Source organism: Solea solea, chromosome 10 (assembly GCF_958295425.1).
Source record: "Solea solea chromosome 10, fSolSol10.1, whole genome shotgun sequence".
In the NCBI taxonomy this organism is placed as follows: Eukaryota; Metazoa; Chordata; class Actinopteri; order Pleuronectiformes; family Soleidae; genus Solea; species Solea solea.
The window spans coordinates 13890215-14011211 of record NC_081143.1 but is presented as its reverse complement, the minus strand read 5'-3'; the positions used below and the strand labels follow the sequence as shown (position 1 = coordinate 14011211).

At 41.1% G+C, this 120997-nt stretch overlaps 3 protein-coding genes across 6 annotated transcripts; 1 reads left to right on the top strand and 2 right to left on the bottom strand.

Annotated features, from left to right (window-relative positions):
- The first annotated feature begins 5285 nt into the window (after window positions 1-5285).
- cabp4 (calcium binding protein 4) lies at window positions 5286-26656 on the top strand. Its single transcript, XM_058641093.1, has 9 exons — window positions 5286-5366; window positions 9731-9787; window positions 10187-10282; window positions 10624-10762; window positions 16221-16251; window positions 16547-16690; window positions 21816-21925; window positions 23655-23802; window positions 26530-26656. The coding sequence occupies exons 2-9, from the start codon at window positions 9732-9734 to the stop codon at window positions 26556-26558; spliced, it is 753 nt and encodes a 250-aa protein (XP_058497076.1). The 5' UTR covers window positions 5286-5366; window position 9731; the 3' UTR covers window positions 26559-26656.
- Window positions 26657-27944: 1288 nt separating this feature from the next.
- Window positions 27945-39065, bottom strand: lonrf1l (LON peptidase N-terminal domain and ring finger 1, like). Its single transcript, XM_058641092.1, has 12 exons — window positions 38364-39065; window positions 36521-36639; window positions 34011-34133; window positions 32805-33002; window positions 32501-32705; window positions 32244-32349; window positions 32048-32162; window positions 31814-31935; window positions 31546-31704; window positions 31242-31404; window positions 30898-31050; window positions 27945-29636 (listed from the first exon to the last, which is right to left on the bottom strand). Exons 1-12 carry the CDS (start codon window positions 38938-38940, stop codon window positions 29478-29480), a joined length of 2199 nt encoding a protein of 732 aa, XP_058497075.1. The 5' UTR covers window positions 38941-39065; the 3' UTR covers window positions 27945-29477.
- A 4512-nt stretch (window positions 39066-43577) lies between these two features.
- On the bottom strand, window positions 43578-119584 carry dlc1 (DLC1 Rho GTPase activating protein). Of its 4 annotated transcripts, none has more exons than XM_058639960.1 (18): window positions 119387-119584; window positions 111269-113265; window positions 107408-107542; window positions 107067-107171; window positions 93661-93694; window positions 58985-59056; window positions 57415-57496; window positions 56291-56354; window positions 53321-54990; window positions 52319-52498; window positions 50552-50711; window positions 49481-49688; window positions 48840-49056; window positions 48128-48242; window positions 46885-47100; window positions 45905-46122; window positions 45581-45754; window positions 43578-45490 (listed from the first exon to the last, which is right to left on the bottom strand). In XM_058639960.1, the coding sequence occupies exons 2-18, from the start codon at window positions 113195-113197 to the stop codon at window positions 45391-45393; spliced, it is 5679 nt and encodes a 1892-aa protein (XP_058495943.1). In that variant the 5' UTR covers window positions 113198-113265; window positions 119387-119584; the 3' UTR covers window positions 43578-45390. The 4 variants fall into 4 exon arrangements, with proteins under 4 accessions (XP_058495943.1, XP_058495942.1, XP_058495944.1 ...); XM_058639959.1 differs by lacking the exon at window positions 119387-119584 and adding an exon at window positions 114458-115099; XM_058639961.1 differs by lacking the exons at window positions 93661-93694; window positions 107067-107171; window positions 107408-107542; window positions 111269-113265; window positions 119387-119584 and adding an exon at window positions 85326-85601.
- Between the last annotated feature and the right edge of the window lie 1413 nt (window positions 119585-120997).

Sequence of the window (120997 nt, the reverse complement as noted above, 5' to 3'; positions counted from 1 at the left end):
GGCGTGTGCTCTCTCACTCTTCCGCCTTCTCACTTGTTTTTCTATTTCGATTTCTGTTTCTCACCCTGTAACCAGAAAAAAAAAACCTTTACCTAGCTTTTTCTGCATCAGCATATTCCCATAAATAAGAGCGGAAGAGAGGTGGAGATGGGTGGTGGAGGGGACGAATGTGGCCCAGAAGCAAGGCAGTGGCAAAGTGTGAGCGGTGAATGGACGGAAAGGGAAAAGGAGAGATGGGCCAATATAGATGAGGAAAGAACACCTTTTCATGTCCTGAAGATTGGACCCTGAAAAGTTCCATGCACATGGGCACAAGAACGAGCAAAGCAAAGCGGCACATGGAGCAAAACGTAGAGATCGGAGTGATTGTGGTGGTGTGTGTGTGTGTGTGCAGGCAGTGCCCTGTGGTCATGGTGTGCTTAATGAGGCAACAGCGCAAGCAATTATTTCCTGATATGACATCAGTCACCACTACGTGAGCACACCATTAACCACAAGACCTCTCTAGCCTCTCTAGCCTCTCTCTTAACTCAGGACATACATGTGTTTTTTAAACACAGGGTGCAATGTTTAAATGAAGCAGCATCAATTATTCAAATGGGTTCCATGCTCTGGTGTTGTTGGCTAAAGGTTATAGCTTTACACTACATATCCAGACATATTTAGCTGAATAAAGTCTAAATCAACTTCAGTCGGTTCAGTGGAGAAGCCACATAGAGACCATCATGGCCGTTAACAAAAATGCTTCAGTTGGTAGAAATGGTGTCATTGTTATTTTTGTTATTATGTATTTTAATTATTATTATTTTTTTTACAAAATAAAGATGTGCATTAAGGCTTATACCTTCCAAAAATATAGTTTTCAAGTTCTACACATTATGTGTATTGTCTATGTATGTACACGGTTAAAATGTGTTCATATTTTTACAAATGCTAGGTTAAAACTACAATCAATGTAATTAATCTCGACACTAATTTCAGCCTATATTGATGAAAGCAGGCCACACGGTGGGGTAGTAGCTAGCTCTGTTGCCTCACAGCAAAAATGTTGTGGGTTCAAATCCTGGTTTGACTGTCAAATTTTGAAGACTGTTTGCTTCAAAATGGCCCGAGAATAAAAACTAAACGAGGAGTAAATGTGATTTCAGGATTGAAAAAAAAAAAAAAGTCTACCCAGCAGCCTTGTAAGCAGCATTTCCAAGATTTGGCATCATGCTGCTCAAAAACTGCACCGCCGCTTCCAGCCAGTGCTCATGAACTAGCAACAAAAGTTGATTTCCACTTAAGTCAACAATTCAGAGGCCTATGGGAACTGACTGGTGCATGAAATGTGACAACATTATTGCACTTGCTGTCTTTTTCTGTGAGTGTAAGGGGTACAAGTCTCCAGTTCTCGCTCTCTCTTTTAAGAGGAAAGCACCAAATAATGGCTTTGACTGGGTGCAGTAAGCATATTTGAGCGTGGCGAAGGTCTGATTACACAGGGGAGTGTGCAACAGTTTCCCACTGCAGCACTGCCTAGCTCGGCAAAGAACAGAGAGAAAACAGGGAGAGGAAAGTGAACGAAACAGCAAGCAGCAAAATTAGATTATGCCTTACCTGCAGTTTTTGTTTTGTTCTGAGCACAACATTATTTTTGCCTCTTTTTGGTGGATTATCCATTAATTTATTACAGTGCAGTTTCTTGGGTAGATGTGTTGGCCATGCATTTGTAATATCGCAGCATGGTTTTAATTTAAGACATTTCTGGGCCACACGGTTGGTGTGTAGGGGGTAGCACTCTTGCCTTTGCAGCAATAAGACCAGACCCAGTCGGAACAAGGGCATTTTGGCATGGAGTTTGCATGTTCTCCCCGTGTTAGTGGGTTTTCTCCAGATGAGTGGGTTTTTCTCCAGGTTCCAGGCTTCCTCCCACAGTTTAAAAACATCCAATATGGGGATTAGGTAAATTGGACACTCTAAAATGACCAAAGGAGAGTGGTTGTTTGTCTCTATGTGATGCCCTGCAATGGTCTGGTGAAATGTCCAGGGTGTACCCCGCCTACCGCCCTATGTCAGCTGAGATTGGCAGCAATAAGACCAGACCCAGTCGGAACAAGGGCATTTTGGCATGGAGTTTGCATGTTCTCCCCGTGTTAGTGGGTTTTCTCCAGATGAGTGGGTTTTTCTCCAGGTTCCAGGCTTCCTCCCACAGTTTAAAAACATCCAATATGGGGATTAGGTAAATTGGACACTCTAAAATGACCAAAGGAGAGTGGTTGTTTGTCTCTATGTGATGCCCTGCAATGGTCTGGTGAAATGTCCAGGGTGTACCCCGCCTACCGCCCTATGTCAGCTGAGATTGGCATGGCGACCCTCATGTGGAGGATAAAGTGGTGGAAAATGGAGGGATGGATGGTCTGACATTTCTGTGATTGATGGGTCATTGAACAGGTTTGTCCAGTGCAGTGAAAACAAAGTTCACATCCTGCCCACACAGAGAATTAAATACGCCCTATGGAACAAAGGAATATTGGATTTGTGGCCTTTGATGGTTGAAGTGAGAAGTTTTGTCAATTTACATCTACACACAGTGGTTACTTCTTTAGATGCACCTTTTCAACTGCTCATCTGTGTAAATATCTAATCAGAAAATGCATTTGGGCATGTAGACATAGTCAGCACGACCTGATGAAGAATGGAGGAGAGCGGTGTTTAACCCTTTCTGGCTCCCTAGACGGTTGTTTGTGTGTGTGTGTTTCTTCTTCGTGGACGTCTTTGGCTGTATTGTGTATTGTGGGATGAATTTTCAGGATTCTTCTGGATTTTTTCGTGCCATTGACTACCATTGAAAATGTATGTTTTTGAATACACTGCCATTTCAATATTCTTTGGTGTTGAAATCCCTTCAAAATTCAAAATGTTGATAAAAATGGCAGTTTGCTCACATAATCTGGGATTTAATGGGGTTAAAATAACATTTTTATGCCCAATTATCTCTTGGGTGTAAAGAGAATGGTCAAAAAAAGAGAATAACCAGTGAGCTATAATCTTATGGGTGAAAATGCCTGGTGGAGAGGTCAGAGGAGAGTGGACAGACTATAGTTTGAAATGACAGAAAGGCAACAAAAACTCAATTATCCTTATGTAAGGCATACTGACGACTGTCTCTGAACGTACCTCGCATTGAGCCTTGAAGCAGATGGTCTTCTGTGGCAGAAGAGCACACTGGACACTCTATAAGGTGCACATGATATCTACATGATAATAAAAAATAATAATAATAATAATAATAATCACTTGTCCTCTTTGTTTGTTTGCAGATAAATCTGACCTTGTTTGCAGGTTAAACTTAGAGAGTCCTTACACCAAGACCAGTGAGCCTGTTCATGGCATGACGGCAGTCAATAAACAGTGTCAAGTTCAATAGCAAGCAGCCCCAGGGAGCTGAAATCCTTCTAAATCCTCTGCCTGACTTAACTAACAAACAGCAGTCAATCAACAAACTCTGTCAGTAAAGAAACGCCATGATGGAGGGATGGACAGTACAAAGAGGAAAGGATTGTCACTCAAGCTATGTATATGTAACACACGCACACACACACACATACCAAGAGCTTAAAAATACTCCAGCGATAATCCATCACTCAAAAGTGAATCCACTGTCATCACACTGGTAACATTTCTAAGCATCAGTATGAGTTAATGACCAATTTCTTCAGCTGTTGTGTAATTAACCTCTTGACATTTCCCCATGTGCATATTACAAATCCATTTCTGTGTAAATTTCTGCCAAAGTCAGCGTGACATTTTTGATGTAAAGATCTATTAATAGAGGCAACGACATATAGCTGTTCCTCAATCCATTTACTATGTTTATATCCAGTCACAAGTCACGTTTCCTAAGTATAATTTAACCACCAAAAAAAACATGATTTTTACCTTTAGACTTGTGATACAAATAAAAGTGTGAAACACCTTTACAAAGTTTGAGACAAATTTACTTTCAGGACAAAAAAAAAGAACTTTACAAGAGGCAAAACACTTTAACAAGTGCTGTGACAAATTTACAAAGCTTGAGACAAATTTACATTATCAAAAAACAAATTTACAAAATGTGAAAAATGAAATTGTGAAACAAGTTATCAAAAGCGAGAGTCCTGATGGAACGATAATGTACCAAATGCTGCAAGTCGCCCGGAAGTGACTGAGTGAGAGGTCAGTTTTTGTAGTCCTCTATGACTTTATCCTGACTGAGCATGGACTGAGTGATATTTCACCCCTTTTCACAGTGTTTTGGGTTTGCATGCCGGGTTTAGTGTCCTGGTTAGCACCGTTACCTCACAGCAAGAAGGTGCTGGTCTGAGACCTTCCGCATGTCCTCCCTGTGTCTGTGTGGGTTTCCTCCCACCATCAAAAAACCCCAAACACATATGACACATAGACACATGCTCAGTCGCAGCAGCGCTGATCAGCCCTAATAATTACATTTGATCAAATTTGAGTTGCTCGAATGTAAACAATCCATATGCAGAGCAATATACACTATGTTATGCCAAATATTCAGGAGTCATGGGTGGAAAAAAATCATTCACAATGTGATTTCTCAACTACAACTCCATTCTTTCATCTCATGTCACTGTCAGCTAACTCTAAAATATTAACCCACCCTTGCCCACAGAGGCGAACTTCAGGTTCTGAGATTGAATCATGAACACATCAAAAGACATGTGTGCGTGTGTGTGTGTCTGCCAGCCTTCAGAAAAAAAAACAGTTATGTGCATATAATTCAACTATCATTAACAACATAGGGTCATAACCAACTCATCGTGATTTAAGTGGGGAGGTAAAAGGAAATAACTTAATCGGTCTTGTTCAGTTTCATCATATATGTACCATATGTTGTCCTACTTTCATTTTTATGGTCAGCCAGGTGTAAAAAGTTTCCCCTTGTGTCTCTTTCCCTGTTATGCCTGTGGCGATGTTTGTGATTAGGATCTTTAAGTGCTTCATTACTTTGTCCTCTGACTATTACTACCTATGTCGCTTTAATAGTCGCTTGTCCGCCTCTCATGGATCCACCAGTTAGTCAAAAAAAAACTCTGAAGTCAGTCAAAGCACCACATGCAGCTTGTTATTAATCATCTGCAGTGAGACAATGGCTTTGCCCTTTTTGCAACCTGGAGGACAGAGGCAGCCGGCTACATTTCTAATCCAGACATATTTAGCTGGATAATCACCTGTCATTACATAATCCTCAAGTGTGGTAAGGCTTCATACAGATACACCTCATTCTCATCTGTCATCCAAGACGAACTACACCAGCAATCTGATTTCAGAGAATAAACCACATTTTTCTCCCTTTTCTTCTGGTGGCTGGCTTGGAGGTAAGCGTGTGTATAATGTAATGATTAATAGCCAAGTACCAGTTTATTTTATCTTTAATGTTTACTCTAATAACAAAGGGCAGCAGTCCTCTCGCTCACGAGTGACAATGACAGGCCGTTTTCTCTCTCTAATATATCTAATATATCTAATATCAGGACCATTTTGCTGTACAAACCAACAGATGGTCAGCACACTGTCAGCATTTGCTTTGGTTCAATATTTGTGATCCTGATGCTTGCTTACCACGCAAACCAGCCAAACAGTGAGATTGCCAGGCCGTCCTCCAGAAATACATGGAGGAAATGGTTGTAATTAGACAAGAATTATACAAAGCAAGAAGGTCATTTTTTCCCACATGAACAGACAGGAAAAGATGTCTTTTGAATGTCAAAAAAAACAACAACAACCCCAAAAACAAATCTCCTTCTCACCCTCTGCTCTTGCCCGTATGTGCAGTTATACTGAAGGCGACAGTCTCATTTCAGAGCTGTGACACATAATCAGTGCCTGGGGTGTGGAAGTGGAGGAGTGGGGTGGTGGGTGAAGTAAGTGGTGGAGAGGTGTTAGGATAGGTGAAGATAAGATGAAGTGCCAGGTCACAATTGCATTTCTATCAGTTGTTTATGGATCAGACACTGGTTTGATTGATTGTCTTCTGACGGAACTGCAGGCAAACAGTAAGAAATAAAAAAACAAAAAGGGAGGCAGGGAGGGATAAGAACACATCAGCTCTCTCTGCGACTGTGTGTGATGTGCATTTTATATGTGGTCATGTGGCATTGTGTGTCATTTATAGGCAGAAACCAACAATCTACCGCAACCTTGCCTCAGTTGGGTAGTAAAATAAAGTTCACTCGCACACACTCACCGCTTCAACTACAGCCAGCTAGCAACCTGCACATTCTTCAACACCTTGAAAGGAAATTAGGCTTCTGTCTTTGTGTGTGTGTGTGTGTGTGTGTGTGTGTTGTCGTCTTGAGGCAGAGTCATTTGTTTGCATTGTCATTACTCATCTCTTCTCATCGTCTCAATGGCCAAAGCTAAACAGCTAATCCCAGTGATGTCTTTCATTGATGGATTCCTACGTCAGTTCAATATGCTAAATCAGCTGTAATGCCATCTGTGAGGGCCGGCCCGGCAGTGTCGCACGCACTGAAGAGGCTACAGATGGACATCGGTGGTGTGTCCTGGGCTTAAACAGAAACATTACCACCGGGGTAGTTTCATTAAGTTTGAAGAACTTCTGTTAATTCTATTAGGTACAGATTATCTGCCCCATATTACTTGAATTGTTGAAAGTTGAACCTCTACATATATACATCCCTTGTAAGCAGCGTGAGTGTGACTCATAGGGTGATGTCTATCACTGTGTTCTAATGCAGATTCACATCCAGGTGCAGAAAAAAAGAAATGTGCAGCCCTGGTGGGGTAATCACCTCTCTAAGCACTTTCTATTTTCTGCCTGTTTTGTGTTGTGTCCTTCTCTCCAGTGGCTCTTGTGATGAAATATATTTAGAATTCCTATTTAGCGTTTAACCCCTAACTCTCCAGCGAGGCCCATTTAACACAGCCCTCAAGTACAGCCTGTTCTCCTTCATCAGCTGTGTTCACTGCGTGTTTTACCCCAGTCCACCTGGCCCTCCTTTTCATTAGTTCAATTAGCGTGGTAACGATCTAAAATTGCTTGTGCCGGCTCTGTGATTGACAGCAATTGGCCACTTAGGGAGAAGATCTGCAGACACACACAATGCTGCTCAGTGGCTTCTGTTGTGAAACACATTTGTACAATCTGTCTGTAGTGTGTGTGTGTGTGTGTGTGTGTGTATGTGTTTACCCTAATGGGAGTTTGTGTTCAGAGAAGGAGAGAGCAAATGTTCAGGAAAACAATATGAGACCACCACTGTGTGTATACAGCTTTACTCACATGTTCAAAATGAATGTGTGCGTCTTTCTGTAATTGTTTCTAAACCATTGTTGTGAGCACATTTTGTTTGGTCGCTGGACTTTTATTTTGGGTTTAGAATTAAGTTTCCTATCCATGCATTTACATGCATATTAAAAGTCCGAAAATAAAGGCCTGTGTATATTCCGCAAAACTGAGAAATTTGCTCTAGTTCTCAAAGTGGCAAGAACAAGAACTACGTTAGTTCTGGTCAGGACATTTCATACTTCACGGGAAACTCAAGTGCAGAACTCTTGGGAAGTCCTCATAGGGAATGACAACATTTCTGCTTTGACCACGCCCACTTCACATTTCTGGCCAATCAGATAATAGTTGTCGGACACCACACAAGAAAAAAGTTCTGCGAGAGTATTTACAGGCCTTAAGAAAATAATTCTGTTTTCTTAATGTCACATAGACACGTTAGTCCAACTAAAATCGAGCTAGTCTTAGTCAGACTGACATACCTGGATAATGTGATTCATAGTCCGATTACTCCTGCATGTATAAGTTTAGTCAGACGGAGACGACGTATAAACCGCAGTTCTGTTGCCGGAAATCATACGGTGGTGGCAGCGTCTTTCTTCAGACAACACAGCAACCACAAGAGCCATGCTCCATCTAATTTGTATTACGAATAACACGTACAGCAGGTACGAAACAGACAGAACCACAGCACGATCCATCTCACCGCCCATCTCGCTGTTTTTCTGTCATCTAGCTTATAGAGAGATACAGCGCCACCTACGTATGCGGAGTCCGACCTTCATGGCCAATAAATCGATTTTCTCCTCCGCATGTTTACTCAGACTTTGCAAGTTGTCAGATTGCCTGTCTGAGTCAGACTACGGCTCTAGCTGGATTAAACTGTGCATGTAAACGTACTGAGTGTCTGTCATTAGCAGCTACTGTTACCAGACACAACAGGGGCCCAGCGGAAGGACCCCCCTCAGATTCTTCTTTCACCAAATCCTTTTCTCTCCTCACAGACATCAATTCACCAGTTCACCTATGTCAAAGAGGAGCAAACAGAGCCAAACCACAAGGATATCATCAGATAAAGATAGCTGCTAAAATACAACTTTTTTCTGAGTATAAAGTTTGATTATTGTGCAAAATGTAATCTAGGATATAAATTAAATAAACCATAGTCTTGTTCAGTGCTTCATCGCCACTTTAACATTAAGGGCAAGGGAACGTGCTATGTCCTCACAACTGTAGGACTATGCATGCGTGGGTGTGTGTGTGTGTGTGTGTATGATTGTGTGACATAAAATGCAATTGCCTCCATGTATGGTCTATGTTTCCATCAAATCTATTGCTGTACTTTGGAGCAGCAGAGACAGATGTTCCAAATACTTTCTGACTGATCTCATGTGTGCACATGAAAATGTCGTCCTCCTCCACCTCAGCAGCTTAACATGCTGTAAGCGTGTTTCCATCAGCGTGTATCACATGCACCCTGATTGTGCGAAAGCGTGACAGACAGACAATCACTATACAGTCATGGCACGTTTTGTTCAACCCAGTGGGAGTTTGGAAATGCGGCTCATTGGACTGAGGCCCATTAAACGGTGGCGTGTAATCTATAGAACTTGCCGGTCTTCATGTCTCTTTTCATTATTGCCATCCTGGTCTACGTCTTCCCAAGCAGCAACCATTGCAGCAGATCTTTGGTAACTGGTCTGCACCATGTTCAGAGCATGCTAGATGATGAAGTGAGATATTATGTTTATATCACATGGCACGGTCATTCATCAGTCGCTGATGGTGGGCGGGGGCTCCGTGACAGAAAATTGATCCGTCTCGCAAACACACATCCATCCAAGTATCTCATTCCCTTCCTCTTTTGCCGGTCACACATGTGATCATAATCCACTCCCTTTTTATTTTTGCCATCTTTCTCCCGTCTTCCTCTATCTCACGCTCCAATATTTTCATTTTCCATGCTAGTCCTCCTTTAGTGTTCCACTCATTTGTTCCATGCAGCTGTCTGGGGGTCTCCACCTACTTATTCTTTGTGTATTATTTAGATTTTTTTTTTTTTTTTGCTCGGGTGTGTGTCCTAATATCCATATTGATCTGTCTCTCAACTGAATAACATTTTCTCCCAGAAGATGCAATCATAGATTACACAATATGCTGTGTCCATGTTGCTTGTTTCACAAAATATAAATGATGAATCACCCCATAGCTCATTGTTTTGGTTTTATGCTCCACTGTGATGTCCTCACTCTTACTGCTTAGACCAACGCTCAGTTACTAAAGAGGATTCTTTTTTTGTTTAAAATCCTCATTTAACCTATTGCAGGGATACTTTCCTGTTTATTTGCCTTTGCTATTCCACTAAGACAAGGTTTTTTTTGTTTCGTTTTTTTTAATCTATTTACTCAATTTCATTTATTTGTCTCCTCCATCCAGGATGTCTGTGAAAAGTGCTAAGGGAGGCGCAGACAGCAGAGCATTGGCTGCAGGCAGGTCAGTGGTAAACAAAAAAGTGATGGAGAATATTGGTCATGTAAGAGCTCAGTCAACATTTGGTGCAGCTGTGTTAACATGGATCATTTTGGGCTGCAAAATATTCAATATCTTGACCTTATTTATCTTCTTAGAGCACATAAGCAACTCATTTTAAGAGTCTCACTAAAAGCACTTATTGGTTTTGGAAAGTTTTGTTTGTTTAATATAGTCCTTAAATAAATGAGTATTCAAAATGTTCTCCCATTGCTCCTGCTGCTTCACTGTTATGCACTCTATTATGTTAAAGTGTTTATTTTTTTGTTTTTGGTTGTAAGGAAGAAAAAAAAAGAAGTGTTTTAATGTTAATAGCAATTTTAAAGAGCCCTTTAAACTGATTATTTCTCCTGTCTCTCTTAGCTTGTCTCCAAGAGGGGGGAGGGCTGCAACAGCTGGACAATCACCTGGGAGGTTCAAAAACAAGGCCCTTCAGCTCAGCCTCTCCAAGAAATTCTGGTTATTATTCTCTGTTTCTAATCAACGTTGATTAGGACAGGTTGTGTAGGTCTGTGCACCGAATTAGTGTAATCGATTGGTAGTGGTAAAACAAGCCTAGAGAATATCAAAATGATGCCCATAAGAAACACTTCCTGTTTTCCTTTTTTGCTGGTGACTGATGTAATCTTAGGATGACTGGACAGTTAGTATTTATCAATTTGTCACTCAAGATTAGCAGTTATTTTATTGTAACCCCCTTTTAAGATATGTCCCAAAGTAAGGTATAGGACGTGAATTAATGGCTGTGGCGTTAATGATGACAGCTCTCAACATCTGGTATGTAAATGCACACTTCACAGCTCAAAGGCACAGTCTCATGCGGCCAAAGGGAAGAACTCTGATGGGGAGGCGGCTTCCCGGCGCAGTAAGAGGAGCCTCAGCAACAGCTCAGCTGTGGCCGCTGCCTATATCTCCTACCTCAACAAACTCTTTGGACAGGTCAGTTCAGCAGCTAAATTTCTAGTAATACAATAGAGTATACTTTGTTGTTGTTGTACAGGTACAGCGAAATGTAGACTGGCATCTCTCCAATGCTATCCATCCATCTTCTGCCACTTTAGTCCATAACAGGGCCACATATAGAGACAAACAACCATCCATTCTCACACTCACGGTCAGTTTAGAGTGTCCAATTGACCTAATCCTAATCCTAATTTGCATGCCTTTGGACTGTGGGAAGAAACCAGAAAACCCAGAGAAAATCCACACACACACACTGGGAGAACATGCAAACTCCATGCAGAAAGACCCTTGTTCCGACCAGGTCGCAAACCTGGGTCTTCTCTTAAAATCGACGATAATTGTAAGCATTACTACATTTGTAAACATATACAGGTCTGTAAACATTGTGTTTATATACATAAGGTGCAATTATAGTTTTTGTCAGTTCATGTTATTGTAGTGAGTGAGTTGGGTGGGGGGTTATGGAGGCCAAAGCTCGGGGGGAAAAACTGTTTCTCCGTCTGCTTGTGTGGGATTGTATTGTTCTATAACGTTTGTCTGATGGCAGAATTTCAAATAGAGGGTGACCGGGGTGTGAATTGTCTGAAATGATGCTGCTGGCCTTGCAGTCTTTGCTGTCAATGGTGGTTCTGTAAAAGTTCAGCAGCCTGTTTCAGCTTTGTCTGGCTTTTTTTAACCAGACTTGAGGTGTCGAAGGTCCATGTCAGACGTTTGGACAGGGTAACTCCACGGAACTTGAGCTTCACTGTACAGTGTGCAAATGTAGAATAGTGTATCATCAATGCACCAGCTCAAAATGTAATTTAATGAAGCTCATTTTCATCTTGTCTCAGCTCTCACCGTCAGTCAAGAAGCACAGAGAGAGTTCAGTTGTCTCTTAACATGTTAAGACCAAAGTAACATCCACTCATAAACACGGCCACAATAAAAAAAAATACAAAATAGCCTACAATAGACTGTTATTGTGAAAAAGAAGCAGGATCTAATAACATTTCATAAGACTGACCTTAAAAAACTGTATATATTTTGGTTATTATTTGTTTGGTGATGAATCATTTGTTTACTTTTTTTCTTTGTACACGCTCTGATTATGTCAGACAGATATAAAGGGGGGCAAAATGATATAAAGTGACAGTTTGTAGACAACAACAACAACAACAACATTGACCTCAAAGTTACACACTGAATCACGCTGGAGAATTGATGTACTTGTTCAGCAGATTCTAAGTGGTAACTATTGACTGGAAACAAAAACACTGCTTAGCTGTTTGCAGTGAAACATGAACTTCCAAATAATGAAGGTCCGTCTCCTATGAAACACATCAAGAGACAGTGAAGTCAATATCATTACCCACACCTCTTTCATTAAAACCTAAAAGTACATCGACATTTCCAAAAGCCATTATTTTAAAAGATGTTACTCTAATAATGTCCCTGAACAGATGACGTAGTGCCTGGACACTGGGCTGGCTTCCATTACCACCCCACTTGTCTGGAATTAAGTTTTGGCTCTGGCACTGACATCCCAGATTCCTTCAGGATATTTGGGAAAATGACAACTGGATAAGAGCCAACAAATGTTCCAGCCCAATGGCACCTTTACTATAAATGTCAAAGCATCACTGATTTACATATTTAGTGTAGTAAGTTTTGGATCTTAGTGAGTCTGACATAAGGACTCTTATGGTAAACACACATCAGAAATAAATAAAAACAACAAAGACATTTCAAGGACTTATTCTATGTCTCACAGCTGAATAAGCAGCCTGATACTATGATGCATGAATGAATGAACATTCAGTGTATTTCATGTGATCGAATGCCCAGATTAACTCCTTTCTAAAGGAAAACTACTCAAATTAAAGTATCATTCCTATCCACAATTGGAGTTATTATCAAGTTTGTGTATTTTATTTTATTTTTCATTAGTATATCATACATGCAGAATAAACATGTACATCTGAAGTTATTTTCATCACATATAGTGTATGAGAATTTAAATGCAGGACTACAGATTTTATGCAGACACATAGATTTTTAAGAATTTTGAGACATTGTTTCATTTTTTACCATTTTTACTAGAGATGGGACGATACCACTTTTTTTTTGTGTCAGATACCAATACCGATATCACAAACTCGAGTACCGATACCAAATTCTCCCAACTGTGTAAAAAGAAGAAATAAACAGCCCAAACATGACTCGGCTAAAATGCTTTAGCTTATTTCTTATTTACATTTATACAGTCTGTGCATAGTGAAGCATGCGACATATGATTTTGTGGATTGTATCAGATTTTACGTTTTTATCTATCCAATATCCGATCCAGTGATTTTTACCAATGTTGGACCGATACCGATACTGTCCGATGGCGATCCCCATGCCTGTAAGAAACAATAAATAATTATTTCTTGACAGGAAATCTATGCCAAGGGGTGTAGCGTGCATATGAACCAGCTATTTGGAACAATAAATGGGATAGTGTCATTGATTTGAACAAATTCATAGGACATTGAAACAGGTTCACAATGACCTTGAGTGCCATGCGATCTCCATTTCTTGTTACTGCCTCAGCTGCCATTATACTGAGCTGCTTTGTTTTACTGTGACAGGCCCTGGTTTCATTTTACCAGTAGCATGTTGCAGAGCTCTGCGTCATTTCCACAGGACAGAGGGCAAAATGCTGTGTTTAGTTTAGTTTAGTTTTGACACTGAGGCAGCGGGATTATCCTACAGCATTCCCAGTCCCTGCATCAACACAAGTATTAATAACTCCATCAGCAAGGTTTTCTGTCAGTGCTCATTAGATCCACATTGGGCTGGCAGAGACAAATAAGCAGCAAAAGTCAATTCATACATTTAAATATCAGAGAACGACCAGAGCATGTGCATCAAGGTGGACTTTACCCATTAATGACTGTGTGTGTATAGCTGCAGTGTTTCCAGTGCAAGGTAAGCACACACAGTAAATACCTCTCAAATGCACACGTCATGCTTCAAAAGCAGTGGAGGCTGCTCAATGGGCCATGTGAAGGCAGACAGAATGAAATTAATTGTCAATGGGCTCGTTCTGACGGATGCATTAAGAGTCTGCGTGGCACGCTGTTTAATCCTTTCTGGATTAAAAAAAAAAATCCAATTAATGTATTGACCTTGCAATCTAATTATGCCCTTGTAGAATCCTGCGCGGGGTAAACAGCGGGCCGACATCGGAAATCATATTACGGAGTTTAAAGGGTTTATATAAATCATCAGTGTTTTAAGTATGTGAGGTAAACATAGAAAGCAAGGAAACTCTTGATGTAATTGCGTCTTGGCACTGCATTTGTGTTTCTACTCTGCTGGCAACGCTACACAGTGAATAATGATTTGAAAGCCTGCCATGTGACGCAGCGTCCAAATAAACCAGGCCAAATTTTCCTTTTCCTGAAGCCATTGTGCACTTGGACAAGATGACCTTGTATGATTTATGTATTAGCCACTTTGAATGCCAACATGTATTAGGAGAAAAAGATTGCACCTCTCTTTGTGTTTTAATGTCACCTATGCTTTGATTTCCCTTATCATATCTCACTTTATTTCAACTGTAAAAAGGAGCAACTGGAGGATGAAAAGTCTCTTCCTTTAATAAAGCAGCAATAAAATAATGGACACGGACAGCATAGGTCCTGCATAAAAAATAATAAAAGTCCAGGGAAAAAGTTGAGGATTAATTGGACTTTAAGATCAAAGTGAAAAACACATCTTTTACCATCTGACATGGACACTAGGAGCACGCCGTCACTGAACTTTATTGGTGTGACATTTTGAAATATTCCAGTTCACAATCTTGATGAGAGTGGATGTGGCTCGGGAGGTAAAGTGAGTCATCCTCTAATTACAGTGTTGGCAATAGCTAATGCTGTCAAAACTCTTAACAGCTCTCTTTTTGCATAACATAGCTGCATATTGTTGTGATTTATGCAAGTTTTTTCTTGTAAAATGGAAATGCAGTGGAATAAATGTATAGTCTTATACACGCAGTATTGTTTCCGGTGTCTTTATCTTCTTTTATTTGAATTTCACTGAGCCTCAATACTTTCCCTCGTTGCCAGATAGTGGCACACACAAAAAAGCCCACAGCAAAGTTGTGCACATTAATGCTTGCAATAATCAGAGCTGTTATAGGCCTTTTCTGTCAGTCTTGTTACTTTGAAGTTGTAGATATCCTCAGGCTCATGGCGTAGTAATGCTAAGCAATATCTCCGTATGTCAGGCTCATTTGCTCTGAAGCAACATAACTGAGTTTCCATATTGCTCACATCGCCCTGTGGATGCGATGATGTTTCTGTACACAAGGAGAAGTGGACACTGTTGGCTTAAAGTCAAGATGCACAATTCAAAAATGAAACCACAGTCATGTTACTAAAGACTAAAAGAAAAAAAAGGATTCTTCATTATCTGAGCTTTATGCAAATGTACACATTTACAGCTATGCTAATTACAAGATGGTTGTTTCAAGTTCCCAGTCCTCTAAACGTTGAAGCGTTTTATGGAAGATTTATGAATTAAGACGAGCACAAAATGAATTTCTTGGTTTTACCTTTTCGAAGTAGTAGACTAAGAAATGGTGGAATATAAAATATAAAAAGTTTGGGGAACACTGCATTTCCTCTATGAGTGTTTGCCTTTTCATTTTATTGGAACTAATGGCCAAATTATAATGTCTTTTTTTTAATCAAAATTGTCCGCCTGCAACTGTGGGAGTCATTAGCCTGGTGCTATTTTTAAGCCGCTGGCACCGTTGAATTTACCGCCTTCCATTTGCTGAATGACTTTGTGGAGAGTTTTATTCCTAGCTTCAAGCTTTACCTCAACTTGTCTAAAATACATGAAATGCAGAGAGAAAGAGGGAGAGGGGGGAAAGAGACTGAGAGATCGCCCAAACCAAATGTCAAAACAAGGCAGAGAATACTCAATGTTTCACACAAAAGGGTATATGCAAATGTTGTGTGTGTGTGTGTGTGGGGATACAGGTGTGTGTATGTGTCTTCCTAACGTGACAATGGGAGCTTTAGGAAAGTTTCCGTCACACCGCTTTTGCGTAGGAGTATTTGAATGAGCACAGACTGTGTTAATACTGCATCTCCCTCAGGATGCAGCAGATGTGTGTGTGTGTGTGTGTGTGTGTGTGTCATTTTAAAAATTAGAAAGACATGTCACTGGGTGAAATCCCATTAGATTTACTGTCAGCATGCAGCAGTGTTGACATGATATGCATGTTATTCTAATTTGGTATAGTCAAAAACAGATTATCACTGGGGTCTTTCCCCAAGAGCATTTGCCGTTTTAAAGCCACCATTGATTTTAATGTCCTCCAATGCTGTGTTGTAATTATTTCAATTTTTTTTTTCCTCTCTCTCTCTCCCTCTCTCTCTCTGCCTCTGCTCGGCAGGAAAGAGAGCTGATGCCAGAAGAGCTGGACGGTAAGATGTTGTGGGTGTAATTACGATGCAGACATACTGTACATACAGTACTTTCCCACAAAATACATGAACACAACAAAAGCTACCGTCCTTGAGAGGTGACATTAGTTATTTACACGAGAGTTGACAACTTAGAGAAGTTTGTTTTTGCTAAAACAAACAAAACCCAAAACATTATTATCAGTATCACAAATGCTGTGTACTCGTATGAGTTTGACTCTGGGGGGGGAGAAAAAATCCTCAACCTACTTTCTGGTTTGTTGTGATTGCTGTCGTTGTTGTTTGTGTCTGTCAGAGCTGCAGGAGGCCTTTAAGGAATTTGACTATGATGCGGACGGCTTCATCCATTACAAAGACATCGCAGACTGCATGAGAACCATGGGCTACATGCCCACGGAGATGGAGCTCATCGAGATCATCCAGCAAATCAAAATGAAATGTGCGTAACGATCGGTCTGGTTGCATGTTTGTGCATAGATCTCATTGTTCTCTCTGTGGTTAGTTACAGCGTGTGTGTGCGTGACTGATGAGTGTTTCTGAAGTGAGCAGGTGTGTGTGTGTGTGTGTGTGAGTAATGTGTATCTGTCTGTTACACAGACACGTGTGTGTGTGCTGATGTTTGCCTTTGTAGACGGGACGTTTAAAGTGTTTTGGCAGACAGATGAATGACCTTCGTGCTGCAGGTGCACGAGTGCGTGAGTGTGCATGAAGGAGTGCACGTTTGGCACAGACCTGACTTTCCCCTCTTTGCTTTTATTAGGAGGGTTTTTGTCTTCACTTTAGCTGAATGACCAAGTATAGAGCTCTGTGTGGTTAGTGTTTGAAGTTGAAGGTGAATCATCTCTGGATTTCTGCTGTAAGTTTAATGATCCTGTGCCGTAACACCTACATGGTGTCAGAGCGAAGCCTGCACCTCAGAACGTGCTGTTAAGTTTTGCCAAGAGTTTGCAAAAACAAGAGGCACCTGGGACCATACAGAGCATGATACCATGTTTTCAAAAATCCAAATGTAAACTGTTAATGACAGCCTCTATGTCTCAGGAGCAGGTAGCTCCTCTCCACAGGTTGAATTGTCCTCGAGCAAGACTCTGAATCAAATACTCCTGCCGGTTAAACCAGCACCTTACTTGACTCACTGCACAAAATTGGATGAAAGCAGCCAACTAGGCATTAGAAATGCAGTATTCAAAAAATATATAAACCGTCACTGTCTGCAGTATCCCCCAGTGAGCATTACAGCAATTTAAGATGTTCTCAAACTATCTTGAAAGAGGAAATGAGAGCAAACCCTGTTTGTGTTCTGATGTCTCTGATGACATTTTTAGCATCATTATGCTGTAATGACACTCCATGACCTCACTGTTGGATATTGCAGAGGTAGGAGAGCACACATGTGACCTCGCCCAACCCCACATATCAGTGACTCGAGGCAGTCACGGTTAGGGCTGTTACAACAGCGGAGGCAATTGGGAAATTGCCTTGGAACTGAGTTAAGAGAGCTGGGCCCCCAGAGAATGGCTTATTATGTCAGTCTACAGCAACAGCAACGATGTGAGTGAAAACCAAGTGGCAACTGGTCATGACGTCACCAACAGGAGTCTGAACTCGTGGTTTTAGGCCTCTGCATTTCCACGAGTGTTACCTGCACCCAAAGGACCAGCTGTTAATCACACTGGTTTACCCTCATGTGTGTTCTGCTTTGTTATCTGTAGACTTTCCTCTAAATCATTTACAAAATCAACATCATGTGCTACTGACAAAGAGTTGAAACTAGCGATTAAGAGCATAAACTCCTCAGGCAAACGTTTGGATTTTATAAATCAATCATTTGTTTCTAGTCAGTAAACGCAAATAGCACAGTCGCCCACTGGTGGCTATTCAATATAGTCTCATTACCTGGTTGGCTTCAGGAGGAAACCATTTCTACATACAGTCAACTTCTAACATCATGGTTCCATGAAAAGCCCCCCCATATACCTTGTATCTCGGGCTCCCTATGTCTCTTGACACACCCCTGGTCCAGGGTAACAAGAAAATCCACATCCACACATTTCTTTTGTCTGCTGCAGCAAAAACTGCATTTAAATTGCATTCCCTGGGTAACTCTTAGATGCTAATCTAGATACATGTTTACATAAAGCAGTACCATCAGAATTCAGCTGTAGTTCTGTCCTAATCTACAGGAAATTTGGAACTGAATTTCAATCAGTGTGCAATTAGAAACACTGTAACTAACTCTGTTATTTGAATATTAATAATAGGTTCATCAAGGTTAACAGCTGGTGGTGCTAATATTTCACATTGCAGAACAGATGAAGATTAAAACTGCACAAAATGGTAAATGTTCACAATCTTCATTCTGCTACATACATTGATGTTTCCACGTGTGCCTTATTTTTCATGCCAAAACGTAAAACTGTGTGTTGCGTACCAGCCAGACTGCAGTCTGCTGCAGCTCCATATTCTTTCTTTCGTCTACTTCAGGTCTCCTCACAAACATGACACTACACCTTTGCTGAACAAGCAGCCAAATAAACATAATGCCAAATGTCAGATTAGCAAATGAGTGACTCAACTGCAATTCAGTAAGGAGTTTGTAAACCAACAAACAAACAAACAATCTGCTCGGATGCTTCTAATCCAACCTCAGACGTGTCACAGTCACAGACACTGCACATGTACCTGTATGTGATATGACTAGATGTAATTATAGCACACATACAAGTGTAACCTGACACTGATAATGAGAAAAATACTGTCCTCGGTGTAATCATTTGGCCGGAAAACAGGTGCGTCCTGCTGGGAACACCCTTTTCAGCTGTGATCCTCCAGGACCCGAGTGCAGCTGCTCTCTGTCCTACCAGCCACTTAATGAGAGTCACCTGGTGTCTCCGGTGTAAATGATCTCCTGATTAGATGGTTAGGATGAAAACATCAATGACTTCAGGAGCCAACGCTGCATTAAGCTGCATTTTAAAAATATCGGTTATTATATGTCCAAAAAAAATAAATATCACACAATCCTCAATGACATTTACATGACGTATTATTCACTATGACTTCACCACTTAATACGTGACTGTGTGGAGAAGCGTTTTCCAGGTTCACTTTAAAGGGAAACTATAGGAGAGGTTTCAAACATACAGCTTTAGGGATGTTACTTCAATTTATATTTTATGCTATTTTTATGCTGTGTATATGAATTATTCATCAGCTCACTGATGGTTTTGTACGACCAATAAGGTAACACGGGCCTATATATTCCTATCGTATTCTCTCTATAGTGTTATCCCTATAGAGTCATTATTAATACCAAGGATTTTTTTTGCCTGCACTTTCAATTAAAAAAATTAAAATAATCTCCCAAGACTTTAGGGAGAATTTCTTTACTCAGTGATTATAGAGTGACCCACTAAAGGCACAGAAATTCCGTCCTCCAATGACAGCCTGTGAAGGCCTACGGTGTAACAATAAAAGGGAGGAGAGGTGAGCAGAACGCAGTCAAATGTTCGTTTTATTACATATTCAGAGTTGTTTCAAGTGTTGTAGTGGGTGAAATGTGTATGTGTGCGTATGTGTGCGTGTGTGTGCGTGTGTGTGTGTGTGTGCGTGTGTGTGTGTGTGTGTGTGTGTGTGTGTGTGTGTGTGTGTGTGTGTGTGTTCCCTCTCCAGTCAAACAGTCAAACGACAAACAGAGCGAGCTTTTCAGGCCTCAGGAGCAGCCCACAGGTGTGGCTCATCAGCCGTTAAGGGGCGGCCCCGCCCACAAGCACACCTGAACCAAGAGTGAGTGGGAGAGAGCACAATCACACAGTCAGAAACGTATTTATAAAACTGCTGTGAAGCTCCTTTCACTTTAAAAAGCTCTAATACATGTTGTTGTCTAAAAAGTGGATCAAATCACTCCATTTATTGTGAAATTGACTAATAAACCCACAAATTGTTATCAGCTATTCTGCTATTCCCATTGGCGTTGCAAAGCTGCTTTAGTTTTGAACCCTTTCACACCTAACCTAACCTTTGTTGCTACTTATTTTAACCATAAAAGAGAACGTTTTGTAACAAAGTGCAGAACGTTCTGTAACTTAGTGCAGAAGGTTCTGTATTTTAACCATAAAAGAGAACGTTCCGTAACTAAGTGCAGAACGTTCTGTAACAGAGAATGTCCTGTAACTAAGTGCTTTTGGCCATTTTTCCAGAATAGCTTCCAATATCTGGCAGCTATTTTTACAATTCACTGCATGTTAAAATATTGTTTTAACAATTTAAAATGAGAAAAAAACAAAAAGGTGTTAAATTTGAAATTTAAACGGTATAAAACCTGTGCAATAACATTTTTTGAGCCTCTCAATGTGCAAAAACAGGGCAGAAAATGTAAAGTATGTGCAGGTGTTCTTCCCACTCTCTCCTCTCTGGTGACAAAGACACTGATTCTCCAGCATCCTGAGTGAAATTACTGTAATAACCACATATTTGGCTTTGACGTGCAACTTCTCAGCTTTCAGAAATGGTTGGAATTTTTCCAGTAGCACAAAACTACAGTAATGCAAAGTGCGCTTGTGCAAATGTGTCGTCAGCAATATGCTCGGTTTTAAAGGATTAAATTGTCAACAAAAACACAAGTTAATATATGGAACAGGATCTGGGGGAAGAGGAGGATATTTGTCTCCAGAGTTATAGATTTTTACAGCAAGGAGTAGACAGATTTACCAGGTTTTCCACAAAAATATCTCCAAATGAATGTTGTATCTCCTGCAAGTGTAAACAGGCAACTGGTATTAATTAGTTGTAACAAGGTGGTTGAACCTAGAAAACAAAAGACTCAACTTGACAATACATGTCATTTTAAGGTTAATTTGTTTAATTCATGATCATTTTATTTACATAGCACATTCCAACAACAAGGCATTTACAATAAAAAAGAGGAAGAAAATGCATTTACAGCTAAGGTGCAGCAGTGGTGATAGTTTCATTTTTATTCAAACACAGTGGCAAACAGGTAGGTTTTCAGGCTACATTTAAAGGAATCAATTGATTTCGCAGACCTGCTCTCTTCTGGGAGCTTGTTCCAGATATTTGGGGCATAAAAACTGAAGGCGATGATAATTAGCTCTAGTCAAGTCGACTGTTGTTTTTAAATAGATTCTACTTAGGTCTTTTCCTTATCTGTACTCTTAATGGTGAGTTTTCCAGGTGCCTTAACATCATACAACTCATCTTTTCAAAGATAAAATCCATCCTCTGTGGATAACTTGTACCGCACTTCAGTATCATTACAGTTTCATAGTACTCTTATTGGCTTCAGGCTTTTTGAAGAGGAGGGGATGCCAACTTTATTACTGGCACCTCATGCCTTCCATTCCCCTCGCCTGATATGCATTAAATTAATGTCAACCACTTGGATAGACTTCACAATTCATCATCATAATAAGTGCTTGTTTCACATAACTTAAAGGTAGAGATTCTGTAAAAACAGTTGGAGCAGGCTACATTTTGGGGTGCATGGTTGGTCGACCTGTGCATATACAGAATGTGTCATCATACTTGCGTATGTCTTTGTGCAGGGGGCGGTCACGTGGACTTTGATGATTTCTGCGACCTCATGGGGCCGAGGATGCTGGCTGAGACAGCTCACATGGTCGGGCTGAAGGAGCTCCGCTGTGCCTTCAGACAGGTAAGAGGTCCCCAGTTACAAACTCAAAAGGTAAGCTTGACTTGAAGCCAGTGGCTGCAGCCTGGTGTTATGACTGTGCTCTGAAGTGTGCAACAGGGAGAGCCTTTCCCTCAAAGAAACCCAGGAGAGAGTGTGTGGCTCTTAGTTGTAAACAAGTCTGAAATATGCAAAGTCAAGGCTTTAAAGGACGAAAACTATTCATATTGATCAGATGTTTGCACTTCCTGCATCTAAAGAGACATTTATGTTGTATATTCTCAACTATTTTGTTAACTGTTAATTGTCCATGTCTATTTTATTTGAAAATGTGTGTTGCCTCAATACTATCTATTGACTTGCTCTCTTGGTTGTTAGAGTCAGGATCACATCTCACTTATTTGGCTCATTTAAGTCTGGCTCGTTTAACTGGGGGTTCCATTCTATCACTGTGGCTTAAATGAATCGCAGCCGAGTTACCATAGTAACTTATGCTAGTGAACAAGCCTTCAAACTGTAGAGTTCTGTTTAGCTTTGTCTCAAACAATGCCCGACGAGTGGAAGCAGACTTCCTAGAGATCATTCTGTCAGATAATAAAAAATAATAAAACCTACTTTGATGGAATACCCCCCCCCCATGAAGTAATTTGATCATCCCCAGAGCAAAAGCCCTGAAGAGCCATGGTCTCTGACCAAGCAAAACAAATGTGGTAATAACATTATTTACACACACCTGAGTTCAGCCATTAAACTAATTACAGAATGATAGCTTTTCAAAGGTCTCTGCAACCAGACATTTCGACCTATGTTTGGCTCCTGTGAACAGCAGAGGGAAATGTGGACATCAGGTGCATTGGTGTCATTAAAGTAACGGCAAATCAAAAGTTCAATTAACCATTGGGAACATGCAAAACTCTCTACATGGACGTAACACCCTATAACTACAGGACCTTAAGATGAACATGTAGCTTTTAAAGGAACTGTGCCATTTAAAACTGCTGACCTGCACTCGTCAGACAGATTTGTAAAAACACTTTTATCTTGCTGTAATAGTGGTGATGCTTGATGAATCATGCTTTTGTCGCAGCCTGAAGGTGAGACAATAAAAGAGTCATTAACCTACTCACAGAGAAGACATTTCAAAGTGGGTTCTGACTGCGTTGTTTTTTTTGTGTTTCAATTCAAATGTTCTCCTCCACACGTGCGTCATCAAGTCGTGGAATGCTGGCCCAAAGGCCCAAAGAGTCATGCATCCTGGCGTTTGAGTGCTTTTGTGGAGAACAACAAATTGCCTCCCAACTCTTAACTACTTTGAAAAGAAACTCCTGCAACTTCAGAGCTGAACAACTACATTCATATTTGCAAACCTGGCCTCGCGGCTACTTCTTTAATCCCTATATCTGCAGACTCACCTGTACCTCATGCAAACATGACAAATTCACAGTTGTTAAAATGTTGTTGACAATTGTACTCTTCCCTCCAACTAGTTCCTCTATGTATTCATGAATGGTTAAATAATGAATGTAGAAATAATGTCTGTCTATGTATAATATAAATATTACTCCATCAATTTACTTTATTTCATTTTCATATCAGTGTAGAAGATAAAACTATTATGAACAGCAACAGTGAAATAATTCAGTGTGCCCCCTAAAGATGTGTCACAAATCGTTGTTGTCACCTTTGATCCATTTTGTTTGACTGTGTGTTCCTCTCCCCAACTCCCTGCTCTTTGACTCTAACACGTTGTTAGTTTGACTGCGACGGCGATGGAAAGATCACGTTTGATGAGTTGAAGGAAGGCATGAAGACCCTGCTGGGGGAGAAACTGAAGAAAGGAGAGCTGGAGGAGATCATCGGCGACATTGACCTCAACAAAGACGGCAACATTGACTTTGATGGTGAGCACTTGGGGCAGGAATGTGGAGGGAGGGGAGAGGACACCAAACTCTAAGACATGTGACTTTCAGACGAGGGTGGATGTCTTATATAATACTGTTATAATGTAATATAAAAATGTTAACTACGAGTACTTGTGTCAAATGACGCTTTCATACTGTGCTGTAACATTTTCAAATAACCCACATAATAACAGAGAAAGGTGAAAATAAATGCCTAATTTTTATGTTTCACGGTGTGATGAATACCCCCTCAGACGCCTAAGATCACATGACAAAATGCTTATTTTAAGTATTGTGATGGTCGTAGCCTTTTGTCTTGAATTGTTTTGTTAATTCAGAGTTGTGTCAATAATAAAACAGAAAACAGAAAACAAACTTAAATGTCCACTCACAGTGTGCAGCTCTTCTTCTGGTCCAGAGACAAAGAGGGTTGATTAGTCAACTCTCACCAGCTGAGCTTTAATCAACTCAGCTGGTGCTGCTACTGCTGAGCCAGCGCTGCCCCCACCACAGCCACCTCCACAAATATTATATACTTTTATACATTCTGTCATTGTAGGCGCTTTAATAAGTAATTGTGTTGCTTCCTCGGGTATTGTGCTGTGCGTTGTGAGCTCCTGTGAATCAACGACAATAAATCTCTACTTCTACTACAGTAACATCCAGTCAGAGGTGGAAAGAGTACTCAAATATTCTACTCAAGTAAAAGCACCACTATTTTGATAAAAAACATTTTTACTGAGGTACAAGTAGAAGTACTGGTCTAAAAATGTACCCAAGTTAAAGTCAAACAAGTAGCTTGTTTAAAGTGTAAAAGTTACTTGTGCAAAAAGGACAAGGGGACACAAATCTCACATTTTTAAATTAAAGGCAAACTTTTACAAATTAAAGTGGTGACAAAATAAAATATGTAAACACATAATGTATCCATATGTATATCCAAATGTACCCACATAATGGGTCAAAGGTCACAGATCCTTTACTGTCTCACTCACTCACCTTAATTAACGCCAGTTCCTCTGTCCTCGTCCCTCACCTGTCCTCATCCCTCACCTGTCCTCATCATTCACCTGTCCTCATTCAAATGTCCTCATCCCTCACCTGTCATCATTCACCTGTCCTCATCATTCACCTGTCCTCATCCCTCACCTGTCCTCATCATTCACCTGTCCTCATTCAAATGTCCTCATCCCTCACCTGTCCTCATCATTCACCTGTCCTCATTCACCTGTCCTCATCCCTCACCTGTCCTCATTCACCTGTCCTTATTCACCTGTCCTCATTCACCTGTCCTCATCCCTCACCTGTCCTCATTCACCTGTCCTCATCCCTCACCTGTCCTCATCCCTCACCTGTCCTCATTGAAATACAGTAAATTACAATTACAATAGTTATTGGGGATACATTTACAGCAAAGCGAGTGAATTGTAATTCATTACTTTACACCTCTGCATCCAGTTTACATTTAAATGTGTGTTCGCAGCATGTAGGGGAGTCACGCTCGTCTGTGACAGCTCTGACTAAAAGGTTAGCGCTGACACATTTGCATGATAAGAGGGGGGGGGGGGGCAGAGGGGCCAGTGAATGGGTTGATAATGAAGGGGATAAGTGGATACATTTGAAAAAAAATGAGACAAGGAAAGAGTTAAATGGGAGGGGAGGTGAAGTCAAGGTGGCTTGGTTGGGAGGGTCAATCCAATGTAATCAGCAGTGAATTAAGCCAATCAATAAACATGCCTGAGTGTCAGTCAAAGTACACACACAGAACACACACACTTGGAAACCTCACAGACTTGGCAGAAATGTCATTACTATGTGTTACCTCGTAGGCAAATAAATCACACACACACACACACACACACACACTGTATGAGCTGGTGTGTAGGAACCGTTAACCTAGCCCACATGGATGTTAGTGAGATGATAGGCTTCAACACACAAAGGGCTTGGCGGTGTCATCCTGTTTGCCTTGTCTCCGCAGTCCAATCAATTGCAATTATTGAAACATATGAATAGGCGTGTCAGTCTCTGATGGGATCAGTAAGCAAGTGCTCCTCATTCTCATCAATTAGCCTTCAGGACATGCTGGGTTTGGCGGATCTGCCCAGTTCAGCCACATGTGCAGAATATCCTACAAAGGCACCCGATGAACAAGCGAACATAATATCCCGGTGGCAGGTCGCACACATCAAGGACAGGGTCCCTTCTTTTTATAGAAAATGGTCAAGAGGAGTATCTCAAGAGATCATTTTTAGTGGGTTAATCTGGAATTAAGCTGTAGTACTTGCTGAATCAATAGATTCACAGCCGCAATCAGACGTCTTTCAGTGCAGAGCACTTCAGGAAGAGAATGGGAAAACGGAAGACATGATTGATTAGTTGGATTTCGTGAAACCTGCCTCAAACTATCTGTAGCTGGGGATTTCTTTTATTGACAGGACACATCAATAGCTGTCTTGATTGACTAGTAAATCCATGAGAGTGGATATCTTGAGCTGAAACAGGTGGTAATCAAAGTGATTTCAGATTACAAGCAGAGTTACACAGAGCCTGGCATGTGGCAATAAGCATATTGGAGTTAATAACCTTTAAAACTGTTTTTCAGTGCAATGTCGTGGGTGCTGCTGATAATAATGTGGCTGCTGCAGCCCATGCTGCTCTTCATGCAATGAGAGTGCCATTAGACATCATCAGTGGATCAGCTGCTGTCTCTTTCTCCCTTCACAGAGTTTCTCATGATGCTTTCTGCTCGATGATCTCTAATGGAAGAAGATGGAGCTGGATTAATGAGCTGTGCACCGATGCTTTACCACTGTCTCCTTCCTCCTGCTGTAAATCATTGTTGGGGGGGGGGGGGGGGGGGGGGGATTGTGTCTGATGGCAAAATTACACAACAGAGTCAAAATAAATCAGTTAGATTTTTGTAACAGGAGTTGAATTTGAGTAACTGCACATAGCACAGGAGTCATGTTTTTAGATTTAGCAACAATGCTGCGTTGTCGCCCCCCAATGGCTTAGATGTGTATAAAAAAAAATGTTTAACCCTCCAAAATGAAGACATAAAGAGTAAATACTTATGGATTTACTGATTTCCTGTCCACTTGTATTTTAACTTTGAGGTAAAGTCATATATCTGAATGATGAATCCACAGTGTCTCAAATGCACACATTATTTTCTGCTCAATTACAACAGTTAGGGTATTTTTTTCCTTTGTGTCCTGTATATACTTTATATGTACTTTGTGTAGGAAGATACTGTATTACTATTGTGAGGCTGAAGTTTGGCCGTAGCATAAAAGCTTCAGTATTCTGATAAACCAAGAACTTCATTAGGAACGCCATGTTATAATAGTGCAGTGCCTCCCTTTTTCTGAAAACAGCCTCAGGTTTCCAGATCTTTCCAATAGTTTGATTTCCACAAATTGTGTCAATAACCGACTGTGTTACATCATTTCTGTGGCTTTGTCAGCTGCACATTCATGATCCGCTACATCAGAGACTGTGTCACACTGGCTCATCTCTACTGGGAAAGAGGTTTCAGAGAATATGGGAAGCTAAAATGATATGTATATATTACAAAATATGCCCCACATTATTACACCAGTCTGGACTGCTGACTAAGGGCAGGTTTGATTCCTACTCTTGCCACCAAATTCAGACCATCTGCCTCAACATAGATTCATCCGTTGGAAAATCTTCATTCATCTGTTCATTTCTGGCGTGACCATGCGCCCGCTGCAGCATCACACTTGTGTTTTTGATTGACAGAAACCTGATTTGTTGCAGTCACTCTGCCTCACATTTGGACATGTTGTCCTTTGTGAGATGCTCGTCTTCTCACTGCTGTTGTGAGCAGTGTTGTAGCAGATTTATTTCTCTTGGTTACAGACAGTCTGGCTATTCTGACTCCTCTCATCAACAAGGTGTTTCTGTTCACAGATCTGTCGCTCGCTCACTGGATGTTATTTTGTTATTCGCACCACAACACTGGCCTGTCTGGCACCGACAATTATATCACAGTCAATATCACTGAGATCACAGTTTCCCCTAAATCTAGCATTTGATGTGAACTTTGAATTACACCGTTGCCACATGTTCATCATCTACTTAACCTGTGAAGAAATAAACACTGAGACAGAAGCTGAAAAAAGAGTTGCATTTATTATTGAAAACTGATAACTTAATACATCAGAGCAGAAAAGCAATGTCCGTCCAAAAAGCTTTTATTCTCTTTTCTTACAAATGATTTACATACAACAGCCTTAACCTGAACGTAGCTTCTTCTTTTTTTTTTATACACATTGCGAAGATATGGTGCCTCAAACTCACCAACAAGTGACAAATATAAATTAAAACAATGTTCTTCATACTGTGGCAAAAAGGAATGGTAACAATGCCAATGCAGCGTGTTATTAAATCACAATGCAAAATGGTGTAAGGCAAAGTCTCCTGACTTGAAGCACTGTACGTGCTCTCCTCAGACCGAGCAGCTCTGGGTGAAGAATAGTGCCAATCTATTGGTGGTAATTCTACAGAAGTTATAACAAGCCTCCCTTAGAATGTCTCATACAAGAACGTGGTCAGAATGTACGTATATAATAACCTCATGACTTCATTTAGTTGGAGTTATTTCTGCGATGAGCCGGAATTTTGGTTTGAGGAGAGACGAACATGGAAGAAGCTCTTTAACACTTTTCATTTCAAATCCTCACATTAAGTGCATGACACAAACAGGTTTGGCAGACAGCTCTTGTGAAAGTTAACTGCGAGGGAGAAAGAGAAGAGAGAGAGAGCAAAGACGAGATTTCCTGATGAGATTCCAGACCATGACATTTCCTCTAAAATTAGAAGAGGAGGCACAAAACGGCCAATCTCAGCACGACAGCTTGGAAGAAACTCGGAAACACAGCTTGTGTCTTTTTTTTTTTTCCATTAAAACAATCCTATGCCTACACTTGCAAGCAGCAACATATATTGTTCACGGTAAAGAAGTTAAGGAGAAGAGACTTGAACAGATGTGTTGGAAGAGATCGATTAATACTTTCAATAAGTGTTGGTACAAATATGCCACCATGTGGTTTGACTTTGTTGTGCAAGTAGTGAATTCTCACTTTTTTTTTTTCTCTTTACCACATACGATTTCACCATACTATGACTTTTTTTGGACTTTCAGCATTTAGGCATTTGTTTTACCTCTTCCCTTCTACAAATAAATAAAAACATTACAGTAAAGAAACAAAACAAAGTCCAAAAACTTCCAGACTCTTAACACCAGTCCATCATTTATACTACACTTTCTCTCTCATCGTCTTCAAGAGAATCACAACACGTTTACTAAGTGGAAATATGTTGTAGAAACCTTTCAATTTAAAAGGTCCCTCAAAAGTAAAAACTGCATCAAGAACAAAAGTAGATTATTGTAGAAGTGTTATTTCTTGTCACACACAAAGGGCATCCTTCAAAGTATCCCTCAGTCAGTTCAGCCACAACTCTGATTCCAGAGACCTACAGTTCAAGTTCAGATTTGCAGCCGATTCTGTAAGACTGATACAAACTGGAGAACTTTTAAATTTAAAAGATCAGATTGCTGGAGAATTGAAGTTGTTTTTAAAGACTGCTTTAAGGTTGTTAAAAGGTCCATAAGATGTTTCTTTTCATAGTGAGAAGAGGAAGCTCTAGTTATTGGGGATGCTTTGCAGATAAGTGAGGATGTGCTGGATCTTCACCAGACGCTCTTTGAGGCTAGTCATGGAGAGGACAGACAGTTGGTACCGTGGGTCGATGGGCAGGACAGCTAGCAGCCACCAGCAGCAAGCTGGACCGTTGGGAGTTGCCTAGAGGGGAGGAGAGGGTGGAATAAATAAGCCTTTTGCTTTCATAACCATGAAATATAATTATATCATTTCAAGGATTATCTATGAGTCACATGTTTGACCTGAGAGTTTGAGAAGGAGGATATAAACTAAAAATAATTAAGTTTGATAACACTCACAAACAGTGTTTCACTTTGTCGAAAACCCCCCAAAACTATTTCAAAATAAATGAAAATATGACAACTTCAACACCTTTAAAAGACAACAGCCTCACTGCTCAAGCTTCTAGTACTCAAAAACTTTGATTATCGATAGGACTTTTTAGTAAGCGTCAGCTCTTGTTATCTCATCAGATTTGCAGTTAACTGTGTTATAACTTGTAATTTTAGCATTTAAATGTGTTAATATTCCTGGGTCACAAAATATACTTAACACTTGTACGGATTGGAGTTCCTATCTGTGCTACATTTCTCTTTATGGACAACGGTGCTGGAAGTAAACCAAAATAATTCTCCCAAGAACAAAAACTACATAAGAGTGGCAAAAAGGGTCAAGGATCACTACTTTGCTTTCTTGGAACAGAAGCACATTATAGAGTTGGGACATTATCTTCAAGACCCCACTGACGCAACAGGACCAATGGGATTAGGTATGTAGCTCCCATAAAGCTCTTTAGCCTACATTATCAATAGTCTCTGCTCCACGGTTGTTCTAAGAGCGGAGCTGTAATCCCTTTCAGCGCTGCAGCCTGCAAACTTCAGTCAGAGCTGAGCACCTCCTTCAACTGTGTTCTAGTATTAGGATCTAAGTGACTCTGTGGTAATGGAGGTTTACCCAGAAGAATGAAAATAAACAAATTCAGTGTTCCTGTCCACATTTTATATAAAATGTGCTCTAATATCAACACAAACTAAACACAATTAAAGCATTAACACACCTCAATACTGTATGTGGCAGTTTATGAGAAATTAAGATTTAAATGCATAGTGTGTTATTTCTGACACTAGGTGTCTCTCAATCAAAATTATAACAAAAGCCCCGTTTGATGATGTTGAGATGCAGTGTGGGAATAGTTTTCTTATTTGAAATGGAAATGAACCACTAGCTTGAATAGAAATACAGACAGGGTTGAAGGGTTGAAAACATTTAGGCTAATCTAAGTAAACTACTCAACACAATATATAACATTAGTCTTGTTGTTTTAGGATTACTTCTTAACTAATCTTGGAAGGGATTGGTACTTCTGCCAGACAGAGGTATATGGACATTGTTAGAAATGTACCTGAATATCATCTTCCCGTCCTGGCATGGGCCCAAAGTGCTGCAGGATCTGGTTGTGGAAATGGATCTTGAGGTTCTGGAACCAGACCCGGGCCTGTTCGTACACTGCGTCATGCAGCTCCTGAAGCCTCTCGAGCTCATCACTGTTCTCCACCTACCGCACAAGAGTCAGTCGGTTAATACACCAGTCACTGAGACGCTGTCTGAACAGCACTTGTTCTTACAAATGTGACTTACAAATGAATCGTTAAAACTTAAAAGGTGGTTTCATATTTAAAACAAAGTTTTAGGGTGGAGAACGGCTATAAAACCACAACCCATTGAAGATAACACTGTGGTTCTTACCCTTGTATCCTCCAAGTGTTCAATGTTTGCAATGCTGTATCCATCCTTCATTCCTCGGGACAAGACCTGAAACCGTTTCCCTCCAATTGTGTCCACTACCGATCGTCCGTCAGGCATGAAATGGACACTCCTTATGATCAGCATGCAGCCATGATCAGCAAACCTGCCACAGAGGAAACATAGTGGTCCATTTTTACCTCTCGCTGGTCCAATATAAGAAAACTGTTGTAGATATGTAGATTTAAAGGTTATCCGACATTGTAAATCATATCAAATTTGACAGTGTTTAGGCTTGCATATTTACCCTTTCTGAGGATCATTGATACACATCCCGAACTGCCGCGTGCCCGTTTCAATGCAGCGGCGGATCATGAGGCGGTAACGTGGCTCAAAGACATGCAGGGGGCAAGGCACAGTGGGGTAAGCCATAGTGCAGACAAATATAGGCACATTCTTCGTCAGACTGAGGATGAGAAGTGTAAATAAGTACGTTAGACACTATGAAATCTGTTCATTTTCTCTATACAGAAAATCTGACCCTGAAATGGAAGATGGTTGGAAAAGCTGCTTACTCAGAAAGCTCTCTGGTCTCCTCCAGATGAGTCTTAGTTCTTTCTGCATTCTCCCGACTCAAATACTGTTTAATCAGCGTGTCCATGATAGTTGTCACCATGTACTTCCTACATGCTAGATACTGGAGGGGTAAGGATGCAAGTTAGTGATTAACACAGAAAGCAAGGACCGCACATTGTGTTAAAAGCTACATATGAACATTGATATCCATATGCAGAGATCCGTCATCTTACCTCTTTTAAACTCTCCTTACAGAGAGGACACTGAGGCGTGTGGTCCAAGCAGCGTTCAAGACAGTTTTTACAGAAGGTGTGGCCACAAGGTGTCGTCACAGGTTCATAAAACAACCTGTAGTAATAGCAACGATGTCGGAATTACAGCTTATTCTACATGAAACATAATAGCATCACTGAGGACAGGTGTTCTTACCTCATGCAGAGGGAACACTCCAAGTCATTGGCATCCATCAGATCCTTAGGAATATTTCTGCAGGTTTTTGATTTGGCAGCCTGCTCTTTGGAGACTTTTGAAACACCTGAACACGGAGGAGGGAAAACATTTTTACAGATTACAACAAGAGCAATCGTCCAGACATAGATGTATAATGTTGGATAAACAGTTATGTGTCTATGTGTATAATCCATTGAGGTAAAACAAAGAAAGCAGCACACAGAACTGCAACTGACCTTGTTTTTTATGCTTGGTACTTCCACGGCCCACAACGTGGGGCTCTGTGTCTGACACTGACAACTTTCTCTTCAGCAGGCTGCATTTTTCCTGGTGACCGAGCTGAGGGGCGGAGCAAACTCTCTTCAGACCTTCACCATAATCGTGCAAGTGAAGTGAGTGACATCGACTCAGACCAGGGTTCTCCAGACTTTCCAAACAATTCTTAATAATGACAGAGAACCGACAGTGAGCTGATGACAAACATTTAATCATTTTAAAACTGCCCTTTTAGTGACTTTTAGATTCAATCACTATTAGTACCTCCGTGTTGTCCGTATGGGGATTTGCAGAGGCAGCGTGGACTTGGTGTTTGTGTTGTCTTTGGACTGGGGTCTGTGGCGGCTCTTGGGTTTCAGCCATGATGGTTTTGCTGCGTAAATGAGGCGATGTGTTCTGTGTGGTTTCCCACAGGCCAACCTTAACATTCTCATCAGCTGGGGACAGCAGGTCACATAAGATCTGTGAAAAAAAGAGCACCTCATTTTGTCAGCACCGAAAAGCTGCTGAACCCCCAACACATGTATCTGAAGTCCAGCTACAAAATAGAATAAAATCATTGCATTGGAAACTGTGACAACCGTACAAGAGATTGATTTTGTCACACAAACACTTTCAGCTTCAGAAAAAAGACTTAACAACCCACTGACGTAAATTATATTGTAAAACCATGACCAAAAAGGAAAACTTTCCAAAACACGTACTTGGGAAATGCCCCACAGTCATGCTAATAGAAATGTTGTGTAAGAATGTGATTTCTTTTTCACTATAATGGTACCAGAGTGTGCTTTGAGGCTTAAGTGTGATTTAAGGCTGCACAAACTTGATTTGATGTTCTACTGATGACTGCTGTCTCGCTCCCACAAAGATGATGATGATGTCTATACCAAGATGTGACTGTCGCAATCAGAAAATAAACTAAGGTGCCAAAACAAACACGCTGAAACTTGGGTTCACAGCATTTACAGCCTCTACCAACTTGTAAATGGAGTGCAGTTTTTCTGATCTTGACAACCACTCAAAGTGACATATGGTACAAATCCTATTCACTCATCCTTTTAACTATTAACTATAGCCTATTTGCTGAACATGACTTTAGTGACTTACAGGATAAGGCATAAGTACATTACGAGTGTGTGCAAGTACATTTCAGTTAGTTTAACAAGTGCCTCAATCTATGAGACACTATGAGATGACTAACGCTGTTGTGATTGCTTACTAAATTTGATCATGAGATGTCAACAAATTGTTTCCTGAGAATACAGGTATTATTGGATATGAGTCAGCTCAGCTGTAGCTACTGAGAACTCTCCATTAACTGGTACTAATCCCATTACGAGCACAATCACAGGACTGAATCCACATGTGTACGTGCATGTTATATGATGCATGTTATATAATGCAAAGACAAGAAATGTCATTCTGATAAAGTGACATTACAATTTTTACAATTTTTTTTCGATCACTCACCTTTTCCACTTGTCTTTTAGCAGAGGGAAAGTCCTCGTCCACAGCCAAGCAGTGGAGGAAGAACTGGAGAGACTCGTCCACCTGGCCCATCTCGTGCAGCACCATGGCTTTCCTATATAAAGCCTGACAGGGCAGAAAGAAACAGAAAAAAGGATTAATTTTACATGAACACCAACAATTAGTTTTGCTTTTGCAGAACTCACACTGTTTGGTCCGTTTACACGACAGAATACACACAGGAAAAAAAAAAATCCATTCTGAACAGCTGCAAATGTCCACATAAATATTAATTTTTTTTAAGGAAAAACACTGAACTGAAAAACCTTGTTCACAGTTTAAATCAGCAATACAAATATTCAACTTATTTTAACACACACTGAATTTTTTTTTTTACTTGTAATATACTTGTAATATAACTGATGTAATAGTCTTTGACTAATCTTGACATTCTCAGCTGTGGTCCAGAAAAACTAATTTAGTCATGATGAAACATATTTATCTCAAGAGAAACTCTCTTACACAACACTACAATATCAGGAGGTTGTTAAAAAGCTATGCTTTCAAAATAGGGTTGGGCAAAAGAACATCATATTAACATCTGGGTTGATATCAGTCAAAACACCGGACTATACTACAGACTTTAATTGGTGTGTGTCGCATGTGACTCTACAGACACAGACTGGAACATAATGAGAGTCCAAGTATGAGTCTGGAGTAACTTAGTACTTCAGAGGAGACAGAGAGTAACGCAGCACCATTAACAGCAGGCAACTGAATGACATGCAGTTTTTTGGGGGGTTTTCACAATAACAATTGTATAACAACTCCAATGGTGTCAAGTCCAAAATGTTGCCCCATGGACACAGTTACACGTTTCGTTGAGAAAATGTCATCTCATTGCCAACCCAAAACAAAAAAAACTTTAGAGGTCGCCACATTTGCCTCCATCTTGCCCTATTCCTTTTATCCTCTTCTGTTACACCATCTGTCCTCATTTCCTCCTTGACAACATCCATGAACCTTCTCTGTGGTATTCCTCTTTTCCTCCTGCCCAGCAGCTCCATCTTCAACATCCTTTTCCCATTGTGTTTCTTACTTTATTTCCAAACCATTCAACTTGAGCGGTCCCTCAAGTAGACCTTCCCTTTCATGTTTGCTGCTATCCTTCTGGTATACCCCAGGTATTTAAACTCATCCACATTCGCTATCTCTACTCCTGTCTCCCTGTTATTTACACACAGGTACTAATGAATGTTCTAATAGAGACAACAAGCACATATTCCCTCCACACTACTGAAACCAAATTCCCTCCATCTTGCTGACTTGTACTTCATAAAAACCGCTGGTGACACTGGTGGCCCTATTTGTCCATTTATAAACAAACATATTGCAGTGACTACATAAGTACGAATGTATATTGTACCTATTAACCAGTGACACAATTGATTAGGTTCTACAGACCCAAAAACTTCTCCATTCATGACTTGCACAAACTTGAATGTATAACAAGAGCGAGAACAACTTTATCCCTTTATGCCTGAGAGTGTGGTGTTGCATACATGAAGGAACTGCGTAATACTTACGTAATTGTGTTGCCTGGGGTCATTACAAAGTCACAAGACTGAATTCACCAACAACTTATGTAATTCTATGAGAGCACAGAAAATGGAACAACTAAGTTTGATTTTTTACTCTTTTAAACCCAATCTTTGATATGTTGTAGTTCTAATATGTCACCAGAACACTAAACTGTACGTTTAGAGAATTGATTGCAACTACTTAACAAATTTCTATCCATAAAAAAGGTTAAATCTGTGAAATGGCACATTTATCTGGTCATTCACTGGGATTTTCAGATCAATTCGAGATGCCATCCTTGCAGATGCTTTGTGTAATTAGGGGAATAATGTGTGAGCTTCTGCAATGGACTGGCGATCTGTCCAGGGATTGGCTCCAACTCCTCCACAACCCTCAAGTGGAAGATAAAGCAATAGACAACGAGTGAATGAATGGGTGAGGTTTACTTTCAGAGCTTCTCAAATAAAGAGCTAGAGCACTCATGTGTAAATAAAACTTCTGAAGAACTAAAAGCTGGTGTTTACAATGCCCTTGAATGCCACTTCTCCAGCCCTCTTAACATGAGCACCATATTTTATCCTCGCTCTCTCACCTTTTCCACTCGTCTTTGAGCAACCCAGCACTTATATATATCAGCACAGACTACAGACTGACTAACAGGGAAAAGACACAGCAGATTCTATTAAGTAAGCACTTCCAGTCCTGTCTTGCAGTAGAATTAATCGAATCCACGTCAGACAGCCAAAAGTCGTACATCTAATGATGCTGAATGTAACCCACATTGAACAGCCTTTCTGAACAATACCCCGCAGATGTTAGAGCATGTGAACACAAGCTTTAGTCGAACAACAACCATTTTCTGGCACAGAAGATGTTTTCATCAAGTACTTGAATTTTAGTAACACGTACTGAACCATCAGTGAGTGACCTACTTCAGCAGAATAGCTGGACTTGGAGCAAACTTCTGTGTCCTCCAAAGCCAGGTGGTACTGTCTGAGAGCCATGTACGCCTCTGCTCGAGACAGTCTTGCCATAGCCTGTGTCTCTGGATCTGCAAATGGCACAAGGAGATGTGTCAGTCAACCCTCTGCAAACAATGCAAATGAAAATAAGTAAGAAGCCACAACCTGAGGCAGAGCAGACAAGCTGCTCTCTGCTTTTGCTGGTGGCAAAGCTGCCATTTCATAACAGCAATGATAAATGACATTTTTACATATGAACATAAACATGGCCATATTATATATGTTTAGTATGAACAGCAATACCTTTTGGAGCAGATTGTACTGTAGATTTTGCTGAATGATGGCTTCAGTTTGTTGACTATGCTCATTCTGATTACTTCTTCACAAACTGAACCGCCAACATAGTAACTCTACCTTTCAGACAGATTCTATCCAGGATTCTTTTTTACTTTGTGCAGCACTGAGGGCCAACACAGTCAAAAGTAGGTGGTATGCATGAGCCACAGTGGTGTCTCTGAGGTGGCAGTTATTCTTGTCAGAGAATGATACCCTAGATATCCTATTCTGGCCTTTAATTACACAGTTTGTTGTTTCCCCCTCCAATGCTAGAACACAGGAGATTATGTATTTAAATATTCAACCTTAACTAGATAATACCAAATTTGAGACAGTAAATTTTAGGAATTGACTCTTTAAAAAATTACCTAAGGGATTACGCAAGTGTTTTAGTGTGCAATGTTTGAGTAACAGGGGTCAGGGCATTATATCATTTGACTCAAAGAGTATGGATATGTTCATTAGCTCACATGACCAAGTTAGTGTTCAGAACACTTTTCCAGCTGTACTGGAATTCTCAGGCAACATCATTTATTTCATGCTGAATAAACTGCAAATAAAGACATAAATCAAGAAAGCCACAATGTTTACCTTCTGTATACTTTTAATACATATTTGATTTTGATAGTTATGAAGAAAAGGTGCATTATTTCTCTTACATGGCCATGCTTCACTCTGCCACATTAGGACTAAGGTATGATGTTGCCCTGATTGTAGCAGGGAGTGGGGAAAAGTTACAACCTGCTGAAAATACTTTTGACATTAAAATTTACCCAATTCTTATTTGTTGTAAAGAAAATAAAGTTTGTTTTTCACTTAAGAGCTCATTCTATGATGATTTGTTGATATGAGTCATACACTTTTACCCCTAGCGAGCAATACTGGGATTTAATCCTGCACCCCCTCCAGCTTTCAGCCTCCAGAATGGCAAGTTAAGTGCTCTACAAGCAGTTGAATGCATTTTTTAAATGCATAATGCCAGGGTCAGTTGTTAGAAGACTACTAACTAGTTTAGTTTGCAGAGGTTCTATCTGCAGCATCAGCTGCTGAAAAACTCAAAATCTTTTTTATGAAGTATTTATGAAACAGGCTGAATATACGTGAAGATATTACAAAATACAACATCCTACATAACCCGTTCATATATTACAGAACTACTATTATGTATGCAACGACCTACCTTATGAAACGTGCACTTAACGCGCATGCGCAACTGCGGGAATTTCGCAAGCTAGACCTACGTGACAGAGGAGTGGGAGGAGTCGGACACCGGAACAACACTTTTAATACCAAACGTTGTTTAGCAAAAGTGAGCGTGTATCAGCACTTCACAGACACACACTTGGAATTATAGTATAACCATGACCAAACAGTTAGTGTCTGTCAACACTGTTGTTATCTCTCAATGTTAACAGTAGAAAACAGTGTCTTTGTCGTCAACGTGAACGCGTGAGGTTACGTGATGAGCAGCACTTACCGCTGTCGATGACATCGTTCGCTAAAGAGACGGCCTCTTGGTAGCGTTTTCTCCGGCACAGCTCGTCCACTTCACTCAGTGTTTTCGACCTTTTCAGCGCGTCCGGAAAAAACTTATCCAAGAGTCCGCACAGGACCACGTTGACTCTCTCGTCGCCACTGACAGCATTGCTGCACAGTTTGCACCTGGAGAGCAGCCGCCGTTGTAAACACCTTTTACAGTACGAGTGGCCGCACGCAACGGTCACGGCTTCCCCGAGGAAGCAGTGGCAGTTTGGACAGTCCAACACGCCGTCCCCACGGCTGTCCCGGCCCCGGGCCGAAGGGGCGTCTGCTCCGCCCGCTTTCCTCTTGAAGTTGCGGAGGACACAGTCCACGAAAGTGCTCAGTTGCTCGGGCTGAACTGGGCCATATCGCATAGCCGCTGAAAACCAGTCAATTGCTTCTTTGAGACAGTCCTTCGACGCTAACGCGTTGGCTTTCTGTAGTACGAGTTGATAGTTGTCTGAGTCAGCGTCGCCGATGAAGAAGCCGCTTCTCTCCTCCGCGGTGTCCTCCGTGTGCGTTTGAAGCGACATTGTAGCGTCTAAATAAAATTAAAAAACATAAAACTTACGTGGATTTCCCACTGGATGCTCGTCTGTGCATCTTGAAAGCTAGTAACACCGTGACAGTGCAGTGAACGGACTTGTCCATAGACACCCATTTGTTACATAAAACAGCAACGTCACGTGAACAGATTCTCGGGCTGTGATTGGTCAGAACGTCCTTGTTACAAAACCTGCGTTATAAAGTTTCATAACTACGCAAAGGACGTAGTGAACTTGACTCCACTGCTCTTAAATTCTACACTCCACACTGGAAAAGCACGAATTGAAAACAAAAACACGTAATCAAGTTTGAAGCCCTCAATTGTTTTCACAGATACATAAAATAACAAGATATATGAACATACTCCACATTGATACAAGGCATAAAAATAATAATAATAATACTACATTCAGCATATTAATAGAAACATACTCAATAGCTCTATAAATAATAATGAAATAACTAAAACCATGCATCACAAAAACAAATATATAGCTCCTATCCAGCAGTAACTTGTTATCTGCAATAACTGACTGATTGTTCATTCATGGTTTAAAATGTAATCAAGTGGAAAATGCCCCGTGCCTCAACAGCCAATGGTAAAACTATGATTTCCTTGGGTGTTAATACATTATGTCATGCTATTTTTCCATGAATTGATTTTCTGACTTAAAATAAACCAGAATTTAAAGCAAGTCTCTTCCTCTTTAGATATTCTGTTTCCTTTTATTGTTTGGCCTTTAGGTTGTAGAAATGAGCCACATAGGAGTCACAGTGCAGGTTACTTCCTGTAAACAATTGTTTATTGTTTATTTTTAGCACACGCAGCATCCAAGGTCACATGCCCTCAACGACAGGAGTACAGGCAGAGAATAGGTATAAGTGTCCATAACCATAACTTAGGTTCATGATAGAAATTCACAATTGTTATGACTACTTTTACTAGTAGTTTAAGTGTTATTATCTCAGAAACACATGTGTTCCACAGCTATACCCAACCTTTACATTGGTGAAAATGATTTACTGTTGAAAATACCCCATCACACATATTTGGATGAACAATAACTAAATTTCCCCTTTTGGTGATGTGAGGCAGTATTTAAGATTAAATGAAGTTAACCAGGGCGGAGACATTAGATGACATTACACTTGATGATTAAATCAATCTAATAAAAAGGTTCAGCTTGGGATACGCTATTATTACCACACCACCTCTTCTTGTATCAGCTCACAAGATTACCACCACATAAACAAGTCTGTATTTGCCCTGCGATAATCATCAGGTTAAGTATAATTAACAGTAGTTATTTTTGGTTTTTAAAAAGGGACAGAAGTCCCTGTTGTTGATTATAATAATCCGAGAAGCACACAAGTTATATGCCTAAAGTGCTATTAAATATGTGTTAAAATACAATTAACACTACAAAGTCTAAAAATAGGATGGCCGGTGATTTTGGCAAATCACTAAACTCAGTGAATAAACAACAAAGAAAATAGATTTTGTGTTTTTGTTTTACATGACCTGATCTAGAAAACACACTTTAAATTACAAGAAAAATGTAAATCTAACATGACAACATGATTTTAGCCTTTGTGGAAATCTGGATAAAGACTAAAAGGGATTTGCAGAGGTGAGAGAAATCCAGACATACAGCTAATACTGCCAGTATGTTCCACTGGAAAAATGATCAGTGCTTCTATCACTACTGATTCTTTTTTCAAATATGTACTGGTGTCTGGATGTCAAGGCATGTTTGGAAACACCAAACACCAGACAAACAGTGGAGCTGGGGTTGTTTAAGGCCAAACTGGGCGTGGACATGTAAAAGAGTGGTTTATTGTGGAGCAATACTCCCACCTAGTGGTCAAAGAAAAGCATTACTCCAATCATTACTCCAACAATAAAAAAGGCCCTGTGTACGATACAAAAATAAAATGACAGCAAATATGAAGTCCCCGTTGTATGTGTTGCGAATGTAAAGTTTTAAAAATATAATTTATTTACAACAAAAAGGAGAACATTTTAAAAAAGAAAGAAAAAGATGAAAACCAGAAACAAAATAACGTTTAAAGTAATCCTGAAGTTTGTCTTCGAAAGGATAGATAGTTTTCGAATCGTCTGTGTATTAAATTTACTTATTTGATTGATGGAGTGTAAAAGCAAATGCATTATGGGAGAGGAAACGAGTCTCCATCCATACAACCACTAGAGGGCAGTGCCGTACTGTATAAGACAGGCTTAAACTGTGACAGAGTAAATCCATTTGCCATCATCTAAATGTCCTCGGTGCAAGAGGCACAAAGATTAGACAAGGAAATATTTAAATGGCTGTTTCATTCCTTGAAGTCGACTCACGACGACTTGACAACTGAACTGCACTCACCAGACACACTGGTGCCCAAAATTTGAACTTGTTAGTTTATAGACTATGTATTGTTTATTTATAACCCAGCAGAAGCGGGTTATGGGTTTGACCTAACCCACAGAGTTATGATTTCTACCTAGAATTTGGTTAATGTGACCACTTTATTGGGTCAAGGCTACCAAACATTGGGTTTGTAAATGGAAAAGTAATTCTCTCCATATCATGTTTATTGCGGGTACATGAATGATTCGGTCATCAAATCACCAAATCATGGTTGTTTTTTTTGGGTACATATTGTTCAACATCTAAGAACACAACCTGCCGCCATTCCTGGAGGACACAGACAGACAGATCTGTTTCAAGATGTTTGAAACAAGTGAAGTCTTTGGAATTTGTGGAAGGTAAAGACAGGATGTTAAGCAATGATATGAAGACAAACTGTGACTAAATCCTTCGTTACTGTCCAGTTTGTACTGTGAAAATACGGCGTTATCAAATTACTCTGTTGCCACAACAAAAACACAAGTGATACCCTGGAACATGCCAGCGTGCATGGAGCTACGTGACCCATAGCTCCTGTCAGATATTTGCCACACTTGTGGGATTTCTTGTGTGCGAGCACATACTCTGCTGCAGAAGCTCAGCAGAAAGTCTGTTCTGTCCTGCAGTTGACTAAATATAATTGAGATTATAACGTTAGTTTGCTCGGCTTGTGCATGTGGCACTGATTGTATGTCTGTCATCTTTTATTATTACTGTTCTGTTCACCTCATGTGAATGCCAAAATAGCAGGACTAGTGGAACTCTGGATAAGGAGGGAATTTGAATGTGAGGACCTCATGGTATAAAATAATAACATCTACTGGTATGGACCCAACAGTAGGCATCACACTGTTTTTGTTACAGCATATTTGAAAAGAGAAATCATAACAAACTGGACAAAAACAACGCACACACGTGCAAGCGTTCACACACGTTCACATTATTTATCAATGTGGGAAACCGTGCGCACTCGATTCTCAAACAACAGTGCAGGAATTTGGTGCTGTTGCTGACTGTTGTGCGGCCTTATCTGGCTCTGCATAATCTCCAAGAGGTGTTTGCAGTCCGAGCACAAATACATACACATGCTCATACAAACACAGAGCAGCTTCATTCATTCATACAGTTACATTTACAAGTTTTGATGTTTACACGCTGTTTATTTATTGCTGTTTTACCAGGTCTTGTGTTCTCTGAGGTTTACAACATGTGACTTGTACTGCGTGACGCTATGTCTTGAAGTAGAAGTCCAAGAAAAATAGAAAAGGAAAAGAATTTGACAGTGGAGTTTTCTGTTATTTTATCAGAAAGTCTGTTGAAGGTCAAAGACAGCACATGTAATTATATGTGTGTGTGTGTGTCTTTTGAGGGCTCTGCTTCATCTCTAGCTCCTCTGTTGTACTCTGGAGAAAAGTACAGGGTAACTGTATGGTTCACCAGAAGAAATGTGAAAGTCTTTGCCACAGTAGTTTCTACTTGCTTTTCCTATCACACTGTATGTGCGGAAAGTACCTGCACTTTAGATAAGAGCAAAAGTACAAGGACATGACAGGTACAGACTGTCCGCCTTTCACCCCATGTCAGCTAGGATTGTCTCCAGCCCTCCGTGACCCTCATGTGGAGGATAAAACTGTAGAAAATGGAAAACAGGTACAGCCGTCATTCAGTGTGAGCATGTGAGAGATGTGTTTCCTCACTTTGGAAAGTGGCTAAAAACAATCTAACTCTGACGACTGGACCCTTTCTTTTTTCGCTGCATGACGACTGCTCCTCCTCGCTGACGCCTGCCTGTTCTAGTCCAGGCCAGCTGTATTACAATGGACCCCATTGTTTTCAGCTATATGAAATGTAGGAAACAAGGCAAGGAGTGAGATCACCCTCTACCAGGCCAGTTGATACCCGCCTGCATGTAGCTCCAGTTGTGGCTTTATTGGTGTGGAATGAAGACAGGAATGAGGTGGATGTGGTGGTGAGGTGAAGCAAGGAGGGAAGTCCTCTGAAGTCTGAATCCTGGATCTGTGTAAGCACTTGGAATCAAACGTAGGGTAAACAAATGACTGGAGAGATTAGGACGGATTGAAGGAGCCAAACTAGGACAAAACCACAACTTGTTTGTCTTTTTGCGACATTGTCACGGTAACACAACTCTCAGGACACACACCGGTTATTTTAATATATTTAATAGTGCACTTTGATTAACCTGTACAGAAATAATATTATTAAAAAAGATAAAACATTTATTCATTTCTGTAACACGACAGCTTAACATTTACAATGAAATAAAATAAAAATGGTATGATACAAAACAAACATATATCTGAGGTATAAATATATTTGTTTTTAAATTAACTGTCATTGTCATGCATTATTATTTGGCAGGGACACAGTTGAAGGTAGAGACATTTATGCGATGGACAATGGCTTAGTGAATTAACCGTAGCACGACACAAAGCAAGCCCTCAGAGTGAAGCATGAGTTGTTGTTGTTTTTTTACGAGTGAACTTTGCAGTGATGACCGCCTTTAAAACACCGACAAGACAGTACAGAGAAAGAAGCATACACAAAGATATTTTTCCTTCCTTTGAAATCACACATTCATTCTGCCCTCTTCTTTACAGTAAAACCTGTAAAATCTCCACCTTTATAAAAGGACAATTTGTTTTCTGTTTACTTCTCATCGTTGTCTTCTTCTAGGGCTAGCCAGAGGTTCTTGTTGCAATTTTGGACAGTGCATTGTTTTCTTTCTGTTCTCGTATACATCAATTATTTTTCTTGTTGTGTTTTTTTTTTTTCTTCTAAGTACAAGTGGGGTCCAGCCGACAACAATTAGAAAAACTGTGAATTGTGCTGTGCTCCTTACAAAAACACCTCAGACACTTTCAATAGTGAGGAAACGCTCAATATGGATGAGCTTCTTTAAAAAAAAATTAATAATAATAATTGGTCCACCAAATCTGTTGTCTTTGATTTCTGTAAATGTGCAACATTTCCTTTTGCTAACACTATGTCTCAGTCACACACACACACACACACACATGCATGCATGGACTCTTAATGTTTAACGTCGCTGAATAATTTGTTGTTGTTTTTTGCATCATTAACGCAGGAGTTAATTCTTATTAAGGGAATGACAAATTGTGTATTACTTACGTAATGTTATGAAATGATCCCCTTTCTTTCTTTTCTTTCCTTTGGTGAGCCAGCCACCGCACTAATCTGACTCTGCCTTCCTTTCCTCTACCGCGACACAAACCCCTTCTGTGCTTTTCAGCCACCTGTTGTCTAACACCGTCCTCTCCTCCATTGTCTCCATTCAGTCCGCATATTACCAGCACATTCACATCTGTCTTCACCCATGGACTCATCAATCAACTGACCATAATATTGTTTGTGTTTCCTCCTGCTGCTTTGCTGTAACAGGAAACGGGAGAGACACAAGACGGACACCGACCGTTGCTGTGAACACAATACTGTATGTACACATTATGCTGCGACTGGAAAACCAGTGCTAAGAAAATTCATTTTTTAATACTTTCTTTAATCTCTGCATACACACACACACACATGCGCACTCACATAGACAGATACACATACATGCTCACAGACACACACAGACTCCCCCCCCCCCCCCCCTTTGCTTCTCAGAAGCAATAGCACCCTTTGGATAAAGTTTAAGCCTCACATCCTGTATCAGCATCATCATGTCCTCTGGCCCAGATGCATGTGTGTGTGTGGTGCGAGTCCTCTTGGCAGCAGACTCAGAGCTTCAATAAAACAAGTTCAAAAATGTAGCATCACTCTGCTGTAAGGTTATCAGAGCGGGGGGGGGGGGGGGGGGAGTCCTTCAGTCTGTGATCCAGGGTGTTTTCCAATTAATATGTGTATACAGAGGTTTGGACCCCATTGACCACTCTGTTCGAAAGGGTGGAATGAGTCATATCATGTCCCCAGTAGGATCCAAATGATGGTATGAGATGCTAAGGTTGAAAAAAAAAGAAGCTCTGAAGATCCCAACTGCACACCGCTATCTCATTTGTCCATGGGTGCAGTGAAAGACTCGCGTATTCGTGCCACCTCAGCAGCACACAAGTGTCCATACAATTTATTGTACCACTCTGGAAAATGACCCCTGAAATAGAAGAAAGAGACAGTGTTAGATCACCGAACAATTTTGAGGGAGCACAGAACAGATTTTTGCTCCAGTGATTCCTCCACCAACCTGCAGTCGACCCTGGAAATATGCGTGAGTCTGGATTTGTTGCTTCCACAGGATTCGATGAAGTAACGCGAGATGAGGACATTTGCGCGAACGCCGAGAACGGGCGCCCCCTCATGGTCCACAGATGTACACACGAGTGCACATGCTCCCTTTGGCAGGTCTGTTACCCATGTTCTGGTAAAAAAAAAAAAAGAGAGCAAAAGAAGTTAGACATAGAAAAAAGACACAGGACAATAAAAAAAAAAAAAACAAGTTAACAGTGAAAAATAAGTGGGAAGTAAAGGAGAGGGGGAAGATGGAGGAGTGAGTGAGTGAACGCTGTACCTGAGCACCACGTGGTCTCTGGTGGGATGTGGAGCCATGGTGTTCCGGACATACTGATAGACCTCTGTCTTCTCATCCAAGGTTTCCACCACTCGGCTCTCAAGCAGGTCCTCGTCCCAGTGGGCCTGTTCCCGTAGCAGGCGTGTCAGCACCTCCTCTGGAGTTGCAGGCACCTCCACAGTCACCTTCCACAGCCGCAGAGGAAACCCGTCATGCACCTGGAGGAGAAGATGGGTCATTTACATATACTTCAGCAGGTTTTGAGGGAGAACGCTCATGTGTGCTACGTATGAACTTCATCTATCGTGTGTAACTGTTCGGAAACATCCGGTACGATATCTAATCTCTGAATTAGATATGGTAATCCAGCTATAATTTTATTGCACGACAGTCTGACTCAGAATCTCTAATTGCCCTTTAGCTAAATCAGCTGCTTCTGTCAGATGATAAAGAACACGCACTCTCTTTGCCTTGTGACTCTTCGGTGAATAGACTAACTGGTGAATAGATAACCTTCCAGCCTAGACACAGGAAATGTAGGCCTGGGATAATAGTGAGGTTCCACATGGTTGTGTGTGTATGTGTGTATGTCAAGCTGATGTCATTCTGGGATGCAGTCCAGTAGTGGGATAGGAATGAGAGGCCAAGGGCCAGACCATTTTCACACGGATGTGTTTCTCTACAGGAAACCCTAACTGTTGGTTTTCAACTAGATATTTAGGGGAGCAGTGGAGAGCGGGAGGCGAACACGAGGAGTGAAGGAAGCAGAAGACCGGAAACAAAGTGAAGGAGAGATTGTGTGCAGCTTCACGGTGCTGGGTTTACAAACAAATGATAGATTGATCAGCTTTTCTCTTGTAAATTCATCTTACATAATCCCATTACTGTCACGTTGTCTGTCAGATTCTGCCACGGACAAACATACTCTACTCCAGTCTAAAATTGACGACAGAAAGCCGGCAAACAAAATGTGGGCGTACCTTTCTGCAGGCCAGCTCGGCGTGCTCAGGTGTGGAGCAGCTGTCATAACCCCTGAACTTGTCCTTGGCCTCTTTGAGGAGGGCGTCTAGGCTGTCACGTAGATACGTCCTGTAGCCTCCCTTCCCCGCCTCCTCACTACCAAAGTCCTCCAGGCGCCGAGGCAGGAGTGCCTGCTCCACATAGGAGTTTCTGCAGCGATTCATTTCCTCTGGTATCTGCGGAAAAGTGGAGAGAAAAGGGATTGGAAAAAGCATATAGTGAAGGATGAGTAAAAGGACTTGATGTGATGGGATTATATTCCTTACTGTCCCTTACTTAAAGAAAAATATTTATATTTTTTTATGTGTAATTTAATGAACATAACCTGAAATCAATCACTCTATATTTATCTCCTTGTGAAGGTTATTTATTCTTATATATATTCTTATTATTTCCTCTCTGCCTAATTTGATCCTTGCATCTGGATGAAGGTTAATTCAAATGAATCTTTATGATACTAACGATGTCATTACAAAGGAAAAAGATTGGTTTAATAAGCGGCTGATTGCGGTCAATTATTTCATAGGTCAGCTTATCTACCCCCACAAGCAAGTAGAAATCAAATTCTGAGTAAGCAATGAAGAGATAATTGGTTTACTTGTGTGATTTAACAATAATACCAAGAGGAAGCCAGGAAGGTCTCCCACAATTAAATAAAAATCTATAATGGTCATCACACAGCATGCAGCCTTTCGCTAATTACTATAGCATCTCTGAGAAAACTGTGCTGGGCAGCGAACTTTTTTTGGCTTGAATGTCGCTGAAATTGGATTAGTTATAGAGCGGTTTGCTGATTATTTCCTGTTGATCCTATCAAGTGCTCTGCTTGTGGACACATGCAACCACCGCTGGCTGAGGTGGATTCATGGGCTTGTAACTTTGTGAAACTGCTGTATGTTATTAACTTGCTTAAGTTGGGTTAAAATGGGCAGATAGATGAAGTTGAAGTCTTGTTCTGTATGACTCTGACTCTGGATGGCCAGTGGGTGCAATTACTCTGCGTGATCACAACGTTGCTCGGGCAAATGACAGCATGATGTTTTAAGTGCAGAGACAGGGACACAATGTGTTTGACAAAAACAAACAATAGCATTTCTTTTTAATGGCACCTTCATGAGCTAACCAGTCCATTCAGATTTAAGGTCAAAGCTAATTTTAATCTTACAAATGAAGAGTTCAGTCCCAGTGTTTGTAACTACTAACCCGGAAGAGTTTCCTGCACTCCTGGATCATGTGTGCCAAACCATGAGTAGCAGCCAGGTTCTCGTTCAGGTCCCTCTGGTCCGGCTTTCCCAGTGTCTGCTTTCGGTTCATCACCCTATGACCAGGGAGGAGGAAGAAAAGGTCAGTCAGTGACCATCAGTGAGACAACAGTTGAAAAAAAATGGCAGAGGAAGCAGGTGGGTTTGAAGATGAGAACGAAAGAAAGATTTGCTGTACATGAACATTCCTCCTTAAGAGCCAAATGTGAAACAAAACATGTTTCTTCATTAAGATGTTTATGCAACTTTTCCATGTGTGTCTGTCTCTCCCCCTTCCTTCCCTTTTCTTCTCTGTCCTCTCTTTAGAGGATCCTGCTCTTTTGTTTCTTTAAAGTGTCCCTTTCCTGTTTTCATGTGCAGTATATTACATGTTATGTAAGCTGCCAATGCAATAACTATGTCAGTGATACTAAAGAATGAACCCAATCACAGTGGTACACATTCTGGGATGTCCATCCCAAGCTCAGTGGGAGCTGTCCGGATGGGTTCAAATATTGTGAAATAATATTAAGAGTTTAGCTTGTGTAGCACCACCTTAAAACGAGCATTAACCATGGTATCACATGTGACAACTTCAGTTAAGGTGACACAAACCTAATGTTTGGTCACAAAAAAAACGGATCGGGATTGGTCAGCCTTGCTAGGACACACACCTTGGTGAAGAGCTCTCCTTGCGGCGCAGGGTGTTGAGATGAAAGAGTGACGGCGCCAGACAAACGGCCAGGTTGGTGGGCGTCATCTGGTTCTCAGCCACGCTGGCCGTGACGTCGCTCAACAGACACAGCAGAGTCCTCAGTGCCGCTCGGTTCTCATCAGGCAGCAGCAGCACAGCGGCGCGGGCTGCCTGCAAACGGAGCTCTTTAGGCATGTCTGGAGAGGAAAATGGAAAATTAATTACATACAGAGAGCCACTTAAATCCACTGTCGTGCTTCATCATATCGTCTATTTTAGGGTCTGTTAGTTAAATCAGAAAGGAGCCACGGATGATTTATTATGGGACAGCTGTCACACGTCCATGCTTCATGCACAGGACAATCTTAAGTTTCACCTTATATAAACACTTACTAATGTACCTATTCAAATCATAATGTGCCAGAACTTGAGTGGATGTCCATGTTAGAAGTGAGTATTAGGTATATACTGTAGGTATTTCCTGTGCTCATCTTATTTGTTTTCCTTTTACAATTTCACAATTTCTTGCTCCACGACAGGCAAGCATCTGTCGCACTAAAACAACACGCGTGGCTGTAGGTACGTGACCTTGTTAATAAAAGCATTTGTGCGTATCCTTACACTGATAGATCTGAAGGAAGGTCTCGGACAGTTTGCTTGTAAGCAGGGGTTCTGGTAAATCTCTGAAGTACTGTTTCAGCATGTCTGCAACATCATAGGCTGACTGGCCCTCGTAGCTCACTCCTCCTCCATCAGCGCCGCTCGCTTCATTCATTTGGCGAAGAGCTTGGATTCGGGATTTAACCCCCGATTTCCTGAAAAGACCCACCTGAACAGAGAGACGGCGACCAAAAGAGGGTTACATCACACACACATGTATGGACTCTTGATAAGTCAGCTCTGAACTGTTGTATACTCATGGGGATTAGTGGTCACGTTGTTATCATTAAAAAATAATAGTCTTGGCTTATCCCCAAATCCAGCACTCACAGTCAATACAGTTACATCACAATAAATCACGTTGACTGTATTTACCAAACGCTTCCATGACACCCATTAAGCTTTCTTATCTTGAATGTTATGAAGCCATTTTAGGCTGTATGAAATGGCAATGTTTGGGAGGAAAATTATCTTTCACCACTTCCAAACTTGTTTCGGCAAAAAAAGAATACCATCCCTCTCTTTTCTGTTTTATCCTCCATTAAAAGGGTATTTTCTGAGAATTTCCTCTTCCTTTCCATTATAACAACACTCTCACACAGATAGATAGATCTTTCATACAGTATGGAGGTTAAACAGAAGGCCACAGGTGACGTAACAGCTGTAGCCTTCGACTCTACCCAGGTCCACCCACCTTAGCTTATGTGTGACAATGGAATGGGAGGAAAGACAGAAACCATTTATACACATCAAATGAGTGGGTTTCAGGCTTTTTCCTATTCACTGCTTCATCTTATGTAACAACCAGTGAAAAAAGCAAACCATGGGTGATTATTTGACTGATACCTAAAGTACCTAAAATACCTAAAAACCTAAAAGTAATATTATGTAACTTAAACACTTCTTTTCACCACAGTCATTTAAGCTAAATGACAGGCTGGCAGGAGTTATGACATTAAGTACACATGCAATTAAAGAATAAGCACAGGTTTATGTGTACATATGTCCAAACATGTGCAGTTCAGAAGTTACCTGGTCTAGGCACTGATTGCGCAAATAGCGCATGGCCTGCTGGATTCCCTGAGGGAGGGGCTGGCCTGTCCGCTGGACGATGACTTGTAGTGGCACACCAAACACATTCCTGTCTTTGTAGTCCCGCACCTTGATCCGCTTCATAAACTTTGGCACAGCCCTACAACACACACACACAAACAAATAAGTCATCAATAAATCCAAGACGGGATACAGACATGTATCTTGATACTGAGGTGAGTCTTGGTGTGTGTTTAACACATTTTTCTCTGAAGAAAGCACATCTGTAGTGACTTAAGTCAACAAGCCAACATTCTGCAGTAAACAAGACAATGCAGGCCTTGAGTTTGATAGAATTTGATTTATTAATCAGGATTAACCAAGTGTGTTCAATTTAAAAAGCACACATTTAACTCATTTAAACCTAAAACCCACCAATTAGGTTGGACAGACTGTGTGTGTGTGTGTGTGTGTGTGTGTGTGTGTGTGTTTTATGAAACCAGGCTGCTGCAGAAGCCTGTCTCCAGGTTTATGAGGAGGGTGGATAAACAGGGTGAGGGGACAACAGAAGAGGGGTGGGATGTATGTTTGCCTGTCAAAAGGGGAGGATCCCACTGCTTTATACATCCGCACCAAGTGTCTGCCTCACTATTTGTGGCCCTGGGTGTATGTGTATGTAAGTGTATGTGCATGCACACATGCGCACTTGGGTGCAAGCAAACATCAAGTCTGTAACCACAAACCCAGAGTTGAAACATTCAACTCTGACTGTTTCACAAGAATGTGCCCACAGATTTATAGCTGTGGTTCTGTGCATGGGTGCGAGTGTGTTTAGCAGAAAGACGCTATGTGAAACTCGGGACAAGCTTGTCTTTGTAAGAGCCGTTCACAAGACTCTCAGAACCACAGTTTGGGAAAAGTGGAAAAGGAGCGTATTATGATCTCAGCCCGGAATTCTGATTATGTGTGAGCCTCCAGTGGCCCAACAAGTGGCCTCTGTCTTTCCTGGACTGTCTTAATGCATTTAAATTCCGCTCAAAGACGTTCTTGAGTATAAATAATTTCATTTTTCATTGAATTCATTTTCCGATCTGGAATTCAGAGGCAGTATATTACTTCACACATAAAAAATCAGGCCATTCTGGGTCACTGTTCCTCTCATATGTTGACGGAAGAATGTATTATTGTAGTATTTTGCACTGCTTTTTGTTTGAAAATTATCTATCAAAAAGACGTTTACCCAGTATTTGAATACAATAGTGGGGGTTATCAAAACATGTTAAACAAGATAAACAAAAACTGGTACTCCTGGTACTCCAGGAGTTGGTGGAGAGAAGGTTGTGGTGGTGTGATAATTGCTGAGAGAGAGATCTTTCGAGCCTCCAGCTCTTGTAACGCAATGCGTGTGAACAGCCATTATTGCCCCGTTGAGAAAAATACAATGTACGCCCCTTCCCAGCAATTACGGGGCTGGGAAAAGAATGTGAAACCCAACCTCTGTGGACAGCCGTCACCACACTATACAACAACCTGCAGATGGAAGGGTCTAGGAGACTGTTGGGATGGAGGGGTAACAATTGGCTGGCTAAATGGATAAACTGAAGGGCATCACTTATGAGGAACAATTAGCTCAGCACGGAGCACAGCACAGCGCATTGAACTTGGAAAAACCAGCAAAATCGAAGTGTGTGCTGAAAAAACACCAAATACAATCACCTCAGTACATAACGTCAGTGTTTCCCTCACATAAGCCCCCAGTCCACTCACCAGCTGAAGCCGTGTTTGTTTGTAGGAGTATGTTTCTCCAGCAGAGCAGTGAGCTGCAGCAGGGAGAGCTTCTGGAGCAGGTTCATCTGTAACACAGACTGGCAGCTAATCTGGAGCTGGGCGGAGGCCAAGCTGGGCTGATGGGAGTTCTGGAAACTTGGCCAGCGGAGTTTCTGTGGCCTGGAGTGCAGAGAAAGAGAAGGAGACAGTGCAAATTGAGATGTGAGAAGAAGACTGTTGACTACAAATTAGCCATTTGACTCATGGGAACTGTGTTATGCTTTTGTGAACACAGATAAAAAAAACGTAATGAATAACACATGGCCACATTTGTGTTTGTCGTTGTGTGCCAAGTGATCGGTTTAGGGATTACAGGGATTTATGTACACGTCAAACAAAAGATTGTCTGAAGGACTAAACATCCACAGCCCCCTCGTGTAATTCTGTCTGTGGATTCCCAAAGGAACTAAAACGGTCCCCATGGAGACTAAGCAGCATTCCAAAGTATTCAGCGCCATTATGTAATGACAGACGTCTCAGCGTGTCCCAGTGTTTACCGGTTGCTGTCACTTGCTATGGAGAACTCTTTTTGTTGTTCTTTCTATTTTGTTGCCTTTAAGATTTTTGTGCATTACAGTAATGTTTGAAAGGACTGACAGAGGGCTGACAGCAAGAGTAAGCTGCTGCCTGGATGACTGTGACTTAAAGGATCAGTTCACCTACGCAACAAGGCTATGAGAAGTAAACATACAAAATAACAGAGTTCCCATTGAAGCTACCTTCTAAAAATGCTAGTTTGAAAGCTTTAAATATGTGTATTAAAACAAGTTACTGCTATTGATTTTTTATTATTATTATTCATCCTCTAACTCCACTGTAGAAGGCTGGAATCAGACAGGATACAAACATATTCAACATGATGTAGAGTATGTGCCTAAATAAAAGCAATGCAGATGTGCTGCACATGTAAATAAACAAAATGAAAAAAGAAAGTTCACTGACCTGCTGGTTCGGGTTAAAGATGCTCCGACACCAGAATCTCTTCTTTCTCTCATCCCTTCCTCTCCCTCCCCCAGCGGATTTCCTGTGCTGTCCTGGTCACTTCCATTCTCTGTCTCTTCTAGCCGGTTTTGCAGAGGAGAAGATGGGCATGGAGAGGCTGAGTCTAACGCTGAGTCTGAGTCTCCTTCTTCCTCTTCCTCTTCCTCATCCTCCTCTTCACCAACCACAGCTTCTGACCAAGCATTAAAACGGTGCAGTCTGCTGACATGTTGTAGCACCTCCTCCAGTTTGTGTTCATTGCCCTCTTCCTCCTCTCCCTCATCCTCTCTCTCAGTGTAGGGGACATTGTCATAAAAACTGAGGCGGCTATCGACAGAGCCTGAAGAGCCACGGCGCTGGCGTCTACTTTGCCGCCCCCTGAGCACCACAGAGTTTCCATTATCATTCCCATTGTTATTGCGTGAACTCCCGTCCTGCAGGGCTTTGGGGAAAGTTCCTGGCTTGTGACCTTCTGGTAAGTAGAAGAAGACCATGCCTTCTTCTTCCTCCTCCTCTTCTTCCCCCACTTGTCTGACATTGTCTTGAACGCCGCAGTTGTTCCTGCGGTTCTGCTCATCAACTGTCATCCCATTACTAGTTTGGCAGATGATGGGCATAGTAGATTTGGATGGGGGTTTTGGCTGACAATCTGAAGCTTGTTGGAGAATACTGAAAGGATCGAAACCCTCCAAATACATTCCTCCTCTCTTACTAGATCCTGCGGCCGTGCTGTGGCTGCGAGCACGAGTCACTGGGCTTGGCGTACTCACTGCACTGCCACTGCTGGCCTCCGACTGGCTGCTACCTGTACTCCCGGTGCTGCCATGGCTCGTCTGAGTGGAGTAAGATACAGAGCGATTCCGGTTAAGTGTCATGGTCTGCGTGGGATTGCGGTGGTGATTGAGGTTCTGGTTGAGGTTGATACTGGGGATGTCCACACAATTGAGACTTCTCAACTTGTCATCATCCAGACCCTCTTTGATGACAGGTCCGCTGATTTCTATCTTCCCTCCACTGGTGCTCCCCTTCTTCTTCCTCTTGGACGTGGTGCCACTGCGCAGTCGAAGACTTTCCATCCTCTTTAGGAAACTTTTGGCTCGCGAGCGTGTGCTTTTACCACCGCCCCCTCCTCTGTCGAGACTCGTGCTGAGTCCTCCAATTCCTGTTTTCACGTCAAATGTAAACTGCCCAAGTGTCTCTAAAGGTGAAGGGGGCAACCCATCAGAAAAAGAGTCTTCATTAGCACATCCTGAGCCACCTGTACCTGAGGATGAACACATGCTGGCTACAGAGCTGGCACGAGTGGCACCAGCAGGTACAGCTTCATTTACCAGGGTGGCACCATGCCCCTTCTCTTCTCCTCTTCCTCCACTCCCACTGCTGTGAATGGAGCCCACTTCAGGTTGCTCACTGAGGTCAGTCAAAACACTCTCCGAACTGTTGCCTTCATGTAGGGCCAGCTTGCCCTTTTGGGATACTTGGTCCTTGGAGAATGATGAGGCCTGTGTGGTATCTGTGGATAGTGAGGAGAAAACCTCTAGCTCCTCCATACGTGACCAGCGCTTGCTGTCCCTTTGGAAGGTCCATCGGCCGCTGATGGCACAAGGCTCATCCTCGTCAGAGTCTTCACTCTGGATTGGGGAGAAGGAGGGATAGAGATGGGCGGGGAGGGGGGATAGCAAGGGAAAAAGATACAGAGGGTGAAGGAAAAGTATTATGCACTGCTATATTTCCTATTTCTTTCCCCAACATTCCTCACCAATTGTGGAATATAATTTATAATTGTTATGAACTATGAAATACCTGAAATATACTCATAAATCATGGCTTGCAAAAGTCACCTTCCCAAAATGTACACACCTCCCCCAGTTTAGTTAATCTATCTCAGGCCCTGAAGGAAGTTCAGGAAATTCCATTATGACCCCCATAGCTCTCAGTGCAGCCGGCCAGACTGGGGTCACTGCCCCTCCAGCATTGAATAGTAAGACAGATACATTGCCATAGTCAATTTTAATTCCTTATCCATGAAAGAGTAAACCAAGCTCTGTCTCACCCACACACACATACACTCATGGTGTAAAAAACAATCACCAGCAAAGGGGGAGTTCTATCCCTGCTACACACAGGGCTCTCACAAAGGAGTACAATCTAATATGGGCTGGTTTCTCCTGTTATGCTGGTTGGAATGTGAGATAACAGCTGTTCATTCTGAGAACTGACATTTATCAACATTCTGGAGATATCTTATCCTCAAACCATCAAACCAGCACAACATTCAATGCAGTAGTTTGAACGCGTAGGGGAATCTACAGAATTGAAATGGGAATGTTAAGACGTGAGGAGATCAATGCATTCCTAAGCTGTCTAAGATTTGAGGGGGGGGGGGAGTGGTGGCAAATAACCTCTTTGACTCCCCCTACTCTTCTCTGTTGACTCCTGAAATGAAAGGTGACACAGAAAGGGTCATCCTAATGAATGCCACCACACACGGAACAAGGATGTTACTGTGTACTGCTTTAGGCTAAAAGGGGGTAGGTTAAATTGTATAAAAAGGTAAAATCCCTATCACAAATTAAATGTTAGAATCTTCTTGCTGTTTGTTTATGGACAATGCAGAGTACAGAATATTCTCCAGTTTTGATAACTTAACCCAGAGAGACAATGCACATTTATGGTGAGGCAGAAGAAAGAGGAATATTAAAGCAAGAGAGGTTGCACTTCTCAACTAGGGGGAGGTCGTAGCATATGCAGATCCTTTATTAAGACATTAAAGCTATCCTTCTTTCTCGTCCTTCCCCCTAGGGTCCACACACCCCATGTGATATACAAATAAAACCAACAGGTGCCTTCTCATTAAACAACATGAGAGAAAACACAACTTTGCCCTGGGGCCAAGGGTGAACTGGTGGCTGTGTATGCATGTGCACTTACTCGTTTTCTCTGCGGTGATATTTCCAGTCTCATCAGAGCACACTTGTTGAGAGTGTTCAGTCTCCTGTACAAACACATTCAAAAGTGGTTCAATGCAAAACAGGCTTTAAAAATAAATCAAGCTCTCAACTTCTTCCTTGAAACTCAAACCTCTCATCACCAAGAGGGTGTATAATTGAAGAAAGGATGGAAAAAAAGCAGCAGAGGGGAAGGGAAAGACAGGAGAGTCAGGGTGCACCCAGGTTAGCTAATGAGCTGCTGAAGGATAATCCTCACATGCGCAGGAAGAAAATGAGAGGGGCACAGAAAAAGAGAGAGCAGGGAGAATGAATTCTGCTGGAGTGGCGACGAAAGCCCGGGGAGGGGGCAGAAAGCTTATCCCCCCAGCCACCTGGAGAAGGGGAGCAAGGGTGGTGGTGGGGTCCACCCTCTGGAGAGCTCTTAGAGCAGATCATGTAACAATGGAGAGATGAAGGGATGGGAGCTGAGGGATAGTTGGACTTGTGGGGAGGGGGTGAAAGGCTGCCAAGAGGGCACACTGAGATGATAGCTTCCAGATGCATAGGACACCTGCTGTGGTTTATTACTGAGAGTTACAATTTGATGACAGAGCCAACTCCATTAAAGAGCCATTAATCTCCTCCTCACATGCTAATTAATGTGGCAGGAGAAGCAACTAGAATGCAAACACAATGACCAGCACAACCTCATTTTCTCCTGCCCCCAGTTTTCACAAATACAAACACCAATGCAAGTGTGGTGTTGAAACCATTTGTTCTTCAGGTGCACATGAGCATTGCGTGACTGTCAAATCTAACAGTGAAAATGGGAGCGGAGATATCGTGTTTGCAGGGATGATACAAGAGACTGTAACAACCGAGGTAAATACCATCAGCCACAGAGACAGAACAAAATAAAAAAGGGCTCATAGAAAACTAAATGGGGAGAAGAAAAAGATACAGCACATGGCTCCAGGGTTCTTATCGTGTCATTCTTTCATCTCATCGCCAGCCTTTTAAAACATGCGCCCTTTTGAAGTCATGCCCACATGATTTCTTTTGGGTGGGGGAAGCAAGATAGTATGGAAAAGGTAAAGGAAGGTTCAGTATGTCTTGTAATCTCACCTGCAGAGAGCCTCAATTGCATCCCGATCAAGGAAGTCATGGTCTCTGGTGACAGAAGAGATGTCAATCGGAAATAGGGCATCTGAAAAGAGAGAGAGACAGATTTGTGTCAGCATCTTCCTGCCACTGATGGGATCAGTGTGCTAAGATGAAACTAAAGATACGACCCCGAGCCTCTAAAAAACACCCATCAGGATCTTCCGTCCCACCTTCTACCCCCATACAGCCTTGATGAAAAGCTAAAAGGGGAAGTAGCGTCTTAGCCGACCAAACAAACACAGCTGCAGCTTTCAGGCCCGACAGGCAGGGGGGATGTGGAGCACAGAGGGAGAGAACAGGGGATTGATTGAAGAATGACAATAGGTACTTCACCACGGCTCAGAGGTCCACTTCCTTTTCTACTTCTCGTTCTTTCTCTGTAGTCTACCTCATTAACAGGATCGCTTATTGACTCTTGGCCACAGCACTGGTACAGTGTACAATAATGTTTTAGGATTTTTAGGTTCCATATTGTGGCATAGCGATGGATGGACAGACACTAAGATGTGTTCAGGAATGTGCTGACCCAACCCAACATGGGACTCTTGTATTTCAGCCTTCAGGGGGGATGATGATGATGATGATAAGAAAATGCTTCTCAGGTAAAACTAGCACCTTTAGTCTACTGTACTCAAAGTAGCCTTATCCGTCTGCTTATCTTTAGTGAGGCAATAATGTTGACAGCACCGACAATGTGGATTTTGCCATAGATAAAGCGCAAGGAAAAATGTGTCAGAAAGACCTTCTCGATTTGAAGTCATCTGCAAGAGGCTGTTAATCTGTGATTGATCAGTGCTTTGCACTTTTGTGTTCCACTATGAAAGCAGTCTCATCACCTGTGCAGAAACACAATGAAGTTTCCATTCAAACAAGGAAGCTTTCACGGTTAAGTGGCAACAAGCAATGACCTGTTGACAGTGGTGCCTTAGTTCTGCTGTCATCATCCTGTAGTTATGTAAGGACAACTGGTATGTCTATACTATGCCTTCATGCAGTAGAAGCTACATGGAAGGTAAAGAATGCTTGATGCATTTTGGTGAGTGCGTATTTAAAACCCAAACGTAGGGCCACGCATTCTTTATTAACTATTTGCCATTGTATGAATAAACTAACTGGGTGTAGGAAACATGATTTGTGTTTGTTTTAAGAAGCTAGCAAAGACCTTTGGTCCCAGTAAAGTCACTAACTAGGTTACAGGACAGTTCATATTGGAAAAACAGTGATATGTGCATAGGTTTGGTGTGGCTTTACTTGAAAAGTACTCAGTACATCCATTACTCCTCAGGAATGTGTGCGGTGTGTATGCATGCAGAGACGCATGTGTGCATTTTGATGTGTGGAACACTTATGAATGTGGTTGCCGTGTGTTGTTGCTGTTGAATACCAAAAAGGGTGTTTACTTATTTAAGTATATATATTTTTTAGACTTGAGTCTTAATCCACCTGGCTTTTTTTCATACCACAATCAATTAAAACCGGATCTATGTTGTCTTTTCTATTATATGAAAGGGGGTTGGGCTTGGTTACTTACCTTCGTAAAGCTGGGCGTACTGTGGGAACCCTGCTGCCCGGAGCCAGGTACAGGCCTCTTTGGCTTCAATCTCTGCAGATTAAAAAAAAGAACAAAAACAAAGGCATTTAATTGGTGTGGGAAACACTTCATCCCATCTGACTAACAATTTTATTAAATGTGATGTAAAACAAGTATACAAGAAGAAATACCAAGTACAAACACAAACCGACATTAGTGGCATACCCTGATACAAAGGCTTGTTATCAATACTAAAGAATGAAAGACACAGCATTTTCAACTTGTATCATGTAAATGTATCAAAGTACAAAAGTATCCACTATGTAGCTGATTGAATACAAGCCCCCCCCGACCTTATTAGCTATCTCACATTGGTCACTTTCCTCTCATGTGCGTTTAAAGCTTGAGTTTAAACCATCATTTGTGCAAAGTATGTAACAGCTTCAAGTTTGAGTGAATTAAGCCTTGGAACCAGAACTTTCCTCAATACGTTCTTTATCATTCTTTAAAGGTTTTACATAAATATGGCATTATTTCAAGGAATGTCCTCATACACATAAACCCCCAAAAGGACTCGCTGTAGTACATATGCCAGAACTGTATGTGATGCTGTGATGCTGCCACACAAACACACCAAAAATGGGGAAGAAGACATTAAAAGAAACGTTAAAGCTTAGGCACAATGTACACATTTTAATATTATTTGAACAAGTATGCATTACAGTGCATATAATCACTGAGACAAAGTCAGAATGAACCAAGCCAGGTTCATTCTGACTAAGGAAAGAAAAAAAGTGAAAAGTGAAAAGACCAAACAAACTCCAAACACAAGAAGGCAGTGATGATGAAGATGGTGCGGCTATGACATCATCGCAAATTTACATATTGGTTGTATCATACAATCAAAAAAGAAAGGGTGGAATTTTGACATTGTTATTACACTGGGACAATTCTCCAGTAATAGCTTTTAAGGGCTCCAAAAACGGTGGGATCCATGTGAAAAAAGCAGATATATAAAAAAAGCATTAAATACAGGAATAAGAAATTGTTTTAAAATATCTCAAATGTCCACCAGTGCCTTTAGTAATAAGTGAATGTGCTCACATTTGTTTCCCCAACACCTAATGCCTAACTAACTCTTGCATAACTCCTTTAAACACGAGGTGTGAAATTTGGCCTTGTTATGCTAAGCACTATGAGTGAATGGTGAAGTCCACTGTGTGTCAGAAGAGTCATGGGGACATCTCCCAATTATCTGTGAAAGCCCTTTAGATGACATGTGCCAAATGGTGACCAACAAAACAGCCTCAATAGCTCCATCACCCCGTCAGCCAGCAGTCTGAAGAGAGATGGCAGACAGAATCATGTCTCCACGCCTTAAAGCACTGAATTTACAATGTCCTACTTCACAGAATGACACCAAGGACAAATGTTACACAGCCTTGAGAAATACTTGTAAACAAAACCAGTAGCACAAAGGCAGGAAATACACAGGTTAACTACGGATGAAAGTGACAACATATCACCCAACTGCAAAAATACCTGCTAATCCAATTACCAACGTGGACACCAGTTGTGAGGACAGAATTACAGAAAGGCTACTGTTGTTTAAAGTTTCTAGTTCTATCTCTTCAGACCTTTCAAACAGACATTATGGCCCTTACGCTTTTAGAAAGGGTGCTGTGTTCATTCGAGTGTGAGGGAGTTAATAGTAACCACCAGTTAAATGATGCAGAGTAGTTTATTTTATCTTTGAAGGGCCAGTCTTGCAGTTCCACCTCATTTCGAGGCGTAAATACATCAAGGAATTGCTTTTGTTAGGTCAAGATGAAGAACACAAGTGTAACAGTACAGGACTTGACTAGCCAGTGCAGTATTTTGGTCCCTATGGAAATAAAACCGAGGTAAACTGGTAATAAATAAGTCATTACCAACATACAATTCATATGGACAAACAAGGTTCACTGTAAAATACTGTCAGACAGACAAATGGGTCAGAAGAAGACTGGTGCTACAAAGGTTGTGGGTTCAACAGTATTGTATATGAGCATTTACATACCAACAACAAGCCTAGACGGCAGACAGGCCTACTAACAACAAGGTGTGACACGATCGAGACAGGGTCTCCCCTCTGCCACTGCAGGGGTAAGCAACCACTGTGACACCCGCATGCACTCAGGTGTCAAATAACACATTAACATCCATGTCTTAACGCTATTTTATTTGACAACCAAACTCTATTTTTGCTTGTGGATGTGAACTGGCATGCCTCAGACATTATGTTTAAGTTTGTAGGGGGGGTTTTTCAGTCTAGTATTTCTGGAGAGCAATGAAAGGAGAGCAGAAACCCAGGGACTTTTACATTCTTGAAAGCAGGCGCAGCTGTGTGATTCTGCTGTTTGCTTGTGTATCTGTCTGTGTGCACAAGCCAGTCTGTGTGTGCTTGCAGAGAGACCAACCTCATGTTTAAAGACAAACCACTCAAAAGACAGTAAAGCTATTGAAATGCAAATTAGATATACAAACACATGGTTAGCGTTCTACCCCCCCCCCCCCCCCCCCCCACACACACACACACAAAAACAAAAAGGATAGGGGATCCAATAAGTGCCTTAAGAGGGAAGCTATCCAGTGATACAACCCCTTTATGGTAGAATGTGTGTCAAATCTTTACTTTACATGTGGACAATGTGCATGGGATTTAATTAAATTTAATAATATAACAGACAACACAGGTGGCTTGAACTGAACAATTTTTGTCAATTTGTCGCTGCACCACATTGTGTCTCCGCTCATTCAAAGTGAAGCTAGAAAAAAACAAACTTTTGTTTGGCTGCAGGAAGTGGACAGGGGCAAGGAGGACAAATAACCATCAGAGACGCAACACATGTGCAATTTAACAAAGCCAATAAGGGGGCCTTACAAGAATATCCCAGGTCATAAAAATGTCATCCTACAATACTCCACCCCAACATTTTTGTTTGCTTCAGTCATTTCAGATTCATGAGTGTATTTTTTTTTGTCCTCTCCCCTGTCCAATGTAATTCCTCAGCCCTCGCCAGGGAACTACTTCACTTCCTCTTCCTGCTTCCCTCACAGGAAGAAAGCTGAGCGGCGCTGCAGTGGCTGCTGACCACCCGGCCCTGCCTTCATTTGTTCCTGGCCAGATAATACGTGGGGAAGCAGCCAAGACAAACACAGGCCCTGGTGATTGTGTGTATTTACCAAAGGTCCTTGAAGCCACACTGTACAAATGTCTGACAAAAACACTTATCACTTAAATTTAACTTTTCCTTTTCCACTCGAGCTACTCTCAAGTAGAACAGTGACGTTTACCACCTTGATAATGGAGGTATGTGAGGCAGGTTTGCGGAATTACAACAGATTACAAAAGGTGAAAGGAGTCAGAGCAGCACCATGATTTCAAGGTCGACTTCTTGAACGCTGAAAATACTAAATGTTCCAGCAAACCAATCACGCTGCAGTAGTTACTTTACTCCTAGAACAGCACATCCATGATCCACCATGTTTCAATTTTCATAGAGTAGACATTTTAAAAGAATTATAAAATTCCAGGTAAATGAAGTGAGTCTAAAATATATCAGAATATGAGCTATAGCAAAAACACAAGCTTGTAATATACAGTAATGCACTCACCATTACACATTAACTAAACGCATTTTTCTGAATTGGTATGCTTGTTACTATCACTTGTTGTCTGATAATGTATCGAACATTAAAATAGAAATGAATATGTAAGTAAATTATTAATTGAATATTAGATCTGACCACTTCAAACATTTTGATCCTGAAATATGATGACAGGCAGATCAATGTGTAGCTAATCGCTGAAGTCTTTTCAAATATTTAGTAAAAATTTCATCCAAGTGGGTGGCTTAAGAAGTGAGATTATCTCGGTTGGAATGAAAACACTCTGACATGAATGAGCAAAAGCAACATTTTGAGACACACTGTTTCTCAGTGTGAAAGAAAGATAAGCCGGATTATACAGATACCATGACTAATAAAATGATGATAAAAACGATTTGAAATTGACCACTAGTGACGTTTCTAACTATGCCAAGGCTGAACTGGTGAGTGGCCAATCGGGGATAAGTTTATCCCAATATTTGTCAGTTTTGAGTTCTAAAATTATCCATTATGGCCCTTTCTCTGTTTTTCTTTCCCCTGCTCTCACCCTCATCTCCTCTGATCTCTCTGCTTATTTCAACTGCTTGCCCCTTCTCTTCTCTCCTTTCCTGTCGCAGGAAATTCTCACAATTGCCTGCCAAAGTTTCCCTCCATCACAGGAGGCAGCAGGGTCTAGCATGGCCGAGTCTGAATGCTCAGGTCCAGAGGAAGTGTGTCAGCAGCTCGCAAACAAAGGATCTGCTACCCAACTCAAAGGCTCTGCTCCATACATGGTAAACTGGAGGTCAAGAGTCAGAATACAGTTATCTCAGGAGCTGGGTCTTTGAAGTTGGGAGTTTGAGAAGAATGCTTGGTTAACAACTGTTGTGAATTGAGGTGGCTTATCTGAAATGACCAGATCATTGCTGGGTCTCGAGTGCTGACTGTTAAACAACCCAAAAGGCAGGCTAAGGGTTCTTATCAGCTCCAGGTCTGAGAGGCTCATTCTGAAGGAGCTGCGAAGTGGGTCTAGACAGGTGATGTGATAAACCAGGCCAGACGATGTGGCTCAGCTGTAATCTACAACAAGCAATGCTTGGAGCCTGAATGTTGCCAGTGTTTGTCCTTCACAGCAAGCGTGACAAGGACAATCTGTTGATGTGTCCATGAACTTGAAGAAGACATTACTGACTGATTTACGATCGCAAAAGTATTCCACAATGTTCTCAACAGCTTGTGTGTGTATGGAAGCAGTGAGAGCAACTGGTGGTAATATATTTCTTTTTCAATGTGACGAATGTAAAATCCCTCTGGTACTCTACTGGAATGCAAAGATAGAGGATAACAGATTTTTTTTCATGATGGGTATCATGTTTTTTGATTTCACGGCTGGGACAGCTGGCCGTTTGCTGAGAAGACCAAGCTGTTCGCTAATCGAGACGGTGCCAGGAATATCACCATCTGGCTGGCCTCAAGCAATGCCCTGGTGAAACACACACACACCCACACAATGAGGTTACTACCATGGCCCATTCCAGTTATGAACCACCAGCCGGCGCAGGCACGCATACACACACAGCTGGTCCAGGTGGATCATCGCAGAGCTAATGCCGAGGTCCTCTCTGCACCCTGAGGACATATTTACTGTCACAAAGAGGCTGTGGATCATGGATCAGGTGACTGGTCAAACCTCTGATAAACTTTCCATTGGTAGACGATGGCCTATCTGAAGGGACTCCTGCCCTTAAAAGCTATCTATTCTTCAACACATTTCCAGACCATATCTGTAACGTGGAACGCATGAACGGTAAAAACATATGTGTCTCCTCACAGGACGTGAAGAAACAACACGCCAGATGTATGTCGAACCTCAGCTTCCTTCCTGTCACACAGATCAATCATGGTAGTTAATTTTTGTCTTTCTCCCAGCTCTACCAACAACTGCCATAAACCAATTATAGATTGAAAGAAATCGTTGGAGTTAGCCACAAGTTTGTATCCCTGTAAATGTGAGTGAGCTCTGAAGGCTGTACATCTGAGTGACCTAATGGTTACATGGCTCAACCAATCCTTACTGTGCTCATATCTGTGACAAACCTGAGGCAGCTGATAAGGAACCATGTGGTGGAGCAAACAGTTGAAACGGTTGGGAGAGCTACAGGCCACAAATCAAGTTAGGTCTGCCAGTGAAGGACAGAAAACTGGATTTTCTACAGCCACAATACTACAGAACCACAAAAGGTCGGAAGTCAAGCAAAAGGCTCCAAACAGTTAAACAAACTGGAGGCACTGAAGTGGTCTGAAGTGCAGAGTGGTCCCATACCTCCTCTCAATCTTAACAGGGTACTAAGTACGACGTAAGAAGGACGTTTTAGTTCACGAGCCTGTTTCCACAGACTGATCAGTTTAATTTCATCCAACCTTCGAGTGATAGCTGGTCGTGGCTGCGTGCGTAAAAGGAGTCGTTTTAGACAAAAGAGTCTCTTAAAAACAGGAAAGTGTCCTCCTCTAGGTCGTAGGTAACTTGGGAAAAGTCCGCAAATATTCAAACAGCATATTCAAAGAGTTCGGGGTAGGACTGGGGACATTTGGAGACGGACGGACGGGGGGGGGGGATACGCGCAAAGCGGGGGAGATTTCTTATCTGACAGCCCGCAGCGCTGTATCATAAAGGCGACTCAAAGAATGTTTTACTTGGAGGTAAAATTCAAGCAAATCTATAAACTCTTTGGTAATAAAATGAGCACATACACCGCAGATGAATAATTATGCCAGTTAGTTGATTTTGCCGGACAAAAAGGAAACCCGAATGCATACGTGGACACAGATTGAACCATCACCAGCCATAAGCAGATTACTTTCCAAACAATCACAATATTGGTTATGACAACGACTTACGTGTTAATATCATTTTCCAACTAATCGTTTGCGACCAGCCTCAGCTCCTGTCTGCGCTCCGACAGGCTCCGACTGTCCGCTCAGGTCTGCTCCACTGTTAGGACGAACGGCGCATGATACATCCACATTAAAGAAAAATCAGACTATACAGTTGGTTGCGGGTGTCCTCTGACGGTTGCGCAAGATAGTAGATCCATGGTTATACATTGGTTTGCAGTAAACAGAATTCCACAATCCTCTCCACCAACTCCTTCCCAAATCGTGCGCCTCTGAATGAAGCGATCTTCGGCAGGAATGTGAATGGCGCGGTTGTGTGTGATTCAAGCTTTAGGAATGGGCAGCTCCACCGTAGCTCCACCTCCAGTCGCTCCACTGCTGCTGCCTCTGATAGGAGACACACACGCCCGCGCCTCTTAATGAGGGAACCCGGTATAAACGATTAAAAGTAAGATATAGAGTCATAGAGAGTGTGCCAGAACGTGCTGTTCATGACACCGAACCTGAATGTTTTGTTATGTAGTCATGTGACTCGTATGTCCTTTTCTTTCTCCATGATACTTTTCTTTAACATGTAAAAAAAAAGAAGCTCCAGTGATTGATACACAGTTTGCATAACATTGGAAAACAGTGGAGATGCTCTTTTGTGACGCAAGTTTAGTCTGAAAGGAGAACTGTTGCAGGAATGGTAATGGCTTTTCCCCCTGCTCACTGCCCTCTGCGCACGTACACCACGCTCAGGTTGACTCTGCAATCACAACAAACCTTTCGTCCCTTTGCTGCATAGGAGGAGCAGATGCCAGGTAGACGTGATGATGCACACTTCATACTCTGATGAATGTTCAAGATCCATAGGAAAAGAGGCCAATGTGACGATTTAAGGTAGCAATTAATGTAAAGAATAGTTAAAACACAGGGTTTGGATGTATGATTTATAATATATGACTGATGAGACACGAGGCACTGCTGATATTTTCAGATTTAAATTCATTTCCGTGCTCTGTGTTTTACAAAATCAACCCATTTTGAAAGCGGTGTGAACAACTTGTGATACGTTTTCCACTTTCTCCTCCTATCCAAGGCGATTATTCATCTACTTTTCCACAAACTCTATTTCCTAATCACTATTGGACATCAGTTTGTGTTATTGCCCTGGCAACGCACAAGTGCTAACAGTGAAAGCCAGAGAAGTGACCATGTGGCAGGGAAACACATGTCATGTGGGGGAAAGAATGATGCAGAAAGTCCTGGCTAATGTTAAAGTCTGTTTTCTGGCTATGTGCCGGGTTCCAGCTGACAGAGGAGTCACATATGATTCACCCCAAAGAGATGCTGTCAGCTATTAAAGCGAGCAAAAATCATGAGTCCTTTACCCACAGGTATTTAGAAGAGGGTCTATGAATCATGTGCAGTACTTCACATTGTTTAAGCATGCGGATACTTTACAATGTATAGGGATTATGTGGTGACATGCTCCAGAGTTCAACAACAGAAAAGTGCACATTATTCATGTTTGAAAGCAAAAAAAAAACAAAAACAAAAAACACGATACCACAAAACTCAAGGGTTAACAAAGGCCACCTTACAGTCAAGTTTTAAGGTTTCACTACTAGGTATACAATATGTCACCTGATAAGCACTAACATCAGTGTTTGCACACATGAACAGAAAGTCATTTTTATCCTAAATCTGTAACCTGAGGGAAGGGAGAACGATAATGAGGGGCTGTTAGATTGTGTGCGAAAAAGACACAGAGCGTAGCGAGCGAGAGAGATAGTAAGCAAAGAGAGTGAGAGATGAAGAGAGATTACCAAACAAGGCCAAATCCCCATGCCACAAAACCCGACCACCCAGAGGTTGCACCCCAACCCAGAGCTAACCTCGACTGAGATTGGTCAACAGCCCGGCGCGGGGATGAGGGGGATCACACTTTCCATTTGTTTTGTGGTGATAAATACAAAATAATACCAGCAGTTGTTGATGAATGTGTGTGGTAAACTGTGAGAGATCAGACATGCAGACTACCACCGCTGCCAGTTGCTTATATGGGCAAATGAGTGTGTCTATTTTGAATCATCAAAGCTTGTCAGTCTCAGGCAATTGAGCTGGTGATACACTGTACATACAGATCAAATAGACACATATAATAAGGGCTTTGGACAAAGGAAAGGAAATGAGGAGATGCTTCAGCGTTACCGCAGACATACACAAGGGATTTGAGCTGGTATTAAATGTAACTTCTCCTTTGAAAGAGAAGTTTTAATGGATTATCTCATGAATCATTGTACATTTTACTGCTGTCTCAAGCTGTTTCTAAATTGTCACGTCTATTTTGGAAAAAAAAAAGAAACATATCCAGGTGTAAAAACAAATGAAACCACAGACATTTTATTTCAATAAAACTGGACTCATTATGGTGTTTCTGCTGAGTTGTTGGGTGAAGCTACTGTTGTCGGTTGTAAACTTTACAGTCTCAACTCTGACCCTGAGACGCAGAGGGAGGGGCTGGATGAGGAACACGGAGAAAGTGAGGGGAAAATAATAATGAAGAGAAGTGCAATTCCAACACGACAAGAGCGAGAAATGCAGAGCGGTGTGACCCAACAAAAGACACGAGAACAGAAAGAGAGAAGTGAGAGAATGATACAGAACAAAGATGACAGATCCCACGGCTTTACACGCACCTCTTCTACCATTCCTAACCCAAACAGTGGGGCCAGGTGAGGGTCAGCCAACGGACGTGTCAGTCCAACACGCGCACTAAACACCCAAGGCAATAGTCAACAAAGACTTATGACAAAAGAGATAACGGAATTATGACTCTACAAAGGTCACAGTGGTCGTGCCAAAATAAGGACGAACATGTCGGCTCTGTGTGCGTCTGTGTTGGCTGTGATTTTTGCAGAAGGGGCTATAGCAAGAATGTGGACCTGAAGATGATTTTCAAACAAAGACATGGAGCATTTATGTGTTTGCTGCATGGCGACTTTGTCGGTTTATTCTCCTGTGCGTGTGTCTGTGACTTTCGTGATTTAAAATGAAATCTAATGAGTGGTCTTCGATGATAAGCATGAGTCTTCTGGCTTCCACTAATGTGGTCTGAGATAATGACATTAACTGCTGTCTATGTACAGTATGTGCACTTGTAAGATAGGGTGAAAGAGAGAGAGAGAGAGAGAGCCTTCTCTCTCTCTCTGTGTGTGTATGGGTATGTTTGTAGGGAGATGCCTTTTAAAAACAGGAATCTCCATAAATAGCTCATCCATAGTCTTGGGGGTTCAGCCCTATAAGATACTGATTAGACAGATTAGAGAGAGGAGAGAGAGAGAGAGAGAGAGAGAGAGAGAGAGAGAGAGAGAGAGAGAGAGAGAGAGAGAGAGAGAGAGAGAGAGTGAGAGGGAATGTACCTCCACACACAATGGTGGGGAGGAAATACAGGGAGACGGAGGCTTGGACCAGCATACACACAAACATACACACAAACAAAGGAAGTGTGAAGCAGACAGCACCGGGCCAAATGCCTTGCCGACACCCTCTTCGGGGCTTTGATGGACTCACCACAATCACAATAGAGACAGGAGGCTGACACACACACACACACACACACACACACACTTCAACAAACAATGAATCCGTGTTGTACTACCATATATATTTTTTTTCGTCCAGATGGTGTGGTCCTTTCTGTTGGATCCTCTGTTTACCACTGAATTTTTTGATCGTTAACCACAGCAGCAATGGCTGCGGAAAGACTCACGGAAACAACAACAAAACACTGAAGGCGGAAACGTGAACCACGGACGTTTAACTGAGGATGTGCAGTGTGTACTGATAACTGGTCTGAGTCTGTCTGCACGTCCACTATCATACTCATGTACAAAAGTACATGGGCAAAGTGAGGTCGTGGGGTTTAGATTAGAATTCACAATGGCTTCTAATTCAGCAGAATAGTGATGAGAAAGAACTGGCCTGCTTAATCATTGCAGTAAATGAATGCAGAATTTGACTTTAGTTTACATGCTTGATAAATGTCCAGATAGTCTTGAGCCATGCATCCGATAATGATACATCTATAGCCTGAGAGAAAATTGTTGAATCTGTGCTTGGATCATTTCCATTTTACTAAGAAATTCAGTCTTGCACCAATGACAAATAGTGTTTACTGTATGTGTTCAGACAAGACAGGAAACGGTGAATCTTTTGGGAGTGTAAAACAATGCAAGTACATAGAATTTGTATACATTTTTTTGCTTTTTCTTTTTACTGAGTTGGCTGTAATTCTTCACCAACATCTTCAGTTAAAACACCGCTACCCTATAAAGCACTAACATATGGGACTTCTGCTGAACATTGGCTTTTGGCCAGTGGCAGGGAGAATTATTGGCCAACACTAATGGGTAAATACTAAAGCAAACAGTGGAGGGTAGAAGGTGGAAGGTAGCATGGACGTACATACACACACACATACGTATATATGTACACCAGTACACATAGGAACACAAATACACGTGAGCAAAGCCTTACAAGCCTTACAGTCCACACATTGTATTCTTACCATATCCATATCCAACAGGTATGTTGCACACAAATGCAATCAAGTACGTCAAGCCTAAAAAGAGACTAATGTAAAATTCAGCAAAAAAAGTGTTTATTTCTGAATCTCCAGGAAATACACCAATCGGCAAACCTCTCTAATGTTTCGATCAAGATAAAGATGCCCTAGAATGAACACACACATGCTCTCAGCTCCACATTATTGGGTCATATTGTTCTTATTAGTCATGCATAGAGAAAGTGGATTAGTGATGGCTCGCTTACGGCAGTAAAAGGGAGGGAAGAGGAAGAGCAGAACCAGCAGGCGATTGGAAACAATTTAAGGAACAACAGGAACTTATTTATTTATGCTATAAACCTTTTTATTTATGCTATTTATATTATACTCACTGAGTTAACAGGGACTTAAATTGAAACCTCCGTCCCAACTTTAGAACGTTGTGAAAATTACTGTGGTTTTTTACTGGTTGATTGATTATTGACACTAATGTCACAGCTAAAGCTGAAACATATTTTATGGTAAGTCATTACTTGCCTAAAATGAAAGAAAAAAAGCTGGTTTGAATTATTTTTTATAGAATCTGATAGTAGTGAAAATAGCATATCAACACAACAGAGTCACTGTGTGTGTGTGTTTGTGTGTGTGCGTGTGTGTGTGAGACCACATTTTTCTGAGAATTTAAAGAGGTGGAGGTCTGCTTGGGAAACCAACATGAATACTTGGAAAGTGTCTAATGATGCCAACATATGGTTGCGAAACAAGCACACAGCAACATTTTGAGCTGTGTTGAAATGTGTGGAAATTTCCAGAATTCCTGATCCACACCAATTGAGGTATAATAATTACACTTTGGTATTAATTTGCACTCCATGGTGCTGGATTTTCTACACTTAGCACATAGGATGCAAATGTTAAAACAAGTACTGTTCCTCACTATTTTTTTTTTTACTCACATGGACACTTGTGACGCAGGTGAATTTAAAGAGGAGCATTCAATTCACTTTATTATCACTTCCACAAATAACAATCTTATCCCAACATGAAAAGTTGGGATAAGAATGTTATTTGTGGAGGTAATAGTCCTCAAATTGTTCATGAGTATGAGCATGTGATACGCTTGAAGGCTTAAAAACAGCAACTAAACAAATAATGTTGTTGGGCTGTGCATGGTAACAGGCAGTTGTGTGGATTTTGCCTCAAAGTGTTGACAGATTTCTTTTTTAAATCAAATTAATGACAATGATGCATAAGAACGCTAATTTTGTCTTACATAATAATGAACAGTTCTGTATAGGACTGGAGTTAGCATACAGTCAGAGGAGTTGGCATGTCAAACATGTGCCAGCAACCTTTCACCAGCAATAAATGATGGGGCCACCGGTGCAAGATTTAAGTTGCAATGAGATGATGAGCCCTAGAGGATGAAAGGTTGCATTTGTGAGGAACAAGGTGGGAGTGGATGGATGTTTCGATATGTAAGCAAATTACATCAGGGTGAAAAAATTGGTACATGGGTGGATGTTTGTGGATGCATGCCTGTTTTATTTTGTTTGTGGAGTGGTATGTTATTATCTTTTATGTCCTGCATGTCCATACTAAAGCCTCACTTCCACCAAGCTTTAGCTTGTCCTGGAGCCGTTTGGAACGGAACACTGTGATCTGGCTTGTGTGGGACGTACGGGCCGGATATGTAAATTACATAGACACAAAGTGTGTGTCGTCATAACAGTGTGACAAAGAAGAAGAACACAACACAATAAACAAAGAGCAACAATGAAGGACAGCCAGCATTCCATGTCCTTTCTACTTGGCATGTGACTGTTTTATCGCAAGAAGACAAGCTTTGTTTAAAAGAAGACTGCAGGCTGCACGGAACAACGCAGCCATTTCTCCCAGCCATCGCATAAAAGTGATGTTTCTCTTTCAACCAGTCAATGGACTGGAGTGTTTCTAGCTCTGCTCTATTGCAGCTTTTTTGCAGGACACTGTGCTTGGTACGCCAACAGAAATGACGTGTTTGGTTCGGTAAAGTACATGTTTTTTTTGCGTTTCTATTAGGAATAGTACCAAAATAGCTGTCCCCAACTGTTGGGGTACAAGAGTAATGGTACAGGTGGAGCGAGACCCACAACAGTCAGCCGATTGAGCGACAGAAAAGCATCACTCCCTTGCGACCGGTGTTTCTTCCAACACCCGCTGTCTACTCTCATACAAAGCTTGATGTCTTGTTGAGACAAACAGCCACAAACCGAGCAGAAAACTAGTTGCTGGATGTCCTCCATAGTTGTCTGTTGTGTCATGTTCTATGTTGATGTTCGCAGTTGGCGCATTGGCACAATACCCCACTACAGATCAGGCACAGCGCACACCCCACCTACCAAGTAAAGGTTCTCAATCCAAACACAAGCCCGGCCGAAGGCTTTATCGTTCCAAACCGTACAGTACTGTACCAAACAGAACTGTGCAATCAACACAGTTAAAGGTGCCAAAAACTGTAATGGCACAGATGACTTATCTTGATTCTCAACATTTGAAGACAACAATGAATTTTGACAATAAGTGTGTGACACATTGAACTCTACCGCTTGGTGGAAATAGGACCTGAGGTGTGAAATTACACCTCTTAAAACACCTCTTCCCAGTTTTTTGACGTTAGTCATGGAGTCCTGAACATATGAAGGCCAACATCCAAAGATCCAGTTCCCTTTCTCTACAGAATCAGCTGGTGAGTAATGCAGGAAGTTGACGCTTTAGTCCTCCCTGTTCTGACCCATGACCTCCTTTGAACCCTGACCTGTAGCGAGCCACGTGACAAATCATGCAGACATCTGGACTGTCATGACAAACACAAACCAGGTTGAGGAGGGAGATTATCACTGATCCAGAGGCTCCTTCAGCAGAAGTGCACTGAGCAGTTTTAAATTTCAGAGTGACTTCTACCCGCTCCAAACTTCATACAACTCCTGCATCTTGTGCAATTTTTCCCAAGATAAGATGAGAGAGCATTACCACAGATAAAAGAGAGATAGCTGAAGGTCAGACACACCATGATAACTCTGAAACAGAACAAAAAGAAAAAAATGACCCAAATATGTGCCTGAAAGCAATTTCTCATTCCATTATCACAGATAAACAAGTGACTAAATCTTCCCTGATGTTTGCAACTAGGCCAAGAATAACTGCTATAGAATAACGTTTCTGATTTCTCATATTGATTTCATTCAGTCGAAATTGAACAGTTTTGTTCATCTCTAGCCTGACATTAGCAAGGGAATATTGACTAATTCCTCATGTGACAACCCTGAGACTCACAAGACAAATGCCCTTCTCATGCACTCTTGTATGAACCTACAAACACCCAGAGGTTTATTTGGATGTTTGACATATTTTACGATAGCCTTTTTGTAAGCACTGACCAAGGTTTTTGATTATTATGAGGAAGAACCTTGGTTTGGTTGGGAAATCTAAATGTTTGTCTTTAAGCATAGCTGACCCAAATACAGCATTGAAGAATCTAAGGCATCTGATATATTCAGTCAAATACAGGTAGGGATGTTATTGTTTTATTGGGTGCATTAGGAGAATGTGGCAACCCTGTATGTGCAAAGATACTTAAAACTGTAGTGACTAGCGTATCCTCTCAGCTCCACACGACGAGGAAATGGTAACATTGTGTTAGTAAAGCGAGGTGGCTGCAAATGGGTTGGAGTACGACTAAAATACAGAGAAGCTTCCAAAGAATGTTTCAGAGGTGAATTCTATCGCTTAAAAACTGGGTCATTCAGCAGTTTGATGGGGTAAATGCTCCTTGTCCCTGTGCTGCCACTGTATACACATAAAAGCTTGCTCAGTTAGGTCTGATAATATTTCTCAATAGAGCCCAATTTCAGATGAAAGATACAAATGTTACGTCATCTCTATTCAAATCGACCAAACAGGAGCACAATATTACCATCAATAATAACAACTTAAATCACCAAAAGTTAACCACACTAGCTTATATGGTCAAATAAATGTAATTACCTTGTATTAGATATTTAAATAGAGATTTGGGAGCCACTTTAGTTTTTGGTACAGGGTCTCCAATTTCCATCTTCTTTGTCAAGCACCCAAGATATTTGCAGATATCCTCTCTGGCCACTTTCTGAAACACTTTATGTGATTAGCCCTGATGCCCTGGGCCTCCATTCACCCTCTGATTCTGCAGTCTGTCCTACATATAGTCGTTTATTTACTTTTGGGACTAATGGACAACACTAATGTGTCTTGAGGGTGAGGGCGGGGTGCAGTAAGATGGGGAGGGGGATGAACAGGAGTTTCAGTCAGACCTGCGTCTCCCCCTCATCCCGCTGCTCCTCAATGGCCCCTGTAGGATGATAGCTTGACTCCTGAGCTGTGAGGGGGACTAATGCTATCCAGCTGGAGGTTGGCAGCAGTGACAGGACCTCCATATGCCCAACAGATTGAGCTCTGGCTCTCATCACTGACCCTTCTCTTGTTTATCCAGACCCCTCATCTTTCCAAGACTGGATGGAACAGAAGTGGACAGGAAACTTAAAAATGGAAAAATAGCAGAGACAGGAGCAGGAAAGGAAGGACAGCTTTCTGACCGACAGTGTCATCAAAAGTTGAATGGACTGAATGATTCAAAATTCAATAGCCCAGAACATGTTAGTGTTGAATAGTACTGGCAGCTGTGATCATTTGAGGCATTCAGCTTCAGCAGAAGCTGAGCTAGGTCCTTACCTAATATTAATTTTGGCAGGGATTTGAGGATAAACATAACACATAATTGATGGGCTCTGTCAGCAGTTTGCACTTCTCATTAAGCTAAAGGCTAACCATTGTTAAGGTTATCTATTTATTTTAGCAGGTTAACATCAGCTCATCAGCACTAAACACAAACTACAGCTAAGTCTATACATTCTGTTTTACAAAAAACAATAAAGTAGCGCAATCCATCCATTTGACTTTCTGGAAGCATCACAAAGTCTCAAATGGTGGGTCTCTTGGCCAAACTGAGTGGGTAGTGGATGAAAAAAAAATGTTGAAGAGGAAAAGTTTCTTTATTATTTGGGACAGTGCACATAAAGTAGCTTCTTGCAGCCTTTATTTTCATGACAACAGTGTCCATCGTATTATGTGTTTAATGCACAGTTGAGGATTTGTAAATATGGCACAAATATTTTTAGCTTTAGCAATTCTGCTGCACTTTATACCCTTATTTCACGTTTTGTGCACAGAGGCATTTTGCATTACTGCTTTATTTGAGTGGACAAAAACATTTTAGTTGTGACTCAGTGACTTGATATTTAATTTCACAACAAAGTGGCAACAAACCATTGTCATCATAGGCACTTCAACATTAGCATGGCTATAATAGGTTTATGTAATTAAAAAATGAATTTGTAACCAGAATGATTAATTGTGCATACAATTAATACTGAGATCAATTCCAGCCTCCCGAAATACCCGTCTGTATTTCATCAAAGAAAACTCACATGATTCTGGTGCACGACACAAACAAGACTAATTTGTACAAACAATGATCCCCATTCTCTCACAGGACAAGAAGTCCTTTTAATACTTGTGTCAAGATGTTATGGCCACAGGGGGATCAAACAACATCTTTGTCTGTGGAAAAAAAGTTTCTGGCCTTAAGAACCATAAACACAAGACCACACCCCCTCTGCTTCCTCATTTTTAGTGCAGATGGCTTCAAGGCAATGAGGCAAAAAGAGGTTGCTGGGTTTCTGTATTCTGGCATTATTCAGTCACAGGTTTTGAACTCGATCCTCAGAATTGTCATGCTCACGAGGCCTCAGACAGCCAGGCTTTTCTAGCTCACATTTCAGTGCAAGCATACGGGTAAGGGCCACTCAAGTGGTTCACATGACGGCTATATTGATCCTGCAGAAAGACAGGCAAAGAGAATAAGAAACCCAGCATGTTTAGTAGGGATGGGAACGACACAGCATTGTCCGAGCCCCTTGACAATTGACGAGAGACAAACACAAGACAAAATGAGGATCCAACATGATCCCAGCGAAAATTAATCAAACCCTCAGTTTCATAACATCCCCAGAACATTGAAGATTCTATGCTTTGTTTTATAATCAGTGAACAACAGCTTCATTTCAAGAAAAGGAGGGAAACTTTGTGACCTGTTACGGTATTTAGCCCAAGAACTGCTGGACACACATTACGCTCACTGACCCTGACCTCAACCGCACATGCACAAAAGACATTAAGTAGTCAAAGTGTCACTTAGACAACATGCTAATGCTAAGCGCTTCAGTGCCTGTACCTATACCAGCTGTAAGGAGTTAAAGTGGAGGTTGGCCTGAACACAGAGGGTGACAACTCTCAGCCAGTGGCCTTGTTTTCACCCATTTAGATTGCAAAGGGGTTACGATCTCCTAGTGACTATGAGGTCAAAGGTCACTAGCTTTAAATGGCAGATCAGTCTAAAGAGAGATGATGGAAGTCTCTGCTGAGATAAGGAAACATGACACAAAATAAGTTTAAGTCAGTGTTTGGCTACTTTAAAAATACTCAAATATCTGTGCAAATATTAACAAATTTCAAAATTAACCATGGCTAAAACTGTCACAATTATGTAACCGTAAAAGCTCAGCGAAGAGGTGGCATGTCAACAAAACTTCCTTGAATGCCATTCTGCCGTCTGAAATGCATCTTAAATCACTTACCTTCTCAGTTCCCTTGGCTGAGGAGTTTTATTGTATATTTTTCAAACATGCCAGTTTTAGTATACTAATATAATACAGAGACAATGGAAGAATTCATCTTGACAAAGTGCTCCAAAACCAATAAAATACCAGCAATGAGATTAGCCCAAAATTTCCTGTGGATTGACTGAATGACTGCTGTAATTTAACCAGCTGCAAAAAGCAGCAGACACACAGGAAATGAAGGCCATCTGGGAGTAAACAAACAACATACAGTAAGATTAGACACACCAAGAGGCAGTTAAATCCCCAGAGATGAGACCATTTTAATGGGGCAACAAAATCTTGTTCTCAGTAACCATCTGGAAAAGATTCTTGGAGAATGTGACTGTTTTTCAACTAATGACCAGTGACAAGTCGTTATGCCATCATCTTCTTATCGTCTCAATCACAAGTCTTGTTAGATACTGCATCTCAAACTGTGACAGGTACAGAAAGGCCAAGTTTGTCAGACACTTGCACACCATGTATTAAAGGCAGTGTTGTTAGACTGAATATGTATGAACATCTTCACCATCTCATCATGGAAATAAACTTCAGTTCACTGTTCACTGAATGTTGTCTCCCATCTTCTCTCAGGTGAAGACAGATGGATGTGCACATTTATCCTAAGCATTTTCACTTAAGATTTTCACTTAAGATATTGAAAACCTCTTTTTATCACAAAGCTAAATCTTTTCCCTCCATGCTTGTTGTCCCTCAGAGCATTTTGGATTTGCCATGTGCTTCTGTTCAGGCCTTCTGTCCCCGTCCCATGTATCCCACATTTGTGGAGCAACTGGAATTAAGTCAGACTTAGGAAATCATCAAACCACAAATCACCAAACCACAGTTGCACATCGTTAAGTCACAAGCTGTGAACAGTGACAATGTGATGCTGATGAAATGTGTGTTTTTTATGGATACGCTATACTTGTATATTTAATGTACTGTGCAAAAACCCTCATTGTTTGCAAATGTTTCTAAATCATGCATGATCAACTGCCACAAGTTTATTCCTTCATCTGTTTTTCTCTCTCCTTTATTCTCGTGTTGACAATACTGATTACAGTCATCATCTACTATAACGTAGCACCATCAATAAACTCGGCTTTCGATTTAAGAGTGAAAGCTAATAATGAATGCGCTGCCTCAGCCTCCAAAGTAGCACTGCATACAACGGCACTTCCACCATTTCTGCTGACAGAGGGAGGAAAGGTGTAGGAGTGGACTGTGTGAAATCAGACATTCTCGAGTGCCGAGGCAGGAGTAAATTCCACAGCATATGCAAATATTTGTGCACAGCACTTTGGGAATCCCGAGCTTTGCCAAGCTGAGAGTTCTGTCAGTGTCAGCTCAATAAGGATCTGCAACCTGCTGCCATGCGATGCCAGTGGATACTTTAAATAGCAAACTCATTGTTCTTGCTCGGTTATACGTGGATGTTTTGAGTCTGTGAAGGAGCCTGGTGTTTGCCCAGGTTCTGCGATGAACAATCACATTACTTTCCAGCAAGCGTAAGTGATGCATGAGCACTGAGCACTGGGACAATGAGGAGTCAAGAATGTGGAACACATCAAGTGGGCTACTGATCTTGCTAAAAGTTGTAGATGCTCCACTTGAGTGATGATGAGGGCAACGGCAATCAGAAATCACAGAAAATGCTGATCAGCATTTCTGCTGATGAATCTGTAGCAGACTGAGGCTGTAGATACATGCACTGGATGGTTTGAATTTAGCTAGAGAATATTGGGGCTCTTTTTCTCTTCTAATAGTGTTTAGCCTTGTAAATGATTATGAAAAATCAGTATGCTACACTCCAGAGCAGCTCCCTCGATCAAACTTCTCCTCATGGTCCTTGACTTCTGCTTAAGACAAATCAGAGATGGCTGGATGAATGACACAGTGAGAGGTCTTATATTAACTGAGTCAAAAGAAGCATTTACTGAGTTCATGTATGAAGAAGAGGGAGAGAGAGAAAAGATGAAGGAAAGGGAGTGCAGTCGAACTAGCAAAGTAAACAAGTTTGGCGTGAGCTTTCTGGAGTCACTGGGTTTAGCAAAACATTCCAGAGTCATCGAAACAAGCGGCCTTGTGAGTGCACAGGGGCAGAAACAAGGGGGCTTTAAATCACTGAACAGAAACAGCACTGAAGGACTCTGATTCAATCACAAAATGTCTCCCTCGCACTGACATGTCAGGTTAAGTGGCTACCTGTCACCTACATAACAGCACGATGATCAGCCATAATACCAAAGACAAAACTGTACAAACACTATATGTAACCACAGTTAAGAAGTATAAAGACCAAGTACAAATCTTGCATCACATTAATATAGGTTGTAGAAACAGAAAACAAATCCACAAAAAGCCACATAAACCTGGCTCTGGCTGAGGCAAACAGTTTATATTTTATCTAATGGATTAGTGCAAAAAAGTGCAAAAAAGATTATGTCCCTGGAAAAAGGTAGTAAATGATATTGAGACTGCATATCTGCCCTAATGTGAAATTGTTTTCACTTACTTTACTTTCATAATTTAACTTAACCAATAACTACCTATGCCATAATAAAGTTGTTAAAATTTGTTGGGAAATAAAACTAAGTAAAAAAAGAAACATCAATGACAGATGGTGAGCCAGAGAGAGCTTCCCTATATTATTACAGTGTATCTGCATGCATGCCAACACATTAAAAGAGTCAATACACGATTCGAAGTAAGCTCTGAATTACTGTGTATGTGACACACACAGAAATGACAGAACGCTGTTGTTGGACTACTGTCTACTGTTTATGTCTTCATGACAGAATAGAATGCAGGCATAAAAGTTGACAGTGGTTCAATTCATTCAATAAAATAACGAGATGCTATGTATAGACAAACACTAAGCAACTTGACCTACATGTGAAGGCGAACTGAAAACATCATGTGCCAAGATGAGAAGCACTTCTGTGCTGCTGTAACAGAATGCGTTTAAGGTACTCAAATGAAACCCGTGGCATAACCACACGATCAAACTTCAAAAGCTGATGTGTTGCGGGTCGCCAAGGGAAGATTCAAAAATGTGAGTCTAGTGGTTTAAACCCAATTTGATATCAAGATGTAGAGGGAAAATATTCCCTTAGCAGATGCTGGCAGCAAAACCACAGTATGTGCCTCATTCCCACAAACAGCCAAGGACGATGAGTTGGAAATGAACAGCAAAAGAAGGTCATCATGGCTGTTAGTTGGTATTCGTGAGCATAGTGTGATTCCCAGCTGTTAAAATGCTCTTTCCAGCAGAACTGTCCTATTTCTTATTTGTGTTCATCTTCATTTAATTGAAGCTCACTTAGCACGTTTACATGCACAGTTTAATCAACTGTAGTCCAACTAAGACAGGCAATTATCAGATTATAGGAGGAGAAAATTGTACCTGTATCTCTCTTTAAGCTTGTGCATATCAGTTTCCTGCTGACATTTACGTCACAGAAATACAAACTGCGAATGGCAATATGGACAGTGAGTCCATTGTCTCGATTACCTCGATTTCAGTCGGACTAATATGTTAACTTGACATAAAGAAAAAGGAATTATTATCTTAGCCTGACTAAAATCAGACTTTTAACATGCATGTTAAGGCAATGACTAATTGAACTGTTCACGTGCGCACCAATTACGTGCATGATTTTGGTAGGCTTAGTAATGCCACATGCACCACAGAAGTGCAACTCCACAAGCACCTGAAGTTAAAAACACTTCTATCCTTTCCCCCCCATGTGTTTTTAAAGCATTGTTACACACTGAATGTGAATGGCCACTAAGAGTGAAAGTATCCGGCTAAAGCTAATTTGTTACATGGTTGCCTGCTGCATTTTCATTGACTGAGATCTCTTCTGATACCACAGTGGTGTCCCCTTTCTGACTTCCTCTTTGAGCATCCCTGAGGCGTGAAATGGTCCTGCTGTGTCCCTGCAGAGTCGTGTAGAGCCACAATAGGTCCAAGACATCTGTGTGGTTCAACAGTAGGCTAGGCCCGAGTTCACCAGAACGTGTCTATGGACCTCCCACTGGCCTACCCTTCAGCAGCGAAGAAAAGCCTGCTTGCTATTTAACAAATACACACTCATGCACAAGTAGGGGAACAAAGACACACATACACACTCATGCACAAGTAGGAGGAACAAAGACACAAATACACACTTCCGCTCAAACACTCGTACTTAAGGAGGAAAATAAAGTTTCTATAAATCAACGCAGAGACCTGACATATTGCACTCAAGTGTGTTTTGGCATTTATGACTCTGCCAGCTGCAGTACAGCTTCGACAGGGGCATCTTTGCTAAAAAAGACATGGCTGTCTATGTTTGGCTATGTTTGACCAAACCAATGTATGAACCCCTGTTACTGGGAGTACAAAGGCTCTATGGATGGAGGTCAGGTCACAGGGTACAAAACACTTTGGCTGAGTTGGATACCCACTGACATGTTGCCATTTTCATTTGGTACAAGGCAGGTTGTTGTGTGCCTGTGCTGAAGTAGTTATTATGTGGTCTGAAAAAGATCCACCTGTGCCCAGCAAGATTGGTGGAGTGGCATAATTTGAGGGTGTGGTAATGCAGATTTGGTAGTAGAGTGCAATTTTGGTATCCCCTTTGGCACTAAATTGTGGCTCCACTAAGAGTTATTATAAATGCAGGCAGTGTGTATTTTATTTTCTCTAGTTGTTAGGCACACACACCCACCCACACACTATGTAGTCACATACAGTAGGCCTCTTTAATATGTTGTCTTTCACTTCTTTTGCTTTAAAAAATATATATATACATATATATATATATATATATATACATATATATATATTTAGAAAAGAAAACAAGAGTGTATAAATTAAATAAAAGACTGAGGATAAATCGAGGAAAAACTCTAGTTTTTGATGTATGAGGCAAAATAAACTAACATTTACAGATAAGCAGGGCCACACGATTGGTTTGCGCTGCTAAATTGACTGTAGGTTAATTGTGGATGATTGTTTGTCTCTATGTGGCCCAGTGATGGACTGTCCCCCAGGACCCTGATGTGGAGGATAAAGTGGTGGAAGTAAGAATGAATGAATGAATACAGATAAGCAGCTTAGAACGGTGTGAGAGGAGAACAGGAAAACCCCACAGCTTCATGCAATTCCACCAAAATCTCACCAAATTGGCCCTGAATTGCTGAAAATAAATGAATCAACATAAAATGTGGCATTTAGAGAGTGTTATGCAATATCCAGGTCAAGTAAGTGGTTTAAGTGCAAGGGCACAGGCAAGGGATGGATAGTACATACTGTACATATTGTGTGTCAGCTGGGAAATAAAAAGAACATGTCAGTATAGGTGACAAATAATTCATGTGCTCCTGTGCTCTCACTGCTGGGTGATGGCTTTTGAACATGAACTATTCTATTTTTAACACAATGTGAACACATTTCTCAAGGTGTGTGAGAGTGGTGGTAAACTGTATATCAATGTGTCAGAGGATAATGGAACATATTTGTTACTGAGAATCCGATCTAACCTGACAGGGTCAACTCAAAATGTATATTAAGTTTAGATGTCCCTTTCAATCAGTTTACATTTTTTGAAAAAAAAAATCTCAAGGTATGACAAAATCGGTAAGATTTGACCTGGGACATGAGTGAAGGAATTAAAGGAAATATTTAGCTGTAAAGCCAATTCAATATTCTGTACTGTAACTTGTCCTGATTGCGAGTCAAATATCAATTAGCAATAATAGACAAATAAATTGGCCGCTTTGCAGTTCCTTTTTAAAAGTTGTGAAGGAGTGAAACAGCATTAACACATTTACAGAACAAGTCTAGGATCTGATAGTTGCAGGGAGGGGATAAAGGATAAACCTTTCCCTGTAGCAAACAGAAAATCTCAAAACGATTAATCATGTACCTGGACATCTGCAGTACAGTATCACTTACTGCCTTTGTAGAATTTCATACATTTGGCCTTAAGGAAGGGATCAGGGAAAAAAAGGATGCCCGCCCAAAGTTTTGAGCCCCTTGACATCTATACATACACCTTATGTATGGATAGGGTTCAATTCAATCAAAAGTCTGTAAGCACAAAGACCTTGAGTGACAGCGTGTTTTTGTCAGGGGATAAACTCATTGTTCACGTGATCCCCTTTAGCCAAAAACATGTTCAAATAAGAGTGTGATGTGATCATGGGGATGACAAGGGTGGGAAATGTAAACAAAGCTATAAGGTTGCATGACGTGTGACGGCGCACAGAACTGACGTAAAGTCTTTGAGCGCATGATGTGTAGCATTAGCTACAGGGAGGATCATATACTGTACTCACACATCATGTCAAATCATTCTACTATTGTAGATGTTTCGAAGTATCATATTCAACTTGAGCAGTTTTATAATGCATTAAAAGAAGAAAAGGTATGATGAAGTATATCAACATGACCAAAGAGCTTAAAAGGTTATGGAGTCAGGATGATTCATCATATTGATACTGAAAGCTTTTTAAGATTGAGTTTCCTTAACGGTTAAAGGTAAATGCGAGACAGTGCGGTGACAAACATGCTGACTGTAACTGTTTGTGTATCAAATGAACCCTCGTGTACAATGGACATATGCATGCAGGTGTACAATACAAGAACAAGGATTTATTTTATCAGAAAAAGAACGAGGTGAAAAATTAAACTTTTCATTCACAACTGATCGTGACAACATGGCTGATAAGAAACATTCGGGAGGTGAGTGCGGACAACTACATCAAACTACAGAGCCCAGACAAAAACAAAGCCAGGAGCATTTTCAAATGTCCATTTCCAAGGCTTGAAAATACCAGGGTAGTGGACAGGAGGCGGCTCCTTTTAAACTAAAATGTCAAGTGCATGCAGCCTAACAACTATCTTGGTATAGTACAGTGTGTTCCTGCTCTTTAAAGCCAGGAACACACAGGCATGACTTTAACTACAACAATAATTTGAACTCTCATGTTAAAGACACAACATTTTGCCGACAACTCAAGGAAAATGAGACTGTAGGAAACAGGAGTAATGAGTGACATACCAGGGGAGCAGTAATTAGATCCCGTCATAATTCTTTGACCCATTTCTTTGACTCTTCTCTCTTTCATGTGGGACAGTGAGCTATGTTGCAACAGCCTGAAACATCCTGGACCTGTGTTTGTGATAGATATTCATCATCTTGTGCCCTTTACTTCAATAGAGAGTGAGGCCACAGGGCATTGACCTTAAGATTCAGCAGGTACATTCTATTCCCTCCTGTGAAAAGAGACACACCTGCACCAACTTGAAGGGTGTCGATATTTTAAACATGATGCAGCCTCAATCTTTTAACCCTTTATAGCCATGTTTCCATCATGGTACAGTTCAGTTTGGTGCAGTACGGTTTGTAACGGTAAAAGCTTGCGTTTCGACTGATACCATTGCTTGGTAGGTGGGGTGAGCGTTGTAGCATGTCATTGTACCGGTGCGGCAACAACAACGACACTGAACTCGACATAACAGACAATAACACAGTGGACAACAATGGAGGACATCCAGCAGCTCGATTTGTGGCTGTTTGTCTCAAAAAGACATTAAGCTTTGTATGAGAATAGACTGTGGATGTTGAAGAAAAAACGGTCGCAAGGGAGGGAAGCTTTTCTGTCGCCCAATCAGCTGACTGTTGTGGGTCTAGCTCCCCCCTTACCATACCATTACTCTTGTACTACAAGGGAAGGGTACAGAACAATTTAACATTTGGGGCTGGTTATTTTGGTACTAAAATGCATACCGTTCCAAGCATGCTTGGAAAAAGGGCTACAATCCATGATATCAGCCATCTGTAGGCCAAATGTTTCTCAATCATATCTCTGTTAATCCATTGTCTTTACTGTTGCTCTTATAAGAAGGAGGACTGTCTTTATTATTCAAGACAAGCTGCTGGACTACTTCGCCATGGAGTTGGCAGTCCTTTCTATTGGGCTCAACCCTGCAAGTGCACAGCCCATTAGTTATACATGAGATCAAACCTACCCATGCAACTGTGGTGGAAGCGGATGAGAGAGACAATATGACCACTGCAATTTCAAAGTCTCATATACATATAGAACTATATCGACGCATTAAAAAACAAACAAGACAAAAACAGCAAAGTCAAATACAGCAGAAAACTGTAATATGACATATGATATCCTTAAAAATGGACCATGTAACATGCACTACTCCCTGCCTGTACACATCAGCTGCAGCAGCAACACACATCCATTAAATGCGGTCTTCTGATCAGATGTATCAGAAAGCCAGTTCACATTACAGATGCCTTGCGGTGTATTCTGTCCTCTCTCTGAGGTAAAATCATTGAAAATTTTCCCCTTCCTGTTGTCCATCGAAGACAATCTGACACCAGCTTGCATGAAGTAAATAGCAAGTATGCGTGTGCTAGTTTACAAGCAGACAAACAAACATGTACACATATGTACACAGTGCAGCTACACGTTAACAAGTGCTGCGTCATCCACTGCCTTGGTCACTCACCTGCAAGTCGACCCTCTTGTGTGTTCTTGCTGAGCATATCGAGAGCTTTGGATGTTGATGACTTTATGTGATCGCTGAAAGACCTCTGCAGCAGCAACAGCCTCATAGAGCGAGACATGCTGAATTAGCATCCACTAAAATGTCACACTCCTACCTAATCCCCACACCAGTTCCTGTTTTGATTAGTTTTTTGGGGGGAATATTTATCTACATCTGGCTCTGTTTAGTCCTCTGCACTAGCCGGTTTTCTGCCTGTGTCTCTTTCTCACTGAGTGCTGCTCCTGTAAAGCCTCCACTCCCGTCTGCTGCAGCAAGCATCAGTGCGGTAACTGCTGGGCCACATCCAACCAGTGCTGCAATGCTCTCATATTCTATTCTGCCAGTGTACATGAGAGAGAGTGTGTGTGTGTGTGTGTGTGTGTGTGTATATAAGTGTATCTAAGTGCTCACACAAGCTCCAGTGCTCTCTGTGAATATCTAATAGTAGTTCAAAGTCACTACTCCCCCACCCCAACTTTTTCTTTTCATATCACATCTTTTTACTTAGCTTCTCCTCTCTGTCACCTTCGTCCTTGCACACGCTCTGTTTACACCTGCCCTTCTCTGTCTAGACACAGGGAACATCAGCGCCAGTTATATAACCCATCGCTCAGGCAGCCTGCTTGTTATGAAGTCCCACCTGTCCTTGCAGACAAGCAGCTTACAACATCACAGGACTGAGAGCAAAAAGACAGGAAATTAGTCGATGAAGGGTCCAGTAAAAATACAATTTGATTCACTCAAAATTATTCAGTGGTTTCCCTAGAAATGTGTGGTAGTGAAAATGATGTTGTGACATCACAGAGATGTCAAAAGAGGATTTAAAAGTGTGTTTTGTCTCCTCATGAAACACGGAAACCCCCATCACCGACAGTTAAACACTTTCCTCATCCATTCATCCATGTCTTTACCATAAATATCTCATGGCTGCAACATAATATACAGTAGGCTACACACACACGCACACGTTTGCGTAGTGAGGACCCTCATAGACATAATGCGTTCCCTAGCCCCTTACCCTAACCATAAACATCACAATTAAATGCCTAACCCTAATCTAAACCCAATTCTTACCCTGACCCTAAAACCAAATCTTCAATCTCAAAAAGCCCCTTAAAAATGTCCTAACTTTCCCAAAATGTCCTCGCTCCGTAAGGTTTCTAAGTTTTTTGGTCCTCACAAAGCAACACATACAAGAGCAGACACACACGCACACATTATGAACCCACACATCCAAACCCAAGGTAATGCCATTGCAAAATATTGGACTGTGAACCTTATGCAACAATATTTAAGCAGATGAGATGGACAAAAACAACACAATGGAATCCATTACTTAGACTGCTGGTGAGCTGATCCGCTAATGCTGATTTAGCCTCGATTAAGCAAGCACAACTCTCAGGTCTGTGAGGAAGCTTATTACTGTAACACTTGCTTGCAACTTTAACACTGTGATTTGTTCAGAAAATATATTCATTATCACACATTGGGTTTGTGCTGATGGAGTCAAAGACACAAGACCATCTGGCCTTGTTTATTATGTCCCACATTCTTACTGTTGTAAGCATCATTAATCCATTACAAACCCTGAGTTTGTCCAGAGTATGAAGCAATGGACTAAGCCTGTATTATTACCTGCTCATTAAATGGATCTGAAGGGCGGGTGACATTGTAGGGGTGCAACTGGACTACGCAGCATCCAGGACAACACCTCACATCCACTCAATGTTATGCTTGTCCAACACAGAAGCACGTTCAGTGACAAATTCATTCAACCACAAAACATTACACAACGCCATAGGAAATCATTCCTGGTGGCTGACATCAAATGGTTGAATTCATCCCTCACCCCATCATTAGACTGTAATGGTCCAGAGTGTATATATATATATACATATATATATATTCTATCTGTTGCTAATATTCTATCTAAATTGTATTCCTTATTTGAGTGTTATTTTAATTCTGAAGGAGCAAATGTAATGCACCCAATTTCCCCCCAGGGATTAATAAATTATTCTGATTCTGATTAGCTCCAAACTGCACAGCAACAAAATTCACTAGTAATTAATGAAGCTACATCCATATGAATTATCAGAGGGAATCTGCACACATACTGCACTAACACAGCTGAAAATGTACATCATGTGACCGGGTATGCACATGCTGGCGTAAACAAGAAGCAAGTGTCGGAAAGTACAGCCGACAAGAAAGAAATATTGTGGCAAGTCAGAGTAGGGATTTCTTTTATTAGACTCAAACGAGGTGAAACTGAACGTAAGCGTTAACAGTGCTTAGGTGCTGACCGTTCAGATGCAAGTAATTAGAGACTACCAGGAAGAGAGTGCAGGTACATTTGTCCTCAATTACAATGGTCTCCATTTCTGCTTGTCCAGACTAATGTGCAGCCTGTCTGACAATCTAAGAAAGAACCAGCAGCATTTTAAACTTCTTCATTCCAGGAGTTAAAATGACTTGTTTTTTATATTTAGATCAAGAGTTGCTGAAACCAATGATAGAAAAGGCAACTCCAACTCCAGAATCACCAATAGAAGTAAAGTGTGACCTGCATGAGTTTCCCCATTTGTCATATCTTGTTTATAAAGAACACAAAGCTTATACTGTGCTTATAGTTTGTTGCTCTTTTGTCACCAGGTAGTCTACAAGAATCAACTAATAGTGCATCAGAGTTAATGTTTTGGAAAAAAAACTTATGTCACATGCTAATCTTTGGACATGTGTCACTTGACGTTTTTAGTGTTGTTTAGTAGTTGTGAGAAGTAAATGCATTCCACACTAAGCTCACACTTAAAAAAATCAACCAAATGTGCTGATTGCTCCAGCAAGTGAAGGTAATGTACCAGGCATTGGCTTATTGCAGCCTACTGATAGGATTGTGCTCATCACGGCCAATTGACTTAATGGTCTCTCAAGGTTTGTTGGGACTGATAAGGCTGGATTCCCCTGTCTTTGCTTTTCCACAGACTTTTGGGTTTGCGCTTCTAAGATTCCAGAACGACCTCTCTAACAATGTTGTAAATGAGGATTAGGTAAGGATACAGAAAAACAAACGTCCTATGAATGTATCGCGTTTTTACTATCCTCCATGACACACAGTAACACCTGAACCAAATAATCTTGTACGTATGTAAGAGACACGCAAAGGGCGCTACCCTTATCAAAAATGCAGACAAAAGAGGGCAACTTCTATTAAACATAAATAATTGTGAAATTTAAATGGTTACTCGCACACTGTGTGTGGTGTGTACCTGGTTGTGCTGTACTGTTGGTTGTATTTAGTGAATTACTATCAGTGTAAATATATACAGCAGGTGACCCAGGTCTGCTCTCTCATTGGTTTTGTCCAGATCCTGCCAGGGACGCAGTGTCCAACCCTAAAGCGTTTACATGCACATGAAATATTCCGGTAACGCTAGCCTGTTATGTAAATAGCTTATTCCTGTAAGCATTACCTGAATAAGCCCTTATTCCGGCAGTGTATAACCTAAATAAGACATCTGGATTATCGCAAAGCTCTCCTCGGCTCGTACACCTCCTCCTTCTCTGTCTCTCCCTGACAGCTCCAAACAACGATCATCATGTTTAATCTTTAATCAATGACTAACTTGTCACTTCGATCCACATCAGCCATTTTTTGTCTTTTCTCTTGATTCATAAACAACTTTTCAGCTGCAGCTGAAGATCAAAGATCTCAAGAGGTGCATTAAGGCTTCATTACGCCACATAACCTGTAGAAAGACCTTCACAACATAGTGACATTTTCTGTCCATTCAACCCCCCAAACCCTTTTGTTTTTAATCACCAGCCGCCACTGGTACTTTCCCTCTCAGTGCTTCTGGTACAGTTTACCTGTGATAAGAGGGCAATAAACAGCCTGTAACTTGGATGTGAGGGAAAAGGTCCTGAAAGTGTGGCGGAATGAGGGAAACAATGGAAATCTCATGCCTCAGGAAGGACAGTTTTGCCAAATGCCCCCTGTGTCAAACCTGAGTAGACCTTGCCAGTGGAATGTACCTACATCTAAACTCTCCAGAAGGAGGTGGTTACCTGCCAACACACTGACCCAGATATGGAGACGGGGGCGGTGAAAAATGAGGGAGGGGGGGTGTTTTTGGGAGGACTTCAAACGGTGTATATAAACAGTATATGAGAGTCTCTCATCAAAATGTCTTTGCAAAACAATGCACTCTATTCTTTACAGCGGCCAAAAATGTGTCGGTATGTTGAAGCATGTATGTGTGGGTGTGCCCACGTGCTATGTAATTGTGTACAAGCTCCTTTGAAGTGACCGTCTGCTTGATCTCTTGTCCTGCTATCGAATGTATTGTCTGACCTACTTTCATGATGTTTACTCCATTATGGGCAAATCTGAAACCTTCACACCTTATGATATGTGTCTGCAGCAGTTAAATCGGGGGATACAATTATTGCTTAGAGCAAGATATCAGACAACCAGACAACTCAAATTATAAAAGCACAAACATTTGCCATATATAGTATATCCAAACAGTCTATATCTAAGTCTCCTTCATGTTCGAGAGACAAGCTCTCCTCCAGACATCCAGACAAGGGGAATAAACCAGCCAGGGTGTGACAGAGCCTGCTGAGCCAGGGTTGATTCATTAGCCTGGGGACAGCTCAGGCAACTCACACCATCAACACTGGCAGATTTACGGTCCCCTGGTTATGAATGGAAGCTGTTGATGGGTCATTTCAGATGAAGCGAGAGTTTAGGGGGGAAAAAATAAACCTCAGTTAAAATTATGAACACTAAAGTAGGGAGGGACTGATGCAGAAAAACACTTCTTGTTTACCTATGTTCCCTCCGTCTTCTTTTTTTATTTGGAGAATGTGAAGCATGCATAGTGAAGTATTTTTACACAAACAAAAATAATGGTATATCAGTGGTACAAATATATACATGCTCCAAATAGAATTAAATGAAGAATAATGATATAATTACTATTAAGGCTTTTTGTATAGGGTAGTGTTTGTTTTTGTAACTGAGTTCAGCAAATTGACTTCCTGTTGTAAATTCCCCTTCATGCAGAGGGATGCCTAAAGACAAACATTCTTCAACCTTATAGAGGACTGAACGGAAAATCTGATATAAAAAGTTTAGAAAATGTTTTGTCTCAAAATTGCACATTTTCCTATCTTGGACTGTGTATTTATAGAATTAAGATCATTCAGTATGGACTGTGACTATACCTCAGCCCAATTTAACCAAATAAACTACAGTGGGTAAAATAATAGCATCAAATAGATATTTGCTTGCAAGAGTTAAGATTGCACATGTGGGAGTGTGAATTAGAAATGGAGCCAACTCTAGTATGTTACAATACAATAATAGTCTCCTCACAGGAAGCAAAGGATTAAGGGTGTAATATGGGAGGAGAGAGGAGAAGCTGTTTGGAAGGAAGGTGTTGAGGCTGGCATAGACTGACAGAGGAGGCCAGGAATGTGACCTTGCACAAACACACCAACTCAATTTACTGTGTTTTGAAGGGTGGCAAAAGTAGGAAACTAGAATTACGGATTAACAGGTTTATGTCTCCTAAAACCAGTCAATTTGCGGTTGACATCTGACCACGGTCATATGTGCATATGAGACGGACACCCTGAAAGCGTTACGCGTGAAGCATTGTGCCAACGGCTGTCGCCTGTGAGAAGGCATACAAAGTGGAATAAGCCAGATTCAATTAATGAGCAGGAAAGTAAACAGATAATAAGCTGATTTGGACTAAGGGAGCCTCATTACGTCTGACAAAAGTACTTTCTCAGATGAGAGCAATGTCCTCAACAAGATGACAGTCACTTGTGCAGGATGAATGCTAACTCTAATTTCTAGGGAAAACTTGTGTGTAAATTGACCCATTTCTGACCACATTTACACTTGTCAGAAAGGTTGAAAACAATGGTCAGACAAATAAGCAAACAAAAAGGAGTTTGAATTATGCAATAATATGATGACAAATAATGGGATCCCCAGAGGTCAAAGCTCAGGTCTGGTGCATTTGTGAGTCAAAATGGGAAAAAACACAGCCATATTTAAAGATCACTTGAAATACCAGTAAATTTTACTGAACAATAGTGACTAAAAAGGAAACAGTGGATAACGACGGGAAACAAAAAGGGGTGGCAGACGGTCAGAAATGATGAGACGGGTTATTCACAGGAACAAACTAGTGAAACCCCCGTCCCACACAGGACCCCGTGGAGAGTGCTAAACCACTTCCTCCTTCCTCAGTTTTCCTTACCTCCACCCACAATCAGAGTAAGTGTTTTAGACTACGAGGCTGAGACAGAAAAGAAACTGTGAGCATGAATAACTATGAATCCAGGCAAAAGGTCAGGCTTTAACCCTGCTGTTGGTTGGATGTCCAACAGTGTGTCCTGTTTATATATTCCCAGGGGTTTGGGTCAGGAAAAGTCTGCATGTTGCTACAATGAACAAAGTTCTTAGCTCATACTCTCATCTACGTTCCTGAAACAATGTAGGATGAAGATTAGATGTGTCGATGTTAATCCCATCCTTTCACTGTACAGTTCGAGTAAATGAGGCCTGACAGTCACACATTACATGGTTGTCCTTTCTTGCCATTTCAGTGCATCATCACTCTGTGAAGCTCAGGCTGCAACCAGAATCACAGGAGTCATAAAGACACATCCTCTTTGTGCCCAAGTAGAACTGTGACGCTGACCACTCACAAGGTACATTCAGCGCCACAGGGAAGCCATCAACTGTGCCGCTACAGAGCATGGGCTATGGAAACTTCATGTTGTTCACTGGTGTGCTTCTGTTGTCAAAGACACAGTAAAATTAACCATGAAAGAGTCTTTCATTAGAGTGCAGTGCAGCAAGAGCCTTCAGGGCATGGTTGCGTGATGTAACACTGTCACAAATGTGTCATTTCCATAGGCTTAAATTGTAGAGATACAGAGAGGGCTTTGAAGTGTCACAATGAACACAGGGCTTTATGCTCCACCAAGTCCCCCAAAAATCCCATCATGACTCTACCTCCCCACCCCCCAGCCACCTCCCCAGAGTCCTGGGTTCCATCACACAGACCCAGAGATGGAGGTGACATAACTTGACTTCGGCAAGTCAGACTGACTGCAATGAAGAACAATGACCAAGATTGCTTGATCCTTTGAAGTTGGCACCATGCCTTTTCGCAAGTTTTAGACTCGATGTCAAAAGCGTTTGAAGTTGGCCTTTTGCAAAAAAAAAGTAGGGATAACATATCCACGCAGAGAGCAAACATTCTGACAGGTTCTGCACATTTCTCATGAAATGTTACCAGTAAGTGGCAGTAATTAGAGGAAGAGACAGAGCGAGTGTGAGCCAGAACTCCCCGCAGGCTTTAAGACAGCAGGGGGCAATATGAAAGCCTCGTCCCCATGTCAAACTACCTCTCTGGTATTGTTTACTAGTGGACTGATGACGCAGGGGGGTGTTTAATGAACACTGCTCCCCTGCTGGCCAACTGAAAGTAGGTCTGTTCGTCCATAGTTTCTTAATGACCCTGTGCATTACTGGCAGACTTCTGACAGAGAGGTCAGAGCCAGACTGGAGGCAGCAGTCACTACCAGATTGAGTTTGTTTGGTGTTTTTACTAGAGTCATAATAAACTTGAACAAATAAATGACAAAGCGATGCAAAGTTATCACAGATGTCAGTGTGAGAAGGCCTAAAGCAGAACATACAGCAATAAAGTCCAGGCACAGAAATGTGTATGCAGGATAAGGATGTGCATTTGTATAGATTTGCACATTTATGTGTTTGTTATTAGCTGCATTCAATCCTCGGTTCATTTATCTTACCTATTTATTTAATTATTGATGAACAAAAATGTACAAAGATGAGTAAGCATTGAAAAAATAAATATGCTTCAAAGGTTTTTTGCACTCAACATCAAGTCTGGCTCTTATCTTCAGAAAGGCAACAGACTTGATGGTTCAGTAGATGAGTCTCAGATCTTATCTAGACCGGCATCCAGTGTCTCACAGTAGCAGAGTCTGTCCACCTCCGCTCAGAAACTCCTTCAGTCCTTTCTTTCTTACCCCATGTTATGAATACCAGAGAAGACTATCAATCAGCTATTGTATTGAAGAAACCTCCCTACATGACAGCAGACAAGGTTCACGCCAGCTCAACTGCAGACAAACTTCATGGTATCACTTTTACTACCCAGATTATCCTCTGGTCAGCCGTAATCTGCATGTGAACTGAGCACATGAAAAACAAAACAAAAACAAAAAAAAGACTTACCAGCTTTTTCTTTCTCAGGAATGGCAGATGTGCTCTGGGAAAGACAAGAAAAGAAAAAAACAATATTATAGTCAACATAGTTTTGTTATGATGCCATGGAACCTAGAATTTAAAAAGATAGTTCAGGTGTGAATTTACAACAGGTCAAATGACTACAATGCAAGCATGCTGACATCGACTCCTACTCCAAATTAACATCAGCAGGAAAATAAGACCTGAGTGAATATGCTCTGCTCAAAGTGAGAGCAAAGTAAAATATGCAAAAATAGGAACAATCATAACTCTGTCATGTTCTGGCTCTGGTGCCGTTCTGGAACCTCAGAACCTTCTGGCAAACCAGCCCGCGTTCACACCAGTTTAAGAGGAACCAAAGTGGGAGGACGTTACTCCGCGTTACTCAGGCGGAAGTAAACACAACAGCGGTGAAATCGCCACACTTCCTCAACTTTCCGCTCGTCTTCACAACCCAGAATATGACACGCCCACTGATGATGTCACTGTGCATGCCTCAATATCTTTTTGTGCCTTTCGTGTTTGAAATCATTTGTTTTTACCTAATTTACCTAATCTCCTGTGTCCTTGCAAGCTAAAAATGCTGATGGACTTTGGTGCAGGAGAGTGAGCTTTTTTTTTTTTTCAAACTTCAGTTTTTGAATAAAAAATCTCTGTCTGACAGTGAATTTATTCTTAAAATATCATAGGATATGTTAATTTTAGCTAAGTGGCTCAAATCTGTTGATCCTCATTCCTCCCTTACTAGCAACTACATTTTTGGTGAGAGCAGGCCACCATGTCTCAGGCTGGTTCTCAGCCCTGGGGGGCGCGCACAGTGCAGTCATCACTGCCTACATGCTTCAGACCGCCACAAAAAACCTGAACTATCATTTTAAGTATGTTTGCGTGATCAACGGCTACAAATGATGACTAAACTGGAAAACATCAATCATCACAATGAATGATATGCCAAAACGTCTGCCACTTCATGTACAGCGGGTTTAATCACACACACCATGACTGTGGTGCATAGTTTTCTGATGTGCACACGTTTTAATAAACGCTTACAACAGATAATAATTCCACCCGAGACTTCTGAACAAATATCACATCACTCTAAATGATTCAGTGTTGATTCAGCCCTCAGAGAAGTGGTCTGGAGAGACATTACTGATAAAATCGTAACACATTTTCGAGCTGATTGTCATCATTCTGCCCTGTGTAATGTTTCCTTCTTTGGCTTTGTTGGGGCTTTTATAAAATACTTCTCTGGTTTTTTTTGGAGGCTTTATCCTAAAAAAGAGCAGTGTGTGTGTGTGTGAGTGTGTGTGTGTGTGTGTGTGTGTGCAGCAGTCAGTTGGAATGCAAAGGTCTTTTCTTGCCTCTGACTTTTGACCTCAGGTTCCTTAAGTGACCTCCACACCCTGATCTGTTTTAATCCACACTCCGCTGGAACAGATCAGACTGAGTGAGGTAGTCAGTGACAGCATTGCCTTGTAAAGATTTGATAATGTGAAGATTTCCAGGGTGCCAATGGTCCCTTCAGACATTTTTCACACTAAAAGTTACAGACAAATGTGTTGTTTTATAACAATTTTACGTTCATTGTCCCAATTATCATAACTAAATCTAAGCCACACAGAAGTAAACAAATGAAAAAAAACAAAACCAAAAATAATTCTGCCTTTCTTTCACATTTGGAGTCAGAGAACATAATAACATAGTAAGTGGTTTATGTATCGGTCTGTTATGGCCGGGACGTGAACCCTGAATGCAACTTCTTACCAGCTGAGCTACTGGGGACGGCGTGACTCGCATCCTGTGGTGTTTAAAGTGTGTACGCGTGATTGTATGTAGTGAACTGGTCTGGGCCAGTCTATTCCAGTCCGTCCCTGGCCATAAATAATACATTATAAAACCGATGCTGCGTGCATCTAAAATCTGACAACAGGCCAATCTGGAGTTTGGACATGCCTGTTTTGCGAAGACACTGTCTTCGCAATGTCAACTCTGGATGGTGGCATAAAAAGCTGGTCGTCGTGACCAATGGCCGAAACACGCAGGGGAAAGACTTCAGAAGCTGTCTGAACATCTGGCAACCACTAGACACGGTGTGCACTCCAATTCACTGTCTTTAACTTTATCAATGTGATAATCTTTTGCAGCTCTTGGGAATTTTGATTCCTTTTCGGCATAATAACAGGCATGACTTTCAGGATTAATCATTTTAAATTGAACTTATTCATACTACCGAGCATGTTACAACATGGGGAAAACACAGAATGAATCATTATAAGCCAAAGTGGGACTATAGGGAGCTCTTACATTTTATGACGAACCACTGCAGGTGGGACACAGTCTGAGTGAATACAATGCCTGCTCTCATAGGTGAGATTGTTTTTGCTAACGTGTTGGCTGACTGACTCTTGATAAAGTGTTGTCTGGGTCTCAATCTGTCTTACTCAGATTCTTCAAATGGCATGTCTGCTGAGATGTGGGTCCTTGCGTGTGCGTGTCTGTGGTACTAGTGTTAACATGTATATGTGCATATGCATGTAGTTGTGGATCATTTGCCAGCAAAAGCAGCATTCATCTTGTCATTGGTGACATTTCAGACAAGCACTGGGTAAAATTCCCTATGTGGAAAAATTACCTTAGAATTTATTGCTGATTAATGACCTAAAAAGACACCAGGGAGAAGCCACGGCCAAAGACTCCCACTCACCCCACTATCACTAAATCACCAGCACAAACAGAACAACAACAGTAAAGTGAATTCAGAGATGGATTTATATTCAGTGCTGTTTCAGCTGTTAGGCTTCAGTAATATTAGCTCCGCTTTTTCAGTCGCAGCAGTGACCTCGCTGTAATGCCCCTGTGAGTAAAACACGGTGAGTGGTACAAGAGTCAGACAACAATAACAACCTGTTTCAGTCTCTGCTGGACAACAGGTAACATGCATTAACAGTTTTGTTTCCCCTGAGGACAACTTCACAAGCAGTTTAAGTTTTGAACTGAATTCTTTCAGTGAAGATAAAGGCAAGCCTGTGTAGTCTTACTGCTAAAAAGGACCAAAAAACATCATCAAGAAGTATTAATAATTATCATTTATAAAACCTTTGCTCTATTTCAGAAAGCACGGTCATTGTAAGTTAAGTCTCCCTTAGGTTTCCTCTTAAATGCCAACTGGGAAGCTATGAATGTGGATGTTAACTTGAGCATTGTTACAAACATCACAACTAATTAACTTAAATATCTTGTTTATTTTATATCTTTTGCACTAAGGGTCTGAGAGAAATGATATTTTGATTCTCTGTATGTAATTGCACGTGCCAGAATTGACAATAAAGCTAAAACTTTATTTTAAGTGCTTTTATTGCGATGTGTAAGCGTTCTCCAAAGTAGAACGAGAGAAGGTTCATCACAAAATGCGTTAAAGATGTCGTCATGCTGCAGATCTGGAATAATGTGGAAAAATGTCCGCTACAGCTGTTTCCATACTCATGCAAAGCAAATGGGGCTATAATAAGGACCAGATATATTCTGTCTGTCAGGTTCTGTGATATACTGCAGTGTGCAGTGGACTTTTACAGCTTGAAACCAGCACTTGTACCATTTGTTTGCCAGAAGCTTGACAGTCACATGACCTCTAGAGCACTATACTATACTATACCCTACTATACTATACTATACTATACTATCACAATGTATCCATGATAAATAAATGTCCTACTGTGAACTTGTTACGCCAATATTTACATATTGTGAGACGTGTGATATTTGTTATGGAGATTTTTTCAAACGTATTATGAGGTCACTTCCTCATTCCACTCCATAATATTACACGGATGTGGAACTGACCTGCCATTTAGATTTGTTAACAAGAAGAACAAATGTTGCCACGACATTGTTAAGGAAATAAACCTCCCTCCATTCACAGATATGTGACGGAAATGTATACAGGAAGTGTCGCACAAATTGGAAATGAGACCCCTACTTACTTTCACATTCAAAAATAAGGTCTATAGTTGAGGTTAAATTATGAAGGCCCTGTGAGTAGCTCTTCGGGGGCTGGTTATCAGCGAGTGACAAGGTAGGCTAGATGAGGCGAGCTGGTTAGTATGCTAATGTCAGAAGAGCAAAGAAGTGATTCAGCTCCTGGTGAGTAAAGAAAATGTTTGCATTAGAGTAGTAAGTAAACAGCTGTTGTTGCCAGTGTTGGCAATCCAACAAACACAGCAATCACACAGAGCTACATTTAGCCCCTATAATAGTAACTAGATGTTGCAGGAAATGAGTCAACTGTGACTCACTTTTAAAGAGTCTTTATAGCTTCAGTTAGAATGAATGGGTTTGTGGCTGAGAGCAAAAGAAAGGTAAGTTGAAAAGTATCACTTCTGCTGTGGGGTTCACAGTATAACATCACACAGAGATTTCATCCTATTAAAGTGAAAGGGTGTTGAACATGAAATATCTTAAACTAACTTTCCTAGCCTTGAATAATAGTCAGTATGGGAGGTCTGTGAGGCTCCTCTGCTCAGCAGCAACAAGACATTTCAGTTCAACTGCATGCACACTTCCCAGTGTGTAAACAGCACACCACAGGTTCCTGTCAATGACCCATGACTTCTCTTACACAGTGTAAATCTCCCCTTCACACAATTCTGTGTTTTCCTTCATAATAACTATTACAGTTGAATAAACGTGTGTGAGCGACTGCAGGGCCTGACAAGAATGTCAATGAATGGGTGCCAGTAAGTACCAGTGTTTTCATTGTACGGCGCAACCCCACCACCCCCCGGCATGCCACATCGCAGGTTGTCCCTGTGTGGGGTTGTCTGGGCTGTGTCAGGTGTTCACTGGAGAGCAGTAAGCTGCAGAGCAACCATCAGCTGCCTCATTTACTGCCACTAATTTACTGGATGTGGGTTGTGTGGGGGTATGGTATGTGTTTATTTTACACATGTGTATGTGTGTAGTGGCCTACAAGCATGTGTGCCTGCATGATGGACCACTGCAGGATCATTATTGTCATTAGTGTGGCCAGAAGTTTAGTAAACTAAGTTTTCCCACGAATCATGTCAGTGTCATTAAAGGTTTTACACAAAAGAGTAAATCTGGGAAGAAGCAGTTTACTTTCCTGGGAAAAATATTTAATTTGATCAAAAGATGTCTCTTATTTTAATGAACATCAAATCTAAACCTTGATTATTCAGTTCACTTTTTGTCATGTGAGATTTACTGTAGGCCCATAAGTGTTTGTTTTATGTGTACCCAATATTGTGCACTTATTCCTATTCATACTTTGGGAATCATTTCAGAATCAGTAGCTATTTGAATGTTTGATCAAGCTACCACTCAAAGAGTCAAAAAAGACTATTTAAACAGTCATTTCCAGTTTTTCACAATTCAAAAACTACAGCAAGTGAGTACTGAAACAAGGACATTGTGTTTCAGCCTCAGAAACAGTTATATTTTTTTCAATAACTGAGCTTGCATGTGGCAGGATAAGCAAAAGCTTTTCTGTGTGAGTAAATGAGTTTGATGTTAAGCAAGCCGTTGGCATGTAGCTCTTGCAAAACAAACCTGAGCAATCCAACATGCCTCTCTCATTCCCACTACCACTCTCCCAACCCAGCCCCCCCTCCCAGCACTGCAGCTGCAGTGTGTGTGTGTGTAAATGTGTGTGACCACCCATGGTCTATGCTGGTCGAGGATTAGGGGGCTCAGACTAACCCAAACCTTTTTCTCCACCACTTAACGCAAATGGCTAAATTGGTGCAGATGGCTTATGGTCGGGTAAGGTGGCGGCTGCAGCGCTAGACGTATAAGGTAACTGTGTGTGAAAGAGGGAAGACAGACTGAGGTAAGTGTGAGCGAGTGCACACGCCTGCCTGTCTAGGACCTTTGGAGATGTTATCTGGACCTGATTTCTGTTCTTTGACTGGCATGAATGTGCACTTTCTGCCCTGCACTTATAAAGGAATTTATTATCCATGCTCTGTCGACCCCTGGGTGCATGTATACAGGGAAACGTGGGAAACAATTTCATTTGCGCTTTCTCCCTGAGTCAAGGCCCCACTACCCCTTATACTTTCTCCCCCGCATCCCCTTTCCACATTTTAATCGTTTCCACATGTCACACTTGGAGTGTGTCAACAGGAAGTGATGCGAGGACTTGGTGTAATGATGCATTGGAACATTTCCTGCAGAAGAGGTACATTAGTGTCCAGATGTTGAATTTAAAAGCTATTTGAAAAGAAAACAACTCTGTCAATCTGGCAACACTATTTAAATTGTGTCATGTACATTGTTTAAACACTGTTTAACACTAAAAGCCCAGGTGAGTGGGTTTGCCTTCTGTCTCTGGTTGTGTTTGGAAGTTAATGATTTCACCATGCACACTCTGACACACAAATACATTGACCACTAGCTGAGGCCTCTCAGTCAGCCTTGAGCCGTGAGATATGTTCTGTGTGGGTTGATGTTGATTATGAGAGAATGAGAAAAGTGGATGTGCACACACACAGAGACAGAAAGACACACATCTGCCTTTGTTTACATGAGAAAGCCAAAGCAACAGGCCATCTGGGATTTAGTGCTGGGGCCCTGGAGCATAAACTGTGAACTGTTTGACTGGCCCTTGGAATCGATCACCGGACGAGACAGTAACTCTTAACGTCTGACCATAAGACTCTTCCTTCCAAAAGCTGGATTAAGTGGGTTAATCCACCTAATGTCATTCATACAGGTTGACAATCCTGATACTTGGTGCATTCATGAAAGCAGCTTGACTTTAGAAAGCATTTCCCTTCTATTCAGTACATTTGAATTTGCCTTTTTGCACATCAGAGGTAATGTAGCTGTCATGTTCGTCAAATAAAAAAGACCAACGTGTAAAAAAACAACAACTATTAAGTTGAATGCTACAGTTCTGAAATGAAAAGTACACTGCACAATGGAGTCTCAAGAGATGAGAGCACAAGGGTTTTGTGTCAAAACAAAGTGTCTATTAAGCAACATTTTACAATGACACACAAACAAACACGCTTCCAATTTCCTGCAGTGAAATCCAATATCAACATCATGAAGTACATGCTCTAACAACACTGTCATGAATTTATTACCTGGTGGGGAAAAAAAAATCCACACTGTGGCATCTCTACCTGTTCATACAATTCATCCCATTTTGCCATTTTGTTAATGTACAGTATTTTGCCTGCACAATGAATGACAAAATCACACCAAGTCCCTGCAGAGTGATTAATTTAGCAGACAAAAAAATAACAAACTGAAAAAAAAAATGATTGTTCATTCCTGCGTTCCACTTACTATACTGATTATAATGACACAACATGTGTCACCTCTTCTAGCTGACCAGGTTCAATCTGTGTTTTTATGGACAAGAGCTGTTACGCTCAACTGCATCCACACGTTGCTGGTATAAATTTAGAGACGGTTAACAACACAGAGGGATTAGACTGTTGTCGGTAGTAGACATAAAGCTTGTTGGCTTTCCAGAAAGACCAGTGGATGAAACCTTGCTGGGTCACTGTTTTGTAACATTTGCTGAGGAATGCTATTTATGTTAGACCGACCACACACAGGAGGATTTCCAAATGGTAACAAATTTTAAAATTGTGAGATTACTTATGGATACGATGAAGACACAGGACCACACACTTGGACTGGGAACGCACAGAAGCTCCCACGAGCAAGTCTGACATCGAGACAACTCCAATCAAGTAAATTACTCTAAAAAGATTGTGTCTGTGTATACCACACACTATGGGATTGTTTCGGCCAGAAGACCTGATCAGGTAACACCCCTCAATTGTAAGACTGAATGAGGCAAAAAATGTACCTGGTTATTGATTATAGTATGTGGCTTTAAAGCCATTTCATAGTTTCCATGTCTGCCAATCAGCTGTTGTCAGCACGAAGTAAATATTGTCATGTCCACCCTAGTCTGCAACGGTATGCACAGAATATGGAAAATGCATATGGCAATTCAGTGTATGCATCAACTAAGCTCGCACAATATACTGTATTGGAATGGAATAGAATATTCAAGTAGGCTCAAGTAGGCATGCATTGGGAAGCCAGACTGACACTGACCTTTGAGTTGTTACACACAGGGAACATGGAAAGTTTTATGGAGCGTTGCCTAAACCAGGTCAGCAGTGCTTTGAACACTATAAGGACACTTCATACACAGGTACAGGAGCAGATTGCATTCCTTGCTCTACATTAGAAATGAGGGCAACGACAAGTAATTGGGAAAGACACAGGAGTGTCTTGGCTGAGCTAATGTATCTTCAAACATGGATAAAAGATTCAAAACAAAAGCGTGAACATATGCTCAAGCTAAATGCCGCCAATTAAAAGCTGAACCACGAGCCTGAATCAGTATTGCTGGTATCACACCTGGTTTTACAATGCATTCCTGTGTACATGTTTCAGCATCTGTGAATATGTGTGTGTTTCTGAGAGTTTGTTTGTTCCTTCTGTGATTTATGACGCTTCATTATCAGCAGGCTGCAGGGGTGTTTCCAGATGTCTGTATTTTCCAGTCCTTCCCAAGATTTACTGTCAACAAGTGTCATCATCCTGCACTTTCTTCTTTCTCCTTTATATAATGGATGAGCTTTTTTTTTTCTTCAGTGACTTCAGCAACAAACAGAAGTGATGTTTTCAGACTGAATGAAAGACCACATCACACAAGTATGATGCATTTAGGTAAAAAAAAAAAGGAAAAATCCACATGGAGTCAATAAATCACATTGGTGATAAAGATGATGTATTTTGTGTGGCATCAGACTGAATGTTGTCATGTAAACAGACAAACATTCCCATTGAACACAGTGTGTTAACATGGAGATTTGTGCAATAACTGCCTTCCACAATGATGCTCAAACAAACAAACCATTTAGTCGAACAAATAAGCTTATTGTGGTAAATTTCATGATGGCACGTGCTGTGATTTTGGATTACATTTGGATTACATTTTCTACTCAAACTCAACCAACAGCAAACAATGAGAGACATATATTTATTCAATATGTCCTTTCTCATGTTCCTGGAGTGCTCTATCCAAAGGCTTTAGCCTTGAATTGGCAGGAAAAACAAGATTTCCTTGTGGGGGTGGAGGAGAAGTTCATTCTCCACATCCTGTCCCAAACACAAGCCTTTTCTTTTTTCATACCCTCTTTTTTTTCAAATCACAGTGTTTGTCTCCATGTTACAGCTGTGCTCAGCAGGGGAGTGACCTTGGGGACAATGACACCACACAAAGCGGCCAGCGTGGCCATGACCAGAGCCACTACTGGCACCCCACGTCAGACTGAATGGCGGTTGGTTTCATAGCTCACTGACTCATTATGGCCTACTACGGTCTTTAAGCCAAGTATGTGGGTGAAACGTAGGCAAACTTAATTATGCCTGCTGCACATGGTGTTGACTGTTGAAAAGAGGCAGGAATGAGGGACGGAGAGATTGGGAGAAAATGTAAAAGTGCAGTAAAAGTAGCAGAAATATTATGGCTTTTATCTGAGTGGGACATGAAGAAGGTGTGGTTTGGATAAAGGATGTTTGGGGACTGTGAGGTTGCCAAACCGGAACACAGAGGAAGAACAGAGCAGAGATCTGCTTGTGACCTTAGCACGCAAACCACAGCACTTCTATTGTCCACCGAACCACAGACAGATAAAGAACTGTGTACATACATAACTAAGTGACAGGGAATGGTCTCTCTGTCTTTTAAAATTAAAAATATCTCTGAGTCAATCATCTCCCAAATAAATCCTCTAATCCTAACATGTACACTGGAGAGTTCTGCCACAGTTCAGGTTCAAACAGTGACAAAAACCGCCAGAGGAGATGACAGACATTGTGTTTGGAGCGATGTTGCCCTGGAGACAGAATACAGATCCAAACCAAGAGTTAAAGGCCGTGTAGTGGAATGTTTACCAAAGACAGAGAAGACATGGGCTGGTATAGGGCAGCGCCCTCTCTGTCTTCATATGTAATGCCTCCATGCTAAATTTAACAGACAACCCTTCTTTGTTTCTGGTCCAGGAGCTATACTCTGAATCTTCTTTAGGGGATTCAGAGTATAGTCTTGCCGGTGGGAACGCTGAGCACTTAAGGTGACTGATATGTTGTTTCCGACTGTAACTTTCAGAGGAAGGTGGTCAGGGGTCAGCAGCCTCCACCCACCTCTGTGCCTTGGCACATCCTCTGCAGCCACTCATCTCTAAAAATAGAGTCACATAACAAATACTTTGTGCACAATGCATGACCTTTGCCACTACAGATTATACTTATAAATTCTAATTAATGCTATTTATGCAGTGGCATGCTGCACCGCAAATAAATATAAATTATATAATACTCTTATACTCTTAATACTTTTGATATTAAAAAATATATGTATATATATATCTATATATATATATATAGATATATATATATATATATATACATTATGATGATCAACCACACCTGGTGGCCAGCCTATAGATTACACAGTCTTGTATAAAGTACCTAAAAAGGGACACTTAAAAAGTGCAAGTATCTCACCAGAAAAAGACTTTGGTAGAAGTTGATGTCACTTTTTCTACATAAATAACTTAAGTAAAAGTCTCAGAAGCAAAAGTAAAAGTATTAAAAAATCGAGGAGTAAGGATTGAGCCATGATAGCTCAGTAGTAGTGCAAGTTGTCTTTCAACTGGAAGGTTTACAGATTCACACTGGATAGAAAGATTGTGTCCTCAAATGAAGTGTTTGTGGCAATGGAGTTAGTGTGCTGATCTCTTCATAGACCACATGACCCATGAGTTAACTGAGAAAATATTCCACAAATTGCTGAATAATGCAAATGATTACTTGCAGCCAATTCGGTGGCTAATAAGCCTGTACACAAAATGAAACATACCTGTTGCTACACAACTATGTAGGTCAAACAACATGGTAAGACACCTGCTACACTAAGCAAGTAGTTGAGACCCTCCAACAAAAACACTCAAGGCAAAGAATAGCATTTCCACCACAACAAAAAAACACCTGCTGTGGCACAACATCCGCTAGATGCAAGACCCCTCCCTATTTGATGCAAGAATAACAGCCACCTGCTGAAGGCTAACAATAACCACCAGCTATGAGTTTAGAACCAGTTCACTTGAACCCAGTGTCTTATCCACACAGCAGTGAGTGAATGACCCTGTACATGTGACTGTCCCCCTGTCACCAGCGTACACCGCCACATTCCCACATTTATCATGGTTACATAAAAGACAGAGTGCGTATGTGCTTGGAACAGTCACACAGTGTTACGCTAGATACCAGGGGGTGTCAAAGTGTCAGAGACAGTAATACCAGCGCTGTCTTGCATAATGTAGCATGAAATGGAAGGAAGTCATACGTAACAATGACAAACACATATACAGACCCGCGTACAAACACGTCTGCCCTTTGCAACAATCCACAGACATGAGAAGAGACAGTAACATGACTTACCATCGGACTTTGTAGTTTTAAAGCTGTTCCAATATGGATAATTTTACAATATAACATTGCAGCTTTATGTCTTTTAGGGTTCTCAATCCTGGTCGTGGGGACCCACTTCCCTGCATGTTTTAGATGTTTCCCTGCTCCAACACACCTGATTCAAATAAATGGGCGGTTATCAGGCTGTGCTTGCTGACGACCTGACCATTTGATTCAAGTGTGTTGAAAACTTCTGGACCAGGATTGAGTATCCACAGGCTTTGCAATCTTTGGAAATGGGCAGTTTATCGCACATAAATATATATGTTGATATGTTGATCTACATTCTTTTTTTTCAAACCTGTGTCAGAAACAATATTAATTAAACATGATAATAGTTAATATTGGTGCATTTGTACAGTAAGCATTCCTAAAGATACCAATGTATGATATGAAAGGGCAGTTGGGGAAGCAACATAATGATAAATACTGAGAGATGACAATGTTATGTCAAATTATAATGTCACATTCATGTTCTATTTGGCCAGATTTGATGGTAACAAGCTGTAACTACACACTACCTCTCCTGTTATTCAGAGCTGCACAGTACTTTTACATAGTACCTCATTTTAGGAGATATTCTGTGCTTGAATAATCTACAAAATGATGCATGTGTATCAGCTTGTCATTATAAAACACAACTCTGGTGGTGGATGAAATAAGCCTCAACCTCAGTCGTGGTTCTTTCTCACATCTGCCTTGTGTTTACATCATTTAAAGGATTTGTATTGTCTAGCTAAAAAGATTAAATGGGCGTCACAAAACCTTAACTGTGAAAGGACTCAACAGACCCCTACAACTATTATCCACTGAGAATCGCCTTCATGGAGTCATCATCTGTTTGGCCTCAATCAATCACCCAACAGGGTTCTCAACTGTAAAAATCCTCTTATTAGGTGCAGTGAAAGTAGTGTTTACCCAAGCTTAGTGAGTTACTTTGGGTCACTGTTGGAGTTTATGGAAACAGTCGGCCACAGACAAAACACATGACACATCTTTGAATATGTTGATCTGTGATTCTTAAATTAGCTACAAAGCATTCCTCTTTTGTGTGACGACAGAAGTAAAGTTGTGACACGCAAGAAGACAAAGCAATGTCGAGAAGGAATTGTGAGAGAATTGCGTTTTATTTTCCTAAAGAGGACAACAGAAGTGTCCTGCTTGAAACGTTGTGTGATGTGCACTTCATGAGAAAGCTTGCATAAATGCTGGGCAGCACCTAGTGGCCTTGTTCACTTTGCCCTCATTCTGAAAACGCCAAAAAGGCAAGGCTGACAAAGTCATTAAGTGAGCAAGCAAGGGGTTTGAAGACATGCGTCTCACTTGAAGCGTTTCCCCCTCCCTCCACCTTTCCCTGGCTTTTCACCTCCCAGACCCCCCTCATGACCTCTTTGTTGGGGCGAGGGGGTCTACATCTTTGGAACCAGCTAATTATAGAGTTTTAACGTCTGCTTGGCTAAGCCCTAAGTGCTGGGGGACATTCCTACAATTAGGAAATTGTGTGTGTGTGTACCAGCGCATGTTTACGTTCTTTATTTAAACTTTTAGACAACTGCATCCCAAGTGAATGTTGCATCATATATAAAAAAAATACTGAAACCCATAAAATGGAAATGAAGTCTTAAAATATTGTAAAATGATTTCTAAAAAGGTCTACTTTTAACACAGATTACTATTATTCTTGTAATTCCAATGGATCTTTTTGGGACAGTTTTTGAAATGTGAAAGTTAAAGGAAGGTTTATAAAGACTTGGAAGCATGTGTGTGTCTGTCATGTGTGGGTCATTGAACAACTCAATTTTGGTATGAGCTCACACTGATTATGATGCTGATGTAGTCTCATATAAATGTGGCTCCTGACTTACCCCACTCTTAGGTTTTGCTCCGAGCACAGGTGCAGATCCTGACGTGGAGGCAGCAGGACCATGTGAATCTGGAGGGTTTTGTGACTCTGGTCCAAAATCATTCTCCTGCACACGTACAAATAAATGAATAAATATATAAGGTTTGAATATTTGCTTTTACAGATGATAAATAATACATTTGCAGATGCAAAAACAAAATCTACATCATCAGTATAAGTACAAGAAGAGTGAATGAATGAATCGATATATTATTTATCCTTTTAAAAAATAAGATGTTATACATTAATAAACATGCAGCTTTAGTTGCAGGTTAAGTCGACATCACAATTGCAGTTTTGTACCAGGTTTTGTCGTCGATGGAGGGTGGGGGTGCTGTCCATAGAGGAAGTGGCACTGAGGGCATTTTCAATTTCCTGGTCCAGCTGGTCCAGCTTCATTAGCAGCAACACCATTGAGTCCAGTCGAGCATGTTCCCGCTGAAAAGAGACAAATATATTTTTTGTATGAGCTCATTCATGAAACAATATTTTCGTCAGTGAGGACAGATTTTTCTGAACTACAGTACGTTTGAAGTTAACATCAAGTGTTACTTTTCTCACGTATGCTTTGCTTGTGGAAGGTGAGTGTCAAGTCATACATTATATAGATTTAGACGCTTGTGTCCAGCATTTCATTATCATAATTTAATCTCATTTTATCACACTTCTTGACTTTATTTCCATCTAAATCAAGGGAAATGGTCAAATACCAAACTGCCAACTAAACATTGGCTTCCATCTCTTGTGGAAATGTTCTGTTATAGATGTCCATGCCTCTCTCCCTAAACCATGTACTTCTCCTTGCTCCTGCTTGTTCCCTTGTTATGTTTTATTTTTCATGAAACTTCCTATCTTCTGTAACAAATCAGTTCTAATTAAATCACATGGCTTAAAAGAAACATCAGTCCTGACATGCACTGTTCGACTAGCCATTCAAACACCACAATAACAAGGCTCACACTGACCTCAGGTGGTATGTCTCCAGTACAACATGTTAAATGTTCACACGCCACATACCACCCCCCACTATACCTGCTTTATTACAACATTTGTTACAACTAAAAGAAGCCCTTGCTGCAGTTGTAGTAATTTCCTTGTCTTCTTTGCATGGACCTCCCTAAACAAAATACATCACACAGCTGTCTCATTAGTCCCAAACAAACCTTGTTACAACGCGCACCAATAGACCCTCTTAAACACTTTATGGTGCTGAGCTCATGGGGTGCAGCCACTATGACTGTATGTTCGTGCAAAAGGTAGAGAGGCGTGTTGACATGAGGATGTGAGCCTTGTTTTCCCGTCCCGCATCTTCTACTTTATGTGATGCACTGATGAGAAATCTAATTGAGTTATGTGGGATAAATTAATTACTCGACAGATACCATAGACATGTTCAAATAGCAAACTGTTAGATGGTGGGTGTGTACGGGTGACAACATTACTTTGAGCTGAGTCGTGACTAATGGTAATGCATGCACTGTTGACGGTGCAGATAGAATCTGCATCATGATAAACAGCAGTTTGTCACGATAGTCTCCTTCTTCCATCCCTAATGACATCTTATGACTTGCACTTACATTTATTTTCCAGTTATCGCCTATTAAGTCTGTCAGAAGCAGTTCCTATTGGGTTTGCTAAGAGAGCAACTAGACATTATGAGCTATGTGTCACACAGACACACACACACACAGATGCATTTGTTGGCATTCTCGTGGCAGTGCACATCAAAGTTTCACAATGAAACATTGTGTCCTAGAAAAACAATGGCATCTCCACAAGGCCTCACTGAATGGACAAAAGCATCGAGCTCGAGATGGCAATAACAACCACAACATAGCAGAGGAGAAAACAAGTGCAGTGCAATGTCCGTTTTTTAGAGGGCATTCTGGTGGTTTGGGTGTTCTCTAAATGTTTCTTTTCTGTCTTCCCCATCTTTTGGGGTTTCTGTTACATTCATCTGGACTTCCTGGTTGTTGTTTTTTTATAAATGGTAGACAGTTCCCACACTGTTTGAACCCTTTTCGTCTTCTCTTTCAAACCTCCTCTTAGATTTCGTGGCCTGCATCACATTTCTGAGGCATGTCCATTAAAGTGAGGGTCTCTTTCTCACTCTGCACACACAATTGTAATGTTGGTACTTTCATTCATAATCGGAGACCTGAAGTGAATATCTAAGGACAGCAAGACAGAAAAGACGAGGAGAGAGTGGAGAGGTGGTGATGCTGCCAGGTTGTCTACTATCAGATATGACTGTTGAGCCACTTGGGCCCTGAGGTCAGGATAAGGCCTTGTTGCTAAAACAAATAAACACAGTAACAAAGCCCATATCAGGATAATCTCAAGCCATTATACAAAACAGATGGGTTCATTTTACTAAATGAATCTGCAACATTAACATGGTTAACTGGCAACATCATTACATTAATTCAGTTATTCTCTTCATAATAGTCAAGTGTTTCTTCTCGCTTTTCTTTGTTACATATATTGCCTTGCAAAGGGATATGATTGTGTTTATTTTTATTCTGTCTATTCTATTCTGTTCAAAGAAAATGTGCGCAACTCAGGAGAAAATCCTGTTGTCAAAGAGAAGACCATACCATTACCATATGCATAGCTGGCCTTGGTGCTTTCCTCTTTAACAGCCAGAACACCTCTTCTCGAGTTCCAAGAGCCAGGTTGTTTTCTTTGACCATTTAATCCAAAGGTTTGAAGTCATCCTGTGACTGACATTGGATCCAGCAGTAATTAAGTGTGGCACTGGTTTTCCATGTCCCTACAATGGACTCTGCTCTCAGTTAGGGCAGCTGATGGAGAGGCATCAACACCGAACTAAGAGGACTTTCACAATCTCTATGCAAACATGTAATTCATGTTAAAATGATGCATTGCTAAAACATTAAATACACTAGAATTACAAAAGTTAATGTGCACAGACACATGAAATCTGTTATAGGAAAGCCTAACAATTTTTTATTTTATTTCATTTTGGGCGATTCTGATGCCTGCATTAGGAATATCTGTTTAGATACATATGTATTGCACTGAAAATACACAAGTGCAGGTTACAAATGACGACAAACCAACACATTATTTAGTGAAACAACAATCTTCTTGTGTCTTCTTGCAAAAGCACCCATTGTTTTTGACAAAAAGCTGATTTCATTCAATGATGTAGTTGTTTGTTTGTTTTTTCTTAAAAAGGTAAACTGTAAGGAAAAACAGTGCTCATATGAAATCTGTTACAAGTTATAATTATATATAAGTTATAAACACCGGAATAAACACATTAGAATGGAATTATATTTGTATACCTCTACAGTTAATCTGCTATACAGCTTTTAGAAAATGTTTGTATGCAAAATAGTATTCGTTTAACCACACTACATGACTTCAAAACTGAAACAAGTTCCAAATCTGAAAACAGCTCAAGCATAGTGCTTTCTCTGTCATGGCTGGTGTTTACAAGACGGTGATCGTCTTCGACGAGAACATATCACAGGAATTTAAGTTTCCACAATATGGCACTTGTCTAAACAACATGCCTAGTTAATGTGTGCTCAGTTGGATATAATGGATTTCTTGTTGCCATTCCAAACGGGCGAACACTGCTACTACTAATACGGAATAAAGACCGTGTCAGTTTTCTGACCTTCGCTTTGTTCCAGTGAGTTCCAATTCATGGAGCGCTTAGGTTTTTTGGCACTTCTCTTTGCCTAAAAAATGTAAATAGTACAACATGCATGAGAAAGCCTTGCTCCCATTTGAATTTACCTGAGCTTCCAACTCCCTCTACATTCACAATCCTTGTGCCCTTATAGGACCTTGTTTTGCAATGAGTAGTTGAGAAAGAGTAAAACATTTCACAGATCCCCCCACTCACAGATCTGTAAGCATGTGAGAGTGAAGTCATTGTTTTCCTAGAGGCTTGCCAAAGTGTGGGACAAAATTATTTGTACTGAGTTTATGCCCAGTTACTGTCAGCTCATTTAAAAAAAGCACTTCATTTGAGGCGCTGAAGGGCCACAACTACATATATTTCACAGAAACAAACACACACCTATTATTAGTAGTAGTAATAATAATAATCATCATCATAATCCTAAAAATCACATCAAACTGCCCACATATCACATCTATATATATATATATAATGTTAAGCCTTACCTTTCTCATGCGCACTTTAACCACATTATCCTCTTTCAGATCTCCAGGCTCTTTGGTTTCATCTGAAACTGGAGTGGAAAGGTGTGCATCGCTGGAAGTAACTGCATGAACGGCCTCCTTCATTTCGTCCATTCTAGAGACTGTGGCTCCTGGTCTGTGGTGTTCCCTCTGAACATCTGCCACCTCACAGGCAAGTGACTCACCGAAGTAACATCCAGAGGCTTGGTTGCCATGGATTCCCTCTGGCGGGAGCTCATCGTAGACCTCTACAGAGCATGATGGCAGGTTTTGGGTGTGCTGCTCAGTGACTGCATGTTTATCATTTGTATGCGAGTGCTGATCTGGATTTTGGTTAATATTCAAGTAAATGTTCCTTGGAGAATCCGGTACTGGAGTGTCACCAGGTTCAACACAGCTGACTTCTAGGATGGTGTCCAGTTCTGAAGTGCTACTTTCCAAGCTTTGAGTTATGGTTTGATCCTCACAAAATGTCAACTCTTTGGACACTGAGCTGATATTATTGTCGTCTGTTGGTTGACTTATGGAGGTAGTTGTTCCCACATACTGGTCAGCACACTTTGCAATGTTTTTCTCTGTCAAATCTTTTTCTGAATATCCACTATTCGCCTTTTCAGAGGACACATTACTGCTAACTGTCATGGAGGAGCACTTACCTTTTAAACAGATATCAGATGATGTGATCTGCCGATACCTGACCTGTGCTGGCTTCTCTCTGCTTCCTGTTTGTGCACTTTCCTTTCCCTCAGGCACATTCATCCGTGCAATTTCAATATTACACTGTTCCAATGAAGTCTGGTAGGATATTTCACATGCACCAGCCTGATCCAATACCCCAGTGCAGCCATGATGATCTTGCTCCCCTCCTCCAATGTCTTTTGAGTGAAGTTTAACTCCTGCATTTTCACTTAGAGTTTCTAGGTCATTTAATCCATCCAGCTTGTCAGCAGAGTCTTCGCTCTGGCTTACTCCATGGTTCCTCTTTCCTTCCACCACTAAAGTCATGACTGGTTCTCCAGCAGCGGTTTTGTTAGCTGGTGACATGACATCACCAACTTCCATCACATCAACTGAACTGTGAGGCACACCAAAAGGTAAGTTTACATGTGCACAAGCATGATCACATGTTGAAATCCTCTCTACCTCAACATCTGGCAGGTCAGTCTGGGGTTCCAGTTCAATCGCACTGGACCAGTTTAGAGTGGCCTCAGAGGTTCCAGAAGGTTTGCTGTAACCCTGTGTATGGCTCTCCTTTGTTTCCTGATGATTTGGATGTTTGCCAGGCTGCACACCAGCAGATTCAGACAGTGGAAATCCATTGTTTGAAGATATAGAGATGCATTGTTGCTCCTCGTGAAAGATATGTGGCCTTTTAAAGACATTATCGTCATTGCAGATGTTGGAACTCTGGCTACTTTCTGTGCCGACTTCACCTTCACCGTTGATAGTTCTCTCACTGAGAGTTTTGCTAACAGTAGCACAAGACAGGTTTGAACTATACATGTCATTGTTTGAACAGGGAAACTCTCCAGAAATACCAATGTTTGTAGTTTGAGAAGGCACATATAAAGTGGCCCTTTCGGAAAAGTCATCATCCCCCACGGAATGAAGTTCATGAACTGAATCGTCCTGCAAATCCAGTGAAACTTTCAACTGTTCTATTCCAGTATCATCATTTACTGCAGAAGCTGTCACTTCATGTGTCAATTCTATAGGCAGCTGATGACAGCCCTCTGGCAGAGAGGCACACCTTGTTCGTCGACCTTGTTTGGAAGCCCCTCCTCCCATCCATGGACCCTTGCTGTCAACTCCATGACAGCAGACCAGATCCAGATCATCATAGCTGTATTGCAATCCTGAACGGTGAGTCACATGCTCTTCCCAACTCCTTTTCCGTATGGCTACCGGCATGGTGGGTGGACAGCTTATGCTATCCCATAGGGCTGATTGTTACGCCAGCTGAGAATGGTGAGCCAGATCTGGGACAGGCAAGAAAAGAAAGGAGGGTAAGAAACAGACAGCATTTCCAAGGTACTATTTATATTAATGAGTGGATAAAAATACAACAAACACAAAAGAAACTACTCAGCTAAGGCCACTCAATTTCCCACAATGTCAGTACGGATCAAGATACAGATTTCAACCAAAATACACAGTACCATTGCAATGTATGAGATAGTATTAGATTCTTCAAAGCAATAATTTCAAAAACTTCCCTATCGCTATAGGTTTTGCAATTATTTTAAAACTGAACCTAAGTCTGGGTGTGACAGAGAAAAATCAATAGACATACATGGCCAAAAACATAAACTCCTTGGTTAAGTTAATAGTTACAATTAAAAGCAAACAGGAATGAAATTATGAATTATACTGCATTCACAGTTATTGTAGCTAGGTCTGTACAAGATGACAGGAACCACTTATAATCATCTAACATAAGAAACCAATATTTTATCCTTTTTAGTATATAGTATGCCTTCAACACTGATAAAGTCTGGAGTCTAAAACAGAAAGTAAATAGTCCAGATAAATGTAGATGTCTGTTGTTTACTTTATCCAGTTTTTACGAGGTGAAACACGCTGGTCTGCTTCACACTGCAAACCTTCAGCACACGGTCTTTAGAACTGTGAATAACTGGTCTAAAAAGTTCAGGGTGTTGGCGATCTGTCATCCTACACATTCCCATGCACCCACAAATGACAATGATGTAAACAAACTAAGGCTGAAATGTTTGTCCCTGTCACTGAACAGCTGGTTCTCTGCAATCCAGAGTTCTCATATTACACACTGTGGTTTTGATCGCAGGAATGGTGCTGTGGTATTTTTCCTGTTGTTCTAAGTCAGGATGTACAGAAATAAGGGAACACATGGCCTCAACTGCAGGATGCCCTTAATTCAAGCTCACATCTGCTGTATTTTTATAGAACCTAATGATAGAAAAAGGCAGTTGATTGGAGATCCTTGGTATCCTTGGTATCCTTGTTGTATTTTATGGTAAGTCCACTACAAACCTGTTTTTATATCATATAAATTCAATACAATTTCCACTAGAGTCAGTAGCAAAAGAGACGTTTAGAAAACCTTTTTGCACAATATGTCACTTATTTCCTTCCTAACACTTTCTAAGTAATATCATATTTGAAGCAGGTGTTTTTCTCTGCCTTTTTCACCTTTTATTTCCTCAGAGGTAGAGTTGGATCACAACTGCCATCTGTATCTTATGGCAGGAGCCGGCACCTGGTTAAGTAAGTTCATTGAGGGAGGTCTCCAAAAAGTCCCAAAGATGTTGGTCGATCAACGTGTCATCCGGCCACCAGCAGAACTGAACCCACTTTACATCCAGTTACTTACGCTGACTTACTGAAGTGTTGACAATGTTTTTTTCCCTATAAAATCCAGTCGTTGTACATTTGGCAGTAATCCAACACGTATACTGTATGCTGCAGATCAAGAAATTGCCATGAGTAAACTTTTCCAGAGATATTTCCCAGGCTTAAGCAATCCGTCCACATCTGAAGTAATACGTATCCATCTCTTCCCAAGTGACTTGACATTTGCTTGACTTTGTATGCAGTCCTTAGGCTACGTTGCTGCAAGCTTTTTTCTCAACTCCAGTCAGTATCCTCGCTGTGAAACTGTCGGACAGGCAGTGGAGCCACCACAGGCAGGCAGAAAGCCAGGGAGCAGCGAAAAGTCCATAGACAACTTCCATCTTGATCACATTAAGGTTTTTGCTGACACTGAATGCCAAAGAGTCAGGGTGGTGTAAGAGGGGCTGGCTTTTCTTTCCCCCTCTCCACCCCTGCTCACTCCTTCTCTATCCTTTTTCTCATCAGGTCCCCTCCCCGCTGGTTTTGACAGCGAATCTGAATCACATCCGAGGAGCCCCATCCCCCGTCTCTAAACTCTCTCAGTACATTATCAGCATGTATTTACCTCACCCTCCTCAATCTACTTTCGCTCCTCACTCTTCACCAAACTTCCTTTCAAATTCTTCTCTCAAAACTACTCTCTCTCTTCTTCTCAGCAGACTCTGCCTTCATTTTTTTTCTTAGCTTTCTATTTCACTAAGCTGGGCAAGGCCCCCACCAGTTGGTTTTGATTAGTACCAGACAGGCTGCCTTGTAAGATCTCTGGCTGTAGGCCAAGAGAGATTGCTCTTATATTTTGGCAGTTATATCTGGGGCTATTTTTTTAATTTGTCACTGTATTTCTCAGTAAGCTGTCTTAACCAAACACAATTAAGTCAATTTAAAGCGAGGCGGTGCTGCAGATAAGCTTTTAAAAATATATTCTTTACATAACATAACAATGAAAGACATTATATGACAATTGAAGTTGATATCTTTGTTTGCATGAAAACCTAATGGAAGAAATGCATTTAACGACGTGAATGCCAGCTATTCATTGGCTAATTTGTCAGAGGCCCCAAGAAGAATAAAAAGTACAAGCCAGACCAGAGATATTTACACATGATGTCATATGGGGCCTTTCAGATAAAGGTTTATCAGCACATTTTCTTTCTAAGCATCTATTGGGACTGTGCTGGAAGAAAAGCTGAATATTTCCACAGATTTCCATGTGTGTAACGTGCCAGTGGAGGACCTCCAGGTCAGACAAAACAAAAAGCACACTACTCTTTTGTGTTGGCTAAACAGTCAAGACAGTTTTGTTGCCTGTATTCACTCAAAATTTAACTTTGACCAAATAAGATTGTTTTTTGTCTCTCAGGTCAGCTGCACAAAAATATTTTTTTTGTCAAAGCATTGGGGACAATACAGGCACAAGGGAAAACTGGAATGAAGCTCCCTCCAGCTGCTGCTGCTGCAACCCTGGCCTCTAACCTGTGGGTCATCCAGATGTGAGGTGAGGCTCCGGATGAGTCTTTTCTTAGGGGCCTTGCTGGGAAACTGTGCACTGCTGTCAGCATCAGTTCTCTGGGGACACAGATGGTCATATTCAAAGGGGAAGAATCCAAGGACAACTAAACTCCTCTGTAGCTCGTCACATGATGAGCCCTGTGGTTGTGCAGAGAGCAGTGTAACGAAATGCAGATTTTTCTGGTCACAGTAGCTTACATGTGGATATGGATGATGACTGAAGTGCAGAGGCCGAAACAGAGCATGACTCAAGCTATCCACTCATTACCTCCTGTGGACATGCAGCACAGGCCTATAATTTAAAAGACCAGGCCTCCCCCCCCCAACCCGACAAATCAGACCATGGCCACCATGGTCACCATCAAGTGACACCGTGTGCGCAAACCCTTAAATCAACTTATGTGAGAAAACGGGTATTTCTGGTTTTGTGCCTAAGTATGTAGCTTCAGGTTTTCAGGAACAATAGCTGTTCTCCTATGGTAAATGCACTAAAGTGCTGATTTTAGCAGGTGAAATGGTAATCATGTTCACCACAATGTATTTATTTGGTCATGAACAAGTCTTTTGAAAAACAGAGAAATGGTGGTGGCAATACAGGAAAACGTAAGGGGATGAACTAAGTTATTTTTTTTCCTGGAGTCACCACTAGAATAAACCTCTGACATAATATGGAATTAAATATATATTTTCTGTGGATTGATACAAAGAATAGTCTCAACTAGAGTGATTTTCACTATCTGAATATTGATTTGAGTCATCATGACAGTCTAGACCCTACCAAAGTCCCATATCACAGAGGATGAGTGTGAATATTCTTACAGGCATGCAGCGTCATCAGTCTAGAGTGGTTACATGGTAAAGAAAGACCTATTCATGATTCACCCTATAATCCCCCACTGTTCAAGAGCAGTGAGGGCCCAAAGGAAACAGTTTCACATTCCTCACAGATGTAGTTTGTTATTGGAAAAATAAGCCAGTCTAAATCATGGGCAGTGAAGAACACAGAGTGTTTGCCCATGGAGGAAAATGTAGGTGACGCTTGGATAAAAAAAAAAAAGCACTGTCCCTCCCATAACTGAGTCATATTGAGTCCTCACATATACAAAGAGTGCTTTGAGAAGATTATTTAAATGCTTTTTAGGGCTTCTATAAATAACCTGTTTCTACTGTACTTGCACGGCAGTGCTATGCAGGTCCAAAACTAACCTTGGGTTCATTTACACTTAAAGGAAAACTTAACAAAAATGCACAAATCTCATTTGAAATTCTATATATAAAATCAACAAACCACGCCAAAGTCTTTGCAGTCCTTTCCTGTCACTATGCTGCTATGCCCTGTGGTTTAACAACTCCTTTTCAAAAGGCTAGAGGCATGCTGGTTTAAATGACAGGGTTTGAGGCCTGGGTGGGAACTGCAATTGCAATATGTTTAAATGAAACATCCCAGCATGGACGATGCAACTAAAGTCAAAAAATATTGAGAGCTGCTACAATTTTTCCATCGTTGTTTGTTTACTTGATCTTGTTTTTCTTGTGTGGGTCTCAGCACATGAAATCGTCGTGGGAGACAACAAGGGGGTTCTTGGCCACTGATCATGGTTTATATGTGACTATTACCGTGGGAACAGGAAGTACAAGTTATTAAGGATACAAGCCATAATGTATCTAATCTTCTTGTGAGAGGATCACAGTGTGTGTGTGTGTGTGTGTGTGTATGTGAGTGTAAGAGAGTGTTTCTAACGTCTATAGGACCCTTTCTGGGATAAACACTGACCTTGTCAGTAGTCCACAGGGAGAACAAAACCTGGTCCTAATGCAGAACCTAATTTCTGAGGAACTGGTTATGTTAAATATTAAGATATAAAATATAAATTGTGGTTAGGTTGAGGTTAGGGATAAGACTTTGATTGTGCTGTCCAAATGAATGCAAGACAGTGTAAATGTGTGTGTGTGTGTGTGTGTGTGTGTGATCTCAAATCTTTATGACTGTGTATCAAACTTTGTACCATCTGTTCTTTGTTGCTGTCTTGATTAAAAGCCTTGAAGGACCAGTGGTGTCACAGAGATGAGTGTGGGTTCCCGGTATTTTAAAGTATGATATATAATAAAGTATACTTTATTATACACCATTAAACGGCTGGAGCTGTTTTATTAATGGACTTCATTATGTGTATACTCAGTGTATTTTTGGCATTTTCAAAAACAAACTCCAAAATAACTTTGACTGATAACCAAGCAGTTTAGAAAGAGAGTTGTTTTAAATAAGTTCATTTGATGGACACATTGCAAAGGCAGCCCATGACCAAGAGGGCTGTGGTGTCTGTGAGCAAGGATAGGTGCTACTCACTGCTCCTGTTCCCGGCTTGTGTGTGTAAAAAGGATGGGTTAAAATGCAGAGGTCAAATTCACTATCACTAATTGGTGTGTGTGCAAAAATAACTAATATTATTCTATTATATTCCAGCATTTGCAACAAAGGCCTATGCTGCAATGCAACCTCAATATGGGAGAAAAAAAGTCTTAAAGTGAGTGGGATTATAAAGCAATAAACCATGTGTCAAAAATCGTGCGACTGATTTATTGAAATAAAACGGGTGTGATTTGAATGTTTTTATAAATCAAACAGCCTCTCTCTCTTTTTGCAAAGACTGCCCAGTTCAGCCGTTTAAAAAGCAACACCCTGCTTCAGCAGGAGCCACATGTCTTTTAACGCAAAAGGAAAAGAAAACTTATTAAAAAGGTTACTTGTTACATTCAGGGACATATTAAAGTAACCGTATATCTAACCGTTTCATGTGGGTCAGAGCATAGCTAGTAGGTGGTAACAACAGCTGTATTCCATTTGTCTTCTAAACACATGGCCCATAACCCAATAATCATCAGCACCTGAGCACATTCCCCCACTTCTATAACCAGAAAATGCATGTATGTAAGAATGCATTATTATTATTTTCAAAGACAAAACCATTTTCATAATGTCAAATCTCAAATTCACGTTTGCACTGCTTATTTAGCAAAAATAAAACCCCACGACTTTCCCAAGGCATTGCACCACATGAATGAGAAAACAACTGTATTTGATTTCAATAGCTCATCTTGGAAGAGGCACTGTTTGCTTGATAAAAGGTCAAGTGATTCAGAGTGAGTGAGTAGTTTATTACCACTCTTTCCATCTATTAAAAAAACATAGGTGCTACACAGAGATTCCAAAATACTCACCTTATGGTATGCATCACATGCTCCAAAGCTTGACAGTTTTTGACAGCTTGAGTCTTGAACGCATCTCAGGACACAGGCACATAATATTTATCCTCGTGTCTTGTTGTTTATGAAGAATGATTCTTGAGCTTGGACCAGAGCCTGCAAGAGCCTGGATAGTGACGTACTGCACGCCCGCCGCCCAGGATTCTGTTGAACATATGCTGTGCTGGCATTGACTCGTCCAGTAGAGATCCACAGAAAAAGTGTTGTCCTTGGACACTGTTGCCACAGCAGCATCCACAGGAAATTCTTGAAACCCAGAGTCAGGGGATACACGGCCAAAGCTGTTTCATCAATTGATGCGAGGGACCTCTGAGCAGTTATGTTTCTGCTTCATGTTCGTTTGAATCCTGGCTTCACATATTACCTCCCAATTTCTGTGTTTGTTGCCTCACGTATCCATCGTCATCTGCACATCATGTGTTACGGTGCTGCAAAATGAACAATGCCATATGTTTAGTTTTGCTTTCAATCCACACTGACATGCACTCACATGTATGTGTATTATGACATCTCAAGCTTCAAGTGACTCGCCATTGCGTGCATGGCACATTGCATTGTGCATCTTATCTTTATTGGCACAACAGTCTTTAGGCTGACAGAAGTGCCTTGCTTAATGATATATCTGTTACATTTCTACTACACTGCACACACTGGTGCCCTCAGTAAGTACCCTGCCAAGTTTGATACCTGCAAAGCCATTGCACAGTTATGCAATTAACAGACAGACAATCTTTGTTATAAACAGGCTACACAAAAACACATATTCAAAAGAAAAACTGCACAACTCTGATTTCATAAAGACAAGCGAGGATTAGATTGCCAGAGCTGAACAGATGAGATTGCTGGGGTTAAATATGTATCTTCCCTTCCGGTCTTCAACACAAGGCAGTAGAAACATTTATAATGAAAATGAAGAGCCACAGGAAAGTAAGACTCAAGTCACCTCTCCTGAAAAATAACTGTTTTGACATTAAGCCAACATAGGAACTGTGCAGGTCAGGAAACCTTCTATGAGGAGCAGAAACATCTTGAAAAATAGCAGGCGGGGGTTGTATCTTCTTAAAAAATGCAACCTCAAACATCTGAAACTAGTTATAAGCCATGACACAGATCTTAGCTATGAGGGTGAAAACTGCAATATAAAAATGATGATGTAAAATGGGGCGCAGTTCTTCAAAAACTAAAATTCAAGTCAGAAATATTATTAACCACAGAATCTGTTTAGGTGCCTTTTGTCTTTGGTTGAGCTTTTTTTGTTTTTCTTTTTTTTTTTTAATATGTGCCTCTGGGGTTCTTACTTCTTGCAGAAAAGGTTTCACAGCAGCAAGAGAGTCTTTCAGCTTGAGGGCAGCAGCTGCAGTGACTATACAATCCCACACAAGTGTCTCTAAACAAGATGAAGTCCTGTAGTCTCCCAGCACCAGGGCTACATGGGACTGTTATTAATTAATCAGTAAATCACCATTAGATTGATGAACTGGCTGTAATACCTTAAAACATACAGGCGGGGGCGACAAAGTATCATATGCGGGGAGGTAGGCATCTGGATTTCTAGTTTACAATTTA

Bases quoted from the DNA above. Each gene is read 5' to 3' on its own strand.
- cabp4 (XM_058641093.1), top strand. From the start codon at position 9,732: ATGTCTGTGAAAAGTGCTAAGGGAGGCGCAGACAGCAGAGCATTGGCT. The intron at 10,283-10,623 runs GTTATTATTCTC...CACACTTCACAG, and splicing joins AGCCTCTCCAAGAAATTCTG to CTCAAAGGCACAGTCTCATG. The intron at 23,803-26,529 runs GTGAGCACTTGG...CTCCCTTCACAG, and splicing joins CGGCAACATTGACTTTGATG to AGTTTCTCATGATGCTTTCT.
- lonrf1l (XM_058641092.1), bottom strand. From the start codon at position 38,940: ATGTCGCTTCAAACGCACACGGAGGACACCGCGGAGGAGAGAAGCGGC. The intron at 32,350-32,500 runs GTCAGTTGCAGT...CTCCGTGTTCAG, and splicing joins TACCAAGCATAAAAAACAAG to GTGTTTCAAAAGTCTCCAAA. The intron at 31,051-31,241 runs GTAAGAACCACA...CTTGTGCGGTAG, and splicing joins AACACTTGGAGGATACAAGG to GTGGAGAACAGTGATGAGCT.
- dlc1 (XM_058639960.1), bottom strand. From the start codon at position 113,197: ATGCCGGTAGCCATACGGAAAAGGAGTTGGGAAGAGCATGTGACTCAC. The intron at 52,499-53,320 runs GTCAGTGAACTT...TCTGCACTCCAG, and splicing joins TCTTTAACCCGAACCAGCAG to GCCACAGAAACTCCGCTGGC. The intron at 49,689-50,551 runs GTAACTTCTGAA...CTCTCTGTTCAG, and splicing joins GCAATCAGTGCCTAGACCAG to GTGGGTCTTTTCAGGAAATC.